At 28.1% G+C, this 121,896-nt stretch overlaps 1 protein-coding gene across 1 annotated transcript; it reads left to right on the top strand.

Annotated features, from left to right (window-relative positions):
- Positions 1 to 3,126: 3,126 nt before the first annotated feature.
- Positions 3,127 to 121,450, top strand: LOC127290333 (inhibin beta chain). The gene is made up of 5 exons (XM_051318835.1): positions 3,127 to 5,003; positions 106,859 to 107,079; positions 114,854 to 115,088; positions 115,333 to 115,510; positions 120,124 to 121,450. Exons 1-5 carry the CDS (start codon positions 4,280 to 4,282, stop codon positions 120,362 to 120,364), a joined length of 1,599 nt encoding a protein of 532 aa, XP_051174792.1. The 5' UTR covers positions 3,127 to 4,279; the 3' UTR covers positions 120,365 to 121,450.
- Positions 121,451 to 121,896: the final 446 nt, after the last annotated feature.

Here is a 121,896-nt window from a genome sequence, read left to right as displayed (position 1 = left end):
ATTATCAATTATCTCATATTTTAAAAAAATATAATTTACTGTCTATTCCTATTGTGAAAAAAAGCTTAAGCTCTGTAATTAAATTGGGAAAGGACTTGACGAGAAAGTTTGATAGTACTAATATTGTGTATAAATTTAATTGTAATAACTGCCCAGCTACTTATATTGGTGAATCGAAACGTACTTTGAAAAAAAGAATTAGTGAACATAAAAATAAGAAACTCGATTCTGTGGTGAACAAACATCAAAATGAATATAATCATTCTTTCAATTTTGACGATGCAGAAATTTTAGATTATGAAACTTCTTATAAAAAACGATTAATTTCTGAGATGATTAATATTAAATGTAATAATTTCACAATTAACAAGAAGGAAGATATACAGTTTCTTAGCAATACTTATTTTCCTTTGCTTAATAAATTGAAATAATGGTTGTAATTCATAATATTTCGATTGCGGGTCATTGACCTTATTGTCTGTATATATCTCGAAAATTGTCACCGTTCAAGTCAGTTTGACTAATCACCTTCACTTAATATGTTGGTGATTTGTAGATTTAAATATTTTAATTTTTTGTTGCATTTTGTCTATTTATTTGAATGTAATTTGTTATTTTTTTGACGTTATGTGAAAATTTGTTGATTTTAATTAGGTAAAAAAAGAAAAAGTTGTTTTTTATTTTTTATTTTTTTTTAATTTGTGATTAATATTTAAAAAATGTTTTGTAATTTATATAAACAATTTTTTATTAAAGTGACCTGATGATGGTGGCGAACCTGACCACCGAAACGTCGTCTGTTTTATATTAAAAAAGGAAAAAGTGTTATTTTCTTTTCCTTTATATTTCTTCTAAGAATCGAATAAATAATTTTCTAAACAATTGTGGAAGAATTAACTACATATTTAAGTATTAGTAATTTATTATACAATTATTATTATCAACTTTTAAACACGAAGAGAACGCAATTTCAACGAAAAAACTCGGGGGTAACGGGGAGCGAACACGAGTCCGCTGGGCGCGAGGTACACACGCTACGCAATCTGCTATACTAACGATATCCATCAAACGAAAAATATAGCAGATATATTTGCATGCTTTATATAAATATTTTTACTATTATCTGCCAAAATACATATTTTAGAATTTTAATTTTTTATAATTTACTGAAAAATAAATTTACACTTGAAATAACAATTTTAATCAGAACAAATTTCATTAAACCATTATTGTATTAAACAATAGATATTTTAAATTTTCTAAAAATTTAAATTTAATTTTTAATTTTTTACAACTTAATTTTAATATTTTATAATTTAAAAATTTTTTTAATTTAGCTGTTAATCCACCTATTATTAAAATTATATATTTTATTTAAAAAGATTTTAAAAATTTAAGGCATAAAAACATTTTAATTTAAAAAAATAAAAAGAGAAATAAAATATAACCTATCTATGTAACAAGGCATATTTTTATTATTGCATTTTGACATTTTTTAAAAATAATTACTATTAAAATTATTATTTATTGTTTTCTAAGTGAAAAACTCAACGAAAACAGTAATTTTTATTGTTTTTTAATATCAAAGGATAGAATTTATAGGTTAGGTTTTCTAAATTACACATTTTTTTCAATATCAATTGAGAATAAACTTTCTTAATAAAAAAATATATGATATATAAATGCAACAATAAATAAAATGCCAATAATAGATAATAGAATAATTTAATTTATAAAAAAGAAAAACATACTAATATATTCAGAAAACATGTGAATATAGATTTTATTTATTTATTATATTAAAATAATAAATTATGTTAATTTATATTTACCTGAATTAATTATAATTTTATTATTTAAGAAAATAATGAAATAATATAATAGTTACGTGAACACAGATTTCTAGCACTTTTTTGTCTAGTTATTAGACATGTACTGCAGCGCTGCTGCCACGAAAGAAGACGAAAGTATAATTTCTAGAGACACTAGACAGTGCCATTCAAGCAACTGGACAAAAGTTGAATCTAGCCAATTTCAAGTTCAACTTGAATATTTTCTAAGACTGTTGGTCAAGTAACTTTTCAGTAATTGTCTAGTTTGTCTAGAATCAGCGTCCACGAGAAAAACTGGCCAGTTACTAGAGTATTTCTAGTGCTTCCATGACAAATTTCTACTAGTGTAAGAGGAACCCCCTAAAAATCAGAGTTACATTAACTACACTGCAAAAAAAATAGTATTGAATCAAGTAAACCTATGTACTTGACCGTATTTTGTATACCAATATTTTCTTGATCCAAGAAATTTTTATTAGTTTGAAGTAAATTTTCTTAGATCAAGAAAATATTGGTATAAAATACGGTCAAGTACATAGGTTTTCTTGATTCAATACTATTTTTTTCAGTGTAGGATGTTATTATGATTTATTGGAATAAATCCTAGTTAATGTGACTCTAATTTTTAGTGGGTTCCTCTCGTGACTAGGAGCATAGCTAAATCGTCTAGAAATTGTCGTTGAGTTTTCTTCAAGGCATACTTGAAATAAATAAATCAGCTAGGATTTAAAAAAAAATCAACGGATTTTTCATTTTAAAACATCAACAGTGCTTTAAATTTTTGTCATCATTTTAATTCGCCCTCACGTCTCTTTCCAACAACCGTGTGGTATGGCAAAAATTAAAATTCTACAACACTGTTCTCTTTGAACTAGAACAATTTCAGTAAATGCTGGAACACTGGATACTTTATAGAAGATAAGAATTTGATTGATGGTATTAGAATAAAAATAGATTATAATTGTGAAAATAAAATATATATGTATGACATAGGCCACGCGAGTAGCACGTGGTAGCTGATGATTTTACTCGGGGAGGCGACGACAACCGGCTAAGTAAACGTAAGAGTCAACCCGGATCCGACCCTGGGACGCCTGCGCGACGCTATCACACTAGGTATATCCCCTTAAACACTATAGCATCAAACACACTATCACATTATAGGGGACCACCTCTATATATATGGTTACCGGCAGAGTTTAGCCGGCAGGGACTACCTATATTGCGTCGTGGGTGGGTGGAATTCTGGTAATGGTAGTGGTGGTTGAACCTCAGTGTCCGGCGCGCCTCCGACAAGCGTGCTTCGGTTCTTCAAGATCCTTTTCAATCCTTATCATATATACGACTATCGCTATATATATACATACATTCAAAATCATAAATGACATCGCGAACAAGTTTCACTACCGAAATTTTCATATTTAAATTAAAAATAGTGTCTTCGAGGAATGATTAGACGCGCATCCCTTATCACCACAGCTGCTACCACGATCCATTCCATTGATCTATCTCGATCAATTATATGAAAATTAAAATTTTTTTTTTGCTTTTTTATAAAAGAAAAAGATAACCCCTTTTTACATATAGGTTTTTCTTTCATATATGGATAGTTTTCAATTTATATAGAAGATTTTTCTCATATGTATTTATAAAGATTTCTTCTGAATTTATAGATTAAGACTTTATAGAGATTCTTCACTTTAGACATTTTTTGGATTTATAAAAAAAATAAGAGAGAAAGAGAGAGAGAGTGAGACTAACAAACCCAAAAGCTGACGGTAAAAATCAGGGTCGTTGAATGCGGATGAATGCTGAAGACTTTTAAATGGTGCAGCATCAATGTGGAATTAATCGTAGTGCTTTAGTAACACATAGAAAGTGTCCAAGAAAATCAAGAAGGCCCTAAGAAGTCAAAAAACGAGCTTCTCCAAAAAATAAGGAAACATAGTGTTTTTTTTTTTTTTAAATCTGGATTAAAGTGAATAGTGTGTTAAAAAAAGGAAAGTGGGTGACAAAATCAAAGGATGTTTAAAAAAAAAAAAATAGGATTTGATAAAGTGACAACTAAAATCGCGAATGTCAGTGAAAATAAAAAGGGAGAAATTGGTACAACGTGGTGTTAAACTCGGTCAATTAAGAGTGGCGAATGTCCATTGGTAATGGGGGGTTTAGGCGAGGATGCCTTCTCCCCGTTATTGTCATCACCTCTTGCCATCGCTAATTTCATTGTCACCATACCGAGTGAAAATCGTTTACTCCATCAGGGGTCAATCAGTATCAAGATCAAAATTGAAGAAAGGGAAAAATACCATCGTGAAAGTGAAGAGAATAACAATAAATACGAAAATTTATCAACAAATCCAATTAGAATTTCTAAGAAGGAAACCGAAGAAACAAAAATCGGTAGTGGTGGCGGCGGTAGAAAGAAGAGGTGACTCACCGCCGAAATGCACCAGGTGTCGAATCAACCTGGTCTTACTTTCCAAGTTGCAAATCGAAAGGATATTTCGATTAAAAGCAGCAGCAGCAATAATAATAATAATACAAATTCTAGGCTTTCCAGTAAAATTATCATTAGGTCGAATCTGGTGTTGATATCCTTAATTCTTTGGGGTTTAGCACTTCCGGTAACATTAGCGAGGCAAAATCATCATCAGACGTGTCCAGGTTGTCCGCATCAGCAGCACGGTCACAATTTACATAGGAGTGCCAAGGAATCTGGACCAAGTCCGGATGACCTTAGGTTGGAGGCTATTAAGCATCAGATATTAATAAAATTGGGTTTAAGAAATAGGCCCGATGTTAATAAAACATTGGTTAATGTACCAAAAGAACTGGCGCTTAAGACACTTTACAGGGCTGAAGCCCAGCCTCAAAGGCGTGCGGGGAGACGAAATAATAATAATAACAATAATAATAATAATAATAACAACAATAATAATTATGAGGAAGGAAAAAATGAGGGATACAGCGAATTTCTTTACAGTGGTGATGAGTATTCCTATAGAAATCTTGATCAAACGATGGAGGATATCACCACGGATGATGCTGCGCCAACCACCACACCCTTTCAGGGTTACGACTATCCTGACGGTGAAGACGAGGAACCTCAGGAGGAAATGGACGACTTCTACGCCAGGACGTCGGAGATTATCACTTTTGCTGAACCCGGTATGTTTTTAAATATTTTATATCCCAAATTAAAACAATTTTTTTTCAATTACAGTTGCCTGAGAATAATTTTTTTTGCTCTATAAAATATTTTAACCATTTCTACAGTAATTTTTGCATACAGCACATTAAAAAAATAATATACTTACTTTCAGTTCAGTTTTGACTATAAAACCGTTAACCATTTTTACTGAATTTCAGCCTTGGGTGTATGATTTTAAGTTCTAAAATTGACTTAATCTAGTTTTAAGATAAAAATTACAAGCAGGCATTTTGATTTTAAGATGTTAACGGTTTCAGTATTTGTTTTTTTGTATGAGAAAACGATATTTAGAATAAAATTTGAATTCTTTAAATTCAATAATTTTTTTGGAAAATTTATATTGTCACATCATAAAATAGATTTTTATTTTAAAAAAATTGTAAATTTTATTTGATATAAACAAAAAGAGAATAGTTGAGGGTGGAGAAAATAATTTTTAAACTTTCTTGGAAAAACTCTTTTAAACTCCAATATATATATATATATATATAGTTTTCCAAACAAGTTGTTTCTCCTTGTTCTTGACAACTTTTTTTCTTTAACGAATCTAACACGTGGTAATAACAAGTATCCTCAAGGTGTAGATATATTAATCTATGAATTCACTAACAATATGAAATTCATTTTATACAGTGAAAAAATAAAATATATTTTATTTTGTCAATTATGATTATTTCAAAAAAAAAAAATAAATAAATAAAAATTGTGCGAGATAAGATTTTATTTTTATTATATATTTTTATGACATTTTTGAAAGAATAAATGTCTTTTTAAAAGTTGAGACAACAAATTTAAGAGATGACATGAAAACTTTCAAGTTGATTTAAACTTGCGAGGATCTTTATACAAAAGATATAATGAAAAATCATATAAGAATAATTTGTCATGAAAATAAAAATTCTTCAAAAAATTAAAAAAAAAAAAAAAAAGAATTGTTCTATAAAACAAAAATTGAATTTTCATACGTTTTATGCAAAAAATTCTACAGCTAAAAATAAATTATACTTAAATGAATTAACAAACGTTCAAAAACGTTTTACAATATAACGAACAAAAACGCTTTCTGTTTCTTTTATTATTATTATTATTATTATTTTTATTTATTAAAAAATATATATAACAACCAAGATATTAATTTGTATAATAAATTTAAAAAATGTAAAATAAAAATTAACAAAATAAAGAAAATTGTTATTGATAATAAATTAAAGAATTTTCCAAATTTTTTTTTGCACAGAGAAAAAAAAGTTAGATTTTCAAAATTGGGATATCAAATAGTTTTTTAAACTTTTAAACTTTCACACTTTCAACTTTTATATAAAACTTTGAAAACTAAGCGCGATTCAAACTTTTTGACGATAATCATTCACTCAATCTTATATATATAGATATAAAATAAAAGAAATTGGAATTCAAACCAAAAATCAGATTTATCTTTTCAAAATTCAATGTTTGTTCCCAAAAATTAAAAAAAAGGCGTTTATTTATTTTTTTTACACACTTTATACTATAATACTATATAGAAAATAATGTGACACATTCGATAAAATGTATACATTGTATAATATTTTTATTATTCTCTTACATAGTCTAAAGTACCGCCCTTTTATTTACAAAAGCCAATATAGAGTTCCATTTATCCATAAGTTGTTTAAAAAAAAAAAAAAAAAAACGCGTAATACTTAACTGGAAATTATTTATTGCTTTATTCTCTCTCTTACTTCGAGAAAAATTGATTCTTACTATTTTATTACGCATGTCCGCATTCCGTACTTATATATAGATATAATTCGTTTATCATAATATATGTTTATAATTATTTTTTTTTTTCATTACTTTCAAAATCAAATTTTCGAAAATTAGATATAATATGCAAACAAATTTTCATTAAAGAATATTCATTATTTTAAAAATATTAAAAATAATCTTAATTTAAGAATATTATTTCTCTCTCTAAATCTGAATTAATAGTTTTCTACTAATGAAAGAGTGATTATTCGTTTACCAATTGAATTAGTAACAGTTTTGACTAATTTTTAGTAAAAAAAAAAAACTACTAATTGCTAGTAGAAAACTACTAATTCATGGAGTAAATCGGCTTACTAATTTGAAATAGTAAAAAATAATATTTACTCCATGAATTAGTAATTTTCTACTAGTTTTTTTTACTAAAAATTAGTCAAAACTGTTACTAATTCAATTGGTAAATGGATACGCACTCTTTCATTAGTAGAAAACTAATTCAGATTTAGAGAGCTTATATTCTTATTTTGCTTTATATTGATCATTTTAGGTGAAAAAAGTTATAAGTATTTGTCCTTTTATGGACACACCTCTCCTTGGCAAATTCAAAAGTCATTAAAATGGTGACTAAAAATTATGATTGCATTTTTTTAAGCACATCGAAAATAGTCGTAATTTTACCGATAATCTTATTCTCCTCATTTCAAAATATCAGCGAAAACGTTATTTTTTTAAATTAAAAAACACTGATTTTACAAATTATAACAGATTTTATATATACAGAGTGATTTTTATGTTCCGGATCCCCTAAAAAATTTTTTTTAATTCTATTATTTTTGTTTAAAAAACGAAAAAAAAAATTGTTTTGGGGATCTGGAACATAAAAATCACCCTGTATATATTATAAAGTTTTTACTGTATTGGAATCGTTACAAACTATAAATTCGATGGATGACCCGTGCTACATTACTCAACTACAAAAGTTGTTTGAATTTTCTTATCTCGTCACCTCTAGTTTAAAGAACTTAATTCTGCCGTACGAAACAAAAACTTAGTTAACTCAGTTTGTCGTTAAGGTAGATTTTCGCCTATCCTGTTGAATGATTGTCGCCCATAACGACAAACTGAGTTAACTGAGTTTTTGTTTCGTAAGGCAGAATTACTTACCTACATGCATGTATGTTACTAAAAACACGTACACGAAGTGCAAATGTTTGATAATAAATATAATTATCGACATATATATATATATATATATATATATATATATATATATATATATATATATATATATATATATATATATATATAATTTTAATTAATTCTTTCATTAATTTCTTCGCGTCGCTAAAAAAGGGACCTTAAAAGCAAAAAATTATAGGTTAAGTTTTAAATTTTTAAAGTGAAAATACACAAAGACGTTTAACTCGTAATGCAAACCAATGATGTTTAAGTCTTCACTATATATCTAATATAATCAAAAAAATTGATTTTAATATTACAGAAACAAAAAAAAAAGTTTTTAATCAAGATAAAACTATCGTAAACATAACCTATTATTCGTTTGCTTCTAAGGTACCTTTTTTTGCGACGCGTCACTCATGTTTATGAAATAATAATAATAATAATAATAATAATTTTAAATAATTTTAAGTCATCATTTTAATGATTCTTAAATTTGCTGAGACTGATTACTTTTTCAACATTATTGCATATTTAAGTCCAGTTAAGTTAGCATTTTTAGATGTTTTAACTGCTTCAATTTTTTTTGCTTAAACTCTTCACTTTTTGGGTAAAAAAAAGTACCTAAATTTGGTACTTCGAACTTTTACCGGAACCTAAAAATTTTTTAAAAAACAGGTGTAAAAAATCAGTTTTTTTTCAAATTGCCGCCTTCCATGACATTTTAGCATAAAAATAGTTATTATAAAAAAGAAAGTGTATAAAATTCTGAGTAATTTTATAAAAAAAAAAAAATTAACCCTGTAGCTAAAAAATTGACCGAGATATAGCTTCCGCAAAAAATCCATTTTTTTCTCGAGATTTTAGCCAAAATCAGGTATTTTTCAGTTTTTTCAATATATAGCTTTGAAATAAATGATTTTTTTTTTGAAAAAAATGACCAACAGGAAAGTTAAAGCTGACAAAATTCCTGTAAAATTAAAGAATATTCTCATTTTAAGAATAATTTGTTACATCAAAAAAAAAAAAAAAAAGAAAAAATGGTTAAATTTTTTTTTTTGAAATTTGAAAATAAAATAAAGTAAAATAAAAAAAAAATTTCTTTGATAAAAAGGATATGTTTTTTGGAAGAAATATAAAATTTAATGAATCCTGATGTATTGAGAAGCTAATAGACGATCGCGGGTATACATGGCCACACGTCTCAAGCCACGTGGCCTGTACTCATGGGTGTCACATCGCCGGTCTATAGTTCAGTAACTCTAAGTTTAACAACAAGGGTAATAGAACCCAAGGTAGAAATGTATTGTTACCGCGTGCGCTCTGAGGTATTTAATATGATTTCGCTATACGGTAAATATTAATTATAATGTTTTTCTTTTTTTTTTTTTTTTTTTTGTTTTCCGTCCACTCAGGGAAAAAGTTATTTTGACTTAATCAAACAGTTTAATTAACTTATTTTGACACAATTAAAAAGTTTAGTTAATTCAAATAAAAATTTGGTTCATTTCAATAAATTTATTTAGTTAAAACAGAAACCAAATTTTTATTCAAAAAATGTGTTTCTTCCATTTAACCAAATCAATTGTCTTTGATTAAGCGTATTGTTTAGTTTTTAATTATTTGGTTCATATATATTTTAAATCGACAAATTTTATAATTTATTAAAACTTATGCTTTACAATAAAGTTATAGTTTTTGTAATTCTTTAAAAATATTCCGTGTTCAATTACATATTTTAGTATATTTTATTTTTTTAAAGTAAAATTATGTTTTATTTTTTAAAGCTAAAGTAACACATTTTCAGGGATAAAAAGTAATTTTAATTTTTAATATTAATGTAATATTTTCCACACATTTTATTAATTAATTTATAATTTATTATAAATTAATTTAAAAAATGCGTATAAAATATTAAATTAAGACATTCGAACAAAATAAATAATTAACTTAATCAAAATAACCAAATACTCTCGATAAAATAATTTATTTGAATTAAACAAATTTTTTACTTATAAGGAACAAACTTTTTAATTCGGTTCAGACGTCAAATTCAACAATCATTTGCTTCATTCAATTAAATAATTTAGTTGAATCAATCAAATGTTTGTTTATAACTGTACACGTAAAGAAAAAAATTTTCTGCGACAGCGATATATTTGCTGTCACATCAAATTACGTTAGCTAATATATAGGGACAGCGAAAAAATTTGCTGTGGGGTCGAAAAAGTTTGCTGTGACAGTAAATTTAAAAAAAAAAACTTTAAGAGTAATATTGTTTATCATAGCAAACTTTTTCGTTGTTATAGCAAAAAAATTTAGCTATGGTTACTAATTTTGTTAGATCTCATAGCAAACATCAGTTAGCATCTGTATAAGCAATTCCTTTTTTTCCGCTTATAACAATGCATTTATTTGGCTGATTCAACCAAAATTTGGTTGTTTTAAAACAAATTTTGGTTGTTTCAAACAAATTTTTCTCTAAGTGCCCCACCCTACTCTTGCTCTCTGACCAACTGAAACCAATCCCTATGTACTTTGAAAGAGAGAAAGAGAAAAAAAAGAAGAAAAAATCCCTTTCCAATATAATAATGCATATGTATTAGTTTACGACTGCGACCTCGAGCCAATGTGATCATCGTTGCCTTCTTCAGAAAGAGACTTTTCGATTCTCACTAACTAAATCAATTGACTTGTGTTACCCCTTTTCCTGCATATATGTATACGTTAATCAGAAAATTTGAAAATTTTCTTTTTTTCTTTTTTGTAATCATCTAAGTGACTACTTATTTTATTTTATTTTTGTCATTACTTTAAAGTATTTAATTTTATTTCAATTGAAAAATATGCATCTTAATACTCTCTAAATCTGAATTAGTAGTTTTCTACTAATGAAAGCGTGAATTAGTAACAGTTTTGACTATAATTTTTAGTAAAAAACTATACAAATTGCTAGTAAACTCATAGAAAAAATTTGCTGTGGCAACGAATTATTTGCTATCACATCAAATTACGTTAGCTAATATATAGGGACAGTGAACAAATTTGCTGTGGGGTCAAAAAAGTTTACTGTGACAGTAAATTTTTAAAAGTTAAGACTGATATTGTTTATCATAGCAAACTTTTTCGTTTTCATAACAAAAAATTTTGCTATGGTTTTCTACTAACAATTAGTAGTTTTTTTTACTAAAACTTAGTAAAAACTGTTACTAATTCAATTGGTAAACGAATACGCACTTTTTCATTAGTAGAAAACTACTAATTCAGATTTAGAGAGTAAAAGTAATCATTTATATTAGAAGAAAAATTCTCCTTTTGATGTCCTATTGATTTTAAGCCTCTCAAAACGAGAATATTAATTTTTCAATCGTATAGAATATTTTAATTTTTGTGGAAATAGTAGAAAATTAATTAACTTTCTTGTAACGCAAAACTTATTGGATATACTTTATCTTTTCAAAACAAGAATATTTCATTTCAAAGTAGAATATTCTATTTTCCTTGAACTAGAAGACTGATTAAATGATTTATCCTCTCAAAACAAGAATATTACAATTTGAAATAAAATATTTTATTCTCTATTAATTAAGGGAAAGCAGATTTATCCTTTTAAATGTAACAATTCTAATTCGAAGTAAAATATTTTATGCGATGATTTTAAAGAAAGGATGATTTATCCTCTCGATATGAGAATATTTAATTTTTTGCTTTAATGAAAAAATGAATAATCACAAAAAAAAACCTTCGAGTAACAAATTTCAATTTTAATTTTCATGTATAAGTGTGAAATTAATTATTTTTATTCAAGCAAAATTATTTTGCTCATATACTTTTTTTTCTTGCATTTGATTCATCGATTTTTTTTTTTTTTTTTTGATAAAAGTTAATCCTGATTAATTTGAGAAGAAATTGTCATTGGCTGTGGTATTGGCACTGCAATGAAATATAAAAGTTGCAGCAAAGAATCGTCACTGAAACTGCAGTGAAATGCTATCCAATGGTAGAAGTACAAAGCATTCAATATACGTGAAGCTGACTTTTTCTTGTTTATTGGCTTTCGCTTCTGCTAAATACGCAAACTATAATCTTAACTGGCTAGTTCTTGGAATATTGACAATGGATTTTTTAAAAAAATTACTTTTTCATTTTGTGAGATGTCTCATAAGTTTAAATTTTTAAAAATTGCAAAAAAAAAGTTAAATTTAAAAAAACATTTATATAAAGTTAATTAAATGTTTAGTTAATTTAACCAAATTAGTTATTTATTTCAATTTCATAGAAAAAAACTGGTCACGCTACTCATTTTGAAGTGCAACAAAACTGAGCCAGATTGGTGGCGCCACTGTACATGTTGTTTAGCATTGGCTCATTTTGAGATGCAACAAAAATGAGACTAGGTTTTTTTTATAAGCTTTAATTTTTAATTTTCCTTGTATTGAAAAAATAGTTTGTGCTACTCATAAACCTGTTTGGTATTACGAAGCTGAAGTAGGGGACGTAGGGGTAAAATGGGATAGCTAAGGTTTGAAGTTTAATTAAACTAACATTACTATATCAATATTTTATTATTTATTGGAATAATAATCTTTGAGAACCAGTCTTCAATTATACAGTCTTAATGTGAACATTTGTTACATAATAATATATAAAATTAATAAAATTTAAAAATAGTCACATATCTCCATTTTGCCTTCCCTGGGGGCAAAATAGGATACCTTAAGAAGCAAGCTGGGGTTTACAAAAAAATCAACCTATTATTGCTTGCAATCTTCAAAAGTGAAGGTTGCATCTTCACCTTTTTTTTCCAAAATGATTTGAGGGACAGAAAATATTTTTGCTGCTAAGTTGAAACCTATTTTTCGCCCACCGCATTTTTCATGCTCTCTTCTGACCAATTTTTCACAAAGCTGAAGTACACAACATTTATGATAAACGATTTTTAAAGAAATAATATTTAAAATGAAAAATTCTATAATTTTTTGCCTAAAAAATATTTCTTGTACTTTTCATTAATCAACAAATTATAAAAAAAATATTTTTTAGTCAAAAAATTATAAAATTTTTCATTTTAAATATTAATTCTTTAAAAATCGTTTATCATAAATGTTGCGTACTTCAGCTTCGTCAATTTTTCTCTACTTGTCATTATTTTATAATTTTTTTACCCTTCTACAAGAAAAATGAAAGATTTATCCAAAACTAATTAACTCTTGTACTTACAATAATAATATATGTTTTTAATTATATGATAAAATAAACTCCATATCCCATTTTGCCCCCCCTCATGCGCAATGATCGACACTAAAAAGCTAACCAATAAAAAGTATGATTCAACAAACAATTAAACAAATATTTACCTGCTAGAGTAGTCAGTTATCACTGAGAAAAATGTTTAGTCAGAGCACACAAAATTTGGTTAGGCCAACAAAAAAAATTTGTTGGTATTTAAGCAACCAAACTATTTGTTTGAGTCAACCAAAAAATTTGTTTGAGTGTTTTTTGTTGGAATAACAAAAATGTTTGGTTAGCTCACCCAAATTTTTTTTGTTAGGTCAACAAAAATGTTAGGTTAATCAAAAAAATAGTTTTTTTTTGTAAAATTAAAAATGTTATTCCACCTTATCTCTTTTCTTTTTATCATTTTTATTTATTTCATTATTTATTTATTATTAATTTAATATTGAATTTATATTTATCCAATTGAAATATTTGTGGACTTTGAAAAATCTCATCTTCGCCTGGGATCGAACCTGTTTTAAAACTGAAGGTCGCGAGTTCTGAACACTGGTCCACCCATCCTTGTGGTTGTCGCAACCAAATTTTGGTTAGGACAACAAACGATCATTTGGTTTTTTAGACCAAACTATTTTGTTGTGTTAACCAAATTATTTTGTTGTCGTAACCAAATTTTGGTTGGAATTTAAAAATGTTCAACCACCAAATAATTTGGATGGCCTAAACAAATGTTTGGTTGAGATAACTTTATGACTTTGTTTCAGCCAACCAAAATTTGGTTACAAGAACCAAAATCGCCTAACCAAACAATTTGTTTTTTTTGTTTTTTTGCTACAAGCTGTTCCATAACATAACCTCAAATTCCTAAACAATTACTTTTATTGTTTAAAACCAAAAAATTAAAGTACAACGCACTTTTAGTTAGGAATTTTAGGTTATGTTAGTCTAAACTTTCCACATACGAGTCAGAAATTTTAACCAACAAACCAACCTGACTTCTTAATGATTTGAAATATTTGCAAGATATAAAATACTATAGTTTGTTTACATTTATTTATATATACTTAACAAAAAATATTAAACTACTACAAGTCAGATTGGTTTGTTGGTTGTGACTACCAACTCGTGTGCAAAATGGTTCAGAGTTCGATTCCCAATAGCAAGATTTTTTTCTAATCACAAAAAGTCTCTCAGTATTAAATTGTAATATTACACGAATATTACATAGTTATATTATACCAATATTAAGTGTATGATATTAACTCAATATTATATGTAATATTACCTTAATGTTACCGTGTAATATTACCGTAATATTACATGGAATATTACATTAATATCATCGTGTAATAATATCTTAATATTGCCAAAATATTACCGTTTAATATTACCTCAATATAACATGTAATATTATCTAAATATTACATGTAATATTACCTTAATATCACCGTGTAATATTATCTCAATATTACATGAAATATTACCTTAATATTATTTTAAAATTACCGTGTAATATTACCTCAATATTACATGTAATACTACCTTAATATCACAGTGTAATATTACCTGAATATTACATGTAATATTAAACGTAAAATTACATAAATATTGCCTTAATTTTACCGTGTAAAATTACCTAAATATAATCTCAAAATTACATGTAATACTACCTTGAGGCAAAATTTTTAATATTACTGCAGCATTACGTGTCACTTGGGAATTTATATTTAAATTATCAAAATATTTTCATTATTTCAAAATAAATTTATAAAAAAAAATTGAATAATTTTTTTTCCCCATTAAAAACGCAACAGTTATCGTTGCTCTAAAATATATAATATTGTAAATGAAAATTAAATGTAAAAAAATGATATTATATACTCAAAGTACTTAGGTGCAGTTTTGTTGTAAAAAAAGAAAAAAATAAACTTTATTATATACAAAGTTGCAAACGATTTAAGGCTTTGCAACACAAGTGAATGAGGTAATTTCCGACAGTTTGGCACAAGAAGAGTTTATTGCTCTTTTCACAAACAAAGTGCAACAGAGTGGCGTTTGTTCTTTTTCTTGAGCCAATTCTATAACTATGCATAGGTAAGGAACACGTCATACTTTTCGAAGAACATATCGTCAAGAAAGTATAAAACTAAACGGGACCTGATGTGGTTATCGATCACGTAAAATGTGAACGAATCCGTGGTTCACAATAGAATATATAAAAAATAATCACATTCAAAGAGGAACACATCGGGAACCTAACTAATGTGTCAATATATGGGATACAATATTATTCTTGACATTTTTTTTCTAATAGAACTCAATTATAATGGTTATACTTTGTCGTGTAAGACAATTTATATCATAACCTCAAAATTTTTTGCATTAATATATATATATATATATTTTATTGTATGTGTATTACTTTATTGTCAAAATGAACACGCAAAAAAAATCTTCACCTGAAACAGCGATAAATTTCTCCGGGACAGCGATATATTTCTCTAGAATAGCGAAAAATTTTCACTGTTTTAGTGAAACGTATCGCTGTTCTAGGTGAAGATTTTTTTTTTTGCGAGAATGACTTTTTAATTTTTGTTAGGCTGTCAATTATTATTTTATTCGAAATTGCGTTTTTAATTAGATTTTTTATATTATCTGATAGTTAAAATATAAAAAAATAAGAAGTAGAAAAATAAGAGTTCTGTTAAAATACTAATTTTATTTCCTCACTTATTGTTGAGCCTAATAAAGATTTAAACAATCCAAAAATTAATCATAGTCTAGTGGTTAGCGTTCTCGACTTGTGAAGCGAAATTTGAGGGTTCGAATCCCAGTAGTGGCAGATTTTTCTGCGATGAAAAAGTAATTGAATTGAACTTTTGTAAAAAGTAACCAAAAAAATTTGTTAGTCTAAACAAAAACGATTTAACAAAAAATATTTTAAATCTCAACTAAACGATTATGTTGCTGTTAATTTAAAAAAAAATTAGTTATGGAATAACACAATTTTTGCAAGAGAATTTAGAAGTTTGTTATTTTAAGGAAATTGGTGAATGTAACATAACCTTAAACTAAAAAACTGGTTTTTAATCATGATTACAAACAATTTTGAAAAATATCTAGTATATAAACATTTTACTTTCTAAATCTGAATTAGTAAAAAAGTTTACTAATTTGAATTAGTGACTCACTTTTTGCTTCTTAATTAGTAAAATTTTACTAATTATTAGTAACTTTTACTAACAATTAGTAAAATTTAACTAATTCTAAAGCAAAAAGTGAGTCACTAATTTAAATTAGTAAATATTTTTACTTATTCAGATTTAGAGAGTAGAAAAATTAAAAATGCGAAACTCCACGGTGAATGGGACCTTAGCAGCAAACAAATTTTAGGTTATGTTTGAGTTTAGAGTGTTTAAAAAAATTCTGAATTCTTAATACGAAGAACAGATGTTTAAGTTTTCATTAGATCCAAAATATTCCATAAAAATTGATTTTGATTTTACATAATTAAAAATAAACGTTTAATCACAAAACTATCACTACACATAACCTAAAATTTGTTTGCAATTAAGATCCCTTTCATCGTGGAGCGTTACAAATGTTAAATAATCATTATTTTTGAAGAACGATAATTAATATTATGTAATATAATTTTTCATAGTATATAACAAAGATTTTTTTTAATATATAAATATATATATATATATATATATATATATAATTTTTCAATATCATTTATTTTGAAAATTGTATAACAAGATCTTTTCAAAATTGTTTGATATTCATTTTTATTATATTTTTGTTAGCGTTAAAAACCATTTTCTAGTTTGAGGTTATGTTACAGTCACCGTATCCTCTTTATGTGTAATTACTTAAATAATTTATTTTTATGATTTTTAATAATAATATTGTTTTTAAATATTAAAGGCAACGAAGTTAAATATAACTAGTAAATAAAAAACAATAAAAAAATCAACTAGATAATAGTAAAAAAAAATTATCAAAAGACTTTTCAACTAGGGACAGTTTAAATTTACCTACAGCCAGAAAAATCTTTTATTTGAACCAAATATAATATATTTGAGTTAAATAAACGTATATTTGTCTCACAGCCTACTAAGCCTATTTATTTGGTGTAAATAAAATTTTTTTTATTTAAATCAAAGAAAAATTTATTTGAATTAAAGAAAAAATTTGAATCAAAGAAAAATGTATTTGTATCAAATAAATATTTATTAGGCCCTTGAGACAAATATATCCATTTCTCTGGATGTAAGAATTAATAATGGGGGTTTCCCCTTTGAACGCGATAATTTTATAAAAAATTCTCCAGTAGGAATTCCCACATCGCATCGACGATAGATAATCTTTAAAACACAATTGAAGTCACTGTGAAACGCGAATTGAATAAAATATATCGTTTGCACTTGCTTCGAATAAAATATTTAAGGATTTGAAGAAAAAAAATTCCTAAATAACGAGTCAAGTTTGACTATATGTATGGAAAGAAAAACACGAAATTAAAAAAACAAGTCTTGTAAAAAAAATTGCTATTGAATTTTCCAGACTTTTGACGAGCGGAAAGTAAGCAGAGGAAGTCAGTGGTATATGTACCATTTGGTACATTTGTATATATATATATATATATAGTATTGGAAGATTCCCCTGGAAAATGCGACTGATTATCTAGAATAACCATCGAAATTGGAATTTCACTGGTTTTCAAGTTATCCTATTGGACGGAATTTCTCAATTGTCATTCAGAGTTCTAACGTATATAACATTATTGGAACACAATTTAACGTAAAATGAACAATGTCAATGATAATTTACGGTACATTTATACATTTCAAGACTCGCCTTTTTCGTCAATTTTCGACCTCTTCCTGAACACTATCCTTTGGGGTAGAAAATTTAGATACTTTAGCAGAAAATTCCTGCACGTCAGTGATTCCCTATCTTATTTCCTTTTTCCTTAGCTTTCTTCTCTCTCTCTACCCCCCCTTTCTCTCTCTCTCTCTCTCTCTCTCTCTCCCATCTCTTTCTCGTTTTTTTCACTTTTTCCACTATCTCTCTTTTGCTATTTCGACCTCTTATTGAGAATCCTTGCTCAAATCATAAAATGTAAGAGACATTTTAACAGATGGAATGAAGAAAGAGAGAAAGAAAGGATAAAAAAAAAGAAAGAGAGAAAATAAAGAAAAGAGGTGAGGAGGGAGGGAATTCTTATAGGCAAAAGAGAAGTCAAGTGGAAGGGAGTTCTGGAAATAAAAGATGTCATAAATTCTGTTGTAAAAATTTTAATGGTAAATCAACACAAGTCTCTCTCTCTCTCTTTCTTTCTCTCTCATTGTATATAAATATATGGATAAATTTTAGGAAAGAGGGAACAAAAATTTTTAATATATTGTGACGCGATCTGAAGAATGGGACCTTAGAAGCGAACGAATTATAGGTTATGTTTACGACAATTTTACCTTGATTAATCCACACGTGTTTGAGTTCATTTTTTCGACGCGCGTACATGAACTGGGTCCGAGAGACCCAGCTGCTTAAATTCCATAAAAAAACAAGATTTCATAGCAGGATATTCAATATTTAAATTCTAAATTATAATTGTAATATTTTTCAAATATAATTGCCAAAAAGTAATTAATCTTTTGACACTTTAGGGTACATAAATAGCCCACAAAAAGTCGCGTCGTAATACCTTTTTCGACAGGGTAAATTTAAGTGTACAGTACCAAAAAAAAAATAATTAATTTAATTTATGTATTACTGGGTATTCTTAGATTTTTGCGGTAGCTGATTACAAATCAGACTTTAAATTTGGAAAATTCAAAATGGCGGACCAATTTTCAAAAATTAAACATTAATTTTAATTAATTAACAATTAAACTAATTTTAAATCTGATGTAAATTTTTTAAAATTTAAAATGTCAGATCCAATATGGCGGACAGGAAAATTCCAACAACCTTGAAAACACCTGAATAACGAGTTTCAAGCAAATCCGTCAAATTTAAAAATATATCCGCCATATTGGTTCCGCCATTTTGAATTTTGAAAAACGGACACCGGATTCGTAATCAGCGACCCCAAAAACCTCCGAGTAACGATTTTCAAGCGAATACGTTAATTTTTTTAAAAGTCGTCGGCCATTTTGGTCCGCCATTTTGAATTTTGAAAAACGGGCACCGGATTCGTAATCAGCGACCTCGAAAACTCCGAGTAACGATTTTCAAGCGAATATGTTAAAGTACATGAAAAGAAAAGTTGTCCGGGTCCGAGGGACCAAGCTCAGGCACGCAAGGGTTAAAAGTTTCTTTTTATTTATCTAAACTTAAAATCAGTATTTATTAAATATTTCAAATGTAATGTAGACTTAAATATCAATAATTTTTATTGAGACTTGATCCTCATTGTGTATTTTCACTTCAAAATTTCAAAACATAACCTAAAATTTTTTTGCTTCTAAGGTCCCTTTCATCAGAGCGCGTCATTTACGGTGGATTTTACGTCAAATGAATGTAAAAAAAATTTGATTAGCTAATTTTTTATAAAATTCAAAAATATTTGGCTGATAAATATAATTGATGTAAAAAAAAAAATTGGATATGTATTGGACAAATTTTTTTTTTTTTTTTTTTTTTGAATTAAATTGACATTAAAATCCATTATATTGCAATTTTTTAACTGATTTATAAAAATTTATTTTCTATTTTACGCTCAATATTTGCTATAAAAGCACTATATTATGTTAAAAACTGGATTTATCGAGTTTAATTCCCCTTTCTTTTCAATTATAGTCATTATATAGTGTGTCACACATGAAAAGTTCAATTAACTGAAACAATGACCAGTTCAACGTCATAATTAACAAACATCATGTTATTAGAAAGACAACCAACTTTTGTATCCATAGATGACCTGAATATGAAATTAGTTTAAAATAATTATAAATATACATAAATAAAGTTCTTTTTTTTTTAAAAAAAAAGTAATACTTATAATAATTAATGGTATAAAAATCGATTAATTTAAAATTTAAAAGAATTTTTTGATTCCAAATTATTGGTTACTTAATTGTTATCGTAATAAATATTTACTTGAAGAAAATAATTTTTATTTGAATTAAATAAATTGTATTTGAACCAATAATTTCTGTACATATTTGAAACAAATACCACTTTAATTGATTCAAATAATAATTATCTAATACAAATAAATATTTATTTAATAATAGTCAAGTAAACAATTATTTAAATTGAATAATTTTATTTTCAGTTTCTAAAAAATATTTTTCTATTCTAAAGGATTCTTTGTTGAAAGAGAAAAAAATTTAATTAATAACTTAATGCAAATAGAAATTATTCGAAGAAGAAGAAAAACATTGAATGATTGGTTGATGGAAGCCTAGAAAGCACCAATCAAACTCAGATTTATTGATATGAAAAGAAATCGACTCTCGAAGTCTCGAAATTATCGATTTAAAAAATTTAAAATATAATTGTTTTATCCGAAGGTAAAATCTAACTAAATATTTGAATAAAAAAAAATTTTTTTTTTGTTGAAAAAAAAAAATTTTTATCTTTACAATAAATAAATAATATGAAATAATTTTTCCAAAAAACGAACCACTCATTCGAAAAAATATTTTTCCTTTTATTACTTTTCGAGAGAAATAAAATTTAAAAAAAGATTGTTTAAAAATACATTTTTTTTTGGAAATTAATAACAACTTTTTTTAAAAAATTTCATTTTCAGAATATTATTTTAAATTCGTTAAATTTAGAATATAAAATTGAAATAAAATTCAAAAAAAATATTTCCAATATTTATAAAATAAACTTTTCTATTTATTAAATCGAATAATAATAGAATTTCACCTGGAATTTTACCTCAAGCTTTATCCCACACTTGTTGCATTCTCCAATATCTGAAAGTGACCTATAAAAAGAAAAGTGTTTTCTAGCTAGCTATTCACGTCAATATTCGAGTAATAATAATTAAATTCACGTAAAATGCCAATAAAACGTTTAAATTAAAGAGGTGTGACAATTTATGATGTCACAAGGTCAAAAACATTAAAAATTAATAACTCGAAAGGAATAATTTTTTAAAATAATAATAATAATAATAATAAAAATAATAATAAATTTTTTATGTGATAATTAATAAATGTAAAAAATATTTTAAATAAAAAGAATCTAAACCAAACTTTTTTTTTAATAATAAATTTTTTTAAAACTTAATTTCAATTATTTACTTTGTCTTTAAAAATTATAAATGATATAATAATTATTAAAATTGCTATTAATATTTATCAATAAATTTTTTTGCAATTCATTAAATTTTATGTAAAAAGTGATAATATTGAATGAAATTTAGATTAAACATAAACAAAAAATACGAAATAGAAAAAGTTTAATAGAAATGATAATATTCTCATATATGTATATACGATGGAAAAAGTTGGAAATGTTTTGACCTTGAAATCCGCGAATTCAACTCTTAAAAAGATTGAACGTTTTACTCGGCCCCTTTAGAGTAACTTGAATCCGTTGTTCAAAGTCATTTATCGAGAAAATAGTTTTCAGGCACACGACGCCTTTTGCAATCGATATACTGAAGAAGAAAATTGTGTTTCTTCTAAAAAAAAAAGCAAAAAAAAAAAAACTTGTGCAAATGGCAAGGACAAATTGAAAGATGAGATTCACCCGAAGGAGAAAACAAGAAACATTGCACCCACCAACCTTGAATTATATCATTAAAAAAATGAGACAAAAAAAATTAAATATAAAATTAAAAACTAGAAATAAAAAAATTACAATTTACCAAAAAGTACAGAAATAGTAGAAAAAGATTTTTCAATAAAAATAGAATGTCCAGTAATTTTAAAACGAATTTTTTATCACTTACTAAATTGTTTGGAGGGGATTTTTAATTAAAGCGCCCGTTCGGCCCTTGGAGCGCTGCGCTCGAATATCGGCAAGGCCGCGCCTCATTTTTTTAACTTTAAATTAATACAACGTGAAAACTATTATTTCAAATATAATTTTTTTTTCTTCAATCATTTCTCGTAGTCTCTCTGAACATTAATAATTGTTTTTGAAAATTTAAGAAACATTCTATTTTCTCAATATTGCTTTTTATTTTCTCGTACTGTTTTTTTCTTTCTCTTCTCACAAATGTGTCTCCGAGCGTAATAAACGATTCATCTACATTTGTATATTTTTCCCTTTGTGATGAATATTCTGACGTGCAGGGCGCCAGTACGTTATCTCCAGCTTCGTGTTGAAGTCCACGTGTAACTTTCGACGCTTTGCCGGGAAAATATAAGTGCGGGAAAAACTTATAACTTTCCCTCTTGGAAAGAGTAGTAGTAGTAGTAGTAGTAGTAGATAGTTTCTTCACAGAAATCGCATATTTTGAACGATTCCTCCTTTCATTCTATTTTTTTTTTCGGTCTCCACGTCTCGTGGGCGGAAAATCGACTGTCGACGATCAAAACTTTCTTCAGTCTCGGCAAAGTAATTTCTTTCTTTTTTTTTTTTTTTTTTTTAAGATAGAAAAAAAGGGCCAGACGAGAAATTGCATTGGCAAATATGTCAAAAACAGCTCCAGACAATCCCATCAAAAATAATCATATATGATAAAAAAAAAAAAAATTGTTCCTTTAATATAATTTTATAATTTAGAATTTAATAAACAAAATTTAATTTTATCCGAAATAAAAATATTTTTAAAAAATAATGACTTCTTTTAATATAATATTTCATATTGTTAAATGATTATTTTTTCTAAATAATTTATTTATAATTTTTATGTAAATTTAATTTTCATTTCGTTTATAAAATTATAATAAAGTTGAACGTGGAATGCTACTTTTTTTTTTATTTTTTATTTTAAAATTGAATTTCTTCCGCATGGCAATGTAAGGAAGATCATCGCATGCAAGAAGTTTTCCAACTTTTGAGATGGTGCAGTCAATGGTCCTTGAAAATTGGCGATGAGACAATGATAGACACAAGGAATGCATACGAAACTTTTAGCACACGTTAACCATCACAATTCTTTAAAAAGTTTTCTCAAATTTTCCGTATGAAAAAAAAAAAAAAATTGCAACTTATAAAAACGGAAATTATTATTTTTCCTTCCTCGAAACATAATATTATATATATATATATATATATATATATATATATATATATATATATATTCCACAAATGGGAATATAAATTTATAAATAAATTTTATATTATATAAATATTTTCAAAATAATAATATTTGTTTTTTTAAAACTTTTTTTTGTAATAATAATTAAAAAAAATGAAAAGGCCCTAGTATCATAGATTTTTACGAAAAATGACTATGTACCCTTCCCCCTAGCGAAACACATTTTTTTTACCATAGAGACCTCAAATTTTTGTACACTTATGGATTTTAAAAATTACGAAAAATATTTGGTGTCTTAAACGCGGAAAACGGCTTAAAAAACAAAACGTTTTTTGCATTTTTAAGACGGACAGTTTTTTGCAGTGCAGAAATTAATAAACTAAATATATCATGCGTTATTAAAAATAAAAAGAACTTACCTATATTGATGATGGGTCCGTCCATATAATGTAAAAATGAAAAAAATCTAATGAATTAAAAAAAAAATTCGCCCTTCTTACCTGAAACAAAAAATAAATACAATTAATAATTAAATTTTGCATTAATTTAATTCATTAAACACAAAATAATTATTTTAAATCTGTTTTACCGATGTTATTCATCAAATCTGTTTCATCAGCAGTCGGTAAAACAGTTTTTTTGAAACAAGCATCATTATCGATTTAAACTGTCTAATCTGTTTTATCAGAAGTCAATAAAACAATTTCAACTAAGAATTATCGTCTATTTTATCTGTGCAATCTGTTTTATCAACAGTCGGTAAAACAGTTTAAAATTTATGTAAACCGTCAAATAAGTTTTACCATCAGTCGGTATAATGGTTTTGTCGGTGGAATTATTGCGTATTTAATATTCAATCAACTTTACGTTATTAGAACTCGGTAAATCAGTTTTAAACAATCAAAACTGTTTTATTTTAATTTTATTTAACAGTTTTTTGAACCAAGCATTATTATCGATTTAAATGGTCTAATTTGTTTTATCACTAGTCGATAAAACAGTTTTCACTAAGAATTATCGTCGATTTTATCTATGCAATCTTTTTATCAGCAGTCGGTAAAACAATATTGACTAAGAACTATAATCTATTTAATTAGTCTATTCTGTTTTATCAGTCGCCGGTAAAAAAAATATTTTTTATTTATTTTAATTTATCAAAACTACTTGGTCGTTAAAGACTTGATTTATATCAATAATAATAATAATAATAAAAGTAATAATAATAATAATAATAATAATAGTAATAAATAAAAACTTTGTATTTTAAATAATTAAATAAATTATTTAATTAAAATAATAAATAATAATAATAATATTTATAAACATTTGATCCAGTATTAATATTTTTATTATTATTATTATTATTATTATTTAAATCAATGTTTTAAAATGAATTGTGCAAATATGTATATTATATGAATAAGAAAAAAACTTGTAAAAATATCCTATAATTCTCTTCTTCTTAGTGTCAATGAAAGCATAAAAGGAAAATCTCTTTTTTTTTTATTGTCCCCTTATAGAGCATTTACGAATCTAGAAATCTTGTCGGCAAAAGAAGGAAAAATATCGCGAAACTATTATATTTGAAGAACATCCCATAATGTCTACGATCTTCAAGTCGTTAAGGGGGGGAGTATTTTTTGTGTGTGTGAAAAGCTTATGTGTCTTGTATATAATGATGTATGGTATATTACGCAAAAAAATTAAAAAGAAAAAAAAACGTTATTCTTTAATAATGTGCTTAAAAGAGAATAAATATGCTACGAAAAAAAAACCGATTTTTTTTTAAATAACAAAAGTAGTGAATAAATAATATATTAATATTATACAATAAATAAAAAATTGAAAAAACATTTTTATTTTTTAAAGTTTCTTTTTACTTTAAAATGTAAAGTTTTGTTTTCTTTATTTTAAAACAAGTTTCACGAAATTTCTATTGTTTTGTTTTTATTTTTACAAGAGTTTGAATGCAGTTAAAAAGAATAAAGAAAATAATAAAATATGTAGTGAAAAAGAAATGCTGAAAGAACTATTTTCAATTTAGTGAAATACTTAAATATATATATACTTTTCTTTTGAAAGCGGAATAATTTTATACAAACTAACCAATCAGATGCTGGAATAAAAGAATATAAAAATCGATATATCGAATATCAGCTGATACAGTGTCAAAAAAGTGACATAACCTCCAAATTTTTAGTTAAATTAAAATATGTATTATTTTAAAAGAGAATTTGTCTATCTAAATACTGTCAAAAGAATAATTTTCATATTCAAGAATTAAAAAATATGAATATTATTTCTTAGCTCCAAATAAATTTTAGGTTACGTTTAGTGATAGTTTTATACTTTAATTAAAAGGTCATTTCAAATTATGTAAAATCAAAATTAATTGAAGATTAAAGATCACTCTTAAAAAAAAACACAAACATAACCTAAAAATTTCGGAAACTAAGGTCCCTTTCATCATGGAGCGTCACATATTAATATATAAGAATGGAAATTGCACGTATATATTCAAATGCAGCAAAAACCACTGTTCTTTTGGTGCACTGAGGCATTGTATAAGTTACTATATTTATATTTGAACCAATGAGTCAAATAAGCTGCATCGAACGGTTTATTATCGGGCATAATACAATATCTTTACACACACACACACATATATATATACATATATATATATGTATATACTTTCTTCCTCTTTAATGCGCGTATTTCGAGGGGCTGCAGTCATAATTTCGGCAGGTTTATTGTGGCGCGAGCGCCCCGAGAGCTTTTCATGTCTCTAGAGGAAACCATTATTCGTGACAGGGAATTGCGCAAAAGTGTATTATCAGACGCGCCTTGAGATAGATGACCAGCCTCTCTTGTTCGCATGGCTGGCGGCCGTTGAATGAACTTGCCAAGAATCATTTACCCCTCTCCAATACCTCCCTTCAAAAAAAAAAAATAAAAAAATAACGGTTAATTACTTATATCCGCGAATTACCTCCAAGTGTCCTCACACTTATTTTCTCTATCTCTATATTCTCAAAGAGAGGGTGGGGGGGGGAAATTATCGACCTTCCCAAATGTGAAACTTTCTCGCCATCCACGCTATATTCAATTCCCCTCCTTTTGCAATCCTTCTTTTCTGCTCACCTCCCAACACACATATACACACCCTTAAACACCGAACCAATCCAACAGATTCATCCCAAACCTCCTCCCACACCCCTACCCCACCAAACCCATTCTCTCTAAAACTTTTATAAGCGCAAGCAACGTACTAACGCATAAAAATTCTACTAGTAGGAGTCTCATAAAATTCGAAAATGAAGGACTTTTGTAACAATATCGAGGTGGAGATATGAGTCTGACACAATTTTGAGTAATAGTTGAATGTTGGAAAGAATAAAAAAAAACAAAATACAAAAAAAAACAGAGGAATTACTCTGAATGTTTCGAAAACTCCTGTAAAACATTTCTCTATAGATGTTATAAATGAAATTTACTAAAAATCAATTTAATCATTTTATATATTCAATTTTTAAAGTCACTTGCTGGAGAAAAGTAGGTACAAAATTCTAAATTAAATGGCTTCGTGGCTGTTATATTAATTTTAACTACAAATCGTTACAATGGTAACGGTTGTTATGTAGTAACTATAGAAACTAATGGCAAGGTAAACGTTGCTATATAGTAACTGTTGCTATATACTAACCACTGTTAGATAGCAACCGATGCCATGGTAATAGTTGCTATACTATAATCCCTTCTATGGTAAACGGTTGCTATATAGTTATATACACGGAAAGAAATTTTCTGTAGAATTTACAGAAACTCCTGCGCCATCTACTGATGTTTCTCCAAATAGAGAAATTTGTAGAATCATTGGCATTAAAATCTGTTAATTCTACAAGTTTGAGCTACAGTTCTTAAAAACTGTTGAGTGACCAAATTATGTATACTATATGGGGATAATATATATTTGGTAGAGTATTTCTTATAGGTTATATTCTCCTCCGAATACATTAAATTCGCGGAACATTATTGTGTAAATTAGTATAACTTCTATGTAAATAAATTCATCCTTCAATAATTTTCTAACAAAAAAAATGAGGAGCAAGTTTTCAAAACTTATGATAAATCCACTTTTTCTTATGTCGAGAAATTGAAACAAACGACTTTTCTCACTTAATCACTACAGTTAATTTTAAAATAAAAAATTTGTAATAATTTATTTCTATAATAATGTTTATATACTTAAGACGTTTCCTTTTTAATTAAACTTTCTTGCCGACACTATGATAATAATAAAAACACTAAATTCGCCTTAACCTCTCGCACTCAATCGTACTCAGCCTTAGTCAAATCACTGCATTGTTTTCGCGCATGCGTTAAATCCTTACAGAAAATATCTGTAGAATTAACAGATTTAGGAACATGTAAAATCTCCAAATCGATGTTAAAGAATTACCAGAAAATTTTTTTCCGTGTAGCAACCGTTGACATGGTAATAATTAGTATACTATAATCGCTTCTATAGTAAACGTTTGCTATATAGTAACTGTTGCTATAAAGAAACTGATCCAATGGTAATTGTTATACGGTAAGAAAAGCATCATACGGTAGTTATAGAAAAGTATGCGTTATACGCATAAGTCTGTCTCATACACACTCATGGGCTGTGACTACACGGAGAAAAATGGAAAACTGAATAAAGTAACTTTTACTACTTTAAAAGTAAAACCTTAACTGTCCTGAGTTTCTGCGTCTTTCTGGTAATTTTTACTTCGATAATAGTAAAATTTACTTCTGAAATAGTAAAAAATTATTCCGGAAATAGTGAATTTTACCCATTTCGGAATTAAAATAACCAGAAATGCGCAGAAACTCCGGACAGTTTAGATTTTACTTTTAAAGTAGTAAAAGTTACTTTATTCGTTTTTCTATTTTTCTCCGTGTACAATGGTGCTTTTTTACGGTATATAGTAACTGTTGCTATACTGTAACCGTTTTTATGGTAACAGTTAATATATTCTAGCCGTTGCTGTATAGTAACTGTTGCTATACAGTAATCGATGCTATATAGTAACAATTGCTATAATGCAGTGGTGCTAGGTTACAGACCAAATCTGCTCCCACAAAAAAATCGGGACGCATGATTATGTTCTAAAAATCATTAGTCATAATTTACATTTTATCGAATTTTATTTGTCCTAATTAGTTTTGAGCCGAATTTTTATTTGTTCGAAATAGCATTTGGCATAATTTTCATCAATCCGATTTTCTATATTGCAGAATTTTTATATAACAGAAAATTCAACTCACAGAATTTTTATTTCTTCGAATTTTTATTTGTCAGAATTTTTATTTGCTCGAATTGTTTGTTGTGTGTTCGGCCATTTGAAAATTCGGACAAATGAAAATTCTTTAAAATGCCTATTATGTTAAATGAAAATTCGAGCAAATAAAAATTCTGACAAATAAAAATTCAAAGAAATAAAAATTCTGTGTAGTGAATTTTCGGTTATATAAAAATTCTGCATTATAGAAAATCGGATTGATGAAAATTATGCAAAATACTAATTCGAACATATAAAAATTCGGCTCAAAACTAATTAGGACAAATAAAATTCGATAAAATGTAAATTATGACTAATGATTTTTAGAACATAATCATGCGTCCCAAAAATTCATGGTAAATTTGACTAAATTTTAACTATTTCTCCTAGTTCCAGGAGGCGTCAATAACAAACAGTAGTTGAAACAACTATGTAAAAATTGTCATATTAAGTGTAAAGTATAATAAAAATTACCAATTTTACAGTAAATTTAACCAAATAAAGAAGTTATTTCAATGATTTTTTTGTCAGTCACATTAACTGTTTCATTAGGTTGCTGTAACTAATTTTCATAGTTCCAGGAGGCGCCTATTAACAAAAAGTAGTTGAGACATTTTTGTAAAAACGGTTAAATCAACTGTAAAATTTAGTTAAAAAAAAATATTCAAAGTAGTAAAATTATTATTATTAATATTAGTATTGAGATCCATTTTTTAATCCTCTCCCCTACTACTTTCGTTTATACAGGGTGTTCCAAAAGTATGGAAACATGCAAATATCTCGAAAAGTACGAATTTTTGTAAAAAATGTTCAAGACAAAAGTTGTTCCAAACAAAAAGATGTACACCTTGAAACAAAAAAATTGGGCCCGGAGCCCAATGTTGGGCCCTACAATGAAAAAAGTGGCTTTCTTAAATGAGACCACTAATTTTCAATATCAAATTCGTAATCCCCATGAAATTCTGCGTTCAGGCATGTGGTATAAGTGCCCAAAATATTGGGCCTAATCGAAGATATTGAGTCCAAAATTTATCAACAGATAAATAAATTTTAAAAAATCGCATCTTTGAGGGATTTTGAGATCACAGGATTAGAAATTGGAAGCTAATTTTCAAATTGGGCATAGAGCCCAATGTAAGATTCCGCGGCCCAATGTGAGGCCCACATTAAAAGAAATTAGTTTTTTAAATAAAACCCACTAATTTTCAGTATCCAATTCGTAATCCCCCATGAATTTCTGGGTTTAGAATTGTAGTAAAAATGACAAAAATATTGGGCCCAATGTCTCGGATTAGGCCCAACATTTTTGGTTAAATAAATAACTTTAAAAAATCGCATCTTTAGGGGTTTTTGGGGTCACAGGATTAGAAATTCGAAGCTAATTTTCAAATTGTACACAAAGCCCAATGTAAGATTCCGCGGCCCAATGTGAGGCCCACATTAAAAAAAATTAGTTTTTTAAATAAAACCCACTAATTTTCAGTATCCATTTCAGAATCGTTATGAAATTCTGGGTTTAGACTTGTAGTACAAAAGCCAAAAAATATTGAGCCCAATGTCTGGGATTGGGCTCGACATTTTTTGACAAATAAATAAATTTATAAAATCGCATCTTTAGGAGTTTTTGGGGTCACAGGATTAAAAATTCAAAGCTACTTTTCAAATTGGGCACAGAGCCCAATGTAAGATTTCGCAGCCCAATGTGAGGCCTACAGTAAAAAAATTAGTTTCCTTCCATTTCGTAATCGTTATGAAATTCTGGACTTAGACTTGTGGTACAAATTCCAAAAATATTGGGCCCTCACATTGGGCTGCAGAATCTTACATTGGGCTCTATGCTCAAATTCTAATCCTGTGATCTCAAAATCCCTCCAAGATGTGATTTTTTAAAATTTATTTATCTGTTGATAAATTTTGTACCCAATATCTTGGATTGGGCCCAATATTTTGGGCACTTTTACCACATGTCTGAACGCAGAATTTCATGTGGATTAAGAATTTGATACTGAAAATTAGTGGTCTCAGGGCCCAACATTGGGCTCCGGGCCCAATTTTTTGGTTTCAAAGATGTACATCTTTTTGTTTGGAACAACTTTTGTATTGAACATTTTTTACAAAAATTCGTAGTTTTGGAGATATTTGCAAGTTTCCATACTTTTGGAACACCCTGTATATGCCTTATAGGGTAATATTTAATTTAATAATAACAGAGAAAAATCTCGAAACGCTGGGGATTGAACGCACGACCCTAGAATTCGTAAGCCGACAACTTAATCATCTAATCACGCACGCACGCTATGATGGCTTGCATGATCACAGAAAAAACCTGAATTCAAATTGAGTATAGATTCTATACTCAATTTGATTCGCAACAAAAATGAAACTGGTTGTCTCATTTCGAGTTCTAAGGTAAAAGTATCAAAATGAAACAGGCAAGTTTCATTTTGAGAAAAAGAAAAATGGAAAAATATTGTGAAATAACGAATAATTTTGCACAAAAACATGAAATATAATAATTACAAAGAAGTAAATAACACGCTAGACTTAATATATTTGATTAAAAATTGCTTGTAATCGCGTAATAAAATAATAAAGGAAATATGTTTTTAGGTTAGAAAAATGAAAACATGTGTTTTGACAACAGGAACGGTACTGCCAACTTAAATAATAGCGGTAAATTTAAAAACTTATGAAATTAATTATTATCTACGTAAATAATAATAAATAATTTTTATTTAAAAACTTCTAAATATTCGTACTGGTCAAAATAATCTTTCTGGTGTTGTTGAAATATTAGAAACAATAATTGAAATACAAAATTACTCTGCTTATGATGCCAACTTAGAAATCTGAAATTCCAGCCAATATCATTTTGAATAACATGAAGTTTGTCCCATACTCATTTCGATACCCAAAAGAAAATGAGTTGCAACAAAAATGAGTCCAAGTTTTTTCTGTGATATTTGAGGACATTCTTGTCACTATGCAGTTAATTTTACTATCAAATGTAGTCAAATTTACTACTTTTAATAGTTATTATCTTCTTTTAATTAATACTTTTCAAACTTTACATAAAAACTTTTTAAACTGCTAAAAATAGTAATATTTACAACAAAATAACAGTTAACTCTACAACAAAAATTATATGTTAGACTTGAATGACAGTCTTTACATTAATAGTGACTACATGAAAACAGTAAGTCTAATTTTTTTTCTGCATATAGAAAGAAATGGTTCTTTCAAATAAACAAATCATAAAAATAATTATTTTCAACACTTATTTTAACTATACATAAAAACAGTAAGTCTAGGTGTTTTTCTGCAACTATGGAAAATTGGTTCTTTCAACTACACAAATTATAAAAATAACTATTTTTAACACTTATTTTAACTACATGAAAATAGTAAGTTTAATTTTTTTCTTCAATTAATAAGAAATGCTTCATTTAACTACACAAGTCATAAAAATAACCATTTTTAACAGTAGTTTTAACTATTAAAGTGTTGTAAAGCCATTTAAAATCACATGATTTAGTACCGTCAACTGTCTAAATTTAGTTAAAATTGTTCTGAATATGGTACTTTTAACTGCTTTTTTTGAACTACACATTTTTAATCATAGTCATTTTTTTGTGTGCGATAATTGTCAAATTTCACTTTTATAAATTAAGAAAATTAATTAATAATAATTATTATTAGATATTGCTTTTATGTATTTAATTTTTTTTTTTAATTTTAAAAAAACGGACACACGCACAATTTATGTCCGACAGAGTGTACCTAACCCTTTCTTTTCGAGGAGAAAAATGAACTTAACATTAACTTCTTTAACCATACACAAAAGGTGATTACACGGTTGAGAGCATGAATGAAAGGCTTATGCAACAGATATAGTTAATTTAATGATCGATTGTGGGACAATAAAATGACGCACCACAGAGATAGCTTACGTTGCTAATACCTGCAGTCTGCACGGTTTATAGAAGTTGTAGGTATGTGTGTGTGTATATATACAACTAAATAAGTCTAATACACATGTGTATAAATTGTATACGTACATGCATGAAAATATGCATGTGAATATAAATGTTACAGTCTATGACAATAATGTTATAGACTTTCCGATTTCCTTATTATTTCACTATATGTATACACACTTCTTTTTCGTTATGTTCAATTATCAATTGCTTTTCAATAACGTTTTATAAATGTATATAATTAATATATATATTTTATTCAGAATTATTGATATTTTACTATTATCGTTTTTTAGTTGACAATAATAAATATGGGTGTGATCTATCATTAACTTTTAAAGTATGTCAAATGTATAGTTTAAATTAAATATACATGCAAGTATTATATAAGCTATGCATAAAGTATTACTTAAGTATGGCTAAAGTATAAGGGAAGTATAGCTTAAGTATGACTCAGGTATGTTTGAAACACATATGAAAGAATGGCGTATATATGTGAAGTATACCTTTTGAAGAGTATTCAAACCAAGTCTTATATATATATATATATATATATATATATATATGTTCTCATAAAAAAAAGTTTATTTTTATTCCTACTTTAGGCTTATTTTAGATTATATATATATGTTATTCGAACTTTATAGATAAACTTCAACATGATATAGTCTCAATCTTTAATTAATGGTCAATGGTTAGATATGGTCAAACTTTTCTAATATATACGATAGTCATAATATAAGATTTTATTTCTACGATTCTTCAAATTCATATATAGTTATAGTTGGTCTTTATACTTCACCATATATATATATAATCAATCTTATGTGATAGTCGGACTATAAAGTTAAACTTGTTGAATTAAGTTAGAATTAGAATTATTGCAAACTTTTGAGTAGCTATTATTTTCATGCAAATTTTTTTGTAACAATTTTTATATTGTACAACCGGTGATAATGTTAGTTACGACTATTAAAATCAAAAATGTTTTATATTTTTAATTTAGACTTATTATTTTCATTTGTACAAAACATTATCACTGGTTGTACAACAAATGTTAAAAAAAAAATATATTTTTTGTGTCAAAATAATAATGACCCTCACTTTTGATGCTTTAGAAGAGGTTATGTTCGATTTTTTAATTTATGCGTACAGTAAAAGTGCAATAAATACTTTTTGCATAAAACAAATTTCTTTAACCCATTAAGCCCCAAATGCACTGAAATTTTAGTCTAACTTCAAGGAATGATATTTTAGAGAAAAAAAAATTCCAATTTTTCGGAAAACCTATATCCAACGTATTTGAGTGTGCTCCTTCTGAAAATGATATCAAAAAAGGCTTAAAAAATGTTAAATAATGTTTATTAGCAAAATGACACGATTTTTCAATAAATTTACAAATATTTCGAAAGGAAAACAATTTTTCCGACAGCCATCAAGTATATATAAATCGTGCACTCGATTGTTAAACTTCAAACAAAAAATATTCCCCCTCTCCTACGAATTTTATTTTTTCAAAATGGCGTCGAAAAGTTCAAAAAAAATTATAAAAAATAATTTAAATGTGCCAAATTTTTTAAAGTATGTCCAAATTAGCTGCAAAATGCTTACTCCGGGGGTTTTCGGGGTCGCTAATTGCGAATTTGATGTCAGAATTTGAAAAATCAAAATGGCGGATTCAATATGGAGACCAAAAATTTTTAAAGTCGATCAATTTCCCTAAATGCATTTAGAATACCATCTTTAGCCACCTAGTTCTAATTTGTTTTGCCCGATTCTCACCACGGGGAGGTAGATAGTTTTTGAGAATCATTAAAAAAAAATTTTTTTTTGTTTTTTGAAATATTTTTTAAATTTTTTGAAATATTTTTTGTATTTTTTTGTTTTTTTTTTATAATTCCTGATTTTATTTACTTTCATATATTATGCTGTGTTTTTTATTACGAAAAATTGGAATTTTTTTTTTGTAAAATATCATTCCTTGAAGTTAGACTAAAATTTCAGTGCATTTGGGCCTTAATGGGTTAAATTTCCCAGGAATTCTTGTGTTATTTAAAATAAAAATTTCGTCAAATTTGAGAAATAGACGCAAACTTTTCTTATGTGAATTTAATTAAATGAAAAATTCGTTATCTTTATGGACAAAATTTCGAATATCATGACTTTTGAGGTTATGTTGTGACACAGTAAACAGAAAATAAAGTTTTTTTTTTATTAAAATATAATGCATGATTAATGTTGAATTGATGTTGTAATTATAAATAAAACATTTCTACGATTTAGCTTCCGAAAAGTACAATTTTTTAGGCTTCCACAATAGCCATGTCGTAACGCCTAGCAGACAATTTTTTTAGAACCATTCAATGCGCGCGCATCTATTGCCAACTGTAGACAAAAATTTTTTTTAACTTGTTCCTACAATTTTAATTTATTATTTTTGAAATTACAAAAAATGACAAAATAAAAATTTTTTATTCTCTAAGGTAAAATGTTTTCTGTTTAATTTTTAGTACAAGTGAAATAAATTTTTTTACCGATGCGCGCGCATCGAACGGTACTAAAAAAATTGTCTGCTAAACGATACGACTTGGCTATTGTGGAAGCAGCCTTAAAGTATTTAACAAACTCGTGTAATTTCAACAAGTTTAAAAAGAAATAAATTTGCTTTTGATTCAATAAAAATTAATCTCGATTGCAAAGAGTTATTGTTAAGAGAGAAAAAAGATTTACCTGGAACAGCGAAACGTTTCACTGTAGTAGCAAAAATTTTACTTGTTTCAGTTAAATCTTTCGCTATTCTAGTGAAACCTTTCGCTGTTTCAGGTAAATATTTTTTTCCCTGTACTATTCAGTCACGACACATCAAAACAATATTATTAATAGAATTTAATAATCGATTTCTCTTTCAGTAACTGCGCTTGCGTCAAAAATAGCGCGCTATTCAAATTTAAAAAAAAAAATTAAAATTGATTTATATATTTAATAACTAAACTAAATTGAATGTACAAAAATTTTTAATTATAGCAGCTTCTTATTGCAGCTTATTTTTTTTTTTGCTCTGTAATAATAGGGTGAATGAAAAAAAATCCATCACTTAAGGTTGAATTTTTAATGAAATATTTGGAATTGGAAATAAAACAAAAGTGGTGAATTTCAGCATTGACCCTATAAATAAATAAAAAAAAAAATGATTAAAAAAAAAGAAAGTTTTGGAATGAAAGGTACATATACATATAAGTTGTTATGGCTGTCATTAACGTCAGAGACTGTATCTACTTTAACGGGTGGCTTGATAAATACTATAGGGCAAGGCACCCGTTTAGTAAAATTTATGCATGTTAGACTGAATGCAAGAGAAATGCTGCCAGGCTCTTCGTGATAGCGGACGTAGTTGAAAGGTTATTTTCCCAACTGTGTACAACTCCTAGCCAAAATTTCAAAAGTTCGCAATTAGGCTTCACCTTCACTACAAGAAAATCAATTTTCAACTTCTCCAATTTTCATTCTGAATCCAAAAGAATCTTTCTAGTTTTTAAAAAAATTTTCCACAAATATTGTTGAAAGTATTTAAAAAAAAATACAAATATTTTTTAAAAAAATATATAATTTAGCAAAAGAAGAATTTTTTTCCCACCTATTAAATTTCTATATTATATAAAAAAAAATCGACAGTGGGGGATTTAAAATCAGAAAGTTATGTGACAGACGCTTGGGGGATAATGATAGAAAAGGGTGAAGAGAATTTTACAAGGCAATGCGCGAAAATAATGTCGCTTCGAGCGGCCATTATGAGAGAGGCTCTTCGTCTTTCAACCCCTCTTCGTTCTATATCTCTTAAAAGAACTTGGCGACGAATCTTTTCAGCGTTTCTTTATGAAACCCCCAAGTGCTCGTTCCTCGCAAATCGCAGCAAACACCGACTTACATTATTTCCGATGTTTCGTGGCAATTTCCGGTTACAGCTCATGCACAAGCTTTGAGGAAATTCCTTCCTCTGTATGCGTGGACAACAATTTTCCCTATGAAGGCATTAATATCACTTTTAGACTGTGTATACTACTAACAATTTTCTCATAGGAATTTGAATTTAAAATTTTCATTTCGGACCAAATAAACAGGAAGCTATTATTTTATGCACGTGACGTTGTTTCCTTAGGGCATCATTTTTTTTTCAAGATTAGAAAATATATATATTTTTATTAAAAAAATCTTTTCATCCAATTTTTTTTTAGAGAGTGAGAAAAGTGAAACTGTTTGTTTTTGTATTGAATTAAAATTAAAAAAAAAAAAAAAAATTGCAGCTTGTTTATATTAATTTCATATAGAATTTTTATTTTTTTATTTCAAATGTGTGCAATGAAAATCTACACAATAAATTTTTGAAATATTAATATAGAGTTGCGAGAAAAAAACTATTAAAGGAATATCAATAAAGTACAGAAATAAAGAAGTTTAGAGGAACATAAAATTAAAACTTTTCAAAAGTTCTAGGTGATATATTCTCAGAACGCTAAATACAGTTGAAATAGCTCGGCTCTCGTTTCAAAATATATAGCAAATAATGGTATTGGTTGGCCAAAAGTCATTTTTCTCATCAACCACCTATATAGAAGAATTAATTTTCTAGTATAAAAAATTTAATTTTTTTTTTTTATATTGTAATAATTAATCTCTATGGCAAAAAATAATTAAGTTTTTGGGAATTTGGTCTTGAAATTTAAATTTTCAAATTTGGAATAAGAAGCTTATTTTTATAATCACCAATGCAATTTGTCAGTAATTTGATTCTTTAAAATTGTGAAATAAAAAGCAGTAGCGTATTACAAAAAGAATTCAACTAAGATAAAAGCACCATGAGCCAAAAGTTTTGAACGTTCAAATGAACAAAAATTTTTTTTCAATCTATAAATTATTAAAAATTATAATGTTAATGTAAAATAAAAGAGTAAATTAAAGTAATATTAAATTAATAACTTTTTCTTAGATGTTTAAAACAATATTTTGTAATAAAATTCGTATTTAAAGAAGTTACAAAAAAAATTTTGTACTAAGATAATTCACTATAATTGATGAAATGTTTGTATTTTCGTCTTATTTAAAAATACTAATTAGACAAAATTAATAATAATAGATGTTTTAATTAAATTAAAATCATGAAATAATGAAATTGCACATTTACAGCAGTTGGACATGGTATTTCGAAACCCGTGCAGAAATTTGAGTTAGATTTTAATAGGGACCTTGCTGTGCGTCCCTTTTGCCAGATGGGTTCCGGAAGGGAAACTCTAGGCAGGACCCAGCATTTTTCGTCACGATGGACGCCAGCGAGGAATGTTGGTAGGGATCTAGCAGGGATATCCCTGCAATTTCCCTACCAGAAGTAAAGGGTTCTCGCTAGAACCCTATTAGCTCCCTTTAATCGATTATTATTAAATAAAAATTAATAAATATTTAATAAATCCAAAAAACATATTTATATAAAGATCCAACGTCCTTTCTTCCGTGTGTGTTTTTGAAATTGTAGAGGTAAAAACGCCCGTTATGCTATTTATTATAGCCTTGAAGTTTAATTGAACTTCCTAACCTCCAAACAGTACTAACACAAATTTTAACCAGAATTATAAATAAAAAAGTTAGAAATCATAATATTACCTGAAGAAATTGGAATAATCATAGTAAAAATTAAAAATTTGCAATAATGATATTAACATAAAGACAAAATTTGAGGTTAGAAAACCAATCAATATATTTTTTACTTTTAATATTCTAAGTACATATTTCATGTTTGTTGGCTTAATATTAAATATTCTTAAATTGATAATATTATGTTAATATTTACCTTCTGATGAAGAAGATAAGTGATTTGAGTCATCTAAATTGCTAATATTCATAACTTGCTCTTGAACATATTGCATTCTATTTAATTCAACGCTTACGGCTTTCACCTCAAGATATTGTTTGCTACGCATTCGCGATTGCTTTTTTTCCTCTCATTATTTTCCATTATTAATTAACAAAAGAACAATAAAATTCAGGTTCACACAAAAATGACATATGCACTTGCACCATTCTCGACGATGGAACATCGATATATTGAAAACTTCGATACATCGATTTCGATATTTTCGATTTAAATTTAAATATTATTTTTAAATTAAATAGAAAGTGAAACTATATATAATAATGTAATTTATTAATAATATTATTTTGATTCTATCACTCGGTGTTATTTAATAATAAATTTAATTTATTTAATAATTTTTTTATTATAATTTATTATTATTAATATTTATTCTTTTTATTATTATTTCTAAAACGAACATTTTAAAAATATTTGTGTCCCTTATTGAACATAATTAAATTTCATATTTTAAATAAAAAAACATCGAAAAATAATCTAAGTCCAATTCGAGGTATTTCTGGCTAGAATTTAGTAAGGGCTTAATCAGATTTTTATAGTTTGAATTGCCTTTCTAGAATTCAAACGAGATCTCAGCAGATATTTCTAGTCTGAATTTCTCACAAGAATCTAATCAGGTTCGAGTACAACTTTTCTAGGCTAGATTTTCTAGCGCGGTTCTAGTCGGAATCCATTATCACGTTGGGAAGCTTAGGGACATTTCTACATGGGAAGCCGTAGTAGTTGGACATGATAAGACCCAAATAATTAAATTAATAATTGTTTAAATGTGCATCTTTATTAGTAATTATATCCAAAAAAGATTAAAATAATTTTTTAAAATAATTTTGCAACAGTTATATTAAATGTAATAGTAATAATAGTTATTTTTTACGAACGCGCCATAATTGATGAACTCACCGTAATTAATGCATTTACCCTATCATTTTTTTTATCAATGTACAATTAAAGAACCTAAAATTCGTAAAGCGTCACATAAAATAACTAAATAATTATAAAATTGACAAATATAAATATTTATCACTGATGGGAAAAATTACCCTACAATGTGGATAATAATGGTTTTCTACTTACAAAATACTCGATGAGTACATCAGTTTAATCGAACTAGAACTGCACCACAAATGAATTATAACTTAAACTGAATTAAAAGTTCAAACAAAATAACAATGAATAGCTTACTGCCTCAGGTAATAGTCGGTCGGACAGCAATAAACGAAAAGGCAGTTTGCTGCAGGGTTGGGAAACCAAATATTAGTTCATTGTGATTGGCTCGTTATTTTTCCGGAAAGATTACCAGCCAATCAGGAACGTAGACTGGAGTACGATGTTACGTTACTCAATCCTGCTTTCTGGTTATATTATTATCTCTATACTATAGATTTTTTACAATTATCTCTATTTTTACTATAGATTTTTTATAATTTCTCTTGCATTCTACTTTATTTTCTACTATCATTTATCTTAAATAAAGAATTTTTATTTATTGTTATTATTATATTATTTTCTACCACTTTTATAATTTGACGCAAGAATTCACACGAAAAAAAAGTAGAATTTTTACCCCAAAATCGGTATAAAAATTACCTGCAACAAATTTTATCCTAGTTGAGGGCGCCATTGTCTATGGGAATTAGCATTGGTTAAAATTACCCGCAACAAAATTTACTCAGCGTTTTTTTTGTGAATATTCAAACATAACCCCTATAAAAAATAGTTTCAACACGTAAATTTACAAGCCGGAAATCAGAAAGAAACAGAATCTAAGAACTGTTTTTATTTTGTAAATTTTTCACTTATTACCTTTTTTTTCAGTTGAATAAATGTACTTTTCTTATTTAATTCTTAATTACGATCAATTAAGTTTTATTTATGTATTTTAATATTTCAAAAAAACACGTTGTTTGCGACTTACATTTCTTAGAAGCAGAACTTATGAGAAATTACAAATCTACGCACAGTAGAAGACGAAAGATGAAATATTTCTGTGATACGAGTATATCTTTACAAAAAGGAGCAATTTCATAAATTTTTAATACATCCTCAAACACGAACAAAAAAGAAATAAAAGTTGTGAATATTTTTAGTCCACTAGGTGGAAAACCAAATTTCGAATCAGAATCTAAATTTGAAATTATATTTAAAAACTGTGCGGAAGTTAAATTATTATGAAATAATATTCTGCAAACAATAAAAAATATTTTTTGAAATGTCACAAATGTGTATTATCATAGTACTCGCTTGGTGTTGCTTATAGTAGTAGTAGTAGACGAATTTCATAGGTTAAAATCGACAGTTTCGTGTTTTTCCCGCAAGGAACGCCACCTCTGTCTATTCGAATTTTCCGGAATGATGTTATAGAAAATGGAGACAGACTTTGACATTAGAGTAAAGTTTCCTTATTCTTACTTCATGTTTACAATGAAATTTTTTTTTACAGTGTAGGACATGTACGAATTAAACATCCTGACTATTAAAAAAATTTAACATAACCTCAAAATTTGACAGTTGGAAAATGTGGATTACAATAATATTTTAAAAAATTTTAAATATGGTTTGTAAAAAATAATACTTTTCTAATGCCAAACTTATGATTTCCGTAATTTTGATAAAGTAAAAGGTACAGTGACCGACATCTGTTATTAAAAGCGATATTAACTATAAAAATAATAACATTGAATTAAATATCACTAGCAAATTAATTAATATAAAATATTTAGAATCTAATACAGTTCACAAAAAATTTTATTTGTTTATATTTTCCTCAATATTTTGTACTTTCTAGAAAACTAACCTCAAAAAATTTGCTCTATTGATTAAAAATTTTATAAATATGAAGAAATTGTTAAATAATTATATTTTAAAAGTTTTTTTTTGTACATTAAATCTGAATAATAAAATTTGTGATAATATTAATAAATATCATGTTACTTAAATAGTTTAAATATTTTTTTATTTTATTAAAGAGTGTCGTTCACTATTTTCATACTATAAATTTTTAAATTAATATTATAAACTCTTATCAAAGTGTTTTTCAAATTTATAAACTTATGTACTATAAATTTTAACACAAATATTTTATTTGAAATTTATTTTAAAACTAAATCTTTAAAAAATTCCGATAAAATGTCATTTAAAGTTAAAAGTATATATATATATATATATATATATATGCACCGAGTGTCGGTCATTCCGTTACCCTAATTCTATAATTTTTTGTAGATCTAATGAGCGTCATATTTTTGTAATACTCTAAATATAAAGGAGGCATTAGGTCAAATAGTATCTCAAAATTTTTTACTCAATTCATAATTATTGTTATAATTTATTTGGCATACTATCGGGAGATTATGCCCCTAGTGCCACAGAAAAAAAAGTGGGTAAAAAGTTGTAAAGATAGAGGATAAAAGTCGTTAGGAAACAGGGTAAAGGATAAATTTGTGATGGATAAAAATGTTACTAAAATATTACTAGAAAAATGGATGTCATATTTGAGTAAACTGTCTAATTTTAATAAAAATATTAGTAATTTTACACTTAACTTATTAAATCCACAAATTTTATATAAATAAGTAATTGGACATGGAAATATTTTGCCTATGATTATTGTCTATTAATAAAAATATCTTTGACTAATACAACTGACAGCTGACGACAGTGCGTAAATAATCAGAACTGGGAAATTACAACTCAACGTCTGTATTGTTGCACGAAAGCAGAGTTGGGTAGTAACTGAATTTTTTGTGCATATTAGGCTGTGTCAGTTCATCGAGATATTTCGAGTTCAAGATATGACGTCAGAGGCCTGGAGGGACAACAAACAGACGACACAATGTTATTCTTATGGGGAAGAAAATTATTTTCCACTTTCATCAATTTTATTCATACTTTGAACATGGAAAACGCTTGTTGACATCTAATAAAATTAAAATGTGTGTTGATTATTAATTTTGTTATATATTTGATTCATTTGCATTAATAGATTCTCTGAATTCGTGATAAAATATAAATATTAAGGTTAGAAAAGTTTGTTTACTAATCACATTTTACATTTTAACATTATTAAACAATACCCAGTATACATGTTATTAAAAAAGATACAAAATATATATTTTAAGTGGGAATTACCGCAGCAGTAAAAGATTTCAAGTTAGTAAACAAACACCCCTAACCTCAAAATTTATATTTTATCACGAATTCAGAGAATCTATTAATGCAAATGAATCAAATATATAACAAAATTAATTATCAACACACATTTTAATTTTATTCTATGTCAACAAGCGTTTTTCGTGTTTAAAGTATGAATAAAATTGATGAAAGTGGAAACAAATTTTCTTCCTCGTAAGAATAACATTGTGTCGTCTGTTTGTTGTCCCTCCAGGCCTCTGACGTCATATCTTGAACTCGAAATATCTCGATGAACTGACACAGCCTAATATGCACAAAAAATTCAGTTACTACCCAACTCTGCTTTCGTGTAACAATACAGACGTTGAGTTGTAATTTCCCAGTTCTGATTATTTACGCACTGTCGTCAGCTGTCAGTTGTATTGGTCAAAGATATTTTTATTAATAGACAATAATTATAGGCAAAATATTTCCATGTGCAATTACTTATTTATATAAAATTTGTGGATTTAATAAGTTAAGTGTAAAATTACTAATATTTTTATTAAAATTAGACAGTTTACTCAAATATGACATCCATTTTTCTAGTAATATTTTAGTAACATTTTTATCCATCACAAATTTATCCTTTACCCTGTATCGTAACGACTTTTATCCTCTATCTTTACAACTTTTTACCCACCTTTTTTTCTGTGATGTTAAGTCAACGATAAATGATTCTAACTTTTATACTGGACATCCTGAAAGTGTTTAATTTATTTAAGATCAAAATACTCTGCTTCCTCCGTAAAGAAAGTATTTTTAACTTCCTCTAAAAAATTTTTTAAATAATTTCTCTTTTAATATAATAAAATTATTTTCTCATTTCCTAACAATAAATACATTATAATCTGTATATTAAATTTACGAAATTCTCCTTGGGGTTGTCGTCGTCGGTTAAAAATATATATTTTCCCATACGTTATATTCCCGTTATATATATATATATATATATATATATATATAAATTTTGAAGAAAATTTGTACATGTCTTTTTTCACTTTTGCATGTAGGTCAATGGGGTTATCGAACTTCCGATAAGGATTTTCATGAAGCATGTGATGCGAGGATTAGTGGTGTACATTTTACTACCGCAGTATTGCGCGTATGAAACCAACTTTTCCCCCAAAAAGCCATGTGCAAGTTGGATGGACTCGAAGGACGAATTATGTATTTTGCTTTTCTTGGGAAAAGTCAATGCCCCGCACATAAGATGATGCAAAGTTTTTCGGACTCACGCCCGCAAAAGCATTTGCCTCAAACTTCGGACATGCTTCAACTTTCTAAAGTGCCTTTCTCTGTAATGTTTTGCCCTGCAATGTCCTCTAGAAAAAGTCATACTCTTCAACCCTTTATTATCCAGCAACAATCTTCTCTCTCTCACCCTCTCTTTCTAAAAAAAAAAGAAATTGAAATCAAAAATATTATTACGCACTGGAACATTCTTTTTTTTTCTAGGAAAAATTGTTTACAAAACTGTTTTACGATAAATATATAAATTTCTATATGTATAGTTGATGTTTAGCGCCGTGGAATTATTCTTCTTTTATAGAAGAATTTTAAATGCTTATGTTGTCAAAGAATAGAAGTGCAAATTATTATAAGAGTTTAACTTCACAGGAACTCAACGATTTCTCACGAATACGAACTATTTCTAAACGAGCGTGTAAAAACTTTTAGAGCTTGCGCTTTACTACCGCTTCTCATGGTGAAAATGGCATTTTGAAGGTCGCTCAAAGAAACAGATTTTTATGCATTTCTTGGATAGAAAATAAAAAAAAAGAAATAATCCAAGATTTGTATTGTAAATAAAATTTTTTTATTTAAATCAAATAAAAATTTATTTAAATTAAATAAAAATTTATCTAAATTAAATAAAAATTTATTTAAATCAAAATAAATATTTATTTGTCTCTGAGACAAATATATAAAAAAATAAATTTAAATTATTCAATATTATTAAAAATTGTGATACAAGTGAAAATTATTATTTGGTGATTGAATTTATTGATTGTATCATTAAAAAAAAAAATAAGCACGTGCAAAAGGGAAAATTTAAAAGCCACATGCCAAGGGATTTGAAAGTCTCCGGAAGGTCACGACATCGAGGCTGACGGTCCAGGAACAGATGAACTAGTTGCAGATAGTTTGGAACGGAGCAGGGTCGAACTACTTCACCCTGGACACTTAAGAAATCGCAGGGATCGATTCAAACCACTTTTAAGAAGTTTATCATGAGGGAGAGGATTCTTACTTTCAGTTCATAAACCCCTTTTTTTAAAAAAAAAAAAAACAATTTACAGACAAAATATAATTGTCCCAAAATTTTTACTGATACTAATTAATATTAGTAATATTTTTATTACTCATTTTATTATTAGAAACAATTTAATCAAATTAATTTTATTAATAAAATTATTATTTCCGTTGATTTTTGTTATGGCTCTTAATTTAAAACAAAAATATTTAAACAATCGTCTATACGCAAATCGAAAAAACAAAATACTTTTAATATCCTATATTGACGCCTTAAAAATATTTACGATACATTTTAACATTTTTAAAAATGTTTAATATCACTAAAAACAATAAACTTAAACTTTGTTCATGTTGACAGTATTTATTCGAAACTTCGATACTGTTGTGATTTAAAAAAAAAATTATTTCAGAAAATATTATAAACTAATGGTATTTAAAATTACAGATGTATTGATATTGACATATACACGTGATATCTCTAAACATTCACAAATTTAAACAAGTCATATAATTGACGTTGTAAGTAATATATGTGACACTAAAGAAAGGCACATAAGAAGCAAAAAATTGTAGGTTATGTTTGTAATTTTTGTTGTGAAAATACACAAAGAGAATCAACTCTCAATATAAACCATTACCTATTCACCAAAATATTTAATAAAAACTGATTTTGATTTTTCATAATTAAACAGAAACTTTTAATCACAAATATAACCTAAAAATTTGCTTCTTAGGTACCTTTCTTCAGAGCGCATCACATAAACTGACTTATAAAATGAGAAACTTGACCGATGTATTTTAAATCCTTTAATATTATATTTACACTAAAAATTCGAAACAAAAATTAACAATTCACTAAAATTATATTCTAACTTTAAAATAAATGGCAAATATTTTTAAATAAGCGCCAAAAAGATATTAAATTTAGAATTTTGTTTGCTTATACTGCAAGTTCTGAACGTAGCAATGCTTTTTTAATCATTATATAATACCCTATTGCTTCTTACACTGGAGCTTCACTTATTTTAAGGACAAATCAATTTGATCCAAAAAGTCGCACTTATTTACCTGTACAATTTCTTATGGAAAACATCTGATTGGCTGATTCTAACCAATGGGAAAGTTAGATCACGATAAGTGAGGTTATGAGTCGATCCTAACTAAAAATAAGTGAGACTGAAAACTGTTAAAATAAGTTGAACGTTCAGATTTGAATTTAGTAATTCACTTTTCGCTTTTGAATTAGTTCTAAAATTAGAATTAGAATTTTAAAATTACTTCTAATTCAAAAGCAAAAAGTGAGTCACTAATTCAAATTAGTTAAAATTTATACTAATTCAAATCTAGAGAGTACATGGGGAAAAATGAAAAAAATAATAAAGTAACTTTTACTACTTTAAAAACCAAACCTGAACTGTCCGCAGTTACTGCGCATTTCTGTCAATTTTTGTTCCAGAAATAGTAAAATTTATTCCTGAAATAGTAAAAATTATTTCGGAAATAATAAATTTTAATATTTCTAGAGTAAAAATTGTCAAAAATGCGCAGAAACTGCGAACAGTTCAGGTTTTACTTTTAAAGTAATACAAGTTACTATTTAGTTACTACTAACAATACCCAACTGTTAATCACCGATTTTGATGAAACTTGGCACACTTCTAAGACATGGAAAAATATTGAACACGTACTTTTTTATATCGGTCCTTTTTGAGTTTTAAGGGTAGAAAACACCCTTTTTAAATTTAAGGGATGAAAATCAGTATTTCATACGGATTTACTAGATTTGCTTGAAATTTGTTACTTGGGGGTTTTCGAGGTCGCTGATTACGAATCCGAAGTCAGATTTTAAAAATTCAAAATGGCGGATCCAATATGGCGGACAATAAAATTGAAATTCAATCGAATTTACTTGAAACTCGTTAATCGACGGTTTTTGGGGTCAACGATTACGAATTTGATACCAATGGGGTCGCTAATTACGAATCCGAAGTCAGATTTTAAAAATTCAAAATGTCGGTTGGATTGCTGGTTGGATTGCTTCTTGCCTTTGCAAAAACCCTCGAGTAACGATTTTCAAAAAAATTCGATTGAATTTCAATTTTATTGTCCGACATATTGAATTTTTAAAAATTAACATCGGATTAGTAATCAGCGACCCCAAAAACCCCCGAGTAAGAAGTTTCAAGCAAATCTAGTAAATTCCGTATGAGATACTGTTTTTTATCCCTTAAATTGAAAAAGGGTTTTTTCTACCCTTTAAACTCGAAAAGGGCCGATATAAAAAAATATGTGTTCAATATTTTTCCATGTTTTAGAAGTGTGCCAAGTTTCATCAAAATCTGCGATTAACAGTAAGTAAGATAAAGTTAAAAGTAAAATTTAAGTAAATTCAAAATGTCTGATCCAATATATTGGATAAATTTTCTCCAATTTGTCAAATTCACATGGGACTCGTTCTTCGGAGCAAATCCAATCCTTTTGGTTAGGAAAACTGTTTTTTTTTCTGCCACAGACCAGAAACATAAAATAATGAATATCTTGACAATTTAGCCTTACTCGAATTAGGTTTACCTGCTAGGTGCCTATTCACAAAAAAAAGTTCCCGATTAAAGCACAGTAATATCATAAAAATAGCTCGATATTAAATGTCCTCATATATATATATCTATACAGTGTAGAGAAGTTTCCTATACAAGCGGAGTGTCATTAATTCTTCTTTATCGAACTAAAGATTAGAAAATTGCAATTTCCCCAAAAAGATCTCGATCTCTGTCTTTCTCTCTCTCTCTGGGTAAGGAGAGCAAAGAACCAGTGGACCAAAAGTGTCCAAGGAAAATTCGCGTTAGCGTAAAACGGATGCAGTAGTGTGGAGTGCAATGGAGTTCGTTGAACCAAGATCGCTTTGAAAATGCGGCGAATTTCGAATCGTAGGTGGCTGCATGCGTCGAAACTGAAAAAGAAATTCCCCCCTCGATGCGCTGGGGTTAAGGGCGTTAAGGACTCGACCTTCCAAAAAGTATAGGTACAACCAAATCCCTATCCAGCTGTACGATATTTAACATGTATGTATATATGTACATCCGTATAGTGGAGAGAAAGAGAGCTCAGGAACCACCTCAGAATCACTATCAGCATCTAGCTGACTTGCTTCGCGATAGGATACTATAGAATGGAATGGGATGGAATGTTTCGAAAGAGAGAGAGAGAGCGGAGCACAGGCAGGGTCGAACTCATGGACGAACGAGCCGACGGATAGGACGGCTGGCGCCTCTAGTCAGATCGATGCACGTGGCTCCAGCTGGGCGCCGCTCTTCGTACATCTCCTGCACCCCCTTTATTCCCTCTTGACTCCCATCCTGTCGTTTCCACACACTTCTCCAATCCAGGATGGGATATATATATGTTGGGTTGGGTTTTGCCTGTGTGTCTGCTTTTCTATCTCTGTTGTATATATATATGGTTTGATAGGGACGCGCCGGCGTGCAAAACCCTTCTAAGCTTTGCTATAGCCGAACTTTACTTGTGCTTCTGTATTGGTAGATTCACCAAAATACAATCTTGCTTCTTTCGTTCCTTTATATATATATATGTATATTGTACGTGCACACAATACACATGTATATGCACTTGTGAAAAATTGTATAACGTAGTACTCTCTTTTCCCGTTGTATTACTCCATGCCACGACGCACCACCGAACAACTATAACCTAACCTCACAAATCCCACGGATTACACTCTAAAAGACGTGTGTCGCTGCTTATTATGTACACACGTTTTCTAAACGCATCACAAACTTGTCGCATATCCTTATTCATAAACTTGAAAATTTACAATTTCATTAGTATACGCAAATAATTTTCTCATTTTTAGAAAATGATCTAATTTTCTAAATTTTAACTATAAATTTTGATTGTTGAGAGCGATAAATCAACTATAGGCACAAAAAGTAGAAATATCTGTTTTTGCATTGCATTTTCTCTTAGGGTTCATTTCATTTAAATTATCGCATTCAGCATCCACAAAAGTTATGGTAGCAGATTTTTATGATTCCGATTGCATTGTTTTGATGACAACTAAAGTTTTGTTGTGATAACCAAAATTTTGACGCAACATAAACTTAAATACCAACCAAACTTTAAAGTTGGCAAAAAAATGCCTAATACTTCAATGACGTTCCTATCACTGTAAAAAGAAGGTATTAAAATAGTACCCGATTTTAGGTATCAAAATAGAACTAAATGACAATTTAGTACCTAAAGTCGGTATTACTGACCTACAACAGAAAAAGACACATAAACGCCATTGTCGCTTAGGTCGTAATGACTATAGTATAAACATGAGAAAATCAACCTAAGCGACAATGACATTTATGTCTTTTTTTTCCGTTGTAGGGCAGATTAAATTAATATCTTTCGATTTAAAGTGTAAAACGTTTTTAGAACGTACATGCGTATGTTACAATAACAATTATAAGCATTGTTTAAGTTCCGAAAACGTTTGGTGAACTTCGAAACATATTTAAAAAGTTATTTGAGCAGATATTAACTTTCTAAAAACATTATAAGAACTATATTATTATTAATTAATCAAGTAACCGAGTTTGTAGATCAAAAAACCTCTTCTGTCAGTATTGTTTCCGCAATCATTCACCTTCATGAAGATGGCTTCGACGCTTAGCGTCGTAAATAATTTTCTTTCATAGTATAAAAAAAATTAAATGATTTTTTCAAAGGTTTTAGGGGGATTAAATTAGGTATTCAAGAGTTTTAAATGTGCAATAATAATGTATTTGGTAAAACCTTTTTTATTTGGTTCTGAAAAAAAATCGAAGTCATCTTCATGAAGGTAATAATTCACCCAATTGCAACGGATTTAATTTTTAACCTGATAAAGACCTTTTTCAGAAACATCATTCAAGATCAACTAAAACCAATATTGAACAATTTTCTGAATAGTATTTAATCAAATCCTATCGATTATTTTTTCAGAACTATATTAGGTTTGGGTAAAAATAAGACTTGATTCTAATTGAAAAACTCATACTCTATCTTTCTATAGAATTTCATTCAATAGTTTTGGAGAATTCGATGTTTTTAACTTGATTACTTATCTTTGGGGGAAAAAAGTGCAATGTATGTGAATAATAAATGAATTAAATTTATTTCCTCTCTTATTGCAATTCTACCAAGAAAGCAGCCAATGATATTAAAAAATAATTTATCCAAAAAAACAGTTTGGAAATTGAACATAATTAAATTTTTCATTTATTTTTAGATATGAGGAGCTGGAAAGTAAAACTCGCTCTCCGCTCGGATGGACTCCGTAGAGCCAGTCAAACATTTGAAAAAGTGATTGAAATTGAAATTCAAAATTTTAAATTTTGAAAAGTACTACATTATAGGAAATTAAAAGGCGCATCTTTTTTTCCTTTGAAATTTTTTTATAAAACGAATATTTTAGTTTCTAGAGACCAAAAACTGAGAAATTTAAATTGTTAAATTTAATTAAGTTTTAAAACATAAATCATCGTATCTCCAACAATTATTAATGAATTTGATTCAAATTTGAGATGTACACGTAATAGGGTCTACTAAAGGCGACAAAATAATGAAAAATTAAAAAATCATTAATTGTTTAAATTTTTTTTAATAAAAATTGTGACCAGTTGATAATAATGTTTTCTTACTTTCATCGACAAAAAGTCTGCGGGGAACTTTGTAGTTTAGAAAACTTCCAGTGAGACATTTGTTTATCACTATATAAGGAAGTTTTCTGTAAAATATTAAACCAATTCTTTGAAAACTTTAAAAATTATTCAAGTTTTAAGAAAGCGCGGTCGACGCGCAAGTAAGTCCTAACGCTATTCGTACAGACAGCTGTTCCGTGCATGAAATATAATTAGATTTTCACATTAAAGTATAAATTTTTTTATTATTGAATTGAACATTGTAGTATTAATTGTCAACAAACTTTAATTCTGAATAGGCAATAATAATAATAATAATAATAATAAAGAAATTTATACTTTAATGTGAAAATCTAATTATATTTCATGCACGGAACAGCTGTCTGTACGAATAGCGTTAGGACTTACTTGCGCGTCGACCGCGCTTTCTTAAAACTTGAATAATTTTTAAAGTTTTCAAAGAATTGGTTTAATATTTTACAGAAAACTTCCTTATATAGTGATAAACAAATGTCTCACTGGAAGTTTTCTAAACTACAAAGTTCCCCGCAGACTTTTTGTCGATGAAAGTAAGAAAACGTTATTATCAACTGGTCACAATTTTTATTAAAAAAAATTTAAACAATTAATGATTTTTTAATTTTTCATTATTTTGTCGCCTTTAGTAGACCCTATTACGTGTACATCTCAAATTTGAATCAAATTCATTAATAATTGTTGGAGATACGATGATTTATGTTTTAAAACTTAATTAAATTTAACAATTTAAATTTCTCAGTTTTTGGTCTCTAGAAACTAAAATATTCGTTTTATAAAAAAATTTCAAAGGAAAAAAAGATGCGCCTTTTAATTTCCTATAATGTAGTACTTTTCAAAATTCAAAATTTTGAATTTCAATTTCAATCACTTTTTCAAATGTTTGACTGGCTCTACGGAGTCCATCCGAGCGGAGAGCGAGTTTTACTTTCCAGCTCCTCATATACTAATATTTTAAAATAAAATTTCAAGTTAAAACAGTATAGCTAACAAATTTTTCCTTCATTTGAACGTTCAGAAATTCAGGTACATTTATATGCAACGAACACGGTTTTCTTTTTGCAAAAATCTCTTTCAGAAAAATTTCTTTCGCTTTAATCTATAATAATATACGCTTCAAAAGTGAATAGAACGAAATTGCAGTTTTATTTGAAAAAGAAAGCGAACGTCCAGAGTGAGTTACTACCTATGTATATATATATATATATATATATGAAAAGGAATTTTCACTCGATCACATTGACAATCCATTGGAATGTGAATTTATTCTTTTGGTATTGATATTTGACAGAATTTGCAGCACTATATATATATATATACAATTTCACTTTAAGGAATTTAGAAAATTAATTCTTAGTTTTCTCTCGTCTTTTATAACCAAAATTCACAATTTTGAGCTTACTTTATTAAAAAAAGTCTACTCTAGTAATTTTTTGTTTCTATTTATTTCATTTCTGACAAATACACTGTTTTCTTAAAAGTACCAATTTGATATCGAATTGAATCAAATTGATCCGAATATTTGAATCGAATTTTGTTTTGATTTGTTTCCAAGGCAATCTAAATTTTAATGTAACTAAAAATATAAAAAATACTAAAAATATTCTTTTCAAAACAATCCATTTTATTCTAAAACTAAATTTTAATTATTTTTAATTCCATTTTTTTCCTTTTTAAAACGATTCGTTTTATTTCAAAAATAAATTTTAATCCTTTCGAATCCTAAAATTTTATTCTGAATCAATCTTGAAAACAGATTTATTTGTATTTATTTAGAATGAAATTTAATTTAAAAGGATTAAAAATCTTCGAATTGATTCGTACGAATTCGGAATAATCCGGAAAGACTTTTTTTGTCCGAAATTTTTGCCAGGATTTATAACAAGTGGATTAATTTGTTATAATGATATCCTAAAATTAATAAAAATTGTGTTTGAAAAAAATTTTTAAACTAAGCACTCACCGTAATTGGTGCAGTTATCTTATATGAAAATTAAATTTACTTTAATCAAACAAATTTTGAAACATAATTTTTGTAGATATAAAAAAAGCTGTCAGAACTTCTTTACACTCCATATATATAGTTATTCAGCAATTTATCCTAACATCTAATCGACCTTTGAATCAATAAAGTTAGCGTCTAATCTGCATAACAGCATATTAACTGGCTATTCAATCAAGCTATATCTATCACCTCATCAATACTTAAATCCACTATATGTCAATTGCCTTTCTCATTTCATTCATCCTTTCATTCAGTGTGACAACCTCCATATACTTAGATGTCTTTGCTACAAAAAAAGTAAAACTCCAATTCATTATTATATATTAGAAGGCATTACGGCTAATTTATTTCTCCTTAGATACAGAACGGCATTTGTCTTGTGAGAGTGACAAGAGAGTTTCTCTCATTTCTTACATTATAAAGAAAGTCATTATTTCGTGTAATTTCTAAATTCATTTGTATGCGGTTATTCGAGGTCATTCGCACAAAACATATATGTATTGTATTTTTTTCAAATACACTCTAAATCTGAATCAGTGAAAATAAATTCACTGATTCAGATTTAGAGTGTATATTGGATTTTTATTTAATTAAATTGTTATTTGATGGAATTTTCTTTTTGAACAAATTTTTTTATTGAACTAAATTTTAATTTAACGAAATTGTTATTTAGGGAAATTTGTTTGTTAACCGAATTTTCATTTGATCAAACTTGAATTGTTACGTTGTCAAATTTACACATTTTAACAAATCGAGAATTCCGCAAACTAACGGAAAATGACTTTCACTACTAACGCCAAATTCACCATTTCTTTACCAATTTTAACAATCAAATCTGTTTTACCGATTAATGATAATGTAGATATGACTGTTTTAAATCAGTAATAATTCGATTTATTTTCAATGAATTTAATTTGATTTAATTTAATAATAATTTAGTTTAATAATTGAATTCAATTTAATTCTCAATGAAATAAATCGAATTATTACTGATTTAAAATAGTCATATCTACATTATCATTAATCGGTAAAACAAATTTAACTGTTTCAATCGGTAAAGAATTTTACTATAATTTTCAGTGAAATATGACTGAAGTTCAGTGAAAATTTTAATGAAGTGATTCAGTTGCTAAATTCCATTTATTTCATAAGTGAAATCTCATTGATTCCAAATTTGGAGAGTATGTTTGGATTACACGGACCCCAGAATTATGTTTACAAAAATTGCCTTAGGGGAAGTTTGCTTGCAACAGTCTTTACACCGATTATCAACAACCCATAAAATCATTAGCAACTAAAGTACCCATAACCTCATAAGCGAATACCATTTCCCTGTGATGAACATGGGTTCAAATGACCAGAGGTTATCACGCAAACTTTAATGTCACACTGTAATTACGCAAACAGGTTGTCGGTTCGACAGAGTAGATAAACGATGAATATTGTCAAACCGACAATTACGAGATAATAAACACAGACATCAAACAATAATCAGTGGCAATAAATTCTTATATACTGTTTTCCTTAATTTTTTTTTCGAAATAGATTTTCATAAAAGTTTTACTCTATTTCGAATAAAATAAAAAAAAAATAAAAATTAATAAATAGAAAATTAAGGATATTAATTGAACTGCCGGATCGTAGAAGGGCATACGCGTGAAATCCAGCGCTTTAAGTTGGCCCCTGACATGAAAAAAAAAAATTTTTTAATTTTGATTTTTGAATATTATATCCTTGTAGAGAATAAAATTACGCAACTTTTTTCTCAATAAAGTTTTTTCTTAAAGTGAATTGTTTTCAAAATAATTGCAAAAAACTTGATTTTTTTATACCGTAATATTTCATTCAATTTTATGTTCAACTCGTCATAAATCCGAAGTTTTTTGACTTTTTGACTTCAGATTTGGAGGATTTACTCATCAAAGTGTCCCAAAAGTGTTAGATGAACAATAAATAAATTAAAATAATAACTAACATTTTTATTAATTTATTTATGTTAAAGGCCAAAAAAAATTATTTAATACTTTCAAATGAAAAAAGTCTGTGACGAACTTTCGAATTGGAAAAACTTCCAGTGGAAGAATTGTTTATAATAGTTCAATAAAGTTTTTCCAAAAGGTTTTAAACTAATTTGATTAAACATTTAGAATTTATAACAGTTTTACTTTTTGGTACGCCGCGCGTGGACCGGCCGTGAGTATAGTAATAGTGGCGAGATGCTTTATATCCTGGATATTTAATTATTGTAAAGACTTTTAGTTTTTAAAAAATTATTTGAATATTTTTGAATATACATTTTTAAACAGTTTTTAAAAAATATAATTTTTATTTTTTGTATGTATTATATTTTATTAATGTTTCAAATTCAATATTTATTATTTTAAAGTTTTTGATGTTTTTCTCTCGCTATGTTCTTTTACCCAGTCCGTCCTCTATTTGTAAACATAAACATAGCTATTCCTATATTGTTGAGTGTCTATAGAAAATAGTTTTTACGTACAATTCGTTTTTTAAGAGTGCAATTATTTAAAAAGTATTCTAAAAAGGAAGGTTTAATTCAAAATGTCATGTAATCAGTCAACAATACAAGGTAGAAAAAGAGCAAAGAATCCTAAAAATTGGAAAGAAAATGTTAGAAAAACTAAAAGGAACAAGGTATTTTTTAAATTTGATAATAATGAAAATGATTCAAACATTTTCAATAATAAAATAATAATAGAAAAATAAAAATTATATTTTTTAAAAATTGTTTAAAAATGTATATTCAAAAATATTCAAATAATTTTTTAAAAACTAAAAGTCTTTACAATAATTAAATATCCAGGATATAAAGCATCACGCCACTATTACTATACTCACGGCCGGTCCACGCGCGGCGTACCAAAAAGTAAAACTGTTATAAATTCTAAATGTTTAATCAAATTAGTTTAAAACCTTTTGGAAAAACTTTATTGAACTATTATAAACAATTCTTCCACTGGAAGTTTTTCCAATTCGAAAGTTCGTCACAGACTTTTTTCATTTGAAAGTATTAAATAATTTTTTTTGGCCTTTAACATAAATAAATTAATAAAAATGTTAGTTATTATTTTAATTTATTTATTGTTCATCTAACACTTTTGGGACACTTTGATGAGTAAATCCTCCAAATCTGAAGTCAAAAAGTCAAAAAACTTCGGATTTATGACAAGTTGAACATAAAATTGAATGAAATATTACGGTATAAAAAAATCAAGTTTTTTGCAATTATTTTGAAAACAATTCACTTTAAGAAAAAACTTTATTGAGAAAAAAGTTGCGTAATTTTATTCTCTACAAGGATATAATATTCAAAAATCAAAATTAAAAAATTTTTTTTTTTCATGTCAGGGGCCAACTTAAAGCGCTGGATTTCACGCGTATGCCCTTCTACGATCCGGCAGTTCAATTATTTCTAAGTGAAAAAAATGGTATTACCTTAATTTTAATTGTTATTAAAACAAATATGATTTCATTTACAAATAGTAAATGCAATAGAGATTAGACTGTACGACGTTTTGTATTATCGATAGTAAACACTAGGAGCGCCACCATTGCGTCACGTGACTCACTACATTGAATTAGGCTCAGTACACACCGCAAAATTTTTCTTAAAGCCCTTTCAACTTGAAAATTTTAATATTCCGAGTACCCTACTTCCATTTATTTTCGTGCGCTGAACACGAATCTGAGGTCAGATTTTCTCCAACAGTTCAAGGTTTTTTTCTAACCTCAAAAAAAATATCAGATTTTATATAACATACATTTTTTTTAAAAAATTGGTTGAATTCACCTAAAACTCGTTCCTCGGGGGTTTTTTGGGTCGCTGATTATGAATATGAAGTCAAATTTTCAAAATTCAAAATAACGGATCCGAAATTTAAAAATTCGTCCTCCATATTAGATCAGCCATTTTGAATTTTGAAAATTTGACTTCATATTCATAATCAGCGACCCAAAAAACCCCCGAGGAACGAGTTTTAGGTGAATTCAACCAATTTTTTAAAAAAAATGTATGTTATATAAAATCTGATATTTTTTTTGAGGTTAGAAAAAAACCTTGAACTGATGGAGAAAATCTGACCTCAGATTCGTGTTCAGCGCACGAAAATAAATGGGGGTAGGGTACTCGGAATATTAAAATTTTTGAGTGGAAAGGGCTTTAAAAAAATTTTGCGGTGTGTACTGAGCCTAATTCAATGCAGTGAGTCACGTGACGCAATGGTGGCGCTCCTAGTGTTCACTATCTATAATACAAAACGTCATACAGCCACAAACGGCTTTTGTTTCGTCGAATTTTTTTAAAATTTAACAGTTTTTCCTTTTAATTTTTTTCGTTTAAATGGGAAAAAAAGCCTAATCTTTATTGCGTTCATATTCGTAATTAGCGACCCCAAAAACAACCAAGTAACAAGTTTTAAGTGAATCCAACCAATTTTTAAAAAATTTGTGTGTTTTGCTTAAGGTATCACATCGGCACTAATCGGAGTCAAAAGTTTGTAGCTCGCATTACTACTTCCCGCACTATACTTTCGCCCTCAACTCCCTATACTCTCAGCCCTTACTGTACCTACTTCTACAAATACACTCGTACACGTATACCCCACACTAGCAGCGATTGGAAGGAGTAGGAGGTTTGACAACGTCGCTATAAGTTTCGCTTTGACTACTGTAGACTACTGTCTCTCTCTAACTAATGTTACCATCCTGCGATGTTGCCACATCAAAGTGGCGGGTGTGCTATATATTGCAAATGACGTCATGAAATAGAATTTTTAATTTATAATTACAAATAAACGGCACGGTAAATTATAAATTTCCTTGTATATTTTAGTTCCAAATTTATTCGTGAATTCAACATTAGTTTTTGAAAAAAATTTATAGAAAACTTCTGATGATATTTATGAAAATGTACTTCTCCCCCATACATTAGTCCCGTCTCCCATGCAAAATAAGCAACTTTGATTGCTAATATCTCTGGTTTCGTACGGCGAAAATTCTTCATATTTTGCAAATTTGTCAAGAATGATAATAAGAACATATGGTAAAATTTTCAAGAAAATTTATAGAAAACGGTTTTACCGATGTAATACCTTAATATCTGACTTTTTTTTTAAGGTTAGAAAAAATCCTGACCTGATGGAGCAAATCTTCCACCAAATTCGTGTTTAGCGCACCGAAAAGGATGTTCCTTCCGAATTATAAGAAGTCTGGGAAACAAATTTTTTTTCAAATAATTCACGATTTGACCATTTTTGAAAATCAAAATTTGTTTTTGAGAGAGGTATTGCACAAATACATTCTAGTTTTGTACGCGCGAATCATCAATAAAAATTTATTTTTACTGCCAAAAAAGGCGCCAATTCTTTTTTATGTTTTGTTCATTCTATTATCACCTAAAAACAAAAGAACCCCGCACCATATACATGGGAATTTTTGGTCCGGTGAATTTTTTTGCAACTTTGTAATTCTGTAGTTTTTGACCTCCTGAACAAGAAATGACAGAAAAAATGGACAGATTTTTTAATAATTAAGGTTTAAGTTTAAAAAAAAGTGTTAAAAGTGAAAAAAATTCAAAAATGAGTAAAACCAAAAATAATAAATAAACTTTTTTAAAACTCGTTACTCGGGGGTTTTTGGGGTTACTGATTACGAATTCGATGTCAATTTTTGAAAATCCAAAATGGCCAACCAATTTTCTTAAAATACACCGAATTCACTTAAATCTCGTTACTCGGAGGTTCTCGGGGTCGCTGATTACGAATTCAACATTTTTTAAAAATCCAAAATATACCAAATGCAATATGGCGTTAAGGTTATAACGTACCGCTCATTCTGGACTCAGCTTCCGAAACAGCACGACACGTTATAGAAACGTTTCATATTGAATCAAGAAGGATAAAGAAAAACCCTCGTTATACAGTTGAAGAATATATGATAAAAGATAATAAACATATGATACCTAGCTACAAACTATTGTACAAACCGAATTTTTAATCACTGAGGCTTAAAAAGACGTCAAGTAACACGTTTTAAGCGAATAAAAATAATTTTTAAAAATTCTTCCGCCAGTCTGCATCCAGTATTTTGGATTTTGAAAAACTGTTGTCGAATTCGTAATCAGCGACCCCGAAAACCCCGCGATTAACGAGATTTCAAGTGAATTTGATGTATTTTAAAAAAATTGGTTAGCCATTTTGAATCCGCCATTATGGATTTTCAAAAATTGATATCGAATTCGTAATCAGCGACCCCGAAAACTTCTGAGTAACGAGTTTTAAGAAAGGTTATTTAGTTTTTTTGGTTTTACTCGTTTATGAATTTTTTTCGCTTTTTAACACTTTTTTTTAAAAACTTAAACCTTAATTATTAAAAAATCTATTCATTTTGTTTTGAATTTTTCCATTTACATTTTTTTTTCAGGTGGTCAAAAACTACAAAATTGCAATAAATTTCACAAATTACCATGTATATGGTGCGGGGGTTCTTTGCTTCGAAATTTTAGTTACCTAAAAATTTTATTTAAATTCACTCATTCAGAAATGATGATTTTTTCTAATTTCAATAAAAAGAAATAACAGAGAGAAATTTTTTTATTTACCAATACAGGTGTTAAATTGAACTGGTGGGTTTTTCTTTTTCTTCTCATTGCATGCATTGAAACGATATATACTATGTACAATCAATATTAAAGTAATAGGGCTATTAAGTGAACGTAAACTGTTCGATAGGTTCGTGCAACATCATCAATATACTTGCGGTTATCCGAGTCCGATGTGAATCTAATTATGGCACGGCATGTCACTGACGTGTTCCAGACATAGTCGCGTACGTGCGAATCCCTCCTATAGAAACCGAGGCGATTGACCGTATTACGGTCAGTCAAATAAGAGGGTCAGATATAGTCGAGGTAACCCTGATCTAGATCTATTACCACGTGGTCTTGACGCTCTATAGAGTGTATGTGTTTGTGTGTATGGCAAAGCACGTGTTTTGTTTTTGAATTTAGTTCCGCGTATAATTGCATATCCGTATATACACGTTAATCTGTTTTTTCTTTTTTTTTGAGAGAGAGAGGTGTCAAAATATCGTGCTCTCAAATTCACACGTGATAAGGACCCCGCGGGGTAGAATTAATTTTACGATGAGAGATGGGGCTTGCGGGTTTAAGAGGTTTGTGCAGTATCATCAGACGTATCAAGGGACTCCCCGGACTGTATATATATGTAGAGAGAGAGAGAGAAAGAGAGAGTATGAGGCGAGACTCGAGAGCTTAAGTGGTTACAGCCACTTCAGACAGACAGACGAGACAGCCGCAGGTGCAACGCACTTCCAGCGTGCGCACAGCTTTCAAATTCCCTTCGCTTCGGGCAAACAACAACCCTGTCCCCCAACCCAACTGCTTTCAGAAGAGGGTGCGAAACTCCACAGATTTTCTCATAATCTCTAGGGTTTCAAATTTTAACACTGTGAGGTCTCTTTTGCTTAAATCTTCTCAAAAAAAAAGAAGAAGAAGAAGATGTCAACCCTCATGAAATAAAATATTTCTCTAAATCTCAGTTAGTTGAATTTTTACTTTTTCAATTTGTACACTTTAAATATTTTACTATCGAATTGGTAGATTTAATTTTTACTAATCAATTAGTTAAAAAATAAATTGACTGAAACAATTTTAATAGCTATGCACTGCAAAAATAAGTGACTTATTTGGTATCTTACAATAAGATGTAATATGGAAAAATAGTATCTTCCACCTTAAAAAAAGATATTTTGTAAAGTATCTTATTAATATTTAAGATGCTTTTTGCGTTTTAACAAAAATGAAAATATTTCTTCCATCTTAAATTGTAAGTTACTTCGGTAAGTTTCTATAAGTAACTTGAATTAAGATATTTGTGGGGTCATAAGATGTTTAGAAAAAAGATGCTTGTAAATTCTAAGATACGTCAGAATTTGAAGTTACTAAAATATAAAATACATTAAGCATCTTACATAAGAGGCCATAGTTAACCTCAAAATTTTTTTCATCAAATATATGTAAAGCACTTTAGCGAAGATACTATTAACATCTTAAACTAAGATATTTTAAATAACTAAAAAGTTACTACCAAAACATCTTATATTAAGATACGTCTTTTTGCACACTGCAAAAACTCGTGTCTTCGAAACGTCTTATTTAAAGACATTAAACGTTTTGAAAACGTCTATACTAGAATAAATGTCTAATTTATCTGTCTTCAATATAAAGTGTCTAGAAATTTCAGACACTTTTTGCGTCTAATGAATAAAATCAAGTCACTTTAGTGTTTTATAATCTGAGACATAAAATGTAGACAGTAAAAGTGTTTAAATATAAGTCGTTTTAGCTCATTTGAGACATTTTCGCGTTGAGACACTTTGCAAAGAAGACGTTTTGTGGATTCGGGTAACCTCGGGAATATTCGTCTCGTCTCGATATTTGAATCTATGGTGGTCGCTGTCTAACATAACCTAGCTTTTTCACGTGGTTTCATCGTGAGAGTGTCACGAATGTTATGATCTGTTTGTAAGCGATTGGATAAAACATATATCAAGATGAGTGAAAAAGTTGTGTATTGTTGTATAAACGAAAGGTGCAAAAAAAATTAAATTTAAAACAAATAAACAAGATTCCGAATTAAACTGTTTACTATGTGAATTAAATAATTAAATAATGTCTGCAATGAAGACACTTCTGGCGTCTTGAAAAAAGTCACTCAAAGCGTCTTTCTAAAAGACATCCCAAAACGTCTTAAAATTGAGGACAAAAGTGTCTCAAATGAAGGCACCCGTTTTTGCAGTGCAGTGTGTGAATTTAAATAAAATTTTTAGGTAACTAAAATTTCAAAGGAAATTTTGTTTCTAGATGGTAATAGGATGAAGAAAACATATAAAAAAGACTTGGCGCTTTTTTTGGCAGCAAAAATAAATTTTTATTGATGATTCGCGCGTACAAAACTAGAATGTATTTGTGCAATACCTCTGTTATTCTTTTGTTTTTAAACAAATTTTCTGTTTCCGATCTATTGTAAGCGTAACTTCTAACATCAAATGTCAATTTTAGACTATTTTGCTTTATGTGGCAAATACGAAATTGTGTCTTATATTAAACAAAAAGTAAATTTACAAGGTAATACATCAAAATATAGTCGTTTAAGATAGACTATTAATTTATATAAATAATTTTTTTAGGATGTTCCTTCCAAATTATAAGAAGTCTGGGAACCACAGTGAAAACCGTTTAAAATTATGTCTGCTTTGTTGCTAAAAAAAAAGTAAGAAAAATGCTTATAATTCAAAAGAAAATTCAAACGAAGCTATTGTTATTACTGGAGCAATTTGATTTTTCGCATCAGGAAAACTTTCATCAGAAAAATCAAATTGATGCAGAAATTCTTTTAGAAAAAAAAGCCTCCAATTCTGAAAAAAAGGCAGATCAAATTTTGATTTTCAAAAATGGTCAAATTTGGAATTTTTTTAAAAAATAATTTGGTTTCGAGACTTCTTATAATTCGGAAGGAACATCCTTTTTGATGCTCTGAACACGAATTTGATGGCAGATTTGCTCCATGAGGTCAGGATTTGTTTCTAACCTCAATAAGCATGTTAGGTATTAAGCAAAACATACTAATTTTTTAAAAATTGGTTGGATTCACTTAAAACTTGTTCCTTAGAGGTTTTTGGGGTCGCTAATTACGGATATGAAGTCAAATTTTCAAAATTCAAAATTCAAAATAGTGGATCCAATATGGCGGAAGAAATTTGAAATTTTTTTTAATTTTCATGCAACTTGGTATCTTGGGGTTGCTGATTACAAATCAGAAGTCAAATTTTCAAAATTCATACTCGCAAATCCAATATGGCGGAAATTTTTTCAAAGATTTTTTTTAATTTTTAAAATTTGACTTCAAATTTGTTATCAGCAACCCTGAAACCCCCTAGATACCAAGTAACTTAAAAATTAAAGAAAAAATGTAAAATTCGTTCGCCATTTTGAATTTTGAAAATTTGACTTCTTATTCGTAAAACAGCGACCGCAAAAACCTCCAAGGAACGAGTGAATGAAACCAATTTTAAAAAAATTTGTATATTACATAAAATCTGACATGTTTTTTGAGGTTAGAAAAAAATCCTGTCTTGATGAAGCAAATCTGACCTTAGGTGACTTGGGTCAACTGCACATGATACTTAATTTTTTTGTGGGGCTATGTAATCTGTCTAAGTTTCGATTGAGAGGAAATTACTTAAAATATAATTTTTTTTCTACATGTTCGGGTAACCGGCTGACATGACGTATAATCCACCACTTTAAACAGCCAGCTGACGTTTTTCGTTTCTTTAAATTATGATGTAAACTATTATCTGACAAATTTTCAATCTGGAGGAAATGACTGAAAATATATATTTATATATATTTTTTACGTCATTCGGAGGGGGGTATAGCTCCTCATCCCACCGCCGGTAGCGCAGCTGACGATCACAAGGCTTCATGAAACAACTGCCCCAATTGTTTCACAAATTATCAGCTCTGGCCGGGAGGAAAAATGACCGTCCAAAATCTGTCGCTGACTTCCGGACTATTATTACAATTCAAAGAAATGGTTTTATAACTCCTTTGATAAATTGAGTTTAAATGTGAAATATTGGTGAAAAAAAATTTAATAAGGAAATAAATATAAATACGTATAATAGTAAATATCCCCGGTGTGAAAATATTAATATATGCATCAGTTTCTATACTGAAATGAAAAACAATTTTGAAAATAAATCAATCACTTATTCAAAGTATAGTTAAAAATGTAAAAATGAACACCAACAGGATTGATTTCAAATTATAGTATGCAGGTAAAAAAAACTAGGCCAGAATAGTATCTAAAAATCCAGGTTAAAATCATATACTAAATTTTGAGATTACCTACAATAAACCTATATTCTTCTTTAGTGAAAATATATATGTTACTATAAATATGATACATGACTATTCCAAAAACAGGAAATTTCTACCTATAGTAAAAAATTTTAAAAAACAATCCTTTTGTCCTACTTTTTTTTAAAATTATCTCCAATTTTGCAACAAATATATATATATACATATATGGAATTCTACTTGATAAGATTGAGGTTGAAATAAATCTGTGATATATTGGTCATAAAATATTCAAGTTGTTCTGAAATCAAGAGCAGTGTGAACTTGAAATGAAAAATATATAGTACTATATAGATGCACGCGATACTTGTGTGTGATCATAAAAATAAAAGCCAGTTATATCTTGGAGAGCGTGCCAGGCTTATTTGAATAAGACTAGAAACGACCATTAGGTTAGATAACTGTTAGGATTGGAATATTGAGAGACGCGGTGAATCGTAAAGGGGATGAGACGGATAGGCAAAATAGAGAGAGAGAGAGAGAGAGAGAGAGAGAGAGGGGGGGGGATGTGACAGGTCAAGGTTTCATGACGCCGCCTCAAGGGAAAAATCTCCGCATTTGTCTGAACTAGTGCGACCCTTCTCTACAACACCCTTAATAACATTTCTCTTTAAATGGCAACTTTCCGCAAAATTGATAATCAATTTAACTTTTTTTTAATACTCCAATAAAAGTTCTTGAGATTTTTCTCAACAAATTCATTTTATCTCTTATGAGAAATTTCAATTAATTTCGAAATTCAATTTCTTGAAATTCATTTTGAATTCTTTTTTTTTTTTTAATTTATCGATCGACATTTTAATCGAATGGTTTTTTTTTTATTTCTTAAGTCATTGACGAATATAAGTATTTCATATTATTGTTTAAAAAAATAATTCAACTTATTTATTTTCTAAATTTAAATTAGTGAACGAATTCTTAACTCATTAATATCCGAGAAAAACTTGGGAAAAGGTGTAAACTAATTAAATATTGTTTGTGACGTGACATTTTTAACACGTCACACCAAGTTCAAATCTTATGAAAATTAAATTATTTTCCTATATATTTAATTTTAGCGACAATTAATTTTAATATTATGTTAACTATTTAATTTAATATTTAATATTTAATATAATATAATATTTTAATATAATATTATTAAATTTTATTTTTCATAAAATTTGAATTTAAATCGTTTTCGCGCGCGTGTCGCGCCATTCGACAATAGATGGCACGCATACCACGGGTTAGGCTAGAACGTTCTTCCGGCGACTGGCTTCCGTATAAAGAAGGCATGGTTTTCACTCTCGCATAAACTATTAAAAACGATAATAACTATAAAAATAATAATATTAAATTAAATATCACTAGTAAATTAATTAATATACAATATTTAGAAACTGATACAGTTGACACAAAATTTTATATGTTTATATTTTCCTCAAAATTTAACTTTCTAGAAAACTAACCTCAAAAAATTTGCTTTATTGATTAAAAATATTATAAATATGAAGAAATTGTTAAATAATTATATTTTAAAAGCAACTTCTTTTGTGCATTAAATCTAGATAATAAAATTTGTGATAATATTAATAAATATCATGTTACTTAAATAGTAGTTTAAATATTTTTTATTTTATTAAAGGATGTCGTTCACAGTTTTCACATACATTTTTAAATTAATATTTTAAACTCTTATCAAAGTGTTTTTGTAATTTTAAACTTGTGTACTATAAATTTTAACCCAAATCTTTTATTTATAAAAAATTTGAACCCAAATTTATTTTACAACTAAAACTTTAATCAATTCTGATAAAATGTCATTTAATGTTGAAAATATGCCCCGGGTATCGGTCACTATACCCGTTACCCTATAAAAAAAATTAAAGAATTTTTCATGTAAAAAAATTATTTCTTCGTTTATCGTAAACTTTGCGTACTTCAGTTTCGTCGAAATCCCTTTTTCTCGCATATTATAAAATGTTAGTGTAGGGTTATTTAATAATTAATTTTTTTGAGTAATATTAAAATTCCTTTTTAGGGAATATTCGAAATCTGATAATGTTTGCGTAAATTAAATTTGTTTAAATAATCAAATTTTTATCTATTTTTCGAGAGAAATTTTATTGCATTAATTTTTTCAGGATTTTTGAATTTTTGTTATTACTGACATGACTCATCGTTGAGTCTGACGCCAAATTCCTAAAATTTGGAGATTTTCGTATAAGGAAAACGAACCTCTACGAAAGGCTTATTATATTATTTCTCATATCACGTTTTCTTCACACTTTTAATTTGTACTGGATAGTGACTTGTCGCCGCAAGATAAGCGCGTCGCCGACTTTATTAGAATCCAGTTCCATTGAAGAGGAGATTTTTATTTGTACCTCGTATCCGAATCCAATGGCAATATAATCAAAGATCCAGATCATTAAATTATTTATTCATGTCGACAAACCTTAGAGCCATCCACGATTAAAGATCATAGGAAATTCATTATTCTCTTTTTTTTTTGTTCATTTCCTAAATTACCATGGAAGCGATAAGTCATATTTAATCTAAATTTTATGTTATTTTTCGATTTTTATTATTCGATAATTTAATATAATGACTTGTAATTTATTGTCTTATCATTGATAATTAATTTTATTTAAAGTATAACGCGTTTAAAATAGAAAGTCACCGTTATAAGAGTTCGTTAGTTTTGTCTGACAGCAAACTGTCTTTTACTACTTATAAACCAAAAGATCTTTTACTACTGATACATTTACACATATTTTTTAAAATCAGGCCTACAAATATATTTTTCATATAGCTTCGTTAATTTTTTTTTTTTTTTTTTTTTTGAAATAATCAGATTATTTAAAATAATTTTAAAAAATTTGGTTTTTCCAATTCAATTTTGTTATTATGGTTTATTTTTCTTTACTTTTTTTTTAATTTTAAAAGTGATGGTAACTTTTTTTTTACAATCGATATGTAACGCAATCGTGAAAGAATCGTAAATTTTGCACGGCATATCAACAGTCTTGGCTGAGGTTTCTTGCCAAGCCGTCAATTTGATCTCCGTACAGAAACGACAAAGTCCTGTCGAGATTAGGATTCTGAGCTGGCCAGACGTGGCGGAAAGAGAAACCAGCCACCAACTTTATATATTCAAATCGATTATATTAATTGATTATATTTTGTTAAAAAACTTTTTTTTTGAAAAATTTAAAAACTATTTTAAAAAAAAATTAATATTTTTTATTGTCTCCCTTTGTTTATGTAAGCATTTAAAAAAAATTTTGTCCATATGCAAAATTCAGTTTAATTATGCAAAACTGAATTATTGTTACAGAAAAAGATTGAAAAAAAAATAAAATTATTTCGTAAATTCCAAATTGAAATTATTCTTTTAATAATAATAATGAAAAAAGAAAAATAATATCAATGAAATGTAATGTAATCTAAATATTTAATCCAATATTGTTCAGTGAGAAAAAAATGAAATGGCAACATTTGGTGGCAAAATACACGCGGTTTGTGATCAAACGTTTAGGGAAAAGCACCGCATATGTATAGGGATTGAAGAAGGGAAGGATATTGTCGGATGGTTAAGAGGGTTGTACATTTCCTGCGATTTATTACATATTTCCCCTACGAGAAAGACGTAAGAATCTATTTTGAAATCGCGAATGCTATGTGGCTTCACGATATGTCTTTATCGACCAAGTGAGCCGAAAGAAAATTCAATCAATATGGATTTGGTTTCCGTGTAAAGACTGTAAAGGGATACTATCAAACATTTGTACTCTTCCATATATGACAAGATACACATTTTCTTGTCAAATACATTGAAACTATGATATCCAACTGACTTTTAATCTTCCTCAAAAGCAACATTTATCCGGATCAAACAATGTCAACATCATTTCTATTTTTTATTTAAACTGCATATATATATATATATATATATAAAATCTTCCTTTTATATAATATGATGATTTTTAATGATAAACGGGTCAAAAAAATGTATCACTACATTAAAAAAAAAAAAAATACACATGTGCCTGAAGTTCTGAACGTTCAAATACACGAAATTATTTTTTTTTGGTCTACAAATATTATTTAAAAATTCCTACAGCAACGAAAAATAAAAAATTGTATTAAACATTTAATAAATTCTTAATTTATTTTTGAATAAAGAAAGTGATATTTTATGATTTGAAGACAAAAAATTCGTCAAGAAATTTTTTGTTTAATTGAATGTTCAATGTATTTTTGTCCGCTGAACATGATTCTGGATCCTAAAAGTGTCTATCACGTCAGGATTTTGAGAAAAGTGGGGGTAGAGACATAAAAAAACGTGATTTCGAGTTTTACGTCCACTTGTCTCAAAATCATGATATGTTAGGCAATTTTGGGACCCGGGATCATATTCAGCGGACAAAAATACATTGAAAACCATTCCAATGTCGAAATTAACCAAAAAAAATTTTTGGAGTCTCTATCCCAACTTTTTTCAAAATTCTCTACTTTTTTTTTGTCTTAAGTATGTGGGTTTTAAGGTGTACAATTTAAGCTTTAATTTTATACCTTACGAAAATCTCTGTCACTTCTGGTTAAAGAGAAAAAAAATCCCAAAAAATTGAGGAATCGTACACTTTAAGACCCACATGCGCAAAACAATAAAAAATAGAGAATTTTGAAAAAAGTGGGGATAGAGACCCCAAAAAATTGTTTTTTTTGTTAATTTCGATATCGTAATGGTTTTCAATGTATTTTTGTCCGCTGAATACGATCCCGTGTCCCAAAATTATCTAGCACATCAGGATTTTGAGAAAAATGGGGGCAAAACCGGAAATCACGTTGTTTTGGGGTCTTACCACACACTTTTCTCAAAATCCTGAGGTAATAGACACTTTTGAAACCCAGGATCGTATTCAACGGACAAAAATACATTTAAAACCATTCCAATATCGGAATTAGGCAAAAAAAAAATTTTTGAGTCACTATCCCCACTTTTTTCAAAATTCTCTATTTTTTCTTTATTTCTAAGAGTTCTTTCAAATACATTTTTCGATTTTACAAACTTATACAATTTAAAATTAAAAAATTAAATATCGTTTTGTAAAATTAAAAAATTAAATGTATTAAGTGCCTCTTTTGAAAATTTTTGCCTCTATATCTTTTATCTAATCGCTAAGTCTAAAAAAATAGTTGCGGTTAAAGTAGTGACAAATTATTTAATTAAAATTAACAATATTTTAATTTTAAAACTAAAAATATATCTTATATAATATATAAAATAAATAGAAAAAAAAAATTGTACAATTTTGATAATGTTGAGAAAAAAAAATGCCAGTGGATAATGGAACATTTGGAAAGGTTTAATAAAATAAACTGATCTGTGTGAGAGCAGAAGAAGGGAAGATTAAGTGGTTCGTATAGACTGTATCACTATGGGAAAGAAACTTGGCTTGTGCGTGGACAGGGAATATAGCCGGCCCTAAATCACAATAATATCAAATTCTCTTGTTGGAAATGTAAGTCTTGTATGTAAGGTTTTTGACTGGAAAAAACCACCCGAAACTATTATATTGTCACAAGATTGTAAAAGTAGTGAAAACGTGAGGAGAGGATTGTATATTAAAAAATGATGCAAACCCTGTAACAAAAAAAAAAATGTATTTCCCCTTGTTCACGACAATATTAAACCAGACATTGTTGACATTTAAAATAGTCGTTTTCCAGTAGTTCTTATAATGGAGCTTTTGTGGCAGACAATATTTTTTCGTTACCAACAACTTTAATTTTCTTCATTTTGTATATATATATATGTGCCATTCCATGAGTTTTTTTTATCACTTTTCAGAGTAACATTTCCAAATTAAATGAAACATTTTTTTTATAATATTTATTAATATAAAGGTCCAAAATTATCACTTTTTAAGTAAAAACAATTTTTTATTTAAAAAATACAACAATAAATAAGGGAAAAAATTCACTTTTTTTCTGCAACACCAAATAAATTGGTTTAAAGATCAAAATTTTCCTTATTTTTCAAGCTTTAATACCGCACAAGAAACATTGAGTCCGAGAAAATATTCAACTCACAATTTTTTAAACAATGTTTGTTTTCTTTTTTGTATTTTATTTATTCTGAAACGTCTGCTAACGCTGCGCGCGACGTTCGGAAGTTGTCGCTCTCGTTATTGAGCAGAAGCTCATTACACTAGCGTAGTAGAAAGCATGTTTTGTGAAAAGTGAGGTTTTTCATCCGTCAAAAATGTTTTTTATGAAAAATAAGGAAAATTTTGATCTTTAAACCAATTTATTTGGTGTTGCAGAAAAAAGTAAATTTTTTTCATTATTTATTGTTGTACTTTTTAAATAAACAATTGTTTTTACTTAAAAAGTAATTATTTTCCGACCTTTATACTAATAAATATTATAAAAAAAATGTTTCATTTAATTTGGAAAAGTTACTCCGAAAAGTGCTAAAAAAAACTCATGGAATGGCATATATATATATATATATATATATATATATATATATATATATATATATATATATATATGACGCTCCACGAGAAAAGGGACCTATCGCGACAAAAAATTAATTTCTAGCTTTATATGCGAATCGATAGTATTTGAGTTGCTCTTTCATATAGAAATGTCAAAAATAATATTTTTCTAATTACTTTTTTTGTAATAAAGCTTTAAACATGACCATGATTATGTATAATCGTATAATATATGTCTGGTGATAATTATTATATAAACCCTGTCAAAGGCAAGATGTTTTCATAAAATTTTATGTAATTCAATGTAAATAACATTTTATATAATAAAATTTATATAATTTGCATAAAATCAATTTTTATAAAACTATTTAGGATTAGGTTAACAGGTACAGTAACCGGCACCCTGGGCATACTTTCAACTTTAAATGACATTTTATCGAAATTTATTAAATATTTAGTGTTATAAAATAAATTTCAAATAAAAGATTTGGGTTAAAATTTATAGTACATAAGTTTAAAATTACAAAAACACTTTGATAAGAGTTTACAATATTAATTTAAAAATGTATGGTATGAAAACTGTGAACGACATCCTTTAATAAAATAAAAAATATTTAAACAACTATTTAAGTAACATGAATCGTAAGGGCCTTGTAATATTTCCCTATTACTTGTATGATTCTGATGTGGAAAAATGCGGATTTCTGATTAGGCCCAGAGGTTTCTTGTGACGCTTGATTGTTTATAAAAATGATTCATAGTACCCAATAGCGAGAACCCTACAAGAACCCTACGACCGTCTTTCGATTACTTTCAACTTACTATCATTTTTATTGAATGATAATTTAAGGTTATATTATTTATTATAAATAGTAGAAAATTTGGACCAGTATCATTTTAACACGAAACTTACAATTAAGATTTTTATATTGTACTACCAGGAATATTGTTATTTTGTGCATGTGCTGAAATCAAATAGTTAGTCTAATAATAATTAATAAATTACTTTAGTGAGGTTCACAACGTTTCTAATCAACGATTTAGAAGAACAAATATTTTTCTATTTAAATGTTTACATATTTTTGCATAAAAACTATTTTACTTAATTTTTCGATCAATAATTTGTAAAAGAGAAAATTATAAACAAAATATTTTATTGTTTTTGTCAAGAAAATATTTAAAATCTCACCTTAATGTTTTTTTGATATATACTCTTTTTTATTTATAAAATTATGACTGTCATATATATTTATTAAGGAACAAAAATAATATTATAAGGGTAGGCCTTAAAAAAAGAGCAGCAAATAGAATAATATGATTAATTAAAATCAATTTTTGTCGGGAAAACATCTTCGGTTTGTTTTTGTAATTTCACATATAAATATATTCTGCGCAGATTTTGACAACTCAAAAATAGTAAAAGGTTTTGTTATCATGTGCCAGAGTATATTAATAATTTTTTTAAAAAATTGTATTTTTGGGATTAAAATATTTTAAATAGTTAATATATGGTAATATATTAACGTTTAATAAAATAATTTTTGTATTACAAAAACATCATACAAAATAATTTCTCAAAGTTCAAGGAGATTTTACCATTAAATAAGACATTTTTATTTTTTAATATCTTCGAATTGATTGCTATACATATTTAAAATTATTTTCACATTCTTAATAATTTAAATTCATTATATTTTTTAATGAATTATATAAACTACAAATTTTCTTTTTACAGTTTAATTATATTTTTTATAAAGAATAATATAGTAATATAACCTGAAATTATAATTAATCAAAAATTGAAAGTTAAATAAAAGTTAAATTGAAAGTTCTCAAAGGGCAATCGTAGGGTTCTTGTTATTCTTCTCACTATTAACCATTAAAACTAATTTTTGAGAAAAACAAGCGTCACCAAAAACGTCAGGACCTAACCAGAATTCTGCATTTTTCCCTATCAGAAACTTACCAAATTTTAGTTTTCGATAAGGAAACTTAGGGAAACTTCTCCACGGGGGATGAATCTAAGGTTTGTCGACATGAATAAATAATTTGATGATCTGGATCTTTGATTATATTGCCATTGGATTCGGACACGAGGTACAAATAAAAATCTCCTTTTCAATGGAACTGGATACTAATAAAGTTGTCGACGCGCTTATCTTACGGCGACAAGTCACTATCCAGTACAAATTAAAAGTGTGAAGAAAACGTGATATGAGAAATAATATAATAAGCCTTTCGTAGAGGTTCGTTTTCCTTATACTAAAATCTCCAAATTTTAGGAATTCGGCGTCAGACTCAACGATGAGTCATGTCAGTAATAACAAAAATTCAAAAATCCTGAAAAAATTAATGCAATAAAATTTCTCTCGAAAAATAGATAAAAATTTGATTATTTAAACAAATTTAATTTACGCAAACATTATCAGATTTCGAATATTCCCTAAAAAGGAATTTTAATATTACTCAAAAAAATTAATTATTAAATAACCCTACACTAACATTTTATAATATGCGAGAAAAGGGGATTTTGACAAAACTGAAGTACGCAAAGTTTACGATAAACGAAGAAATAATTTTTTTAAATGAAAAATTCTCTAATTTTTTTTATAGGGTAAGGGGTATAGTGACCGATACCCTGTGCATATTTTCAACATTAAATGACATTTTATCGGAATTAATTAACGATTTAGTTATAAAATAAATTTGTGTTCAAATTTTTTATGAATAAAAGATTTGGGTTCAAATTTATAGTACACAAGTTTAAAATTACAAAAACACTTTGATAAGAGTTTACAATATTAATTTAAAAATGTATATGAAAACTGTGAACGACATCCTTTAATAAAATAAAAAATATTTAAACTACTATTTAAGTAACATGATATTTATTAATATTATCACAAATTTTATTATTCAGATTTAATGCACAAAAAAAGTTGCTTTTAAAATATAATTATTTAACAATTTCTTTATATTTATAAAATTTGTAATCAATAAAGCAAATTTTTTGAGGTTAGTTTTCTAGAAAGTTAAATTTTGAGGAAAATATAAACATATAAAATTTTGTGTCAACTGTATCAGTTTCTAAATATTGTATATTAATTAATTTACTAGTGATTTCAATTCAATATTATTATTTTTATAGTTCTTATCGTTTCTAATAGTTTATGCGAGAGTGAAGACCATGCCTTCTTTATACGGAAGCCAGTCGCCGGAAGAACGTTCTAACCTAACCTGTGGTATGCGTGCCATTTATTGTCGAATGGCGCGAAAACATTTTAAATTCAAATTTTACGCAAAATAATCATTTTATAGTAACTTATTTAGTATTATAATAATTTTAAAAAGGTGTTATGGTCAAAAAAGTTTTTTTCTAATTTTTAAAAAATCAATAACTTTAGATAGAATATCAGTAGAATGTTCGCTAATAGCTCAAAAACGTCTTAAAAAAAACCACTACCAAATTAAATAAAATTATTCATAGGTACCTTAACATTTTTTTAAAATTATGGGCAAAAAACGATTTTTCAAAAATTTTAAAATACAAAAAAATAATAGTTAATATTTATTAATATGGCTCAAAGTACTCTTATTATTTGTCCGACAGTGATATTAAAATTTTTTTTTTGATTAATTAAATAATATAAATATGAAATTAATAAATGAAAAAAAATTTGTAATTTTTGAGATATGAAATTGTAAGGATCAGTTTAACGGGTCTCCAATTGTGTGATAAATCAAGAGTTGCGGTTGGCATTACGAGTACCTTCGAAGATGTACCAGTGAGACTTTGCCAAGTCTGTAAACTTTACGGTGTACCGATTGCGGGTAACGCCTGTCGAAAGTTTTACGACGCGATTACTTGAAACGGAAATTACATTGCTTTCGATACCTATACCCCTTTTTCTATATATATATATATATATATATATATATTGACATATATACACCTGTATTCAACCATTCACCAAATGTTACGATCAACTCACTGCAATTCTTTCTCGAATTCTTTTAACCTCAAGTAATGATCCTTTCTATACTATATGGCTTTTATCACTAACTTTAAAAAGTATCGCGCACAGTAAAAATCTCACTTTATTTGCCTGTGTCCATATGTATATTTCAAATGCTTTCATTTATTTGCGACAAAATTCTTTTTATTTCAAATTAATCTTTTGATGTTCATTTTTGTGGCAACTTATAATTTTCATTTTTTTTTTAATTTTTGCTTATTAACAATATGTTTTTGAAATTTAATTTTTCGTCTAAAGATATTTTTTAAAAAATCCATTGGATATAAAAGATACCAAAGGTTTAAAAAAATCGATATTGTTTTCCAGGTTCACTGATTACGAATCCAATTTTAGCTTTTTAAAATTAAAAGAGTTTTTTAAATTTTAAACTTATTTGAAAATTTTCGGGGTCTTGCACTTTTAAGACGGCCAGCTTTTGCAGTGTAGAAATTAATATATAAATTAAATCATGCGTTATTAAAAATTAAAAGAACTTACCGATATTGATGATGGGTCCTAAATTATAGCATCTGGGGTCCAGGTTCAAAGCTTCTCTTTTTTCTTAGGCCCTAAAGCAACTAAAAAGACGATCGCGATTTTAAGTATATAATTCGGACGCGCGCGAAACGAGTTGTCTTATATTTATATAACGAAAGACAAACAACGATAACAAGTTTTAAACACCCTGAGACGAGCGCGATTATAAAAATGTTGAATTAACACTCCCGAAACTAATAAATTTTAAATCCAACACGACATGTACAGGGATATCCATATACGCTGTATAAGTTGTTTATAACAAGAATAAGAAAAAAAAATTTATATTAATTATCTATATTAAACGACCATTACTTTCACTAAGTTCGAACACTCCCGTATAATGTAAAACTGCAAAAAAATTAAATGAATTTAAAAAAAGCTGCACTGTTTACCTGAAACAAAAAATAAATTCAATTTATAATTAAATTTTTAATTAATTTAATTAACTGTTCATTAACTGTTATTAACACTAAATAATTATATTAAATCTGTTTTACCGATGTAATCCGTCAAATCTGTTTCATCAACAGTCGGTAAAACAGATTTGTCAGTAAAACAGTTTTAAACAGTCAAAACTGTTTTTATCAGCAGTGGATAAAACAGTTTTTTGAACCAAGCATTATTATCGATTTAATTTAAAGAAATTATTTCTTTACTTGTTGAAGTATCAAGTAACCGATTATTTGAATCAAAAAAAATTTTTTTCCAGTGTGTATTATTGTTTTTGATGATACATTGCTAGAAAACAATATTAATATTAATTTAAATTTAATTCGAATTTAACAATTTTATTTTAATTTTCACTGTGAAAAATTACATTCTAAAAAAACGCGACTAAATTCCTTTTTTTTAAATTTGAAAGAAATAATTTTTCATTTTTCTATGTTAAATTTAAAAATCTAACTACGTATATCCAACGGTAATAATAATGGAGTATAAAATTTCTTAAGAATATATATATATATATATTTAATATTCACAGCTTTTTCAGGGACAGAATTTTGCAGAAAAGTTATATATAGTTATATATATATATATAACTTGCGATGGTACTATCGATTACAAGATAAATTGAGGGGCTTGCAAAACATACCTGAGAATAGTGATTGCATGACTGCAATAATAATGTTCAAAACTTTTATGATCGATTCTTACCCATAAAAAAATAATATATTTTTTTTAAATTCATATATATACATCTAAGTACTCGCGTCAATATAGTCGCTAAATTGCTTCTTGAGTCACACTATTTTTTTTTTTTTAAATAACACATGTACTAAATTAAGTTAATTATTAATAATAAGAGAACTACTATATAGCGAAAGGCGTTTTAAAAAAAAAGTTATTATTCAATAAACCACCTGTTATAATTTACAAGAGGATATAATAATTTATATTAAATTGCTTTTTTTCGGGAAAATTTTTAAATATTTCGGTTCGTAGCCGTTATATTTTCAAAAAAATAATTTTATTCAATTAGGTTATTAGAAACTATAATCACTTTTGCAAGAAAAAACAGTTTTTAATTATTTTTTTTTCTCATAAACTAATAAATGTGACGCGCTCTGAAGAAAGGGACATTAGAAGCAAACGAATTATAGATTACGTTTACGATAGTTATACCATGATAAAAAATTTTCTTTTTATTTATGTAAATTTAAAATCAGTTTTTATTGAATATTTTGAATGTAATAAAGACATATATATCAACGTGGATCCTCTTTACGTATTTTTTAAGTTTAAAATTTTAAAACATAACCTATAATTTTTTGCTTCTAAGGCCCCTTTTTTCAGAGCGCGTCACAAATATTTTTGGCTTAAAACCAAAGTTTCAAATTTGAAATTCACTGCTTGAAGTAAAAAAAAACATTTTAAAAATCAGTATCTATGTAAAAATTTATACACTCAAATAATAATTTTTTTTCTCTATTCATATAAAACTAAAAAATGATCCGCGTTTTCAATTTCAGTCTGAGAAAGTGTTGTATACATTAATCAAAAACTTTTCTTTAAAATAGTTTTTGTATAAATATAGAAACTTTTTCTGTATATAATAATAATTATTATTTTTATTTGCATTCCAGTAGACAGAAAACATTATTATTATTATTATGTATTATTATTATTATTATTATTATTATTATTATTATTATTTTTATTATTATTATTATTATTATTATTATTATTATTATTGTTATTAGTATTATTATTATTATATAAAAAGCATAGTTGAACCAATCGTGTCTATATAAAATAGTTGAACGATCGCGAATATCCTTGGAAATTTATTTGTGCTCTTACATATCATAAGTAAAACGCCTGATGACCAAAGGCCTATAACACTCGAACCTTGGCCGTGCTAATAGGTTGATTCGCTCGATAGTGTCCTCCTTGCTGTGCACTCGACATTGTGTATTATCTGCTTCCTAAGTTCAAAGCGCACGGAACATTAAACAAATAAATTGACAAGCTCATGGTTACCAATATCATGTCAACAAAATTCAAGTAGATAGAACACTTTTTGCAAATAATAATAATAATAATAATAATAATAATAATTACTACAGCAATGAAAAAAGAAAAAATTACATTAAACATTTAATAAATTTTTAATTTCTGCAGTTTCGAAATTAATAAACTCGAATTTCTTTTTTTTATTACATTTTATAAAGTAGAATTTATATTGAATTGAATTTTCATATTTAAGAATTTTTATTTAACTAAAGTCATATTTAATAAAGGAATTTTTATTTAATCGAACTTTTATACAACAAATAAATTACAGAATTTCCATATTTATCGAAACTTTATTTGTCAGAAATTTCATTTTGAGGTAATTATCAAATCACCGAATTTTGATTTGACCGAAATTGCAAATGGCAAGTTTTGGCAGAAAAGTTTTGGCGCGAATTTTAAAATTCCCGCAAAAATTTTTCTGTCTAATGTTTATTGGCGATTCAAACAGCTACACTAGCGCCACAGTTGAACTAATTTAGGCGTGACTCGCTCTGTAGCACTCCATGTGTTTTAAATTATTTTTTTTTATTTAACGCTTAAAAATAATTTTACAAACGCAATAAAAATATCAGAATAATTAAATAATTTGAAATAAACTGTCAAAACAGAGACTACTTTAGAGCGAGTCACGCCTAAATTAGTTCAACTGTGGCGCTAGTGTAGCTGTTTGAATCGCCAATTCATTACGGTCAAAGGAAAATTTGACATTTTATAATTTTCCATCAAAATGACAATTTGTAAATAAAAATAAAAATTAAGTCAAATGAAGTTTTTCGAGAAAAATAAAAATTTTTGTCATTTCAAAATTCGACTCAGTTAAAATTCTGTCAAATGAGAATTCTGTATTATTTTATAATTTTTTTCTTAACACATTTTTAAATTAGATCACGTATTGAAAAAAAAAATATTAATATATGTATAAAAAGAAAATGAATAATTTTATTTATTTTTTTTTCTATTGTAAAATGGACGACCCTGAAATGAATATACCTTCAGTTTTTCGAAAACTTTCAAATTCAAGTTTCTCTTTGGAGTTTGTTCCAAAAAACTTTTACAACTTGGTTCTTCTCCAAAAATGTACACGAATTTAATTTCTCTTTAAAATTAATTTATTTCAAAAAACTATGATTTATATATCAGTCAATATATATATATACCTAGTTTGATGTGAGATATAAAATATATAACAAGTTTAAATAAGAATTATTTGATTGTCTGAAAAACTTGTAATTCAAATTATTATATATATATATAACAGAGACATTAAAATTTAAAGCACTGTAAACGTGAATTTATATTCGCAAATTTAAAGTTCATTGAAATTTTATAAATCATCTGAAATTTGGAAAGATTTCAGAAATTTATTTCCATTGTCTTTTTATATGAATACAAAAGATGAACATCTTTTATTGTAACATTAAAATTTAATTTTAAATCTGATAAAAAGTATATAAATGACATTATATTGTAATGCACATTATATAAACCAGTAATATATAATAATGAAAATAATAATAATAATAATAATAATAATAATAATAATAATAATAATAATAATAATAATATCTATATCATGCGGCAGACAGAGCTGCGAATGAACTTAGTCTTCCGTTTGACCCAAGTCAGATTGAACATGGATTAGCGTCAATGAGACCTAGGATGCTTAAAATTTGTGTTAAAGAAGCAGAACATGCTTTTCTGTTACAGAAACATGTTAACAAATCTGTTCACGGACAATTCTATAACATTTTAAGTGAAATGGGATTGTCTGTAGGTTTGTCGTTTGCTTTTCTTAAATCTGCTGGTCTTAGATCAGAAACTGAGGGATTTTTATTCGCCTGTCAGGATGGTGTAATTAATACTTTAGTGTATCGTAGTCGTGTGATGCATATACCTGTCGACGCGTACAACTGTCGAGCATGCAAGCGATATCCGGAAACACTTAGTCATATACTAAGTGCGTGCCCGAAGTATGCATGTTACAAGTATATAGAAAGACACAATGATGCACTGAAGGTATTATACTACCACCTTCGTCATCAATATGATATAGATAAAGAACTTCTTTCACCATACTCCCAAGAGGATCAGGAGTCTGTTGTAGAAAATGACCGGTGCAAGATCTACTGGAATTTTTCATTTTCTACCACTCATAGTATCAGTGCAACTAAACCTGATATAGTTCTCCAAGACCATAAAGGTAAGGTTATTTATGTGATTGAGTTTTCGGCCCCAGCTGAAAACAATATCATTCAAAAGGAGGATGAAAAACGGACAAAATATCAAGAGCTTATGTTTGAACTGAGTAGAATGCATCCAGGATATAAGGTCCAATTAATTATTCTCATACTTGGCTGTTTAGGAGGGATGAGAACATCATTTGTAAGCCAACTAAAGAAGGTACCGACTTGCGAACATCAAGCAAACAAATTAGCGGGACTAATGCAAAAGGCCGTCCTTTTAAATTCGTTAAATATAGTTCGTCAACACTGTTCCTTGTAACATAACTATTTTGGTAGCTCTAAAAAAGCATCCCACAACGTTCTTGGCCACCGCGTAGGAATATCGGCGGTAATGGACAAGAACAACTAAAGGACAGGCAATAAACAATTCGAGCGAAGGAATCACGCTTTTCCTCACCTTCCAGGGCGGAAGGAGCAAAAGCGGATAGAGAGTGTAAAGCAAGACTGGGAGAGGTTGTTTTAGTGATAAGGTATTACCACAGGGAGTGGTTGAGTCCCACACTAAGGTGCGTAAATGCATTTTTTCCTCTCCTAAACTTGTTTCGAAAAAAAAAAAAAAAAAAAAAAAAAAATAATAATAATAATAATAATAATAGTAATAATAATAATAATAATAATAATACAAAAACAATATATATAATATCTAATAATTTGTTATATCATATTACATTTTTTTATTTATAAATATATTTTATAAATTATATACAAAAGCGTGAAAAAAAATATATTCTATTTAATGACGAGGCTCGTAAAATAGGAAATTGTGAGCAAGAGTGAAAATTTTCACGCGCGGAAAAATATCTATATATACTTTTCCTCCTGTTTTGATGAATTTAAAAAAGAAACTTTCACGAGTTGAATTCTAATATAGTGCATCACTCCAGGTCAAACTGTGACCGTGTCGCATTGCAGTGTTATACACGTTCAATAGGACCCAATATTGACCTCGAAAAATTACAGAAACGATCAGCAAACGACGACACGATTTCGAGATTAACTTTCAAACGACGCCACAGTTCTACATTCACAGAGTTTTTTTCCAAAAATCATAACGCTCACTCAAAAATTATTTCTTCCGCTTTCACTCTAACCCGTTCGATCTACTTTGGTTTTTATATCCTATATTTGCCTCTTTTATAAACTATACACAAAGTATTTTAATATCAAAATTTTTTTGCAATTTTAATTTTTTTTTTTGAAATTTTGTTAATGTTTTTTTTTTAATTTTTAAATTAATAAATATTAATGAAAATTTTTAAATTAAAAAAAAAAATTTTTTTACTATTGTTATAAAAACAAATAATGTTGCAATACTTATAGATATTTTTTTTTGGTCAATTTTGAAAAAGTTTTTTAAGGCGCATTTTTTGATTTATTAACAAACATTATGTTGTAATTATAGCGAAAGATTTATTATCATTTTCATTTTTTACTTTTATTTTCACTTTCACTTTCATTTTGAAGATATTATAGGGGGGCGCCAACCTTCGCGCGCCAACTTCCATTATTTTCCACTTTAATGATTAATTTTTTAAAGGCTTGCAAGTATTATTAAAATTATTTAAATGTTATCTAAAGAGCCTCGGCAAAAAGTGCCCCTTTTTCGTACCTCGAATTTTGAAACTTTTTTTATGCCAAATGGTTACATATGATGACTCAATAATCCCTGCAAAATTTCAAGATGAGCATGTGCCCCCTTTCCGAAATACAGGGGGTCAAAGGAAGCCATGTCCAAAATTAGAATATGCAACATAATCGAATAATAATGTTAAAAAAAATCAGACCAAATGGTTCTCTTAAGATTTTCGTCTGCTGATTAAGAATCTAAAGTCCGTTTTTAAAAATTCAAAATGGCGGATCCAATATGGCGGACGCCTTTTTTAAAAATCGATCCAATTGACGTGAAAATCGTTACTCGGGGGTTTTTGGGGTCTCTGATTACGAATATGATGTCCGTTTTAAAAAATTCAAAATGGCGGATCCAATATGGCGGACGACATTTTTTAAAATCGATCCAATTGACTTGAAAATCGTTACTCGGGGGTTTTTGGGGTCTCTGATTACGAATGTGATGTCCGTTTTCAAAAATTCAAAATGGCGGATCCAATATGGCGGACGACATTTTTGAAAATCGATTTCAAGTCAATTGGATCGATTTTCAAAAATGTCGTCCGCCATATTGGATCCGCCATTTTGAATTTTTAAAAACGGACATCATATTCGTAATCAGAGACCCCAAAAACCCCTGAATAACGATTTTCACGTTAATTGGATCGATTTTTAAAAATGTCGTCCGCCATATTGGATCCGCCATTTTGAATTTTTAAAAACGGACATCATATTCGTAATCAGAGACCCCAAAAACCCCCGAGTAACGATTTTCACGTCAATTGGATCGATTTTAAAAAATGTCGTCCGCCATATTGGATCCGCCATTTTTGAATTTTTTAAAACGGACATCATATTCGTAATCAGAGACCCCAAAAACCCCCGAGTAACGATTTTCACGTCAATTGGATCGATTTTAAAAAAAGGCGTCCGCCATATTGGATCCGCCATTTTGAATTTTTAAAAACGGACTTTAGATTCTTAATCAGCAGACGAAAATCTTAAGGGAACTTTTTGGTCTGATTTTTTTTAACATTATTATTCGATTATATTGCATATTCTAATTTTGGACATGGCCCCCTTTGACCCCCTGTATTTCGGAAAGGGGGCACATGCTCATCTTGAAATTTTGCAGGGATTATTGGGTCATCATATGTAACCATTTGGCATAAAAAAAGTTTCAAAATTCGAGGTACGAAAAAGGGGCATTTTTTGCATGGGGCTTGCCGAGGCTCTTTTGAGGATATGTTCGTTTCATGATTAGGAGAATTTGAAGTTACGTTTGTCCGACATAGTTTCAAATGACCTATGCCCTTGAATTTTGAGGTTATGTTTGATCTCTGACCTTGAATCTTGGTAACTTTGCCCTTAAATTTTAAGGTTATGTTTGATCTATGATCTTGAATTTTGAAGTTATGTTCGTTTTAATACTAATATAGGTAGATATATGGGTCGTTCCACGTCAATTCGTCTGTGGGTTTGAGGTTAAAATCAGAACTAAAATACTAATATAGGTATATTATATGGTCATTCCGTAATAAGTGTAACAAACCCATTTTTTTTTTGCATGGTTAGTACAATGGTTGGTTACACTTGATATGGAATTACCCATTTCTAACCTAACCTAACCTAACCTAACCTAACCTAACCTAACCTAACCTAACCTAACCTAACCTAACCTAACCTAACCTAACCTAACCTAACCTAACCTAACCTAACCTAACCTTGTCAAAAACATGGCTTTGGTACACTTGACATGGAATGACCCATACTGGAGACAGCGGCGGAATCTTTTTATAATATAGAGAGATTATTATTAATAAATTTATTATTATGATTAAATATAATTATTTATTATATTTATTATTATTGTTATTATATTAATTATATAAATTGCCATTTTTACTTTCATTTAAATTTTGATTGTAATTTTTTACTGAAAAATGAAAAGTGAAAGTGAATATGAAAATGAAAATAAAAGCTAATGTTTTTTTTTTCATTTCTTCGATTTTTTTGAAACTTTATTGACCTATTATAGGAAAGATGACGCTATCTGAAAAAAGGACCTTAGAAGCAAAAAATTATAGGTTACATTTTGAAATTTTAAAGTAAAAATACAAAAAGACGTTAAATTCGTAATGCAAACTAATTATATTTAGGTATTCTTTACATGCAAAATATTCAATAAAAACTGATTTTAGTTTTACAAAAACAAAAATATATTTTTAATTCAATTAAAACTGTCATAAACATAACCTACAATTCATTTGCTTCTAACTTCCCTTTCTTCAGATCGCGTCACTTATTATTATTCTATCCAGAGCCGTTTTATATTTTTTTAAAATACTTTTTTTACCAATATCTTTACTCTCTAAATCTGAATTAGTTAAAAACTACTAATTTTAACAGTAAAATCGTGAACGAATCGACTAAAATATTTAGTAGACATAAATATACTAATTTTTTAGTCATGTAACATAACCTAAAAATTAGATTACACTAATGAATTAGTCATTTTTCACTAAAAATTAATCATTACTGTTACTATAATTCATTTAATAAATAAATCGGTGTTATTGAATTAGTCAACAGTGACTAATTCAGATTTAGAGAGTAACAAATTTTCTAGCACTCAAAAAAATTTTTTTGACCAAAAAAATGAAACTCAAAAATAAATTTGATTTTTTCAGGGTAGAAGGTTTTTTTTTCATTTGAAATCTGAGGTTTTTTCCTACAAAAATATATAATTGAGAAAAAGGAACAAGAATGTTTAAATATCGATAATAATTTTTTTCCCTTTTTTTTTGATCATTTTTGGCTAATTTTAATTATTTTTGTACTATTTTTCGTTTATAGGAGACTTTTTAGAACAAAATGAAAAATTCCTTGTATCATTTTGTCTTTACTGTAAAAATAAAGTACTAAAATAGTACCGATTTCAGGTATCAAAATAGAACCAAATGACAATTTCGTATCTAAAGTCGGTACTAAATTAATACCTCTTGTTTTACAGTGTTAATATTTTTGTATCGAAATAAAATTACATAAAATCCGAAATTAAACATTACAATAATAGGGATACACAATAATTTTTTTTTTAATTGTAAAAATGACTACATATTTTCCAAATCAATCAAGAAGAGTAATAAACAAATGAAAAAAATCACATCGTCTTGATTCGCCTAATAAAGTCAATATGAAAAATATGAAAAAATAGTTTCTATATATATATATATATATATATATATATATATATATATATATATATATATATTATATGTATATATTTCTAAAAAAGGAGAAAAAGGCAAGAACTGGATTTAAGTCATGAATAATTCAAAGGGAAAGTTGGATTCAACGAGTAGCTCGCGTGTGTTATCCAGCGTCGTTTTCTGGAATAAATATGAAATACGTATCGCATATCGATCGACTTTTTTTTCCACTATATGACTGCCTTGTTCTTCATCTTTTCACGATATGAAAAGGCCTCAAAGAACTATCATATTCTCGCGGCACCCTTAAACCAACCAGCAACCATATCATTGCACTAAATTTGCACAATATGCTCATCCACTATTCGTCGTGTCTTTATAACAGCCAACGAGAGAGAGAGAGAGAGAGAGAGGGGGTGGGACATTAAATTTCAATGGCGAACGATACAATTTCATAGACCAGCGGTCCCTGAAAAAGGGGGTTTTATCGTTCTTACCACATTGTAACTCTTTGATTATATATATATATATATATATATTTCAATCATTGAGTCAACGTCGAAACTCATTTTCTTTATAAAGAAGAGCAGCTTCTTCAAGTGGGTCGAACTTAATCGAGTGTCCAATCGAAAAAGGGGGAGACTCTTGAGACTCGTTTCGTTCCTCTCGAGTAATGTCAACGAGTGGTCGTTACATGCTGATTTGTGACTGAGAATTTCACATATATATTTTTTTTCCAATTTTTTTTTTTCCCCCAAAAAAAAATGTTTGCCCTTTAATCTGACAATCTTCTGATATACAGACAACAAATAACGAAAAAAAAGAACTACACTCGCATGTTTCATTAGATAATTGACATTTTTGATTGATTTGATTTTTTTTCTTTTTAAATTTCAATCACATTTTTTCCTTTCGCAAATTATTGTGATTAAAAATTTTCTTTAAATTGATGTTTCAATAATAATTCAAAACAATTAAAATTTATGGCATTTTTGGGAACACACAAATAATGATAAAACAATCTTTAAACATTATAATTTAAAGATTTACTTTTAAATTCAAAAATTCAAAATAGCGGACATAGTTTTTAAAATATTAATGAAACTTGGTACAAGGGTGTTTTCGAGGGTGCTAAATTCGAATCTGACCTTTAAATTAAAAAATTCAAAATGGCGGATCCAAAATGGCGGACATAATTTTAAAATATTTTAACGGATTTTAATGAAACTTGGTATGAGGGTGTTTTTGGGGGTGCTGAATTAGAATTTGACTTTCAAATTAAAATTTCAATTCAGCAACTCAAAATACCCTTATATAAAAAGTTTTATGAAATTCCGCAAAAATTTAAAAAAATTGTCCGCCATTTTGATTTTTTTTTTTTTGAGGTCATATTTAAATTCAGCGACTCCAAATATCCTTATACACTAAGTTTCATAAAAATTTAACGACTAGAGTTTGTTGGACATTTTGGGAACACAGTATTAATTTTAATTAATTAATAATTAAAAATTATATTGAAATTCATAAAAAAATTTACGAAATTTTCTTTCAGTGCACATAACACCGTCCGACACAATTTTTGACCCAGAAAAAAATTTAACATTTTCGGAAACTAGGACCCAAAAAAAAATACCCGTAACTGGCCGTTTTGCTAGATCAAGTCGTTTGTGGTTTTTAAGGGTTTTATAACTTTTTAAAATTTTGACCGCCATATTGAATCCGCCATTTTGAATTTTGAAAATCTGACATCAGATTAATAATCAGCGACCCCGAAAACCCCCAGATACCAAGTTTTATAAAATATTAATAATTTTTAAAAGATATCTTGTCACTTTTTATTTAGGGGCTGTTTCCACCCCTAAAAACCACAAATGACTTGATCTAGCAAAACGGTCAGACACGGGTATTTTTTTTTGGGTCCTAGTTTCCAAAAATGTTGGTTTTTTTGTGGGTCAAAAAAATAGTTGAATTTTCTCGGACGGTGTAATAAATAAACAAATAAATAATAATAATAATATTTTGTATCAATAATGAAAGCCAATTTACAACCAAAAAAACGTTTAAAAATTAACCTAATTTTAAAAATATTTTTAAATAAAATATCAAAATTTTGTTTGGCAAATTATTAAATCACACTCGATAATCCGTTGCGCTGCTGCTGCAGTCGAATTAGAGTCAGAAAAAGCGATTAAGGACACAAGAAATATACACAAGTCCAAGAAGTACGATTCATGGGAGGTAAATAAATCAGAAGGTTGTCCGCCGCGTAAATCTACACCGGGATACAAATCTGCTGTGTGTTTCCGCATTTATACCACCGTAGACACACGTAAGTGGAATTCCGTAGACGCGCTTCGAAAGACAGAGACAGAAAATGATAGAGTGAGGGAACGCGAGCTGAAAAAGAAAGAAGAGGAGAAAATTGAGAGAGAGAGAGCAAGAGTGAAAAAGAAGAAGATGAAGAAGAGAGAGAGAGAGAGAGAGAAAGTCAGGCGAGATGACTCTCGCGATTCCGTCTCTTACCCTCGAGTGCTTGTCCATGGACCTTAAGCCCATTGTGAACAAGGGTTGTAAGAGTGAAGGGTGGTGAAGTGGAGTAGTCTGGCATGGTCAGACAGACAGGTTATAAAATGTAGTAAAGCCCAGGGACGCACTTTATGTTCAAAATTATCACACCTCAACACTTAATTACTCTCTAAATTTGAATAAGTGAAATCTTCGCTGATTTTCAGTGATTCTTTATTTTTACAATTTTTAATTAGCAAAATTTCTTTCAAAACTCGTTTGAAACAAATTTTCTTGTTTCATTTGTATTATTTTGTAAAAGTAAACAAAACTTTTAGGTTAGGTTAGATTTGGGTTTATTTGATGATAAGTTACAACTATCCCCTAGCACCCCCCTATTTTTCACTAATTTTTTTTTATTTATTTACCGCTGATAAAATAAATAATAATAATAATAATTTTTCATGAATAAATATTCTTCTCTATTTTTCCCTTTTCTTCTGATTGTATAATATATAGACTTGGGAAGAAATTTAAATTTCGTTGCGGTTAAAAAAAAAGGTGCTGCTAAAAAATTGCGTTTCTTGTATGACAAGGGAAACAAAAAAATCTATTTGGAAAGTGTCACTTATAATAGCGACTTTTTTCCGTGGCGCGTGTTAAGTAAGCAAAAACTTTCACGCTTATCTCACGCTTCTCTCATTTTCATTCTGAAGAGCTGGGTCTAGACACGCTCGAGACAAGACTTCAGATTTAAAGGTCGAAGGATCAAAAAAGAAGTTAACACCTTACTTACAAAAGAGGCTTAGACGTCATTTTACATTTTTACCTCTTCTTCTTTTTCTTTTACTTCTTTCAGTCTGTTTTTTAATACAATTTTATTCCAATAATAATAATAATAATAATAATAATGATATTATATAATTATGCAAAATTTGCAAGAAGAAGACGAAGGTCTGACTAAATGTAACTTTTACTACTGACACTAAAATTCAAAGAATTTAAAATACTGTTTGACTCTAATTAACGTTTACTACTGATACTAGAATTCCAAGATTTCAAAATATTGTCCGACTAAAACTGTCGCCTACTACTGATATTAAAATTCCAAGAATTTAAAATAGTTTCTGTAATTAATTTTTACTATACTGATACCAGAATTTAAATTTTTTTTAACGTTATCTGAATTTAAAATATTGTCTGACTATAATTGATTTTTACTACTGACACTTAAAATATAACAAGATTACGACACATCTGTATCTGCGGCTTAAATGATCTAAGAATTTAGAATGTTCTCTGACATAAACTGACTTTTATTAATGATGCTAAAACTACATCATCATTTGGTTAATGATGTTTACAAATTTTGTATATCAAATTAAAAAAACATATTTGCAAAAAAGTACTGTGTCTGTTACTTCGAAAACCGGGATATTTTACATTTCCGACAACTATTTATATAATTAAAGGTTAACAGTGGATAAATTTTATTTATTGAAAAGGCTGTACATTTCGATGGCTCCTAAATGAAAACGCGCTATTCGCGGGGGCAATTATAAAACGCGTTTATTCACAAAAACAAATAGAAAACACTATTATTCACTAGGACGGATAGAAAACACTATTATTAGCTAAAGCGGATAGAAAACGTGTAACTCATAAAACGCATTTTTTCAGTAGGAAGTATTGAAGATTAAATTAACGTATACAATTAAAATATTATGAATTTGAAGTGATAAAAATATATTTATAGTTCATATGATGTCTATGAAGCAGAATATAACCCAACTTGAATTTTAAAGACAGTTTGTGATGAAATAAAAATATTAAAAAGTTGAAATAACCTCAAAAACTACCAATATTTTTTTGTGTCTTAGAAATTTATAATAGAATTTTCGTCTCATAATAAATAAGTACTTTATTAAAAATTTATAAACAAAAATAAAAATTTTGATTTGAAACAATTTTTTAAATTTAATTACATTTATACAAAACTTAAAAAAATTATTTTTTAAAATCTACAAAATGACATGCATTAATTTATTAATTATATCAATTATTAAAGAATATTTTTATTTGTATATTATTCGGTATAATTTAAAAGTTAAATATTTATTTTCTTAAATAATATCTATGTACCTATATAATTGAAAATTGAAAATACCGCACATAATTTATTTATTAGTCTTCTGATAAAGGTGATATTTAATTACGATTAATTCTTATTATTATCTTTCACCATTTAATGACAGTTCGACTTAATGTAAAAAACAAATGAACGAAGCAAAACGAACTCAGCTTTAAATTATTTTATTTGAATAACGCGTTTTCATTACGGAGCATAAGCTTGAAAATGATTTGTGTGGTTTTATTTTTTATGAATTAATGCTTTTTATATTAATAAATTTTAAAACTATTACTTTTATATTGTAAAATTGAGTACGCTATATGATTACGCGTTGAAAACTCGAAATTGAAAAAAACAAAGTTACACGTTTTCTATCCGCTTTAGCGAATAATAGTGTTTTCTATCCGTCCTAGCGAATAATAGTGTTTTCTATTTGTTTTTGTGAATAAACGCGTTTTATAATTGCCCCCGCGAATAGCGCGTTTTCATTTAGGAGCCATCGATTTGAAAATATTTATACTTGAAATATTTACACGAACCGATAATAATTTTCTTCGAGCACTCCCGTTGTTATTAAACACTTTTAGTTTAAAAAACCGAAATAAAAAATAATAAAAAACCGAAATGGTGATAAAAATATAATCACTCTCTTCAGAGAGTATTCATTGTTATTTTTATTACCTTTTGATCAAATGGAAAAACGTCACACCCCGACGGAGTATTCTTTCATTTTTTACTGTTTCGAAATGTCACTCCCCGACGGAGTATCCTTTCGTTTCTACTGTTTTTTAAAACTATTCAAGTCAGTTTTAAAACATAAGAAAGTCACCTTCTCATAGGTGTTAATGTTTATCACAATTAACACAAACAATTATAGATGTTAAGTTTCTACTCACCGTTCAGACGATCTGAAAGCCCTAAATACGGCCCTCTGCCTCGTTCGGAATAAATAAAAAATCCTTTTTTTTAAACTCTGCCAACAAACAATACCTTTTTTTGATAATGCTCGCACACTGGTCAAAACTAAACTGAGTCTCTTTTCTTTTAAAATATACTATACCCTCTAATTTCCCTTCTATTACTCTCTTCCATCAGGTAGTCGAACCTTTCCGGGTTTCAAGGTAATAAAGATTTACGACAGTTTCAAAACATTTATTTTATATTGTACACAAAAACAGTTAACTATAACGAAAAACAAAACTTTGAATTTATAAATTAAAAATTAAATAAAATTAATTCTAAATTTTTCATCATATTATTCTATCAGTTACAGTGTCTAACTACTTCGTCTATAAAATTATAGAAAATTTACAGAATTTGTCTGACTAAAATTTACTCCTTCTACTAACGTAAAAATAACTAGTTGCTAACGTAATCTGCTTGAATGTGTGCTACACTAATATTAATATATATTCAAATATTATTTGAAACAAAAAAAGGTTCTTACACCGAAAAAAAAATCCTCTTGTTTCAAGAGGATTCCTCTTATTTCAATGCATATTTTCCTCTAGTATATGCTGCAATAGGATCATCTTTGCGCATGAGCGACTTTCTATGGGAAATCCTCTTAGAATTTAGAGGAATATTCTTAAACATAGAAGATTATTCTAAATTCTAAGAGTATTATTTTTATTCTAAAAAGATTATTCTGAATATAAAAGGAATGCTCTAGAATATTTCTTTTCTTTCGATCCTCTTGAGATTAGAGGAAAAAAATCTCATTTAAAGAGTAATACTCTTGTTTTAAGAATAAAATTCAAGAGGATTCTGTAAGAGGAAATTTCCTCTGCATACAAGAATATTTTGTTGTTGTTGTTGGCATAAAAAAATGGTTAAAATGGGATTGTTCGGTGAACAAACAGAATTGTTTGATGAACAAAGAAAATTGTTATGGAACAATTGAAATAACAAAACTAAATTGTTAAATCTGCAATATCCCAGTGGGGAATTTGCAAGACTGAATATTGGCTAAATATTGGACCAGTTATTTTAGCCAATATTGGACCAAGTTTGGGAGTGTAGAGACCAATGCCAATGCTCGAATTTCAATATTCAACCAATATTAAAAAATACAAAAAATCAGACTTCAGCCAAGATTAAAAAAATTAATTATTAAAACTAAAATATAATAAAATTTTTTGTTATATTTATATATTATATTTTATTATATAGAATAATATTATTATTTCCCTTTAGATCAAGGGTTATATATAAAATCATCCGCAATAAATGGAGAAAAAGAAAAAAAACTTCTAACGCCATGCTGGACTTTAACAATTATCAGTTAAATAAAAGATTAAAATTAAAAAGATTAAAAGATATTGTAAAGATTCTGTAAATATCGCGAATACTTATACCCTAACCGATTTATGTTGTTTATGAGAGAGAAAAACACTGCCATCTGGCGGATAGTTGGAAAATTAACGTAACGCGAAATTTAAACTGCATGAAGGAAAAACTGTAAATATAAAGAATTAAAATTAAAAAAATTATTTTTGACCATTGTAACATTAATTAAGTTTTGTTTAATGCAATAGTATGCATTCTTAAGTAAATACATTTTCAAGTAAATTTTTACATTTACAGTTTTTCCTTCACGCAATTTGAATTTCGCACTACGTTAATTTTCCAACTATCCGCCAGATGGCAGTGTTTTTCTCTCTCATAAACAACATCAATCGGTTAGGGTATAAGTATCCGCGATATGTACAGAATTTTCACAATATCTCTTTTTTTAGCTGATAGTTGTTAATGCCTAGCAGGACGTTAGAAAATATTTTTTTCTTTTTCTCCGTTTATTGCGGATGATTTTATATATAGCCCTTGATCCGAAGAGAAATATAATAATGATATTATATATAATAAAATATAATATATAAATATAACAAAAAATTTTATTATATTTGAGTTTTAATAATTAATTTTTTTAATTTTGGCTGAAGTCTGATTTTTTGTATTTTTGAATATTGGGCCAATATTGAAATTCGAGCCTTGGAATTGGTCTCTACACTCCCAAACTTGGTCTAATATTGGCTAAAATAATGAACCAAGGTTGGCAAATATGCTCCCAATATTGGACCAATATTCAGCAAATCGTGCTTTTCCCACTGGGATAATTTGTTTTTTTCAACAAAGCTTTGATCCGTATAACACAATTTGTTCAGTTTTTTCGCCTTCAAAAATAATCGATAGCAGATTTCCGTAGGTCATATCACCAATTTCATTTGCATTAAAATCTGTGGAACATGCAGCTTCTGAATCAAATTCTTTGACATGAAACCAAAAAATTATTTTGAGTTGAAATTTGTTGTTAAATAATATTTAATATACATTTTGTATTTTTTAAGGTGAGGTTATGTTCAATAGTAACCGAGTATAACTTACCGATAAACGATGAAATTGTCTCTTCATCCATTCACTACACTTGCAATAGATTTCTCACTTTAACCGTATTCATTATTTAACAGCACTACTTTGTCATTTAAAAAAAACTAATAATAAAAGCAAAAGTGACACATGTGCCAGAAGCAAACGACGCGACGATCTGCACGCCAGTTTGCGAGAATTCAAGATGACCACGTGACATGGAACAATAAACTTGTCATCTGAACAAATCCGAATTGTTCCATCAGCAATCGACAAAGTGTTTGCTTCTGCAACTGTACGGAATTGCAAACTGAACAAAACTGACAACAATAAATTTGTATTGTTGTCAAAACAACATACATTTGTATTGACAACAATCCGAATTGTAATATTAACATTTCGAATTGTAATATCAACAAATCGACAGACATTTTTCTCCGTGTAAAACTTAAGTAGTTCTGATCCGGAGCATGCGAGATACGTACATTTTGCACTGCTCATAAAAGTTATTTAACTTTCAAAATATTTTTCATTTATACGTATACGTTCGACTTGGGGTGAACGGTGTATGTATGACGCGAAATTTCTGAAGTGAAACAATTGGAAAAAAAAATTCTTCTTAGATCGGGCTATAATTTCTTTGATTCAAATAAAAAATTTCGTAAAATCAAAGAAATATTTCTTTAAGTCAACAAAAATGAAGTGAAGAAATAATTTCTTTAAAAACATTCGATGTTTTTACTTTTGTAGTTAATAGAAAAAGTCAGTTTTAGATAAAAAAAGAATTCAAAAAATATTATACATGTGATTGAAATTAGAGTTTAATTTAACATTATTTTGTAACTTGATGTTGTATATTTGAAGACAAATGTTGTGCTTTTATGAAGTTGGTGATAAAATGAAAGTATGGAAAAAGTAATAAATTGAATATTCAATGAAATTTGTAGGGACGACATAAAATCAGGAGTAAAATTTCTTGGTCATAAAATTGTCTAAAACAAAATAGGACAAACTTGATAAAGATCTTTTACGGTGTGTGTTCTTTATGCAAATTATTTATATATTGAGACACCTATACATTTAGAAAAAAAATATCAATTCATTTTTATAATAATTATTTAATGATAATTAAAATAAAAATTAAAAATAAATTAATTTAAAGGAAAATTCATTAAAAGTTTTTAATTAAAATGAAATTAATTTTTTAAAAAATGCTTATTTAATCTCTGAAAAATGTATTATTACATATATAAATAGTGGGAAATACAAATTTTCATGAAATGAAGGAAATATGTTTTTTTTTCCTTTAACAAGGTTCTAACAAATTTTCTTGCAAGTGCATAATTTTTCCACTAAAAATAATTTTACTTTTTATTTGGTATATTTTTTTCGAATTTTCCAAAAAGTAAAAAGAAATTGAAAAATGTACGTATAAAAGTATGTACCAAGATCGAATGAAATAAATCTAGAACGAATTGTACCAGGTCATGCGGTGAATATATTACTACATTTGACCCTCTTTCTTTTATTCTTTATCCAAAATGAGCGATTCTTAACCAAATATTTATAAATCCTTTATGGTATTAAAGTAGGGAAGATCGGGACAAGTTACGTACAATGTTAAACTATATATACAGTGATTTACAATAATTGATTTTACTCTGCGATCTCTCGACGTAAATTAAAAATGTTGAGTTTCAAACTCAATTTTAAACCTTTGAGACTTTTTTTAGATTACAAAAGTTTATTTCGCTATTTTTTTTCGAAAATAACAAAAATGAACTATATTTTTTTCATAAAGTTTGAGGTTATGTTTGTGTTATTGGTCTACTTGTCAGGATTTTGGCTTTGAATTTTAAGGTCTATATTTTGAAATTATATTCGTCCCTTGACCTATGACCTTGAATTTTAAGATTATGTTCACCTTTTACCCCACACGTGGACCTAATTTTTAGATTATTTTTGTCGCTTCTAATCTCAAATTCACTGTACATTTGATCTAACACCTTCAATTTTGAGGTTATGTTTGCTTTTTCACCTACGACCTTATCATTAGACCTTGACTTCTAAAGTTCTGTTCGCCTCTTGGTATAATTGACCTAAACCAAAATTTTGAGGTTATGTTTGCCGGTTTTAACCTTTAGAGGACCGGAATTTTTTTTTTAATTTTAAATTCAGAAAGTATAAAAAAAGTAATTTTATACACTGAGAAAAGTGGAGGTTTGATGTGAACATTTGGAGGAAAAAGAGTTTATATTTTAGAGTTAGCTATTGGCAAACAATCTAAATATTGAAATACACAATTCACAGATATTTAAGCCATTTCTCCTGGAGGGAAAATTAGTTTATGGCAGAGGGGCAAATTATCAATCTTGAGAAATGCCTTCCTTATCGTACGCGGAACGAATAAATATATATGGCAACCTAACCCCAAAATTCAGTCTATTCGATGGAGAAAGAAATACGTTCGCGCATCAGCTGGTTTACACTTTCTGCGCATTTTTTAACCTTCTAAATATAATAAAACAGAATATAAAAGCAGATTTCTTTTATCTATTCAAAAATCATACTAGAAGGACTATTAAACTCTCTTTAATAATAATATGAGATATTATGAATAGTTAAATGATATTTATGATTAAATATTATTTATAATTAAATAATATATGTCGCTTCACGAGAGAAGGGACTTTATGTGAAAACAATTTTAGGTTATCTTTAGTGATAGTTTTACCTTGATAAAAAACGTTTACTTTTAATTCTAGATAAAATCAAAATTAGTTTTTATTTAATTTTTTGAATTTTAATGGAAACTTAAATACAAATGTTTTGTATTACTATTAAGAGTTGATTCTCTGTGAGTATTTTCACTTCAAAAATCACAAACATACAGTACCGTCCAGAAGTATCAGGACGATTACACGCGACTCTCTAAAAAAAAACATGCTATCACTTTTTCAATCATATTTCTGCAACAAAAGGAGATACAAAAAAAACTCAAAAACGGTTAGAAAGCTTATTAAATTTTGAATAAAATAAGCCATGTTTGAAGCCATTCCGTTAATAATTTTCTGAGTTGTAGAGTGAGAAAGATGGAAAAAATATTATCAAATTTTCTAATTTTGGTCTCTCCCGCTTGCTCCCGCGCGAAGCCGGAATCGAGTCGTCACAGTTGATTTTCAAAGCATCGATCGGGCGCAACACGGCTTCACATTTTTAATGATAATTCGATGACGGATTAATATTTTTTAATTTTCTAAAATTTATTTTAAAGCTGAAATTCTAGCGAAGATTTCTGTGTTTTTAAAAAATTTTTCTAGATTTTTGAAAATGTTGAAGTCAAGAGACCAAAATTAGAAAATTTGATAATATTTTTTCCATCTTTCTCACTCTACAACTCAGAAAATTATTAACGGAATGGCTTCAAACATGGCTTATTTTAATCAAAATTTAATAAGCTTTCTAACCGTTTTTGAGTTTTTTTTGTATCTCCTTTTGTTGCAGAAATATGATTGAAAAAGTGATGACATGTTTTTTCAGAGAGTCGCGTGTAATCGTCCTGATACTTCTGGACGGTACTGTAACCCAACAATTTTTTGACGTAAGGTCCCTTTACTAATGGAGTATCACAATATTCTAATTAAATATTATTTATAAGTAAATTTTTTAAATAAAATATTATTCATCATTAAATTATAAAGTTTTTTTAAATTTTCTAGCTTTTTAATAAATTTTTTTTCTTTAATATTAACGCTATTTACAGCAAGATTCACAGTATACATATTCCATCGAAATTTGACGGGTTTCCCACTAGTAGAAAATTCGTATATATATATATATAGTACATTGAAACAGTATATGAGGTGAAATGTGAGCGTATACACAATGAAGAAGAGGACAGTGTGGTGTGTATTGTATATATAGATATTAAAAACAGGGTGGCTTCATCCCTTAACAGTTTGGTGAGTCACGAACTAGGAGGGGATTGGGAGGGATGGGGTGGGGTGGGGGGGGAAGGATAAGCATGGGGCGTCTGCCGCCTGTCTGCCTTCCGCCTTTTCTGCTTTGCCATTCCTCCACTTTGCCACCCTCGTAACACCACCCCTATTCCCCTTCTCCTCTCCCTTTTGCAGTAACCCCTAACACTTGGTGTCCTGCTCGTACTCAGGCTTCCGGCTCCCTATTGTTTATCTCACTCATTCTTTTTCCCTCTCTCTCCTCCTTTTCTCTCTTTCTTCCTCACACACAAGAAGATATTCAACTTACCGCCCTTGTGACAATGAGCTTAAGATCCTATAGGGGGATGAGCATAGATCGCGACAGTCATCTTACACAATTTTTCATTTTTCTTCCCAAAAAGAGGAGAAATCATCTTCATATATAATTAATTTCAGTGTGTGTGTATGTGTGGGAAAGTTTTATTTTACTTTCTACATATCACGTATACATCATGTACTTCCGGAGAATATCTCTATTTTTTTCAAAAAAAAAAAAGAAAGAAAAACTTAAATGTTTCTAATTTTTTTGTGAATTTTTTTTTTGCAACAAAAAAGCTTCGTAGTTTCAAAAAAAAAAATTTTTGAATGAAAGAAAGTGTATTAAATCAAAGAAATTATAATATTGATATAGAGTCAAAGAAACATCTTCTATTATATTAAGTTAACAAATTTCGAAAAACGACACCGACCCCGTGACCTCGACACCGTCCTTGAAAATTCTATTTTCAATTATTTTCAAATAAATCAAAATACTTTGCATATATGCTTTTAGAAAATCTTACAAACTATTTTTATGTAACATCTTTTTTCAATTTTAACCCGAAAAAGGGTTATTTTTCAATTTTAACCCGAAAAAGGGTTATTTTGCAATTTTATCCCGAAAAAGGGTTATCTTGCAATTTTTTAAGATTTTTTGATTTTTTCAATTTTTTATTATTTTTTATTATTTATTGTTGTTTTTTTAATTTTTAGTTAGTAACCTATAATATTGTGTCTAATTTTAAGTGTCATTAAAATCAAATGTTTTTAACTTAATAATTTTAACATTTCTTAATTTAAAACGAAACATCTTTTATTATATTAAGTTAACAAATTTCGAAAAACGACACCGACCCCGTGACCTCGACACCGTCCTTGAAAATCTATTTTCAATTATTTTCAAATAAATCAAAATACTTTGCATATATGCTTTTAGAAAATCTTACAAACTATTTTTATGTAACATCTTTTTTCAATTTTAAGATAAATTTTATACAATATTAATAAGATATTAATTTAAAACATAAATTATATATATAATATACATAAACTACAATAAGTAAACAAAAATAAGTACAATTTTATCCGAGCGAGTGTTAGCGAGCGAGGAATACATCGCTAGTTTATTTGCATTAAATAAAAAATTTCTTTGAGACAAAGATAATTTTTTTTTAATCAAACACGCAAAAAATCTTCACTTGGAACAGCGATCAGTTTCTTTAAAACAGCGATATATTTCTCTAGAATAGAGAAAACTTTTGCTGTTTTAGTAAAACATATCGCTGATCTAGGTGAAGATTATTTTGCGTGAAGATAATTTGTTGTATTGAAGTTAGTTAATTATTTATTTTAAAAAAAAGTTATACACAAAAAACAAAACATGGTCCACTCTAGACTACATTCCTCTATTACCAGTAGTACACCCAGAAAAAAGATTTCTTTGATTCAAAGAAATCAATTTCTTTGACAAATTTTTCTTTGATACACGAAGAAAATGGGATTGTTGTGCAAACAATTTTTACATTGTTTGTCAGTAGATTTGTTGATATTACAATTCGAAATGTTAATATTACAATTCTGATTGTTGTCAATACAAATGTATGTTGTTTTAACAACAATGCGAATTTTTTGTTGTCAGTTTTGTTCAGTTTGCAATTCCGTACAGTTGTAGAAGCAAACACTTTGTCAATTGCTGATGGAACATTCCGGATTTGTTCAGCTGACAAGTTTATTGTTCCATGTCACGTGGTCATCTTGAATTTTCGCAAACTGGCGTGCAGATCGTCGCGTCGTTTGCTTCTGGAACATGTGCCACTTTTGCTTTTATTATTAGATTTTTTTTTAAATGACAAAGTGCTTTTAAATAATGAATCCGGTTAAAGTGAGAAATCTATTGCAAGTGTGGTGAATGGATGAAGAGACAATTTCATCGTTTATCGGTAAGTTATACTCGGTTACTATTGAACATAACCTTACTTTAACAAATACAAAATGTTTATTAAATATTATTTAACAGCAAATTTCAACTCAAAATAATTTTTTGGTTTCAGGTCAAAGAATTTGATTCAGAAGCTGCATGTTCCACAGATTTTAATGCAAATGAAACTGGTGATATGACCTACGGAAATCTGCTATCGATTATTTAAGAAGGCGAAGAAACTGAACAAATTGTATTAGACGGATGAAAGCTTTGTTAATAAAACAAATTATATTGCCGATTTAACAATTTAGTTTTGTTATTTCATCTATTCCATAACAATTTTCTTTGTTTATCAAACAATTCCATCGGTGTTCCAAAGAATTTCCGATGGGATTCCGACGGAATTCGGATTAATTTTTTCAAAATTTTTAGAGTCCTAATTCCGTCAGAATTCCGTCGAAACTCTGTCGGAAGTTCCGGCGGAATTCTGATAGAACATCCAAGGGGCACTTTCCGGGGAATCTTTCCAAGTGGGTACATTCTGCACTGCTCATAAAAGTTAATTAACTCCCGAAAAAGTCTCACAAATTAAGTACATTTTAAACATAACATTTACTTAACGTAATTTCTAAAATATTTTCCACTTATACGTACGTTCGACTTGGGGTGAATGATATGATTAAAAGTATAGCTACTACAGTGAATTTTGGTTGTTACATAGTTACATTTATTTCTAACTAAAATAGATATAAAGCCATTTTTGTTTATTCGTATCAGTCTGTCATCTATGTAAACTTATTCCACTCACGTTGCATGTTTCGTCGTCTATAGGTGCTATATAAATAGCAAGTTTTGTGAATCCGTTCTTCTTCATGCAGGAAACGACAAGAATTAAATACTTTCTATTGAAATTCTTTGGCAAGAAATTATAATTGCTTCCTCTGGAGGAAGCTATGTAGTTCTTCAAATTATGAAATTATTAGAAATGCACCAAACAAATTTTTTTCTATTTATAAATGTCATATATAAGTCCCTGATCAATTGTCCGGATGTATGTATGTGTGTGTGTATGTGTGTGTGGATCCATTTTTTTGTGAACACGATAACTTTAATACGTTTTAACGGATTTGGCTAAAATTTGGTACGTATATTTGTCACATCAATATCTCAAAATGGACACAATGATTTTAGAAAATACCCACAAAAAAAATTTTTTTGGCATTTTTTCAAAAAAATCGATTTTAATCGAAAAAATTTATTGAAAGCAAAATTAAAGGCAATACATAGTAAAATCGTATTCCTCATATCAAGACGAATCGATTGGTATATATAAAGTTTATATTTCATTGAAATTTAAAGAATAAATTAAAAAATTCAAAATTCAAAAATTCATATTTTAGTTAAAAAAGTTTTTGTGAACACGATATCGTTAATACGTTTTAACGGATTTGGCTAAAATTCGGTATGTACATTTGTCACATTAATATCTCAAAATGAACACAACAATTTTAGAAAGTACCCCCTAAAAAAAATTTTTTTTTACTTTTTTTCAAAAAATCGATTTTAATAAAAAAATTGTTTCAAAGCTAAAATAAAGGCAATACATATAATAATCTTATTCCTTACGTCAAAAGAAACTGATTGGTATATATATAAAGTTTAGATTTCATTTAAATTTAAAGAATAAATCTTTAAGGAAGAATTCCATTATTCTTCTGATCTTTTAAAAAATTTCACCTCGTAGAGGATGTAGAAAAAGTTTTTCATTTATACTATATTAATTAAACTTAATAATTGTTTACAGTAATTAACTTAATTAATATTATAATTAGTTTTGTTATAGGGACCGTCCATATACCACGTGGACAATTTTTTAACGGAAAAAGCGATTATACCGGAATCAGTCGATAACAGCAATAAAACGGTTGAAAGAGTGGAAAAAGATATATTTTTTGAAATCATTTATCATATTTTAAAAATAATATGTATATAAATTATTAATTTATTGCTTCCTCCAAGAGGAAGCAAATCTTTTGCTTTGCGCAATGAGGAAGCAAAATGTTCATGAAATGAACATAAACTTCTTTTATAAAAAGGGACCCCCATCTTGTTTTATGTTATAATGACGCTCCACGAGAGAAGATACTTTACGTCAAAATAATTTTAGGTTATGTTTAGTGATAGCTTCATCTTGATTAAAATTACTTTTCAAATAAAATCAAAATTTTGTGTAGTTTTGATAACTAAATAAATTGTCAATATATATAAATTGTAACTGTATGAAATGTAAGTTATATATAACCTACCCCAACACGGGGCAGGTTGTACCATCTGTTTTTTTTTAAATCCTTTCGTAGTAAAATACGAATTTTTTTTTTACTGTAATTCATTGCAGAAATGATTGATTTATTGATAATAGTAATAATTATATGACATAAACATTTGATAATTTTCATAATTTATTCAATACTCTAAAATTTTTTACAACCAACCCCAATTCTCTATATATGTATATATATAGATATATATTTTTAATATATATATATACATTCAAAAAGAAAATAAAGATAATATTAAATTTCATAAAATTCTTTCTTGTCAATATAAAATAGGAATTTTATTGAGAAATATAGTTGATGAAATATTTGCAGCAATAATAATGTGCTCGCTTGGTGTAACTCACAGTCCGACGGATAAACTGCTGGCATTACAAGACATTACAAATTTATAACTGCGCTAGCTGTCAGTCGATAAACAGTGTTTCATCGTTTCTTTAAGTAGCATTCAGACTCAATCCAAAAATTCCAAAAAGCAGAATTTAAAAATAAAAGATATCTCACACAAAAATTTCATATTATTCCCAAATGTATTATCTCCATTTCTCTCTTCCTCACTCTCTCGCTAAGTATATATATCTCCTATTATATTCGCTAAAATTTCTTTCGTTTTACTTATTATTATTGTTTTTTTATTATTATTTATTATTATTATTATTATTATTATTATTATTATTTATTATTATTATTATTATTATTATTACATTTTTTTACATAATTTTTTTTTAAATATAGTTTTGCATTTTTTATGATTCTACTTATATTCATTATAGATTAAAAATTTATTATTAAACCGGTTGATACATAAATTTTTAATAAAATTATAATGAGTTGAATATAAAGAAAAATTTTTTTTTTTTACCTATTTCTATGCTTTTGTTAATTTCAAAATTTTTTCTGTTAAAAATTAACTAAATCATTTTAATGACAAAAAATAATTAAAAGTTAGAACAGCAAAACTTTCTGATAAATTTTAATTTTTTCTTTGATAAATAATTTTCTATTTCTTCGATTCTATTTAGTGCGGCGAGGCCAGTTTAATTTATATTTAACTAACTAAAAGTCAGAAAGTTTTTGTTACATAAAAAATTATTAATAAAACATGGAACCAAAAATTTCTTAAAAAATTATTTTGCTACATAAAAATTGCTTAATAAATATTTATTATAGCTTCAAATAAAATTCATTTAGTTTAAATAAAAATTTTATTTTCAATAAGTAAAATTTTATGTTAAACCAAATGAATTTTAGTTTTGAAACAAATAAATTGTTATTTTGTTCCAAGACAAATATATATTTAATTAATAATACAAAGAAATATTTATTTTGGTCAAGTAACTGATTATTTGAATAAAATAAATTTTTTTTTTTCATTGTAGACAATTTAACGCATATACGTGTGCAAAAAGTTAATGAATTCATCAAATAATAAAATAAGCAACATATTATACAATATAATTCATATAACGTATACGATATTAACTTGAAAAATCAATGCTGTCAGAAATATATTCAACATATAATTGAAAAAAGAAGGAAATAGACATCGTTCTCATTCATAAGAGAGCTATTAAACTAAATTGTATGAACTGCTAAAAGCTCAGTAACGTCAGAATTGCATAATCAAATTCCCACGTTAGAGACTTTCTTATATTGCAAATGTACCTACCGAACTAATGTGTGGAACACAAGGAAAAAAGTGAATGTTCTCTTATATGTCAGGTGTTGTACTTTACCTTTTAGTAAACCTTTTAGCAACTATAGCCAATGTGTGTTGGATAGTATATTCTGAGGAGTGGATAACTGTGGAGAGAGAGTGAGTGAGAGAGAGAGAAGGGGGGGGGGGAAGTACTTATGCCAACGACCCCATAAGTCAAGCAATCACTCTACATATTATCTTTAATAACTCTTGTAATGTGATTTTTTATTATTTTTTTAAATTTACCTTTCTCATTTATATTTATTACCCTCCCCCCTCCAATTTCTATAATTACTATGTTATCAATAACAATCTTTGTTTTAAACATCAATGTCTCTAATGTCTATAAGTGTATGTCTAACAATAAGCTATAGCTCTATAGTGATTTTTCTAAAAAAAATATTATCTAATCCGTATTTTCTACAAAAAACCTTTTTTTTTAAAGGAAATTCATTGTCTAAAAACTTAAATTTTAAAATAAGGTTTTCAAAAATTACAAAATTTTCCAAAATACATATTGAACCTACACGGAAAAAAAGAAAAAGTAATTTTTACTACTTTCCCAAGAAGCACGTAATATATCCTCAATATCAAGGTAATATTACACGTGAGATTCGTAATATAACGCTGTAATTTTACAGTAATCTTACAGTGATCTTAAAATGTCCGCCTTAAGGTAATATTACCTGGAATATTACTGTAATATTAACGGTAATATTACAGTAATATTAACGGTAATATTACAGTAATATTACAGACTGATTTGAGTTATTCATAAAGCATAAAAAACGTAAATATATTATAAGTCAATTTGGCTTGTTGGTAAAACTCTGGACTCGTGTGCTTTGAGTTCGGGGTTCGATCCCCTGGATGGGTAGATTTTTTTCGTAAAGAAATGTTCCCATATTATTACTGTAATATTCTCTTGTAATATTACCTTAATATTACTGCAATATTACTGTAATATTACAACGTTATATTACGAATCTTACATGTAATATTACCTTGATATTGAGGTTATATTACGTGCTTCTTGGGTTCATTGTAAAACGGGAACTGTCCGAAGTTTCTGCGCATCTCTGGCAACTTTTACTCCAAAAATAGTAAAATTTACAATTTTTGTAGTAAATTTTACTGTTCTGTAGTAATTTTTACTATTTCTGGAGTAAATTTTACTATTTTTGGAGTAAAAGTTGCCAGAGATGCGCAGAAACTTCGGACAGTTCCCCTTTTACTATGAAAGTAGTAAAAATTACTTTTTCTTTTTTTCCGTGTACAATAGAAACTGCTTTGAACCTACTTTGAGTCTACATTGAAATAATTATCAACCTAAATTTGACCTACTCTGGTCCTACATTAAAACTACTTTGAAACTATTTTAAAACTATTTTAAAAACATTTTAAAAACATTTTAAAACCATTTTAAAACTATTTTGAATCTAAATTGGACCTATATTGTACCTACTTCGTACCTATATTGGACATATCTTCATCCTATATTTAAAATATTTTAAGCGTACCTTGAAACTGTGTTTATTTTACATTGAACCTGAATTAGACTTTCATTGTACCTACATTTGAACTTACATATATCTATATTTCAGAGTTGGCATTTGTCATTTAGTAGAAATGTTAAATATTGATTTAAGTTTTTGGTGCGCATTGCTTTTGTATATTTTTACATGCTAGTATTTTTTGAGTTGTTACTTTTTCTTTTTTGTTGTTAAATTATTTGGTGCTCGTTGATTTTATATATTTATATGTTTGTATTTTTTAGGGTTGGCAATTTTTCTTTTAGTAGAAATGTTAAATATTGGTTAAAGTTGTTGGTGCGCGTTGCTTTTTTTTATTTATATGTTGGCATTTTTCTTTTTAGTGTAATAAGAAATTATTAAATCTTTCACAAAATGTTTGAAATCACATTTGAAGATTCCCGCGCTGCGTCAAAAGATGCGCGCACGTCAATAATTCAGGCAAGTGGCCTATAGGGTGTGTGGTAGTCGTTTCCACTCGCAATCAAGGTGTTATCCTCACACTATATAAGAACAGATTTCTTTGTCGTTGGAATTAGAATTCAATTTTTTTCACACTCTGCTTTTTTTTTGGTGGTAGGAGATATTTTAATTATCTCCATATGTGAAATGAATTGAATGAAATTTTTGTATTTTTTTCTTGTCAAACTATTGGCTGTCAATAGTGGACCACATTTTATTAAATTTTGCTATGATATTGCCATTAGTAGGCATCCAATATTGGTTTGTCATTGGCTGCCAAGACATATTACGAATATTCAAATTCTTGGTTAACAATTGGCTACTAAAATTGGACCATATTGTTGATAACCAATGATTGGCTTTCAATACTGGCCCAATCTTTGTAGCCAATTAAAAACCAAAACTTTTGAGAATCCGTTTTTTGTCTTGGTAGCCAATGATAGAATAATATTGGCTACCGCAATGATTGGCAACGTCGTGATCATCCCAAGATTTTACTAATCGCGATCCAATAATAAATGCCAATAGTAAGACAAGAAAAAACGATTGGAAATCATTCTTGGTCAATTATTTAGCCAATTGTAACCATTGGCTACTTTGAACTTACTTTGACACTTTATTGAAAAAACAAAGTTTTGTTATAATTCTGAAAAATATTTAAAAAAATTTTAATTATAAAATTTACTCAATCAAGATTTTGAATTAGTTTTTTTTTGTCTAAAGAGAAAAATTGTTTTTAATTACAACGATGAGTAACATTACAACATTATAACCAGAGCATATTTAGTTACGAACATGAATTTTTTTTAAAAATTGGTTGTTTGTTCTTTCCCGCAGTGCAGAGAAAGAGAGTTTGTATATCCAAAATCCTAAATTGAGTTTTATTACGAAGTAACGAGCAAATGAGAACGAATTCAAGGACGGATAATGGCATATAACTCCATTATCCTATAGAGATATCTGATCTCAAATGTCGCGTTTATACGTTGTACAAATAAATGAGGACAGCTCAAAGTATCCTTTCATCTCAGATGTGAAAACATTTCTCGAATTTTGGAAATTGTTACAACAATTTTATCAAATTAAGAATTGGGCAATTTTTTCGCAATTTTTTTCTTCTTATAAATTTAACATATTCAAAATGTGAAATGTAATTTATTTTACAATTTAAATAAATTAAATCAGTAAATAATCAATAATTAATCAATAAGATTTAAATAATAAAAAAAAATTGTAAATTTAGAACAGTACGAAGATGAGATACCAATTTCAGTAGAGAAAGTCAGTTGAAGTCAGACAAAGTCATTGTGTCTGACGAAAATCGTCTTCTACTTAGAATTGAAATCTCTTGTGAAGTTTTTAATTTAAATTATTTCAAAATATACATAAATTATTCTAAAATTAAATTTTTTTTTTAAAAAAAGTTTTTAAATTTATCAACATTTACAAAAATGTTATAAAATAATGTTCAATTATAAATAAACAATTACTGTTTGATATTTTAAAAATAAAAAAAAATTAATATTTTTTTATTCGTTTTTCAATAATCTTTCTAAAATATATATATATATAAGATAAAGTGCAAAGTAAAAATTTTTTATTACATATAATACACTTGCCATAATGAAAATAGAAATTGCAATAAAATAAGGTGTAAAATAAACTTGCTAAACTTTGTATTTTATGTTTGCATGTGAAACCACCATTAATCAGTGTGATAAACAGAATAGCTCGTATAAATCGTCACAACAGAAATGTATAGGTTTTGCCGCCACGAGACAAGAATCTTAAAAAAGATATTATCTTAATTTGATTTAAAACATAAAATCCGATCCCATTAAATTCATTAACTTCTTTAGCAAAATTAAATATAAATCTCAATTATTATTTAAGAAATCATCACAAGTTTTACAAGCGGTAATAATGGATAATTAAATTTTATTAAATTATCTCTTTCTCACTTCTTTTTAATAATATAATAATGAATAATTATAAATATTAATTAACTTTTACATTTTTTTTTATAATATTTCTAATTTGTAAATGGTTTATAGAAAATTAATTTATTGATATCCACAACATTTATGATCAACGACTTAAAAAAATAAAATGTTTTTCACAAGCAGAAAATAATATTTTTTACCTAAAAATTATAATAATTTTCAATAGAAAAATATTTTTTTCTTCTAAATCGTTGATTATAAAAGGTGTGAACTTCACCGACATAATTATTGTGTAACTTTTTTTTGTAAATATAATTTATAAATTTTTCTTTTTGTTCTGATTTTAGGGCGTACGTTAAATGGTCAGCCACTTCTGGAATTTTCAATATCCAGTGGGGATCAAGCTTTAGGGCTATTAAAAATTAAAAGAGCGACCTTATGGGCCAGGGTCGAATTAAAACATAATCATCACTATCAGCATCACAAACACAGTCAGAGTAACCAAAGAAATATCACTCTCTGGGTGTTCAGGGTACGCTGTGGTAACATGACGCATTTGCGTGGAAAGGTATATTCATTTTTATTATTATTATTATTATTATTTTTTGCGTAGGGACTTTTGGGAAATCTGCATTCAGATCTGGCTTCCGCATGCTCTTGAAACTGTCGTAAAAATTTTGCCTTCGAAAGTCCCACCCCAGCATCGAAACTTTACTAAATATTTATTAAAGGTCTAAGTGCAAACTGACGAATATTTAGTTGCAATATTTAGTAAAGTTTGAATTAATATTAAAATCTCCGACATGATTAAATCACAGTTTTCCTAAAAGTATCAAATTGAGACCAAAAATTGCATCAAATCTTTGCAACGTTTTGATGCACATAAGTTATATCAAAAAGAGATCGTTTTGTGTATCATTTTTAGAAATGATACACGAAAGCGTCTCATTTTTTGATGAAAAAAATTTAATCAATTTATATCAATCATGGCCGAATTAAATCGACTCAAAATTAAACGAATTTTTTCAGATATTTTGGTAATAGTACAATTGCGGAGACCATTTCACTATTTAATTTGAAAATGAAAATAACAGAAAATCAAAGACAATGTGCAATTCGATAATTAAAAAGTGACAGCTTATAAACATAACCTAAAATGCATGAGAAAAAATTTGTCGATAAAATCAATATAGCCGAGCTTTTTACCCACACAGCACAACATCTTACACCAGGCCTACAGCAGGCTTACATGTAAGGTTTGTAAGATAACATCGTAAGCCCATAGTAGACTTACAGTAAACCTAAAATGTCCGCCTTACAGTAAGCTTACATGGTAGGGTCGAGGTAAGCTTACATGGTAGGGTCGAGGTAAGCTTACATGGTAGGGTCGAGGTAAGCTTACACGGTAAGGTCGAGGTAAGCTTACACGGTAAGGTCGAGGTAAGCTTACATGGTAGGGTCGAGGTAAGCTTACATGGTAGGGTCGAGGTAAGCTTACATGGTAGGGTCGAGGTAAGCTTACACGGTAAGGTCGAGGTAAGCTTATGAGTAAAGGCTGTGGTAAGGTTATTATTAAGTTGTAAGGTTGAGGTAAGGTTGTGGTAAGCTTACAAGGTAAGGCAAGTTATATTCAAATAATAATATTAATAATAAATAAATATTCAATAAAAAAATTTTTCTTTTGCCTTATTCTATTTTGGGAACCTATCATTTCGCAGAAAGTTTTGAAAATAAATTTGGGAGGAGTAGGATTCGAACCCGGGACCGAAGTATATACCTAACAACCTAACCAACTGAGCTAAACGGGGAACTGACAATGAGAAAAGTAATCTTGCTTTTAAGGAGTTGATTATCTTCTTGGTTCCACTTTAAAAGTAAGATTACTTTTCTCATTGTCAGTTCCCCGTTTAGCTCAGTTGGTTAGGTTGTTAGGTATATACTTCGGTCCCGGGTTCGAATCCTACTCCTCCCAAATTTATTTTCAAAACTTTCTGCGAAATGATAGGTTCCCAAAATAGAATAAGGCAAAAGAAAAATTTTTTTATTGAATATTTATTTATTATTAATATTATTATTTGAATATAACTTGCCTTACCTTGTAAGCTTACCACAACCTTACCTCAACCTTACAACTTAATAATAACCTTACCACAGCCTTTACTCATAAGCTTACCTCGACCTTACCGTGTAAGCTTACCTCGACCCTACCATGTAAGCTTACCTCGACCCTACCATGTAAGCTTACCTCGACCTTACCGTGTAAGCTTACCTCGACCTTACCGTGTAAGCTTACCTCGACCCTACCATGTAAGCTTACCTCGACCCTACCATGTAAGCTTACCTCGACCTTACCGTGTAAGCTTACCTCGACCTTACCGTGTAAGCTTACCTCGACCCTACCATGTAAGCTTACCTCGACCCTACCATGTAAGCTTACCTCGACCTTACCGTGTAAGCTTACCTCGACCTTACCGTGTAAGCTTACCTCGACCCTACCATGTAAGCTTACCTCGACCCAACCATGTAAGCTTACCTCGACCTTACCGTGTAAGCTTACCTCGACCTTACCGTGTAAGCTTACTGTAAGGCGGACATTTTTGGTTTACTGTAAGTCTACTATGGGCTTACGATGTTACCTTACAAACCTTACATGTAAGCCTGCTGTAGGCCTGGTGTAAGATGTTGTGCTGTGTGGGTAGAAGGTAGATGGCAGCACTCATCTATTTTCTTTCTTTAAATTTTTTCTGAATCGTTTTTATAAAAAGCAAAACTGCCATCTACCTTCTAAAAAGCTCGGCTATATTGATTTTATCGACAAATTTTTTCTCATGCATTTTAGGTTATGTTTATAAGCTGTCACTTTTTAATTATCGAATTGCACATTGTCTTTGATTTTCTGTTATTTTCATTTTCAAATTAAATAGTGAAATGGTCTCCGCAATTGTACTATTACCAAAATATCTGAAAAAAATTCCTTTAATTTTGAGTCGATTCAATTCGGCCATGATTGATATAAATTGATTAAATTTTTTGCATCAAAAAATGAGACCGTTTCGTGTATAATTTCTAAAAATGATACACAAAACGATCTCTTTTTGATATAACTTATGTGCATCAAAACGTTGCAATAGAAAAAGATACAACCAAGTTTACTGTGTATATGTTTAGAACAAAAGTTAACTAAACATGTAAATTAAATGTTCGTTAAAAGTTGGGCGTGAAAGTTGACCGAAAATTTAAATATAATATTCGTTAAATGTCCGGTAAAAAAAATAACTTAACACGATGCGCAGTATTAAAGTAAAGCACCTACGGCTGCGAAATAGGGGAGACCGGGGCTGTTTGGCGCAGGGGTTGCTTGGCGCACTTGAGTTTATTCAAAAGTGTTAAGTTACATTAATTTTTCTCTTTATTCTGCTTAAAGTACTTGATGAACTGTAAGTTTGTATAAAATTTCATTAATATTCATTAATTATTGTGGAGTATAGATTAAAATAACTGATTTTGGCACTCCAAAGTAATTTTTTAACCTCTTCATTTTTTTGTGATATCTCTTTAAAAAATTAATTTTAGAAGAGCTCAAATATAAGCTCTATACATTTGTTATTAAGAAACAACAAAAATTTTTTGATTTATATTAACAGTTTTTATAAGAAATTAATAAATATTTCAAAAGTACATTCGGACTTTGGTGGCGCGGTTATCTGAAAATTTCGTTAAATATTAATAAAATGAAGTTGATTATATGAAATTTACACATTAATAAGCACCAATAACAATTTTTTACACTTTTGTCAAATTTTCAGGTTATGTTGGGATACATGAATAAGCTCTAAAGCAAATTTCTTTAGGATTATGATTTGATAGAATCTTTATCTGTAGAATATTTATTTGTTCGAATATTAATGATTTAGAAAATGCAAATGGTCTGCAAAATTAATATTCTTTTTAATCTTTTGTCTGCAAAATTAAGATTCTTTTAAATCACAGAAAATTAAAAGGCATTAAAATAAGCTGCAACGCTTCTTATTTTAATCCAATTTTGCTTATTTTAATCCATTTTGGTATTAAAATAAGAAAAATTGGATTAATATAAGAAGCGTTGCAGCTTATTTTAATCCTTTTAATTTTCTGTGATTACAATATTTGCAAACAAAAAAATAATAAAATATAGCCTTATTATTAAAAAAGAATTATTTATTAATTATTCTGTACCTTAGAATTGTAGAATCATCAGCCTCTGGAGTTGTCCTCGTAGAATAGCTGCCAGAAACACTGCACAAAAAATTATTGAACAATAAAAATTAACACTCCCGAAGTCCGAAAATTTATAACTTGAAAAACATACTATTTATAAAATAAAAAATTAATTGACCGCACAATACAAAAAAGAAACACTCTCGAAATTTGAAAATTTATAACTTGAAAAACATACTATTTATAAAATAAAACTATTAAGAACTTAGATTTTTAATACATGTGCTACAACGAAATTTATAGTCAAACGATATGAAACAAGCACAAACACGTCTATACAGATCGAATCCCGAATTATAACTGCTGATGAGTTTACAATAAAACGTGTGAATTTTCAATTTGGTCAAACGCCCGGTTATGATCTTATGTTATGAAAACGGAAAGCCTTTGTTCTAGAATATCAACACACCACTATAGTGTAGGGGAGGTTAATTTAAAGTCACAACTAATCCCAAGTAGCACGTAATAATACTGTAATATTAAAATATCCGCTGCATGGTAATATTACCGGTTAATATTACAGTAACATTAAAGAATATTACTGTAATAATGCAGTAATATTAACCGATAATATTAAAGCAATATTAACTGGTAATATTACAAAAAATTTCAAAAAACACTTAAAAATATTTACCTTATTAATTCTCATCTTTTTGTGTTTTATCATAAAAAACATTGAAATTTTTATGTATTTCAAATAAACGTGTTATATTTCAGTAATATTGCTGTATAATATTATAGAAATATTACTGCAATATTACAGTAATATTTCAGTAATATTACCATGAGGCGGACATTTTAATATTTCTGTAATATTACATACGTGCTACTTGGGATTCTTTGTTTTGATGCACTTAAATCACTTACAAAATGTAATATTTAAATATTATTTCACTTTAAATATTAAATTACAGAATATGCTTTGAAAATAAATATTAATTTATAAATACACTAGAAGCCCGCTCGGTGAATGACTTTGGGAATGCTCTATCACAGATCGAGCGGGTCAGCTAAGCTTGAAAATGACAACAAACAGGGTCGAACGAATTACTTTATTTTTGTGTACCTTCTTTAAGGGGGGAAACTCGTGTAAAAGAAAATATTTTTACAAGTTTTTTTTTTTTTTTTTTGCTTTACAAAATTAGTTTACTATCTGTAGAATATGATCATACATTACTAATCTATAATTAGATGTATAAATGTCTATAGTAAACATAATTTTAGCACTTCAGATGCTACCAAATGCAGTTAACTAGGAGCACGAGATCCCTCTATTCTTTCGATTTCTTGTCAATATAATTTTATTAATTGTCATTAGCAAGCACCATAAGCAAGTGATAGTAAATCTTGGTTTTAGTGCAATAGTTATTTTCAAATACATAACGTCTTCAAGGCAATAGTTAAAACACTACTTTTATATATCGAAAATTTTATATACGTTTTTCTTAAAACGTGTTTTTTCGCGCGCCGTGCAATGTAGCTCAACCAATTTTTAACCAATTTAAATCAAACTTACCACAAATCTTCTTTATCTTACTGGCTATTGCATGACGAGCTCCTTTTTTAAAAAAAAAACTTTTTTTAACAATTGTTTTTGAACATTGTTTATAAAAAAAAATTGACTTTTTTTTCAAAATGGTCCCAAATTTTCAAAAAAAATTTTTTTTAGTTTTCTCTTCGTCATGCAAAGCGTATTTGCGTATTTTAACGGTAAAAATTTTGATTTTTAATTTTAGTGGAGATTTGTGACCTGTAGGTTGCACGACGCAAAATCAAAGATGTAACTTCAAACGCCTGTAACGCCGCCATTTTGTAATATTTTTTAATAAAAATTTTTTTTTATAAAGCTTATATTGTGTACTTTAAGATATGCTTTACTTTAATTAAATAGACTTTACCATTTTTTTTAAATTCCTTAAAAAACGTGCATTTAAACGAGTTTCCCCCCTTAATAAACACAAAGAAATCTCTTTGTTATTTATTTGTGAATAATAAATAAATTATTATACACATGTTTTTATTTTATTATTCAAAATTATTTTTCATTTGTTTATTTTTTTTGCTTATTATTTTTAAAAAATTATGAAACAAAATTTTAATTTTAGACAAAAGGTCCAAGCGAGACTTTAACAATCTTGTTTGATCTATTACCATTTAATCCACTTTAAACTTGTACTGATCTTTTCAGAATATATATATACATTTAATATAACCCCTTGCGAAATCGTAGGGTTTCCTGCGGCTATAGCCAGTGAACGATGAATTTACTACAGGACCGATTACAATGTTTCCGATTAGAAAGTTTTAAATTTACAAGATTTTTAAAAATAATTTTTTGTCTATTATAATTTATTATTCAAACAAATTTTTAAATGCCATAAAAATGTTAATAGTATAAAGAACAAAAAACTTCTTTTTATTATTATAATTTTTGGCAAATAATAGGGAATTAATAAGCAAAAAAAAATTATAGGTTATGTTCATGATAGATTGACTTTGATTAAAAGTTTTTTTTAAATTATATAAAATCATTTTTTTTTCTAACGTTCATTTTGATTGAAAAATGTAATCATAAAGTGAAATATTTTTTAGGTTAGGAAAATCGAAACATGTGTTTTAACATAGCAAGAACGGTACTGTCAACTTAAATAATAGCGCCAAATTTCAAAATTTAGGAAATTCATTATTATTTAAATAAAATATTTTTTACTTCAAAATTACTAAATATTCGTACTGATAAAAAAAATCTGATATTATTGAATTATTAAAATTAATAAATAAATTAAATAATTTTGAAAACAAAATAACCTGTATATGTTACGGCCAATGTCGATTATCGGGCATTATTGTCGACATTGCCCGAGTATTTTTTAATAAAGTTCAAAGAAATGTGCTAGTGTCCGGGCAAAGTCGACATTGCCCACATATGTTTGGGCAATGTTGTTTAATAATAAAAATTTAGTTAATATGGTAAAAACATTGTTAGTTAAGTGCCAAATTTTTTTTATTTATTTTCACATGATAGACTGCTCCCACTTAGAAAGATTCCCCGAAAAGTGCCCCCTGGAGGTTCTATCAGAATTCCGCCGGAACTTCCAACGTAATTCCGTCGGAATTCCATCGAAGTTCCAAAGAATTTCCGATGGGATTCCGACGGAATTAGGACTCTAAAATTTTTGAAAAAAATTAATCGGAATTCCGTCGGAATCCCATCGGAAATTCTTTGGAATTCCGACGGAATTCTGATAGAACCTCCAGGGGGCACTTTCCGGGGAATATTTCCAAGTGAGATGTGACATCTAGAATTGCACTTTTTGTTATTTTTAAAACACTAGCACCATGCGGTTTCTTTCTTCATGCCCAATCGTAGAATAAACATTAAAAAGAACTTCAAAGAGCTCTTCATTTTGAACGCAATATAAAATTTTGTCATTGTCATCATTAATAGATTTAATTAATTTCTGGTGTTCATTCACAGAAATTGTGTCGTATCTTTTTAAAAATCTACACTCATTTGAAGTCTTTTTGATTTTACACTGTTCACTTTTTTCCACATATTCTTTGTATTCCATAGAAGAAAGAAAGGCTCTATTATCTGCACGTTTTGCAGATATTAAGTTCATTAGATTATTATGAAAACCGTTTTTATCGATTGAAGTTTCCATGTCGCGCGTACAATATCAATAGCGTCGTTAACTTTCGATAGTTGATCACAAACTATAGTCAATACAATTTTTCCTTAACACTACAAAAGCATTGATTGTCAAAAGTTTATTGTAAAGGAAATAATATAAATTTTTGTTTATATCATTAAGACTTTAGCTAGAGCATTTTTAACATTGCCCAAGATAGAAAAGCTGAATAACATGAATAGACCGAATTTGGTGAGCAATGTCGACAATGCCCAATAATCAACATTGACCGTAACATATAATTAAAATAAAATTTTAATTTCGAGAATGTTTTTATAATTTATTTACAGGATTATTTATAAAATAACTCCCTCTTATGTACATTTTTTTCAAAAATATGCTAAAAAAATGTTAATCAAGTTTTGAAATTAAAAATTTCTTATGTAATTTTAGGAGCTTGGTCAACACTTAGAATTGGTGACATCTTTAGGAGTGAACGTTGTTCAATTAGGGTGGCAAAAATTCGAAGTGACGAAAGTCGTCAGTAATTGGTATCAGGGGAGCGGATATTCGCTAAAGGATAAACTAACGCTCCTAGTAGATTGCACGGGCTGCGGATCGCACGTGCACATTTCCACATTCGGCGGTCATTCACCTCACGTCGTCGAATCGACCTTGAATACCAAAGGTAATTAATCTTTCATCTATATATAATCAAAACTATACTATATCCATTTCACAACTATTTTCTCTAAAATTTATTCTAAAATTATTCATTACAACAGGATTGTTTTCTTCATTATAAAATTTTCATTGACTGAATGGTTGCTTGTTTTAGAATTTTTTTTTTTTTTTTTTTTTGAAATTGCGTTTTACAAAAGGCGCTAAAAATAAGTTTTTGTGTTTACTCAATTATTACTTTATTTTTGTAGGTGCTCAAGATCCGGACAGACCATTTTTAGTCGTTCGAACGGATCCAGCGGCTGTGAAGCGTGTTAGAAGACGAGCTGTCGAGTGCAACGGCGCCGTTAGGGGTCAATGTTGCAAGCAGAGGTTCTACGTTAGCTTTTCGCAACTCGGATGGGACGATTGGATAATCGCCCCTCAAGGGTGAGAGCAAATTTTCAAAATATGTAAAATAGAACATCAAAGGATACTCCCAAAAAAAAAAAAAAAAACAAATTTCCACATCAAAGAAAATTTACAATCAATTTCAACATCAAAGAAATTCAATAATGAATAACGCATCCAAAGAAAGAGTTGCGATACAAAAATAAATCATTTTTTTAATTTAAAAAAAAAATGTATCACAAACGAATAATTTTTTTGGTATTGAAAAAAATGTAGCATGTTTTGAATCATATATATGATATAAGTTTTCTCTCGCAGTAACGATAATTCAAAACAAATAAATTTTCAAAGTATATATATATATAAAAGCCGCACGGGATCGATGATTAGTATATACCACGGGTTAGAGGCTGGATATGTTTTGTACCTTGATACAAGAGGGAAACAATCATGTTCTTTTTGGATGAATCTCGTCAATAGTTTTACTATCAATCTCAGTTGCACGCGTAAGAGTCATTCGTAAGGCATCATGAAACCCATATGCCATATACATACGAGAGCAATGGCCGCGAGTTTGCGGATTGTTGAACAATTATTATTATACGTTTGAAAGCAGAAATCATTCAAATATATAATAATGCTCGAAAGAGATATACATATTGAAATAACTTCTGTAAGGAATGAACCTTAAATAATTCTTACATTGAATTGTCATCCTAGTTTTCATGACTTTTTAAATCTGTTACATTTATCTTATGAGCAATTTAACCAAATACTTTATTGCTGTATTCAAATTTTCGTTTTTGATAGTTCTCAAAGTCGTTGTTGTTCATTCACTAAGAGAAGTAATAATTAGATGCAAAAGGTATATTTGAATTCTAGATGAACAGTTACCACCCTACAGCATACCCAAGTAGCACGATATATCAACCAGATGTTACGGTGATATCACCGGGGAATGTCACCGTGACATCAGGAAAATGTCAAAATGTCCGCCTTACGGTGATATCACACGGTGACATCGTGGTGATATCATGGTGACATCAAGGTGATATCACAGTCATATCACGGTGATATCATGGTGATATCACCGTGATATCATGTTGATATTTTACAGGGATTTAAAATTTTTTAAAAATTATTATTTTTTACTATTTTTTTTTATTATTTTTATTATTTTTTTTATTTATTATTATTTTCTAAATTATTAAAAATTTTAAGTCCCTGTAAAATATCAACATGATATCACGGTGATATCACCATGATATCACCGTGATATGACTGTGATATCACCTTGATGTCACCATGATATCACCTCGATGTCACCGTGTGATATCACCGTAAGGCGGACATTTTGACATTTTCCTGATGTCACGGTGACATTCCCCGGTGATATCACCGTGACATCTGGTTGATATATCGTGCTACTTGGGTACACAAGAAATTATCAACTATTATTTCCTAATCGAATTCTACAAAAGATTTCTTATGATAGAAGAATTTATTTTCAAAATATCATCCACTGCTTTGAGTTGTATAAACGTGACTACACTGAAAAAAATTCCTAGGCGATTTAGCTATGCTTCTAGACATGAGAGGAAACCACTAAAAATCAGAGTCACATTAACTAGGATTCCTAGTTATCCCAACAAATTCCTTGTCATAATAACTAGGAATCTTAGTTAATGTAACTTTGATTTTTAGTGGGTTCCTCTCGTGACTAAGAGCATAGCTAAATCGCCTAGTTAATATTTTCAGTGTAGGACTTCTAAATTTTTACTTATTGTTTTTAATAATTTTGATGTATTAATGAATTATGCCTAATGAGGTTGGCAAATTCTTGTTTGGTATTGCAATTCAGGTCTTTTCGTAACTTTAGATTTCTTTAGGAGAAGTGGGAAATAATTGTTTGGGATGCTTTAACGTCTTTTTATCTGAGAAGTCTCCAATTGTAATCAAGAAGTTTTTTACAGGTATAACTCCACGGATTCCATGGTCTCATATAGCTAAGATACGCTCGACGAAAGGCAAAGATTTGAGGGTAACTCTTGCGATTTTTAAACAGTTGGTTGTCTCAGAGAAATCCCACTAGAGCATCAGGACAGTTTCCAAATTTCTAATGACTAAAATAGATCCGAATTAATACCGTGTATGGTGGATTAGGCTCCAACTTATCACATTGAAAGAGAAACTGCATCAACTGCAGATTATGGTTTTCAGAAAGATTACTATAAATCAAAGACGCATTAGTTCAAGTATGTATCGGAAAGCTGACGACGTCAAACTGACAACACTGGTAAATACTCCTCAGTTTGGAACGTCGAAAATCTGTGCGATAATGATCTTAACTCAGATGTCTCTTGAGAAAGAAATATTGCTTGAAAAGATACCTTTGTAGAAGTTCTTCTAAAACTCACCAAAAATCAGAATTAAGACAGTGGTTCCTTTACTTATGACTCATGGCTTTTTCAACTACCATCAACACAAAATCGCTAAACTTTTACCCAAAAACAGAAACTGTGAATCGAATAAGAAATCCTCGATTTATATTTTGTCTAGATTTTTCTGAAGTCAGATATTGTAGTTGGGATCAAGAATTATTTCATACATAGAATTAGAGGTCTAACAGTAGAAGAGAAGAAGACTAACTTCAAACTAACAAGATGAAAACTAGATTTTACTTTTCGTATCTCCTGTTCCGAAGTTGATGCTTGTATTTTTAAGCTTAAAAGATTATTATTGTGCGTCAATTTTTAGATCTGACTGTATTGATTATTTCGATAATTTGGTTTCTTTTTGAGAATATTTAGATCAAAAAGCAATAATCAGGTTTTTTAATTTTAGAAGCAATGAAATGTCATCTTTTACATCGCAACTAGAAAAAGTAGAACAAGTAAATAAGTTTCTGTAACTGATAATAATCACAGATCCTTTTGTTTCGATCAGATTTTGGCTTTCTCGTCGCCTAGCGTCTACCCTAGTTTTATTGTAAACTACCCATTGCTTTGTTCTTTAATAAACTATGGTTTGAAGATGTTTCGTGTCAAAAATCAAATCTGCAAGACTTTACCCAACACAGAAAATTAAAAGGCATTGAAATAAGCTGTAATGCTTATTATTTAAATCCAATTTTGCTTATTTTAATCCATTTTGGTATTAAAATAAGCAAAATTGGATTAAAATAATAAGCGTTGCAGCTTATTTTGATACCTTATAATTTTCTGTGAAGTAAAAAGCGACAATGGATTCAAGTTTGTTTAGGTTTGATTGAAGCATGGTCAATATTGGTTAAGTCTTAGTGGAAAAGATTGGTGTCTCAAAGCTAATGACAATTGTACCAGGCATAAAATGTGATTGGGATGAGCATTGATATATCCAATTTTGAACTAATCTTGCCTAACGATGGGGCTGAATTCGAATTGCATGCAGCTGATTGAATTGCGTCCCAAGGGATGCCAGGTATAAGTTGAATTGCGTACCGTAGAGTAACTGTGATATGGCTGCATTTTTTGGGTAACACATTTAGATTTCAATATTTCCCTTCGCACTCTATACAGGCCAAGGCGAAATAGAGTCTCTGCATTTTGCGAAGGTATTCTGCTTTATCAATTATCAATTATATACTGTAAAAAATAATTTACTGATTACGAAATAATTTTTTTAAAGCTTTTTTTAGATAATACTTCAATTTGGTTGACAGAACAAAGAAAAAAACAGTATTTAATTGGGGAATTCGGTTAACTCTACCAAAAAATTTTATTCAATATTTCATGTCTATTACACTGTGAGAAGAAAAGCACGGAATCTGAAATGGAGAAGTTCAGCATCTGTACTCCAAGTTGAGCGCAGCAGCAGCGTCACTGTGTGATAGATGCCGTACTAAAATGTGAAATGGATGTTGTGCTTGGCTTGAGTATAGATACTGTACACAGATATGGAACTGTTCAGAAATACAGTATCTGTCGGTCGCTATGAGACAGATTCCGTATAACTTAGTTCACACCGCTGCCGCGCTGCTAGAGCTTAGTATCTGAACTATGAACAACACCAACTGAACAAAACTAAAGAACGGATACTGACACTCATTTTACACGGCCGGCGTTCGTCACAGTACGGATTCTGTGCTTTTCTTCTCTCAGTGTACCTAAAAAATTTGGTTAAACGAAATATATCGGGAGGAAACTGCACCCAATTTAAACACAGTCCGTAATAGCTTGGGACGCAATTCAAACAAAAAGGAATCATACCTGAAAAACCGCACGCAATTCGAAATCACCGAACGATGGTATTGAGACTGATTTTAGTCTGGGATATTTTGACTAGGTATTCAATATAGAACCAATCCTCAATTTTCTTCTTGGTTTCCAAAAATCTATTCACCTGCGAAACTTCAAAGGCCTAGCGGCGTCATCAAATATCAACCAATTTCAAAATCGTCTCTTTTCTTCCATTTCGAATAATTCTAGGGGACGGAGCAAGAAAATTCTAAAATATTAACATTCCTTTGTATTTTTAGGCCACTCACAAGATATTTTTTAACTTAAGTCTTACTTTAAAGAGAATATAATTTAGAATTTACATAGTTGTAAACTAAAAATGAAATCTATTTTACTATTTTAAAAATTCTATTCCATTAATTTTTTTTTTTTCAGATATTATGCAAACTATTGCAGAGGAGATTGCGCATCTGGTCACAGGACGCCGGACACATTTCTCAATTATTATACGCATGTTATTGAGGAATACAGAAAAATGGATCGGTTGGCAGGCATGCAGCCATGTTGTGCGCCTCTCAAGTTTTCTCCAATGTCCCTCATCTACTATGGACCCGATTCTAACATAATAAAAAGGGATTTGCCAAAAATGGTCGTCGACGAGTGCGGCTGTCCTTAAAGAGAGAGAGACTTCAGTCCAGAGAGGCTCAAAGTGCTTCATTGTCAAAAAAAAAAAAAAAAAAAAAGATAATGATCCCTAGCGATCAAAAAACAAAACATAAGTAAACAAAAAAAAAGGTCCAAACGCGAAGTTTACACTTCAGATGATTCAAAAAAAAGGGTGGCTCCCCCAAAAAAAAACACGCTCCCTGTAGAATCAATGGTCCTTTACCAAAAAAAAAAAAAAAAAAGAAACGGCTGAAGAGAAAGTTCCATTACACCTTCAAGTGGGGAAATAAGGTGAAAGGGTTTTTTTTTAATTTTTGAAAAGAGTAATGAAAATGATAGAAAAAAAAAAGAATGAAAATCGGTAGAAAAAATAGATATGAATGGAAAGAGTAAAAGAAAGAAAGGAGGTCTAAATGACCGGGATTAGGTGCTGGGTGCAAAAAAAAGAAACAGGAAAGCTTAAATGGAGTAAGATCCAAATTAATTTTTGGTCCCTTGGCTTCCCTTGTAAATACTTTCCTCTGTATCGCGCATACGAAATGAGAGTGATTTTGGGAGGTTCGGAACTGCCAGGGACCAGGCACTCTGGCATATATATATATATATAAATATATATATATGAAATCCCCATTTCGCGCGAGCGAATCGCTAGAGTTTAGGATATTCTAGGTAAGTGGGCGATTCGTTCGTGAGTGTAGGACAATTTTTGTCCCGAGAGGATGTAGCTAGAATAATGAATTTGAACGCGAAGATAAACGAGAGAGAGAGAGACAGAACCGAATGGTAATCACAAATTTAAAGAATAGGGTAATTGCAATAGTTATTTTTTGGTAATTATATTTTGACTTTTTTTCCAAAAAAATTAAGGGAAAAAAATTTCTTTTACATTTAAATTAATGTGCATTTAATTAAATCGAAAAGCTTCTTTTAAGTATATACTTATATATATATATATATAAAAAAAATCATTAAAAAAAATAAATGAAATGTTGATAAATTTTAAATTAGACAAAAATTTATATATTTTATTTATCAAGACTGATTATATTAATTTTTAAAAATAAATAAATTCAAAATTTATTTTTTGTTGCTTGTTATTAAAATATTAGGTAAAAAAAAAATAAATTTATTGTTATTTTTAAAACTCAATTTTGTTTCTTAATATTTAGAAAAATTTATTCTAATTGTTTAAATGTTAGGTTTGAAAATGAAAGGAAGAATAAGGATAAAGTGTTTTTGCAAAATTGACAAATTTTAAAGAATTTTTGGATGAAGAAAATTGTTATTAGGCTTTTATAGTTCAATAAGAGTTAATTAATAATAAAAAAAAGACAAGAAAAATCAAAAGAAAAAAAATTATGAAAAATTGTTTATTCACTTTGTTTATAAGAAATCAAAATTTCTTTATTATTATAATTAACAATAATTCTTCCAATCCACTAAAAGTATTCAAGCAACAAATTATTTATCTTATATAAAGTTATTTAATCGTAGTTTCAAATTAATTAAACTTAATAAAATATAGATTGAATAATAATATAT

The sequence above is a fragment of the Leptopilina boulardi genome, unplaced genomic scaffold, assembly GCF_019393585.1.
Source record: "Leptopilina boulardi isolate dan_hultmark-lab unplaced genomic scaffold, ZJU_Lbou_2.1 LbouV2_59, whole genome shotgun sequence".
NCBI lineage: Eukaryota > Metazoa > Arthropoda > Insecta > Hymenoptera > Figitidae > Leptopilina > Leptopilina boulardi.
This window is presented reverse-complemented; position numbering and strand designations above follow the sequence as displayed.

Coding starts and splice junctions, on each gene's coding strand:
- LOC127290333 (XM_051318835.1), top strand. CDS start 4,280: ATGCACCAGGTGTCGAATCAACCTGGTCTTACTTTCCAAGTTGCAAAT. Junction 5,004..106,858: donor TATCACTTTTGCTGAACCCG/GTATGTTTTTAA, acceptor TTCTGATTTTAG/GGCGTACGTTAAATGGTCAG. Junction 115,511..120,123: donor TGGATAATCGCCCCTCAAGG/GTGAGAGCAAAT, acceptor TTTTTTTTTCAG/ATATTATGCAAACTATTGCA.